The 132,411-nt window shown below is 39.0% G+C and overlaps 6 protein-coding genes, 1 long non-coding RNA gene and 1 other non-coding gene across 17 annotated transcripts; 3 read left to right on the top strand and 5 right to left on the bottom strand.

Moving 5' to 3' along the window:
- Positions 1–18,320: 18,320 nt before the first annotated feature.
- On the bottom strand, positions 18,321–19,843 carry LOC145554352 (lymphoid enhancer-binding factor 1-like). The gene is made up of 5 exons (XM_081613923.1): positions 19,751–19,843; positions 19,603–19,659; positions 19,304–19,502; positions 18,628–18,735; positions 18,321–18,519 (listed from the first exon to the last, which is right to left on the bottom strand). The coding sequence occupies exons 3-5, from the start codon at positions 19,499–19,501 to the stop codon at positions 18,445–18,447; spliced, it is 381 nt and encodes a 126-aa protein (XP_081470049.1). The 5' UTR covers position 19,502; positions 19,603–19,659; positions 19,751–19,843; the 3' UTR covers positions 18,321–18,444.
- Positions 19,844–24,012: 4,169 nt separating this feature from the next.
- LOC103473336 (uncharacterized) lies at positions 24,013–28,576 on the bottom strand. 2 transcript variants are annotated; one of them, XM_081613554.1, is made up of 7 exons: positions 27,925–28,576; positions 26,216–27,065; positions 25,443–25,513; positions 25,295–25,351; positions 24,997–25,195; positions 24,320–24,427; positions 24,013–24,211 (listed from the first exon to the last, which is right to left on the bottom strand). In XM_081613554.1, exons 1-7 carry the CDS (start codon positions 27,939–27,941, stop codon positions 24,137–24,139), a joined length of 1,377 nt encoding a protein of 458 aa, XP_081469680.1. In that variant the 5' UTR covers positions 27,942–28,576; the 3' UTR covers positions 24,013–24,136. The 2 variants fall into 2 exon arrangements, with proteins under 2 accessions (XP_081469680.1, XP_008421718.2); XM_008423496.3 differs by having other exon boundaries at positions 24,331–24,427.
- Positions 28,577–33,368: 4,792 nt separating this feature from the next.
- On the top strand, positions 33,369–43,635 carry trappc13 (trafficking protein particle complex subunit 13). 2 transcript variants are annotated; one of them, XM_008423493.3, is made up of 13 exons: positions 33,369–33,694; positions 34,983–35,051; positions 37,266–37,365; positions 37,444–37,528; positions 37,612–37,739; positions 38,180–38,252; positions 38,623–38,667; positions 38,958–38,975; positions 41,702–41,835; positions 41,926–42,124; positions 42,225–42,325; positions 43,007–43,154; positions 43,247–43,635. In XM_008423493.3, the coding sequence occupies exons 1-13, from the start codon at positions 33,649–33,651 to the stop codon at positions 43,352–43,354; spliced, it is 1,254 nt and encodes a 417-aa protein (XP_008421715.1). In that variant the 5' UTR covers positions 33,369–33,648; the 3' UTR covers positions 43,355–43,635. The 2 variants fall into 2 exon arrangements, with proteins under 2 accessions (XP_008421715.1, XP_008421716.1); XM_008423494.3 differs by lacking the exon at positions 38,958–38,975 and having other exon boundaries at positions 33,371–33,694.
- A 4,356-nt stretch (positions 43,636–47,991) lies between these two features.
- sgtb (small glutamine rich tetratricopeptide repeat co-chaperone beta) lies at positions 47,992–58,052 on the bottom strand. 2 transcript variants are annotated; one of them, XM_008423492.3, is made up of 12 exons: positions 57,921–58,052; positions 56,309–56,421; positions 55,753–55,856; positions 55,390–55,465; positions 53,028–53,127; positions 52,764–52,868; positions 51,393–51,531; positions 51,221–51,283; positions 50,792–50,829; positions 50,583–50,666; positions 48,884–49,004; positions 47,992–48,784 (listed from the first exon to the last, which is right to left on the bottom strand). In XM_008423492.3, exons 2-11 carry the CDS (start codon positions 56,406–56,408, stop codon positions 48,893–48,895), a joined length of 921 nt encoding a protein of 306 aa, XP_008421714.1. In that variant the 5' UTR covers positions 56,409–56,421; positions 57,921–58,052; the 3' UTR covers positions 47,992–48,784; positions 48,884–48,892. The 2 variants fall into 2 exon arrangements, with proteins under 2 accessions (XP_008421714.1, XP_008421713.1); XM_008423491.3 differs by having other exon boundaries at positions 47,992–49,004.
- On the top strand, positions 57,995–70,738 carry nln (neurolysin (metallopeptidase M3 family)). 3 transcript variants are annotated; one of them, XM_008423489.3, is made up of 13 exons: positions 57,995–58,103; positions 61,186–61,436; positions 63,672–63,820; positions 64,025–64,129; positions 64,593–64,695; positions 64,776–64,936; positions 65,122–65,257; positions 68,679–69,045; positions 69,178–69,379; positions 69,482–69,668; positions 69,756–69,884; positions 70,326–70,462; positions 70,545–70,738. In XM_008423489.3, the coding sequence occupies exons 2-13, from the start codon at positions 61,208–61,210 to the stop codon at positions 70,686–70,688; spliced, it is 2,049 nt and encodes a 682-aa protein (XP_008421711.1). In that variant the 5' UTR covers positions 57,995–58,103; positions 61,186–61,207; the 3' UTR covers positions 70,689–70,738. The 3 variants fall into 3 exon arrangements, with proteins under 3 accessions (XP_008421711.1, XP_008421710.1, XP_008421709.1); XM_008423488.3 differs by having other exon boundaries at positions 58,019–58,135; XM_008423487.3 differs by having other exon boundaries at positions 58,058–58,208.
- On the bottom strand, positions 62,301–62,491 carry LOC145554434 (U2 spliceosomal RNA). The gene has a single exon (XR_014090395.1). It is a non-coding gene; the product is annotated as a U2 spliceosomal RNA (small nuclear RNA).
- Positions 70,739–71,537: 799 nt separating the features above from the next.
- Positions 71,538–131,568, top strand: erbin (erbb2 interacting protein). 5 transcript variants are annotated; one of them, XM_017307932.2, is made up of 27 exons: positions 71,538–72,044; positions 80,012–80,080; positions 98,236–98,430; positions 98,650–98,767; positions 101,421–101,499; positions 101,644–101,733; positions 104,574–104,630; positions 107,828–107,891; positions 108,084–108,158; positions 108,747–108,891; positions 110,224–110,296; positions 112,241–112,370; positions 112,466–112,581; positions 112,748–112,817; positions 116,230–116,323; positions 117,501–117,622; positions 119,379–119,552; positions 120,465–120,644; positions 120,731–120,830; positions 121,267–121,441; positions 121,532–122,957; positions 123,759–123,902; positions 126,633–126,689; positions 126,841–127,008; positions 127,744–127,836; positions 128,700–128,774; positions 128,893–131,568. In XM_017307932.2, the coding sequence occupies exons 3-27, from the start codon at positions 98,245–98,247 to the stop codon at positions 128,998–129,000; spliced, it is 4,119 nt and encodes a 1,372-aa protein (XP_017163421.2). In that variant the 5' UTR covers positions 71,538–72,044; positions 80,012–80,080; positions 98,236–98,244; the 3' UTR covers positions 129,001–131,568. The 5 variants fall into 5 exon arrangements, with proteins under 5 accessions (XP_017163421.2, XP_017163420.2, XP_008421703.2 ...); XM_017307931.2 differs by having other exon boundaries at positions 120,731–120,845; XM_008423481.2 differs by lacking the exon at positions 80,012–80,080 and having other exon boundaries at positions 120,731–120,845.
- LOC145554142 (uncharacterized) lies at positions 76,513–77,154 on the bottom strand. The gene is made up of 2 exons (XR_014090182.1): positions 77,076–77,154; positions 76,513–76,994 (listed from the first exon to the last, which is right to left on the bottom strand). It is a non-coding gene; the product is annotated as an uncharacterized LOC145554142 (long non-coding RNA).
- Positions 131,569–132,411: the final 843 nt, after the last annotated feature.

The raw sequence follows: 132,411 nt of genomic DNA, 5'->3' as shown, positions 1-132,411 counted from the left end.
GAAGTTTCACAATTCAGATAAAGGTTTCACAAATCACAAACTAGGTTTGAAATATTCTGCCACTGGCGTAGAATAATCTACTCCAGATTTGAAGTGTCGATGTATGTTTGTTTTTAAAGCATATCAGGTGATTTCTTAACACTTGCATGTTAAATCTAATTCAATGATTAGTTACTTATTTACAGGGCTGCACAGTGGTGTAGTTGGTAGAGCTGTTGCCTTGCAGCAAGAAGGTTCTGGGTTCGATTCCTGGCACGGGTCTTTCTGTATGGAGTTTGCATGTTCTCCCTGTGCATGCGTGGGTTTTCTCCGGGTACTGCAGTTTCCTCCCACAGTCCAAAAACATGACTGTCAGGTTAAATGGCCTCTCCAAATTGTCCCTAGGTGTGAGTGTGTGTGTGTGTTGTTGTGTATCTCTTTGTTGCCCTGCGACAGACTGGCGACCTGTCCAGGGTGTACCTCGTCTCTCGCCCAGAATGTCAGCTGGAGATAGGCACCAACCAATAATTTAAATGCTTATTATTATTTACTGAATGTAACTTGATTGTACATAATTACAAAAAGGTGATGTGAAAAATAATTAAATTCAAAGCTTTATTTATGATTTATTTTGACAAAATAGAAGAGAGAGGAAGTCTTTTATTTTGAAGAATGCTTAACAGGATCTAATATTTTGTCTTTTGCCACTATCTAGCCTTCTGTTTATTTTGGTTGCTTGGTTACGAACAGCCGTTGCCGTTATGCACCTATTGTACTGTTCAATAAAAATGTTTTACAGAAAATGTTCAGCAAATACATCTGAGCCTCCGTTCTAATCGCTCTTTAGCCATTTCCCGAATCAGAAGCTACAATCGAAAGCCAACTTCAGCTTCGATCCAGACAGTCAGGAACGCCGCCACAGCTAGAGAACCAAACTGACGTTTCCTTCTGTGCAGCCCCGTTCTGTGTAGGATCCTGCTCAGAGTAGCATGCTATTAATGGGTTTAACCACAGTGCAAAGCAGCATCCATATCCGTGTAGACCAAACATGAAGGGAAACCTGACCAATTCATGTCAGCCACTGTACTAGCCTAGCATAATACCGCCACTTCCTGGACATAGAATTATCACGTTTTAACAAGATACGTATCACGTTTTAACAAGATAACTATCACGTTTTAACAAGATACATATCACGTTTTAACAAGATAAATATCACGTTTTAACAAGATACGTATCACGTTTTAACAAGATAAATATCATGTTTTAACAAGATATGTATCACGTTTTAACAAGATAACTATCACGTTTTAACAAGATACATATCACGTTTTAACAAGATAACTATCACGTTTTAACAAGATACGTATCACGTTTTAACAAGATATGTATCACGTTTTAACAAGATAGTATCACGTTATAACGTGATATGTATCACGTTTTAACAAGATACGTATCACGTTATAACGTGATAGCGCTCGCATTTTTTTTTTCCTGCGTGATAGCAATGCGCTTCCGTAGATAGGTGCCTGGACTTCATATTAAAATAAAGGTAAGCTCATACACGAGCTGTATTGTTTGTTTGTTTGTTTTTTTTTGGTGGGGGAGGGGGTGTTAAGGTGACCTAAAGAGGAATATATACGAAAGTGTAATCTTCCCTCCGCTTTACAATTGTGTTGTTTTTGTCTATCGGAAAGAAGTAGAAGAAAAGTGCTAAAGTTTGTGGTTGTAATTGAGGATGCACCGATTACAGTTTTTTGGTCGATCACCAGTCTTTAAATAGTTCTTTGTTGTTTTTGTTCTGAAACATTGCTAAATATATCATGCTATGTAGCATCTACACAAGTTTATTGATGTTTATCTTAAGTTTACACTTCATCACCAAAGATTTGTCAACAATCATTTACAAGAGAAGATTCTCCCCCTTTTTTGCCCCCTTTATTTAGATTTATTTTTTAGTCATAAAACAATTTCTGAGCCTGACCTACGGTCAAGGATCAACCTTGCAGAAACAGGAATGCAGGCTTTATATACCCCATAGTTTCTGTAAAGGAAAAGCGGGTGACATTGACTCGTTTTATGGGATTCTTTTCAACTTTGAAGCCAAATTTCATTTTCCCGGAGCTGCATCTCTGTGCGTCTCACAGATAAAAGTCTCCAACAAGACCTTGTAATCGGACACAAGGTCAAACTAACCCACCAGCCACCATGCTAAGAACAGACAACTCCTTAACACTCGCTTAATTTAAAAAAAAAAAAAGGGAACAAAAATGTACTGGCATCTTTCTGAGCTAGGTGAAAACATTTTATTAATTTGAAAACATTTCGAGTTTTCAGAAAAAATTGCCGGTATGCTAATTGGAAATTCTAGGCCACACTCGGATCGCGTGCGTCAGGGCCACAGTAATGCTGCTTTGCTAGAGTTGTACAAAAAAAAAACTATCTTCTTTTTAATGGGACTTTATGCAATCAAACCTCAACGGGATATAGTGGAAGTAAAAGGATATGTGTCTGTATTCAGACCCTTTTACTCTAATATCTATATGTTAGAATGGCCTAGTAAAAGTCCAGATTGAAATGTTATTTATAATCAGTGTTAGGACTTGAAGAGCACTCTTTAAAGTTGATCTCCAGCTAGCTTTAATGCATTTGAGCTACTTTGCCAAAGAGAATAAGCGGAAATGTTGTCCTCTAACTGTGTATGACTTAAAATCATGCATCTCCACTTCCTGTTTATCACAAAAAATACACATTTTTAGAGACATTAATGTTGCAAAATGTAAAAAAAAAAAAAAAAAATGTTGCAGCGTTGCAAATTTTCCCAAAGCTCTGCACGACTGTGGCTCTAACAGCGTAAAACCAAACAATAAATCCAATGTTTATGTTTAGAAAATATTTTCATTCAAATCAAACAAAACGGGCAACTTCTGCAGATGAAACATCATAAAACGACAATGCGGCCGTTTGCATGTCGCTATAAAAAGAAAGCATTTGATGAAGCACTTAAAACATGGGCGATGCACAAAGAAAAAAGAAACAACTATTCTGTTCTGAATTGTTTTTTGTTTAAATTTGAATATTGTTTTCTGCTTAGTCGGAATTTGCGGAACAATTGTGCTTCGCTCCACACGGCCGCTGCGCTGAGGAAAGAACCGAGCGGTCCTTTTTCTCTCTCTCTCTCTTTTTTTCTTCTCATTGTTTTCATTCCTCTTGTTGGGCTGGAAGATTAATTTTTAATGCATTTTCCAACAGAAACGACTGCAGACAAAATATACAATCTGCAGAGAGAAAACACAGCCCAGTTTCCATTTTGTCTCCGTTTTCCCAGGACGCTGTTTGTGTTTGGAGCTACAGGGGAGGAGATAATAACATACACACTGAATTTTGCATTTAAAAAAAAAAAAAAAACAGAGGCTTTTTTCCGGGACATAACATTATTAGGCTATTATGGAACCCAGAATCTCATATTGGTTTCAGATAAACTTTGATGTCTCTCTCTCTCTCTCTCTCTCTCTCTCTCTCTCTCTCTCTCTCTCTCTCTCTCTTTTTTCCGTTTCCTTGGATAGAAACTGAAAATCCACATAAAATCCCAACGAAATAATAATCTGAAACTTTAAATTGAAATGGGATGGAATGTGAGAAAAGTTCAAAGCTTGTGGATAGTTTAATAATGTAGTTTACACAAGACCTGTCATGTGCTAATCTTAAATAATGACATTTAAGTGAAAACGCACATAAAAAGTTTTTCTTTTATGCGGACAAGCTGCTATCTCTTATTTAATGTCACGATCACCATGCTCCTTCTGTTCTAGACACATATTGGAGATAAAAATGTTTAAATATGTCTGCCGCCTCAGTTTTGTTTTGTCTCTCCTTGTTTGCTCAGTTTAATGAAGAGGAAATGCCATTTCAACAGACTTGACTTTTGCATTTCATTAACTTGCCTGTAGGGGGTGCTGTTGTAGGAAACGCATTCAGAAGGAAAACAGTTGCTGAGTGTTCCCTTTCTTAACCTGCACTCTTAAGGTTTGTGCAATAATCATGTAAAGTGATCGACTTGGTTCCTCTTAATAAGCCTCTGGATGTAGCTTTGGAGATTCTCCCGATGTCGTTCTTGTTCCTCTCTGCTTCTAAAGCTCCGTCTTCTTCGTCTTTGCCTTCTGTGGTAGACCCGCACATTATTCTGAACCCTTTTCAGCACTCCGTCAAAATAATAGAAGTGATCCTCTTCGTCGCTGATGAGAGGGTTTTGGCTAATTTCCCCTGATGGGTCTTTCTGCAGCTTTTTAACATCTGAGGTTTCCCAGGCAGAGAGCGGATTGGGCCGGGGTCCGCCCCGCCTCTCCAGGCAGTGTGCCCACCCGGCGTCGGTGCGGTCGATCAGACCTCTGCAGAGCGGGGCGGGGCCGTCAGGTGCCTGCGAAGAAGGTAAATGATGAGAATAATCCCTGCTTCTGCTGTTAATAAACATCAGATCATCATCAGATCTGGTTTGCTTGTGTTTTTTCTTCTGTCCACCAGAGGGCAGAATGTTGTTCAGACTGAATGCTCCCTTGAGCAAACAGGACACTCACAAAGATACTATATCGTTTTCTCTCTAGTTAGGCAGCTGTCTTGGTGTTTATCTCTTCACTTCTGGCTTTCAGCACTGTTACACTGAGGTGTGCTTTGTTTCATTTTCCGTTTTCCTCTGATGCAAAAGTGAAAACGTGACAGATGCAATGTGAAGTTTGATAGGCAGGTACAGTTTGGTCTAATCTAATTCTGTCCTCCAAAAAAACTGAACTGAACTGAACCCTGCAACTGGAAGATGACTACCAGGAACACGTTAGCCAAAAGGTCGGTAGGGTGTTGTAACTTTCTTCTTGACTTTGAATACATGTTCATTTCTAGTGTTTACCTGCAATTAAAAAAACGTTATTCTCCACCAAATGAGTGGAAATGATTAGACGTCAATATATTAGTGTTTCTTTTGAAATAACAGAGTGTTTACTGTATGTTTCATTTACCTTCGTATCTTTTTCTGCATCCTCCTTTCGGATGTCTTCTGAACTTTTTGAAAAGGTCTGTGATTCTCCTCCATGATGGACCAGACCGGGTTTTCTGTCCTCTCCAGCCCAGTTCTCAGAACCTTTCTCATCGTCCTCTGCGTCCTCTCCGTGTTTTGTTGCAACTACCTGTCCATCGTCTCTCATTCGGAGACCGGAGAACTGGACATTAGACGTAGCTCGTGCGTTGGGCGTTGTATGTTTCTTGAATCTTGGCTCAGAGTCCGTTTCAGGTTCTGGGTCGGGTAGCGTCGTCCATCTCTGGTCTCCACGGGGCTGGATGTCAGTTGTGCTGCTTTGACTGAAGACTTCAGTCGTGTCTTGGATTTCCATTTTTGTCGTGGTTGCTTCAGTCGGAGGCCTTGCTGTTGTAGTTTCGGTCTGGATCTCTTTGACTGAAGGCAGCGTTGGTGTCACTGATTCCTCTGCTGTTGTTTTTGCCTCTTCTGTGGTTCTAACAGCAACATTCTCCTCAGTGGCAGTAACTTCTGATACTTTTTTAGCTAATCTGATATCAGTCATCACCATTGTGTCTATTAGGTACAATTTAAACAAGCTACGTATCCCTACAAGGCATTTACATTTGGATTTGTCGGTTTTAGATGGCATGGTTTCTGCATAATTTGCTTGATGTGTCCGCTGGTTTTGTAACCTGCTTGCTAAAATCTGTTGGTTTCCATTTTTTTCTCTGTTTGCGCTTGGATTTTCTGCTTCCTTCCCTCCCTGCAGGGAGTGCGGCTCGGCTTCTTTTGTGTTTAACTCTTTCCTGAAATATTCAATATCATTATCCGTGGCCGGCCTTATTGCGTACTGTGACCTATATATGGATCCTTTGTTCTTTTTGGATGCCAGCAGGGGTGGCCCCTGAAAGTAAACTCTATCTGCATCCCTACTAGATGCGGCTTTTGAAGAAAGTTGTTCCCAAAGACTTTTTTGCAAAGCAGAATCCTCTTTGAAAGTTAAAAGATTATCTTTGTGTGTCTGGATCTTTGACTGTAGAGGCTCCTTTAAGTTCATTTCTTTCCACATTCTGTCTTTTTGTCTGTTTCTTGGCTCCGCAACAACTTTTTCCCATGTTTTCTTAATCCTGATTGCCGATTTCAATTCTCTGTCATCGGAGCTGCAGACGACAATCAGTGCAGTTGCTGCGCAGCATCCTATTTTCCGCAACTCAGCATCGGGAATAAGTTGTCGGCGCAGCTCGGATTTCTCCAGTAAGAAATATGGAAAGTTGCGGCTGGACGGCCGACGCAACCAGGGCGACAGGAAATCGAGGCTGTTTATAATTACATCTATGGGAATCTTAACAGGTTCGCTTATAACATGAAGGGCAGGTAGAAGGTTGGATTTTTCCAGAAATGCTGGAAAATGTTTCCCTGCTCCATTTACAGAAGCCACAGCCTGAAATGACAGAAGGAGAAATTAGTTGCAAAATCGCTAAAAACCACATCGACCCCATTTTAGAGTCACATGGGGGCTTCTTGTGCAGTCAACCCTATTCCATGCTAATATATATATATATATATATATATATTGTTATGGAAATTTCATTATCAAGGAATGAGAATCTGTTTCAATAATAAGAGAAAGATTAATCTTTGTCTTTAAGTTTCTTTATTCGAAGGCAAAAGCGTTCGAAGACCCTTCTCACTGAGCGCAGTCAGTAGAAGAGCCCTGAGCAACACACATCACATCGTTATATAGTCACAGCAAGACAAAGACCCTCCCAAAGTCTGATGTTATCTCTACTGCCAGATGGCCACAGAGACACCCTGACCCCCGCCTCATGAACTATCTCTCACCTCTTGGAGGAGATGATTTTATGGCAGGAAAGACAGTTGATAAGGATTTCAGGAGGAACTTCTAACACTTCTTTGTCAGTTCATGGGTTCAGCTCAAACAGGGTACAAACTACATTCCACACATCAGTCCTTTAAGACAATCATTAGATCAAGCATTTTACCCAAGACGTCTTCAGGTCTCTTCTGCTATCACAGCTGTAGAAACATCTTAACATTATTTGCAAAACTTATTTAATGGACAAACACATCTTGCAGAAATACAAAAACAAAGCAGATATTATCAGTAAATAAATGGTAAAAAGTATCATCAGTTCCTTCAGGAATGAAATAAGACTGAAAACGAAATTTTCTATTACATTCCACCCTTTTGATTACCAAATAATCACTTACTCCCAAGAAAATTTCCATATAAAAAAAATCCAAATGTCCTCCCAATCCACCTATATTTTCACCTCAAAGGTTTTAAGGAAAAATCATAAATAGAAATAGTCTTCATAAAACTGTATTCGTGCACCACACTCATGGTAACACATCACAGTGGTTCCACATCCCGCAATGCTGCGCATCGCTCATTAATCCATACAAGAGTGTTAAACATCATGTTTTATAATAAGAATCACTCCAAAAAAAAAACTCACTCACACTATCCAACCCCCTGAACCAAACAATCTCACATACTCTAGAAGGAACCAGAATGTTTCTACCTTCATGCTAGGTAGAGAAACCCAAACATTTGTTAACATCTTACCAGAAATATTTACAGTAAACCTAGAACCATTGGGAAAAGCAGTACAATTCAATAAAACCATGTTATTGATACCAGGATCATCCCGTGCTGCATACGTCTTTAAGTCATCACAAGGCCTTATACCTGAACAGGAAACTTTCAAAACAACTCTTACAGCCTTTGGAAATTCCCAAAGGAACATCCATGTCATATGGTCGGAAAATACATATGTCTGGAGTTAGATAAGGATGATCTTGTCCCCGAAATTGATGAATCATCCCAGATTTTACAAATATATCATTAGTTTGAGTTGGAAAATGTCCCGATTTCCATATGGGACCTCACACCTGATGTCAAGGAACACACATTTTCAACCAAATAAACATTCTTCATAATAATTACAATTACTGCCACAATCCTAATCCATGTTGTAGGGACCAGTAACAACAGCAGATTGATTGGAATAGAAAGCAGAATTATAGAACAAACACACAGCTGGAATTGGTAACTCTCCTTGTCATTGTCTTCACAATTGCTAACCATGTGTTTTCTTCTGGCTCTTGATGATCAATGTCGTGTTTAGCTTTCCTCTTCATTCTAACCAAAGGCGATGTTGTGGCAACAGAAGTTTCATTTTCTGCTTGCCGTCAGGATGCAGCTTCCCAAATTGAAATGGGAATGGTTACTAATAGGGAAACCCTAATCCAATCAGTATCCACAACATTTTCCATTTCCCATGTAACTGCATCTTACTTGTTAGGTGTTTCTTCTTTCTTAACACCACAAAAACAAAAACAAATCCTGGAATCCTGCTGCCCCTTCCTGGGTGGCTCTGCGCTTCACGCTGCCCTGTTACTAAGACAGGTGAGCAGTCGTTGGAAACCCCTCCTTAGGAGGGGGTTCTGTCGTCTTCATCTGGACCTTCAGATGTAGGTGGTCCTGCGGTGAGCAGTTTACACTGGCTGGCGTGAATCCAGGCAGCTCGTCAGTCAGCAGGACGATATAAGGCCCCAACCACCATCTGGATTTCCAGTGCTGTCTGCATGTGTCCTTCACCAAAACCCACTGGCCAGGTTTAAAAGGGTGTAGAAGTTTATCAGCCACCGGAGGAAGGGCAGCTTTCACAGCCTGGTGGGACAGAGAGACTGTGACAGAGACTTACAATATTCTAACGTACTATTTTCCATGGTATGAGTAGTTAGTATGTATATATTTTTGCTGGTTTCTCCTCCAGTTGTTGCAGGTCGGCTAAACAAAATTTCAAAAGGGCTTAGATTACCTCTCGCTCTAGTCCTCATTCTCATGTACATCAAAACCAAGTGTAAAGGTTTTGGCCAAGACAATCCTGTTTCTTCACAACATTTTCCCAATTTGTTTTTAAGCATGCCATTCTCACGTTCCACAACTCCACCTGACTGTGGATGATATGCACAGTTTATCTTTAATTTAAACCCAAACAATGTGCTTATGTCTTTTAACGCCTGGTTTAAAAAATGTGTTCCATTATCACTTGAAATAAGGACAGGTATTCCCCATCGAGGAATAATTTCTGCCAAAGCTTTTGCTACAGTGCTGCTGTCTGCGTTTTTTGTAGGGAAAACCTCAACATACTTAGAAAACATATCTACCACCACTAAGCAATACCTTTTCCCTTCAGAAGGTGTTAGTTCAATAAAATCCATCATCAAATGCTGAAATGGCCAATCTGGAGGTGAATGTGCTGCTTGTGGGATCACTAAAGTTCTAGTTGAATTGTGAGCTGCACAAATGTGACATTTCTTACAAAAATTTTCTGCCGTCACAGAAAAACCTTTTGTATACCATCTTTGCTTTACTGCCGCAAGCATTCCAGTTTTCGACACATGATCTAAGCCATGTGCCCACTTAGCAAACCAGGGAAAGAAATGTTTTGGTAGGCATGGTCTTCCATCCAAACTACACCATCCCCCATCATCTGTGTAAACACAACCATCTTTCCTCCAGATACGCTTCTCAGCATCAGTTGAAAAGGACTGCATTTCATGCAATGTGACCTCTGAAGGTGAGGGTAGGCAAAGGTTAGTGGAGCAGACATGTAATGGTTTTAATGCACCGGCCTTTGCAGCAGCATCTGCAGCTGCATTCCCTCTAGAAACAAAGTCAGAGAGGCCTGTGTGGGCAGAGCATTTCACAACAGCTATTTCTTTGGGAAGCAGAATAGCACCTAATAACTCTGCTACCTGGGTGGCATTTAAGATAAATTTCCCATCTGATTTCAAAAAGGAACGATGTTTCCAAATTGTTCCATAATCATGAACTATTCCAAATGCATATCTTGAATCTGTATAAACTGTTAAACGCTTGCCTTTTGCCAATTTACATGCTTCTGTTAGTGCCACAAGCTCAGCTGTCTGTGCTGAAAAGTGTGGCGGAAGCTGCCCAGAAGAAAGAATTTCAAATTCAGTACACACAGCATAGCCCACATGATTTATCCCGGTATCTGATCTGAAGGAGAAACCATCCACAAAGAAAACAAAGTCAGGGTTAGCAAGAGGCATGTCTGTTAAGTCAGGTCGTGGTGTTCAGACAATGTCTAAAACAGAGGAGCAGTCATGTGGCTCCCATCCTCCTCTGTTGGCAGCAGCATGGCTGGATTCAACACAGTTCAATGTTTACCTGTACTGTTTAGCATGTCCAATAACATCAATGAGATGAGAAACAAAGTCAGCATGCTGCAAAAGGGAATGATATTTCATGTTCAAGCAGGATGATAGTTACAGACTGCAGCACATAACAAACAAGGTGCTGCAATTCACAATGCTCTGCGAGGCCAGAGCAACTTTCCAGCTGCATTCACAGGTCCAAGGAAATCAGGGAAGCCCTGCTGCGCCTGGACCAAGTTTAGAAGAGTAACAAAATTTGTCACTATGAGATCGCAGCAGATTACATGAACCCCCTCTTTCCACTTCCACCATTTTCACACAGACTTATCAGGGTCAAGCAGAACCAAAGCAGGAACACTAAGTTGCGCTCTTTTCAACACCTCAACTCTTCCCCCACGTTCAGTAGTCAGGCAATAGCACTGTAAGCTGTGAGACCACACCCATTGATTAGAGAAGAAAGTGGAGCCTCAATATTTAAGTAGTTAGAAGGAAAAGTCCTAATTAAAATTGGTTCCTAAGAGTGGTATCATTTGCCCTGGGTCTGTGGTCTGGGAGCAGCTCAGCTTGCTGAAAAGATAGTGACTGATTCTTTTTAAGATGACATCACCTAGTAAAGTCACCTGTACCTTTACACACTGCAGCTTCAACGAGAAGCCTTATGACCCTTAAAAAGCAGTTTTAAAAGTGTCCTCCCTACATTGTCCCTTATTAGTCCTGCAGATCAAGGAGTCATTTACATACTGCTGGAAAACCGAATCTTCACTTAGTCCAAGGTTATTAAGATATTCTTTTTTTTTTCTACCCTGTGAACAAACAATTTTCAAGGCCTAGAAATGCAAGAACTGGCACCCAAGAAAGAGACCTTTTAAGATCACAGAAGGCTCGCTCTGCCCCAAGAGTCCAAAAAATGTATTATAAGTTAAAAAAAATCCTTTATATTCGTTAAAGAGGAAAGGAAAGCCTTCAAAATATCAAACCTTCCCACATAAAAATTACCATCCTGAAGACAACTAAAATCTCAAATCCTCTAATGTGACATTCCTTCAAAAAAACATTCCCTCAAAAACCCAAAAGTTGTCAAACAGTGTCAAACTTTTACTTAAAAAAAATCACTTTGAAACGCACAATCACACTCTCATTCACTTCAACATGGAAACAAACACAAAAGACACAAACTGGTCAGATTTGCAGTCAGTCAAAACTTCATCACAGTCAGAAATTTTCAGTCAGTCCTCAATTTGTTTTTTTTCCTCAAATTTTAAACATCAATTTTACTGCAGTTTCATAAATTTTCAAATTTTCCTTTAACAATATATATTTTTTAATGATTCGTTTGGTCTCTAATCTTGCGAATCATATTTAAAGATATGTGCACATTCAAAAGAGATATCTCAACATATTTTTTTTTGATTCCGGAACAAACTAATCAATTTTCTGTTGCTGGAACATTTCACCAATTTTAATAAACTCCATTTGCTATTATAATGTTAAAATCTAATTTAACTGTTCCACTCAAAGGTGAACACACGTTTTATGCTATGTGAATAATCTTCAACACTTAAATATGTTGATTTCAACCAAATTCCCATTGATAACATTTTTATTTTCCATTACTAGTTTTTTTAAAGATAATTGCCCTTTTTCTCTTAATAGGAAACAAACAAAACAAACAGAATAATACATTTCAACAAAATCTGAACTATCAAGTTGACTATTTTCCTAAACATCCCATATTATATCTCTACAACCCATAATTCAGTTATGTTTTTTTTGTGGAATTCCATGGCATAATTAATTAGCTCATTGCAGAACTTAAATGTTTGCAGTTTCACTTAACAGTTTCCTAATCTACTGATATTGTTCAGGACTCAGAGGTAACCAGTACAAGCTTAGAGAACTTCTCTAATATTGAGCATTAAGACATCTATTGAGACATTTTTGCTGTCTGGATAATTCCTATATGTGAACAGGTTAGTAAGCAAGCATTCTTCATTGCAGTGGCAGTGTGTGCATATAACTTATCTTGAATGTCTCGTCTCTCTCACTCGCCCTCCTGCTGCTGGCGTCGCTGCAGCATAATCCTCCCCCTTCTCTCCTCCTCCAGCTTCCTGTCAGTCCAACTGGTTCTGGTGTTTGATCTTTGGGTTGTCCACACTGTCCCTCAGCCAATGTCCATATTGTCCACAAATGAAACAAGCTTCAAACAGTTCAATGTGGTGTCGTCTTCTCCTCATGTCTCTGAATAAAATCTTTTCCTTTCCATGATGGTGGGATGATGCTTGCAATGCTGAAAGGGTTTTGTCCCCCAGCCTGGATTGTTGATTCAATTCCTGCTCCGTCCGCCTCTGTTGTGTCCTTGGCTAAAACATTCACTTGTCTTGCCTGCTTGTGATGGTCAGAGTCTCTGGCTTCTGTCAGACTTCACCCAGAGCAGATGTAGCCATGGGTCAGTAGGTTGCCACCATCATCCATATGCTGTAGAGCACCAGTTCCTATCCGAATGTCCAGCAAGAGACCTCATGAGTTTTCTCACAGTAGTCTCCTGCACGAGAAGGTTCCATCAGTCATCAGTTCCCAGATGTCAGCAGACACTTCAGTGCCTGGAGGGGATGTAGATCTTCTTGATTCTGTGGATCTTGTTGATCACTTTTATCAGCTGGTAGTGTGAGAGGGACATCATCTAGTCCATAGGAGGACAAACTTGAGGAGTTGAGGTCAGAGGTCAGATGCACTGCAGCGAGGCTCAGACAGAGGGGGAAAAGGAAAAACAAATGAAAGTCCATTAGGTTTGTTTTTTCTTGTATAGTTTTTCAGCCACCTATTTTTCCTCCAAAAATTTAAGAACTCATAAATAATTTACTTATTCAAACACATAAACATAAAACATATTATGGCCTGTAACGTCTTTCATAAACTCAAACATTTCACCCTGAGGAGGAGTTGATTCCCTGGAACCATTTAAACTAATTTCTTCCATAACCTGGTTCCAAAAGAAACCCTAAGGTTTAAAAGCCAATCTCTTTTCCTCAGGGAGAAGGGTTCATTGGATCCTTTGCCATGTTAGATTTCACAATTTATGTTTTAAGTTATCCCATTAGTCTTAGTTATCTCACCAGATAACAATAATCCCAGTGCTGGAGCCGTGGAACCCAACAAGCAGCCCTCTTCTCATTAAAGCCTAAGTGAGGTATGAGGCTGGATAATGTCCAGGTCGGTACCTTAACACTGCTTGTCGACCTGCCCAGATGTCCACTCAAGGGAACACAATATCATTTATTATTTTCTTTGCATCCTGTTACTGTTCCTCTTAAATGTTTCCCCTTGCATACCAGGACTTATCTTTTTCTTTTCTCTACATCTTGCTTCTTCCATCCACAAACTCATACATTTATCATCCTTTCTTTCCAACATTTTTCATCTTAACCTGCTTTTCTTTTCCTCTTTCTCCCACTTCATTTCAAACTTCTCCTTCACTCGTCCCAACTGGCCTTCACACTCAAACATCCTTCCCCATATTTCTTATTGTCATGCTTGGTAATGAGTCAGACTGCTGTAAACCTGTTGAGGATCTAGATCCCATTTTAACCTTTCAGGGAGACGTCTCTCCTCTGGCCTTCATTCCTTAAGGTGTAGAAGTGCTAAGAACCACCCTTTTTATCACGCTTTGTGATAAAAAAAATTTCCAAACTCTTTTTGAGTTGAACCTAACTCCCCTTTGGAGTTTCTCACAGGATCACAGTCGTCTGAGTCAAACCCAGTAATAATCATGAAACAGTTCTCACCCAATGGAGATCACTAAGGTCCTTTACGGATCCAGGCGGTCAGCAGCCGTGGAGACGAGACCTCAGATTCCCCTCATTGGAGGTGGACTGAAGACAAACTCCTCAGGTTGGCCAATACATCCGGTCTCACGTCGGCCACGATCTCCTGACACGCTGGATCCCACTTCTGACACCAGATTGTTATGGAAATTTCATTATCAAGGAATGAGAATCTGTTTCAATAATAAGAGAAAGATTAATCTTTGTCTTTAAGTTTCTTTATTCGAAGGCAAAAGCGTTCGAAGACCCTTCTCACTGAGCGCAGTCAGTAGAAGAGCCCTGAGCAACACACATCACATCGTTATATAGTCACAGCAAGACAAAGACCCTCCCAAAGTCTGATGTTATCTCTACTGCCAGATGGCCACAGAGACACCCTGACCCCCGCCTCATGAACTATCTCTCACCTCTTGGAGGAGATGATTTTATGGCAGGAAAGACAGTTGATAAGGATTTCAGGAGGAACTTCTAACACTTCTTTGTCAGTTCATGGGTTCAGCTCAAACAGGGTACAAACTACATTCCACACATCAGTCCTTTAAGACAATCATTAGATCAAGCATTTTACCCAAGACGTCTTCAGGTCTCTTCTGCTATCACAGCTGTAGAAACATCTTAACATTATTTGCAAAACTTATTTAATGGACAAACACATCTTGCAGAAATACAAAAACAAAGCAGATATTATCAGTAAATAAATGGTAAAAAGTATCATCAGTTCCTTCAGGAATGAAATAAGACTGAAAACGAAATTTTCTATTACAATATATATATATATATATATATATATATATATATATATATATATATATATATATATATATACACACACATTTATGTATACATTTAGTTGACATTTTTTAACAGTCATGGCTCCCAAAGGAAAAATCCATCTCGACTTTGGCAGTCGCCTGAATTTTCCTCCTCAGGGTAACCCACTACTCTGGGATGTCTGTGAAATGTGGGATATTTCTTATTTTTAACCAAATTGCATTGAGGTTCTGCTTCATTAAAGTTCTGACTTATGCAGAACTCTCAATGCAAAACGAAATGCAGTAAAAAAAAAAAAATAATTCTGACCCTCTGAGTTTGTTTTGTTGCAGACATGTCCAAAGTTTGGTCCGGTTCCACTGTACATCTTCAAGGCTATGAGTTAGTTTTTAGGTCTCTCTCTCTCTCTCTCTCTCTCTCTCTCTCTCTCTCTCTCTCTCTCTCTCTCTCTCTCTCTCTCTCTCTCTCTCTCTCTCTCTCTCTCTCTCTCTCTCTCTCTCTCTCTATCTCTCTCTCTCTCTTTCTCTCTCTCTCAAAATACTGTCCCTCTTCATACACTTTTTTTTTACTTTTTGTCATAGATTGTAACTAAAAACTAATGCTTTTCTGGGGGATTTTATGAGATTGACCAACATAAAGCAGTCCATAAAGGTGACTTCAAAACGAAAACTTACACGTTTTTTTTAATTATCTTTATTTTTTCCAAATAACAATCTGAAAAGTGTGGCATGCATTTGCACCTAATCGACCTCAGTCAATAATTTGTAGAAGCTTTTTTTTTTGCTGAATTTACAGCTGTAGGTTTTTTGTTTTTAGAAACTATTAGCTACGTCCACCTAGAGACCAGCCTCCCTTTCCCGACCGAAGGAAAACATCACCGCAGCATGATGCTGCCACTACCATACCAGCTCTACATTTACACCAGAGTTAAATTACATCTAATTTACCAGTCAGATGAATTCCAACAATAGCATGACATAAACATAACACTTTGTTAAGATGTAACACAAACAGTTACATTATAAAAAAAACATTGAATCTCATGAAATGATGCATTTTTCATTCAGGGTTTTTTTTTCTCCACTAAACAAATGTACCAGAGTTTTACTGTTCACTACTGAAAATATGTATTAGAAATAGAGCAAAAATTATATATATATTTCTTGACACTTGGTAAATATCCTTCGAAATTCCACTCAGTTTCATAGGTTTCTGCAGATATCAGCTTGGAATTATAGAAAAATGCCTCAAAATGAGTTCTTATCTGCTTCCCAATTATAGATGGTGTAATTTGTTGAATGCTTGGCTGCTTTGCAGTAGTGTGGCCATCCCATCTGGACCAGCAGACAAAAGCCATCAAAATCCAACAGTTTAATAATCAGATGGGAGATTGCATTAGATTATCATTAATATAGTATGGAGGGAAAAAAGGGAGAAAAAAGCATACCAGTGCTGGAAAACGAATCCCCTGAATTATTCCTGCCGGTTCCCGGTTAGAATAATGGAGTCTGTGTGTCCAGTAAAAAGATAGGCTCCTTTGCATCTGCTGCTCAGCCATATACACACAGTACTTGTGGAGGCACGGACAGCTGTGCGCAGTGTGAAGTTTTTCAGAAGGTGCCCTGGGTCTGCCGAGGAGCAGTTTTCTGCACAAAGGCCAGTAAAAGTAATCCGTAATCCTGTCCCCGTCTCCAAGGAGACTCAAGTCAGAGAGGAGCAGAGAGACCAGCAGCAGCCACGGCCTCATTGTCCCGGGAAGGGAGTACAGGCGTTCCGCACGGGTTCTATCTGTTCCGCGACGTTCTGCTTTGCCTGTATGCAAACCCTGCTGCACTCAAAAGTGTTAAACCTTAGAGATAAAAACGTATTGTGGTGCAGTTTGTCCATATCAGGGCAGAAAAGTTTCATTATGAGGAAAACGCCTAGTATCATCACTCAAAAGGTTTCTCACCCATTGAACCACAAGAGCTGCGTTAGCTAGCTGCGAAATTGGATTTTGCTTAATGAGAACACGGCAATTAAAAAAAAAAAAAAGCTTAAATATTTTTGCCCGAGTATGCCGTGGTTTTGCTGTTCTATTGAAATTGGCACATGTAGCAAAACCGCGATATAAACCTTTTTTTTTTTTTTTTTGCGTCACGAGCCTCACGTGATCATTAACCGGACGTTACTCATGGCGGAAACCATAGCGGAAACGACGAGTGATAGGAGGATTATGATTTATATATATATTTATATTTATATATAAGCAAACTCGCTTCATGTGAGACCTCTTTCGCGTTTCTAATTTAATGGATTAGATTTTGCGTTTCTAATCCTAGTGTTGGAAACACTGGGATTGCGGAATATTGTCTTTTTCAATATTAGCACATTTGTATGGTGAGGGCCACTAACCTGATGGAACACTGAAACCCCCCTAACCCCCCACAAAATTTCACCAAATTTCTCAAGTCTAGTTTCTAGTCCAAATATCTTAGTACGATTGAAATAAGGCAAATAACTTAGACGCAACTTTTCAGCAAGATTTGTTTAAAGTCAGTAATTCTTGAACATTGATTAAAAAGGAATAGTTTCACTGTCAGATTAATTTGCCTATGTTGGAGTAAATTCTTCTATGTATGATTTATTACGACAGCTCTTATGGAAGGTTGTACTTCTTGAGTACAAGAAGATGCTGTTCTTCCAAACAGCATCTGTTTCTAAAACTGGCAAATACAATTATTTAGGTGTTCATGTACGAAATGTCACATTTTATACACAACAACACTTCTAATTAGATGTTAAAAATAGTTTGAAACTGAAAGACTTTTGAAATCTGGAGACTTGAGCTTTTTCAATGAGAAAATCTTGTGTTTGTACTTTGTAAAGTACATTCTCTGCATATGAAGAGACTTTTGAATATCTAATAATAGTGGTACACATGCCCTGAACGTTTCCACGTTTAGTCACGTTAAAATCTCAGTTCACTGCGTTTGGGATTTAATACGATAGAGCAACACAAAACAATGCCAAACTGTAAAGAAAAAATAAACTAAGTAATTGCTTTATATGTCTTTCTTTTTACCAAAGAAAAACCTGCAAAAAATAGTGTTCATTTATATTTATATTTTTCAAGTGACACTGTAGATACAGACTGAATTTTTTTCCAGATTTTTTGTTTTTTTTTTAGTAAACAGTCAGTCTTGCCACAGATTCAAAATTTTATCCAGGTCTGGACTTTGACTGGGTCATGTTTCTCTCATAGTTTTGATATCGTGTCCATCTTGCTAGAGGAAACCTACACGTTTGTCTTCACCAATGCATGTAGGATTGAACATGTTGGTCACATTCGACCAGCGCACGTCTGTCATTTCCCGTACATGGCTTGTGGCAAAATGTAACCAGCATGCTTTATGAATTTCTTTCAACAGCGGCTTTCTTCTTGTCACTCTTCTGTAAAGGCTTGATTTGTGGAGTGAACAGCTCATGCTTAAGAGGGCCGTCAGATCTAAGTGTGTGAGAAAGCTGGAAAATGTTCAAGAGGCCCTGTGTTTAATTAAATGCATTTATTTAAACTCCACAGAACTGACAGTCATGTTATCCAAAGTGACTCACTTTGAATATATTTCATATCTTCATTGTATGAACACATGCAGGGATGAACAGAAATCAGTCTTACAGACTGTACTGCTGTTGTTCCTGCTGCTGCTGCTCTGAGGTCTTATTTTTCACCCTCCTCCTCTTCTTGCCCTAAAAGTAAAATACATCAGACTTCAGTTGGAAGGATCTAATTCTGGTCTCAGTGTTTTATCAGCGTGAAGCTGTTGTTGCGACCATGTTTGAACAGAACGCACGTACATAGTTCTCACCCGTGGACCAACCAGGGTGTTGCTGCTCGTGGAGCTTTTGTTCCAGTCTGGCCTTCTCGAAATATCTGGCCTTCACCTCGGCTGGCAAAGATTTCCACTGTGGAAACACGACGGAACCATGTCAGTACTGACACTGACCAGTCCAGCTGACGCAACAAACACAACCAGGAATATTAAACTATTTGCTTCTTGAGTTTTTCCCATTTTTTTATGGGAAACCAAATCAGTCTGAAACTGATTTAGTTTCAGACTCTGCTCTGCTCATGAGGGATGAAGTTGAACTTCCTCACTTTCATCAATAGACGTTATTATTATTAGTAGTAGTATTATTAATACTTGTGGCAGTTTTACTTTCCTGTTTTTGTTTTTTTAAGTTGTAACAAATTTGCAGTGGAAAAAGAAAACGGGTGATCCAATAAAGAAGAAATCACAGTTAATTTGTTACAAATAATCAAATTAAGTTTATGCAATTGCATTTATTAAATTGTCATATTAAATAAATGTAAATAAATTAAGTTATATTTGTAACTTAAAAGTAACTTTGTTTTTATTTTTTAAAGTCAGAATTCAGTTCTATTTTTTTTCAGTGTAGACTGGACAAAACCACATCAATATGATCTTAAATTATCTAACTGGATGCAGATTTCCTGAAAGTTCTGACTCACCATTTCTCCCACAACTGTATTCACCATAGCACTTTTGTTGGTGTTGAGTTCAGACATGACCTTTGGTCTAATCTCCTTCAGGAAAAGCATGAAGGCATTTGGTGGCTTTTTAACGTACGGTCGGCCTTCATCCCGCCGGTCTCTAACTCGTCTGTTGTGTCTGTTGTCGGCAAACAACAGACTGCTGTGTGTGAACATACTGCAGAGGAAAAAAAACAAGGAAGAACACAGAAACCTTATCAGCTGAGACACAAAAGATAAGAAAACAACTAGAAGGAATCCATTTTTTAAAAAGTTACTTTGAGGTGTTGACATTCAGAGGAGCATGAACAGCGTTGTACAGCGTTTCTTCATTCCTGCACAGAATCACAGCAACATGACTGTGTGAACATACAAACAAAAGCTCCACAGATTAAGAGTTTTGTGGGTGTTATGTGTGTTACTTACAGAAATCCTATTGGTAGACAACAGATGCCTTCATCTGGAGGTAGACAACTTATGGATAAACTGTGCAGATTCTGAAGGTAAAAACACAAAATAAGTGTGTTACAACCAGCTGCTGGGATTGAAATCGACCCACCAGGTTACTGGACCCCACAAACCCAATAACATGCAGCAAAATCAGAAATGAAGGACTTTGCTGTTTGCGAGTCTCAAACCAACAGTTAGCTAACGCTAACCATTCAGACTAACCATTAAGACAACTGTCTTAATTGTTAGCTGTCTGAATGGTTAGCTAACCATGTCTGAATGGTTAGCTAACCATTCAGACATGGTTAGCTAACGACATCTAATAATTAAGACAGTTGGCTCAATTTGACGACAATCAGTGCAGTTGCTGCGCAGCATCCTATTTTCCGCAACTCAGCATCGGGAATAAGTTGTCGGCGCAGCTCGGATTTCTCCAGTAAGAAATATGGAAAGTTGCGGCTGGACGGCCGACGCAACCAGGGCGACAGAAAATCGAGGCTGTTTATAATTACATCTATGGGAATCTTAATAGGTTCGCTTATAACATGAAGGGCAGGTAGAAGGTTGGATTTTTCCAGAAATGCTGGAAAATGTTTCCCTGCTCCATTTACAGAAGCCACAGCCTGAAATGACAGAAGGAGAAATTAGTTGCAAAATCGCTAAAAACCACATCGACCCCATTTTAGAGTCACATGGGGGCTTCTTGTGCAGTCAACCCTATTCCATGCTAATATATATATATATATATATATATATATATATATATATATATATATATACATTTATGTATACATTTAGTTGACATTTTTTAACAGTCATGGCTCCCAAAGGAAAAATCCATCTCGACTTTGGCAGTCACCTGAATTTTCCTCCTCAGGGTAACCCACTACTCTGGGATGTCTGTGAAATGTGGGATATTTCTTATTTTTAACCAAATTGCATTGAGGTTCTGCTTCATTAAAGTTCTGACTTATGCAGAACTCTCAATGCAAAACGAAATGCAGTAAAAAAAAAAAAAATAATTCTGACCCTCTGAGTTTGTTTTGTTGCAGACATGTCCAAAGTTTGGTCCGGTTCCACTGTGCATCTTCAAGGCTATGAGTTAGTTTTTAGGTCTCTCTCTCTCTCTCTCTCTCAAAATACTGTCCCTTTTCATACACTTTTTTTTACTTTTTGTCATAGATTGTAACTAAAAACTAATGCTTTTCAGGGGAATTTTATGAGATTGACCAACATGAAGCAGTACATAAAGCTGACTTCAAAACAAAACTTACACGTTTAATTATCATTATTCTTTCCAATAACAATCTGAAAAGTGTGGCATGCATTTGCACCTAATCGACCTCAGTCAATAATTTGTAGAAGCTTTTTTTTTTTTTTTTTTTGTGCTGAATTTACAGCTGTAGGTTTTTTGTTTTTAGAAACTATTAGCTAGGTCCACCTAGAGACCAGCCTCCCTTTCCCGACCAAAGGAAAACATCACCGCAGCATGATGCTGCCACTACCATACCAGCTCTACATTTGCACCAGAGTTAAATTACATCTAATTTACCAGTCAGATGAATTCCAACAATAGCATGACATAAACATAACACTTTGTTAAGATGTAACACAAACAGTTACATTATAAAAAAACATTGAATCTCATGAAATGATGCATTTTTCATTCAGGGTTTTTTTCTCTCCACTAAACAAATGTACCAGAGTTTTACCGTTCACTACTGGACTGAAAATATGTATTAGAAATAGAGCAAAAATTATATATATATTTCTTGACACTTGGTAAATATCCTTCGAAATTCCACTCAGTTTCATAGGTTTCTGCAGATATCAGCTTGGAATTATAGAAAAATGCCTCAAAATGAGTTCTTATCTGCTTCCCAATTATAGATGGTGTAATTTGTTGAATGCTTGGTTGCTTTGCAGTAGTGTGGCCATCCCATCTGGACCAGCAGACAAAAGCCATCAATATCCAACAGTTTAATAATCAGATGGGAGATTGCATTAGATTAGCATTAATATAGTATGGAGGGGAAAAAGGGAGAAAAAGCATACCAGTGCTGGAAAACGAATCCCCTGAATTATTCCTGCCGGTTCCCGGTTAGAATAATGGAGTCTGTGTGTCCAGTAAAAAGATAGGCTCCTTTGCATCTGCTGCTCAGCCATATACACACAGTACTTGTGGAGGCACGGACAGCTGTGCGCAGTGTGAAGTTTTTCAGAAGGTGCCCTGGGTCTGCCGAGGAGCAGTTTTCTGCACAAAGGCCAGTAAAAGTAATCCGTAATCCTGTCCCCGTCTCCAAGGAGACTCAAGTCAGAGAGGAGCAGAGAGACCAGCAGCAGCCACGGCCTCATTGTCCCGGGAAGGAGTACAGGCGTTCCGCACGGGTTCTATCTGTTCCGCGACGTTCTGCTTTGCCTGTATGCAAACCCTGCTGCACTCAAAGTGTTAAACCTTAGAGATAAAAACGTATTGTTGTGCAGTTTGTCCATATCAGGGCAGAAAAGTTTCATTATGAGGAAACGCCTAGTATCATCACTCAAAAGGTTTCTCACCCATTGAACCACAAGAGCTGCGTTAGCTAGCTGCGAAATTGGATTTTGCTTAATGAGAACACGGCAATTAAAAAAAAAAAAAAGCTTAAATATTTTTGCCCGAGTATGCCGTGGTTTTGCTGTTCTATTGAAATTGGCACATGTAGCAAAACCGCGATATAAACCTTTTTTTTTTTTTTTTTGTTTTGCGTCACGAGCCTCACGTGATCATTAACCGGACGTTACTCATGGCGGAAACCATAGCGGAAACGACGAGTGATAGGAGGATTATGATTTATATATATATTTATATTTATATATAAGCAAACTCGCTTCATGTGAGACCTCTTTCGCGTTTCTAATTTAATGGATTAGATTTTGCGTTTCTAATCCTAGTGTTGGAAACACTGGGATTGCGGAATATTGTCTTTTTCAATATTAGCACATTTGTATGGTGAGGGCCACTAACCTGATGGAACACTGAAACCCCCCCACAAAATTTCACCAAATTTCTCAAGTCTAGTTTCTAGTCCAAATATCTTAGTACGATTGAAATAAGGCAAATAACTTAGACGCAACTTTTCAGCAAGATTTGTTTAAAGTCAGTAATTCTTGAACATTGATTAAAAAGGAATAGTTTCACTGTCAGATTAATTTGCCTATGTTGGAGTAAATTCTTCTATGTATGATTTATTACGACAGCTCTTATGGAAGGTTGTACTTCTTGAGTACAAGAAGATGCTGTTCTTCCAAAAAGCATCTGTTTCTAAAACTAGCAAATACAATTATTTAGGTGTTCATGTACGAAATGTCACATTTTATACACAACAACACTTCTAATTAGATGTTAAAAATAGTTTGAAACTGAAAGACTTTTGAAATCTGGAGTCTTAAGCGTTTTCAATGAGAAAACATATTGGGGGGGTTTCTGACTGTTAGGAAAAATTCAAGAAAATCTTGTGTTTGTACTTTGTAAAGTACATACTCTGCATATGAAGAGACTTTTGAATAACTAATAATAGTTAAATGAATGCTTTTGAGTTTTAGTGATTCTCAAACAGTGGTACACATGCCCTGAACGTTTCCACGTTTAGTCACGTTAAAATCTCAGTTCACTGCGTTTGGGATTTAATACGATAGAGCAACACAAAACAATGCCAAACTGTAAAGAGAAAATAAACTAAGTAATTGCTTTCTTTCTTTTTACCAAAGAAAAACCTGCAAAAAATATAGTGTTCATTTATATTTAGCCCCTGTATAAAAACATTTTGTGGAAGCACTTTTCAAGTAACACTATAGATACAGACTGAATTTTTTTCCAGATTTTTTTTTTTTTTTTTAGTAAACAGTCAGTCTTGCCACAGATTCAAAATTTTATCCGGGTCTGGACTTTGACTGGGTCATGTTTCTCTCATAGTTTTGATATCGTGTCCATCTTGCTAGAGGAAACCTACACGTTTGTCTTCACCAATGCATGTAGGATTGAACATGTTGGTCACATTTGACCAGCGCACGTCTGTCATTTCCCGTACATGGCTTGTGGCAAAATGTAACCAGCATGCTTTATGAATTTCTTTCAACAGCGGCTTTCTTCTTGTCACTCTTCTGTAAAGGCTTGATTTGTGGAGTGAACAGCTCATGCTTAAGAGGGCCGTCAGATCTAAGTGTGTGAGAAAGCTGGAAAATGTTCAAGAGGCCCTGCGTTTAATTAAATGCATTTATTTAAACTCCACAGAACTGACAGTCATGTTATCCAAAGTGACTCACTTTGAATATATTTCATATCTTCATTGTATGAACACATGCAGGGATGAACAGAAATCAGTCTTACAGACTGTACTGCTGTTGTTCCTGCTGCTGCTGCTCTGAGGTCTTATTTTTCACCCTCCTCCTCTTCTTGCCCTAAAAGTAAAATACATAAGACTTCAGTTGGAAGGATCTAATTCTGGTCTCAGTGTTTTATCAGCGTGAAGCTGTTGATGCGACCATGTTTGAACAGAACGCTCGTACATAGTTATCACCCGTGGACCAACCAGGGTGTTGCTGCTCGTGGAGCTTTTGTTCCAGTCTGGCCTTCTCGAAATATCTGGCCTTCACCTCGACTGGCAAAGATTTCCACTGTGGAAACACGACGGAACCATGTCAGTACTGACACTGACCAGTCCAGCTGATGCAACACACACAACCAGGAATATTAAACTATTTGCTTCTTGAGTTTTTCCCATTTTTTTATGGGAAACTAAATCAGTCTGAAACTGATTTAGTTTCAGACTCTGCTCTGCTCATGAGGGATGAAGTTGAACTTCCTCACTTTCATCAATAGACGTTATTATTATTAGTAGTAGTATTATTAATACTTGTGGCAGTTTTACTTCCCTGTTTTTGTTTTTTTAAGTTGTAACAAATTTGCAGTGGAAAAAGAAAACGGGTGATCCAATAAAGAAGAAATCACAGTTAATTTGTTACAAATAATCAAATTAAGTTTATGCAATTGCATTTATTAAATTGTCATATTAAATAAATGTAAATAAATTAAGTTATATTTGTAACTTAAAAGTAACTTTGTTTTTATTTTTTAAAGTCAGAACTCAGTTCTATTTTTTTTTCAGTGTAGACTGGACAAAACCACATCAATATGATCTTAAATTATCTAACTGGATGCAGATTTCCTGAAAGTTCTGACTCACCATTTCTCCCACAACTGTATTCACCATAGCACTTTTGTTGGTGTTGAGTTCAGACATGACCTTTGGTCTAATCTCCTTCAGGAAAAGCATGAAGGCATTTGGTGGCTTTTTAACGTACGGTCGACCTTCATCCCGCCGGTCTCTAACTCGTCTGTTGTGTCTGTTGTCGGCAAACAACAGACTGCTGTGTGTGAACATACTGCAGAGGAAAAAAACAAGGAAGAACACAGAAACCTTATCAGCTGAGACACAAAAGATAAGAAAACAACTAGAAGGAATCCATTTTTTAAAAAGTTACTTTGAGGTGTTGACATTCAGAGGAGCATGAACAGCGTTGTACAGCGTTTCTTCATTCCTGCACAGAATCACAGCAACATGACTGTGTGAACATACAAACAAAAGCTCCACAGGTTAAGAGTTTTGTGGGTGTTATGTGTGTTACTTACAGAAATCCTATTGGTAGACAACAGATGCCTTCATCTGGAGGTAGACAACTTATGGATAAACTGTGCAGATTCTGAAGGTAAAAACACAAAATAAGTGTGTTACAGCCAGCTGCTGGGATTGAAATCGACCCACCAGGTTACTGGACCCCACAAACCCAATAACATGCAGCAAATTCAGAAATGAAGGACTTTGCTGTTTGCGAGTCTCAAACCAACAGTTAGCTAACGCTAACCATTCAGATTAGCTGTCTGAATGGTTAGCTAATCATTCAAACTAACGATTAAAAAAGTTGTCTTAATTGTTAGCTAACAATTAAGACAATTATTAATTAATTATTAATTAATGGTTAGTTAACAATTCAGACTAATCTTTAAGACAGTGATCTAAATGGTTAGGACAGTTGTCTTAAGACAGTTGTCTTAATGGTTGGCTAACTTCAGCTAATATTATAATGCGGTTTTAGCATTTTTTTTCAGCTAACTTTTTATGTTAGCAGCTAAGCGGTTGGTTTCCGTGAGTTTTTAAAAAAAATGTTTTTAGCAATTTAGACTTGCTGTAGCTAAGATTGTTGTTTAGCGAGTTTGTGGTTAATGAACCTAAACTTTCTGATTAGTTGTGCCCACCACTTGCAATAACTAGTGCTGTAATAGGTTCTTGTATCCGGGTGTTAAGGATTTTACAGAATTATACAATTATCTGCTGCACTATAAAATAATACTTAATTGATTAGCATATTTATTGAGGGAAGGCTTAGTCTCTGTCACTGACTCACCAGTTCCTGACTGTCAGCGCCTCCTGCTGGCAGGGCAGGAGGTCGGATAATCATCTGTTGTACGGCAGGCAGTACAAGAGGAAAAGGAGGAGCATGATGGGTAAATCTTGGAGGTGGAGGCCTGAACACGTGATCATGTTGTGCTCCCAGACTGAATGGAGCGTTGGTGTTACTGGTGACCTCTAGTGGAGCACGGATGAAAGGTGGATGAGCATGAAGAGGAGCATGATGGGTAAATGTTGGAAGTGGAAGCATGAACATGTGCTCTTGAACTCCACCCTGAGTCAGTACAGTGTTAGTGTGGGACTGTGGTGGAGCAAGCCAGACAGGAGAAGTATAAGGTGTCAGTAATGGAGGAGGGAGGAGCTGATTCTTCCTAAGAAGGTCTTCCATATTGTCCCCGTTAGTCCAGTTTTTGTTTTCAAACTCCTCTTGCAAAGTCGAGTTAATTTCTGCGTTGAACTTCTCACTAGAGACAGAGTTCTCTGAATCTCTGTCACTCCTTAAACTCTCCCTAAGAAGGCCATCTACAAACTCCCAGGTTTTGAGCACTTCCTTCTTCGTTGCTGGGGTTAGGGTGATGCTGTCATAGACAGAGTTCTCTGGATCCTCCGTATTCCCGGAACTCATCCAGAACTCAGAATTATGAGATTCTGTGACTTGTGGAGAAAGAGGAAGCGTCAGTAGCGAACAAGAAGAGGAGCTGAGCTCGTCCTCAATAAACTTTTCTATATAGTTCCAGTCGTTGTCAAACATCACCCTCTTCTCTGGCAGGGTGTGGTCGAATTCCTCGGTGAGCTCCTGGCAGGAGACGGAGCTCCTCGAATCTCTGGGCTTCACTGAACTCGGCCTGACGTATGAAGATATAAAGCTGACATTTAATACCATACAATTTAGTCACTGCAGGCATCATATGTTTATTCACCAAAAACTGTTTCTAATCTTTTTTTTTTTTTTTTAAGGTGTAAAAACACCTTTTGAAATAAAATATATGATGAACTCTTAAAGTAAAAAATATGTTATATTTTTCATTTTGGTGTTTGCGCCTTCCCTGGTTCTAAAGCCGCCCTAGGGAATAAATAACATTTATTATTATTATTATTATTATTATTATTATTATTATTATTATTATTATTATTATTATTATTATTTATCCTCTGAAATACTTCTACCTATCTATGTCTAGACACCGTAAATGCTTCAAACCCCGGTTGAGGTTTCACCTACGAGAAACGTCCAGATCTAAATTAATCTCACATGATGAAGTCTCTTAAATCTGCTCTGAGATTTGTGGCTGTTATGTGGAAAACGTTTGAGGAGTACAAATCATTTTCCAAGACACCATAAAATGTGGTGATGAAACTCGTGATGCATTATTAAAAACACATCTATAAACATGTCATCTGTTTTACCACATCTTATAGTGAAGCGTTTGTGATGTCTGACTGGAGTAATTGTACCTCTGCAGAATCACTGGGGAAAACTACATTTAGCTACAGTTAGCTGCTGATTGTAGATTTATTAAACTTGACTAATAATGTTAATATTAAGGAGTTTGTTTTCTGCATAATTAGAGACTATTGTTGAAAAAAACTCAACTCTACCCATTGTTATATTGTTATATTGAATTCAGTAAGTTATTTAGATTTTACAGAATTACAAAAAAATAAAAATAAGAAATCTCTCTCCCTCTCCCTGTGAATACTGACCTGACGTGTTCAGACATGGTCAACTTCTCTATTCTAACCTGCTCGTTAAAATACTCTTCAGTTTTGTCTCTGCTGATTCCTTCAAGCTGTGAGGCTAAAAAGCTGTTCGCTCGACGAAGAGAAACGGTGAAGGTGAAACATGTCAGTCGGATCTTCTGCCACTCTGTTTCCAAACCCTTCCAGAAACCAACATCATTTGAAGCTTTAACAGGACATACTTAAGAAAAGAAGCAAACCGTGACATTAAAAGCTTAGAATCAACGGCAGGGCCTCTGGTTGTTGTTTTCTCCTACTGACTATTTTCAGTCTTGTGCCTCTAACTGAGATGGTTGCTATGGCGGCGCACAGATGTGCAGCGGCTTCTCGCGCTCCCCCGGTTGAGCCCTATTTTAACATCTATCAGGCTGCTTTTGGAAAGAGTTCAGCAACAACCTTACGGCTGAAGTACAGCTCGGCCGAACTGATGGTCATGATTGGAGACAATTCGGCTGTTTATTTATCACCGAGGCTGAAATCCGCACTTGGGAGACAGCGGTTCAGATCAACGGACTGGCGCAGCAGGATGCGAGGAGCAACGGTCAAAAGGAAACGTTGTGCCCGGAAACAGAATAGGGGGAAGCGGGCCGGCGCGTGGGCCCAGCTGGCCAATGTCCGGTCAATGGATAACAAGGTGGATTTGTTACATCTGAGGCTGAGAGTTTCCGCAGAGATGAAGAACTGTGCCGTTCTTTGCCTACCGGAAACCTGGTTTAACAGCACCATGCCAGACTCAGCCTTCCGGATCAACGGTCTTCAGTGATTCCGAGCGGACCGCGACCAACGGTCAGGGAAAACACGGGGAGGAGGACTTGAATGCAGGTTGATGTACGAACTGTGGACTGGTTAAAAGCTGCTGCTCAGAGGCGATAGAACTCATGACAGTGAAATGTCGGCCTTACTACCTGGCTCGGGAGTTTACTGCGGTGTTCGTCACCATTGTTTACATCCCGCCCGGGTGCTAAAGGCAGCGAAGCATCGAAGGAGCTGCATGACACCGTTAGCTCACTGCAGATGAAGCTGCGGAGGTGAGCCTTACGGAGCCTTACCTCTGTAAGGCTGGAGGGACTTTTTCACATCCCTCCGGCTGTGAAGAGGGAAGGCCATAAGGCCTTCACGGCCTTACAGAGGGAGAGCAGGAACTCCTACATCCGTCTGCTCTTCCTGAATATCTCCTCAGCCTTCAACACCATCATCCCACAGACCCTGGTGCAGAAGCTCTCCTCTCTTGGACTGAGTCCCACTCTGGGGAACTGGATTCTGGACTTCCTGACCAACAGACCTCAGACTGTGAGGATCCACAACACAGTCTCCTCCTCCATCACCCTCAGCACTGGCTCGCCGCAGGGCTGCGTGCTGAGCCCCCTCCTGTTCACTGTGCAGACATATGACTGCTCGGCAAGACACCCCCAGCTGTCACACTGTGAAGTTTGCCGACGACACAGCAGTAGTGGGACGCATCACGAACAGTGATGAGTCCAAATACAGAGAGTAGGTGGAACTCCTGGTGCATGGTGCAGAGAAGATAACCTCTGCATCAGCGTGAAGAAGACCAAGGAGATGGTGGTGGGTTTCAGAAGGGACAAGGATCGTCTTCAGCCCCTGTACATCGGAGGAGCAGCTGTGGGGGTGGTCTCCAGCTACCGGTATCTGGGTGTGCATATAGTGACCTCACCTGGAGTACCAACACCTCCCGTCTGGTCAGGAAGGCCCACCAGAGTCTCTACTTCCTCAGGAAGCTGGACTTGGGAACTCAGTCCTGAGGAGCTTTTATCGCTGTGTGGTGGAGAGGTTCTCTGCACCTGCATCACCGTGTGGCACGGCAGCTGCACTGCTGCCGAGAGGACGGCTCTGCAGAGGGCGGTGAGCAGCCTTCCCTCCGCCTCGGTCCTCTACACAGCACGATGCAGGAGGAGGGCGCTCCTCATCATGAAGGACTCCACACCATCCTGCACACAGGCTGCTCCAGCCGCTCCCCTCAGGCAGGAGGACGAGGAGCATCCAGAGCAAAAACCACCAGGCTGAGGAACAGTTAGGAGCAGTTTCTTCCCTTCAGCCGTCAGACTGCTGAACTCGGGCTGCACCAAATGCAGCTTCTCCTCATAACTTATTTACACACAGACACATATCACTTAAATTACTTTATTGTTCATTTGTTTATTTTTTTATTTTATTTTAGTATTTATCTATTGGGCTGCACAGTGGCGCAGTTGGTAGAGCTGTTGCCTTGCAGCAAGAAGGTTCTGGGTTCGATTCCCAGCCTGGGGTCTTTCTGCATGGAGTTTGCATGTTCTCCCTGTGCATGCGTGGGTTTTCTCCGGGTACTCCGGTTTCCTCCCACAGTCCAAATTGGCCTCAGGTTAATTGGCCTCTCCAAATTGCCCCTAGGTGTGGGTGTGTGTGTGGATGGTTGTGTGTCCTGTGTGTCTCTGTGTTGCCCTGCGACAGCCTGGCGACCTGTCCAGGGTGACCCCTGCCTCTTGTCCGGAATGTTAGCTGGAGATTGGCACCAGCAACCCTCCCAACCCCACTAAGGGACAAGGGTGCAAGAAAATGGATGGATGGATATTTATCTATTAAATTTTTTTAGTGTAGTGGATTTCTTTATCTGGGATCTGAGTACAAATTTCGCACCACAAACTCTCAAGATGGTATGACAATACAAAAAAAAAAAATCCTTGAATCCTTGAGATGGATTTTTGGCACAATAGAGTGTTTTATTCCAAGATGTCAAATTATTTTTTTCTCTCCAAAAATACTCACCGCTATTAAAACGGGGCTGTCTATGCAAATAAAAAGTTGAGACCACAACATGGTCTTACTCTACCCTACTGTACATTTTGACGAAATCATATCGTCCTTTCATTCACTTTCGATAAAAAAAGCCTCGTTTTAAAACCTGTCTTAGATGTGAAACGTTTAGCTTTTAGCCTCCTAAAACAGATGCATTATGTGACCCAGTGATGCTTTTTGCATATTATCAGTCTGTGCCCGTATCGCTCCAATGGCTCTGGTGAGGAAGACAAATGCTGCACATTAGTCTTTGCTACCTTCACAGGAACAGCAGGTAAGAGTTCTTAGCTTCACATATTCGCTTTGTGAACAAGTAGGTTTGTTTCATATCTTTAACAGAATGTGCAAATATACAACTGTCATTAGCCTCTGTTCAGCTTAAGTACTGACAGATGACGACCAATGGCTCTGTTAACATTAAGTACTGCTCTGCTCAGGGTCAGGAAAACGCAACTAGACAACTGTTCTTTGCATAAAAATAAAAAAAATACATATTTATCCTTTGAATGTCTTTTATTTTGTCTTGTAAAAAAAAAAAAAGACTTAAATGCAGTTTGTTTGCTTATAATGTGACAGACCAACACAAAGCTGCAAATAATTGTGGTGTGTAAGGAAAATTATGTACAAGATTTTTACTTTGTCTTTATTATTATAATATATATTATATTTATTATAATAATCTTCAATATATGTGTGTATGTACACACACATATTTTCAAACAATAGAAATGTTTATGTTCTATTTTATAAAGACAATTTATTTTTATAAATTGTTTTTAGATGACCAGAAAAGTGATTAAATTAAACATTAAAACACGCGTGAACATGTCTTGCACAGTGAGCCACGCACGCGCGTGGTTCGTATAAAAAAAAACTGTATGTCGCAGTATTTAACAGAATTAAACCAAGTCGACAGAAACAAAAGGAAAAAAATGTTTTAATGTTTCATGATTCACTGATATCAAAATTACAGCCCCCAGTCCTGCACTTCGGTTCTTCCTGTTATATCGCACCGAACGTCATGGGGAACACGAGCGCTGCCTGCCAGATGAGCAACTACAGCAAAAGGAACGTGCGTGTTTTCATCATGGAGAAGGCTCAGGAGATCGATGCCTTCATTACTGCGCAGAGCGGAGACGGCGACGACGAGCGGAGCCCGACTGCGCTTCCAGGAGCTAAAACGTTTAGCTTCAGGAAGGATGTGAGCTGCGTGCGCGTGCTGGCCTCGCAGACTCAGGAAGTGCCCTGGGAGCCCGAGCGCTTTCTGTCCGTCTTCGTGGAGGACGAAGACGATGAAAACGTCTGCTCCAAGCAGATCATACACAACATGTCGCTGAGCGCTCCGATCACAGTTCTGCTTTATGATGTGTGATATACCCACTGTTAACCGCACACATGTTAGAAACATAAAATGGTTATATAATTATTTCACACACCCACATGCATACACACACACACACAAATCATAATGACCCTGCTATTTACATATCTTGTGGCACTTCCAGTAAAATTACTTCATTGTGGCCTTTATGTCATTTGCTTAGTCATTATAAAGTAAAATGAGATTTGGTATCGTCTGTTTTTATTCTACTGACAGTATGCTCGACCAAATACTGACTGAAGTTATATCTTGAACGGCTGTTGTGAAAGATCGTTTCCACTTTGTTTTGTCTAAAAAAACTCAAATGATGGCTTCAGAAATATTAATCATTTACCAGCCTTTAAATGTTACCCTGGCTTCATGCACCTTCAACTGTGCAGACAGACACTTGTGAGTTATAATGATTGTATAAACAATAAACAAAGACTCTACAGCGCCAGGAAGTCAACTAAACCGAGCGAGAAACAAAAACGTAAACTAGAGAAGAAAACAAAACAAACACAGGAAGGATTTGGGGACAAACGAAACCCAGAAACACACACAATGTCCGATTCCTTTGTGATGGTTACACATTTTGCACTGGCTGCTCTCTGGAGAATAAAGATAGGGTTCATCCCACATTTACATGCTCCATGTATGTCTGTGACTCTGTCCATCAGGGAGGGCAAGGAAGGTTTAACCTCCAGTTAAATATTTCCGAAATATATGCTGAACATTGATGAATACTGAAAATTGTTGTAGGTGGCCTGTTGTGTTGCAACTACATACCAGTAGATGTCAATGGAGAGCAGCACTCAGTAAAGCTGGCAATTGTTCTTTGAAACATAAGCAATTATTAACTTCTAACCGTGGATATGCTTCAATGTGACGCAAAAAATATTTAAATTATTATTATTATTATTATTATTATTATTATTATTATTATTATTAGTAGTAGTAGTAGTAGTAGTAGTAGTAGTAGTAGCAGCAGCAGCAGCAGTAGCAGTAATAATATGTTTTCCGTCGAGTTCTGACGAGAAACATATGGACCAATTCAAAGTAATTCTTTCAGAATCTAAAAATACTTTATTAATCTCTAAGACAAAAGAAATTTGCTGTAACTCGTGTTTTCTGTGAGGTACTTTATTTCAATTGCAGTGAAAAAAAGCATGCTTTACTTTTTTTTTTTTTTTTACCGGAAAATATACAAGTAGACAGATTTGTATAACATCACAGGAATGTAAACAACCTCGCCTGGTGAAAAAAAGTTAATATACTAAATATACAGGCGGTTCAACAGCCGTATGGTCATGGTTTTGAGAAAGTCAAGTGCGGCATACTAAAGCGGTGAAATAAAATACAGCAGGCTCCTGTGTTTTTGTAGTTCCTATTTTGGCCTGCTAGAGGCAATACTCCATCATGAGACGAGGACGAAGGAGAGTTTCACTTCCTGTGGTGTCAAAGTTCGGCAGCTAGCAGATAAACAACCTGCTAGCCTAGCGGCTAATTAGAGCAAACTATTTTTTTCTGCAAAAATGGATGTCAATCAGGCAAAACAAGAACATTTACTCGCTTTAAAAGGTAATTATAATTCTAGAACACACATACTATCTTTACAGAACAGGTTCAGTTGTGAATATTAATTATTTAAATCTTCATCAAGGAGTTGTTTCTGCTTTCAGGTGCTAGTAGCGCTGTTAGCAATCTTTTAAATTGTTTAATATAAACTGAGGTTTTCTGTAACTGTGCATGAATTAATAAGTCTACCCGTCATGGGGGGATGCCGAACTCATGAATTTGTCAAAAATAGCGTCTGCATAGCTTTGCTTGTGAATCAATTAGCTTAAAATATTAGCTCAAAAGAACTTATAGGTTCCTCATTTGACTAACTGCCAAAGTGAGACACAAACTGTGTCTCTTTGTATGTCAGTGTAAAAAACCAGACTTATAGCGGTGTAGTGCAAAGTTATTTGAGATATTTACAGATGGTTGAGGGTTAATTGTTGTAAATTATCACAAGACTTAAAAGAATACAGAAGGTAGAGTATTTAGTTATATAGTCAGGTTGACATACATGCTATTGTGCCCGGAGGTATTTTGCTGTTTTATGTGTGTCTAGATTTAACAGAGTTTCTCTTTTCCTACAAACATATCCAATTATTAACAAACGAAAATAGATTATTACCGAATAATCTATATACATTTAGGTAGGTGAAAGTTTTCTATTTCTGCAAGACCAACATTTTCTTCACTCTCCTATCAGGTTTGAGGGTTTTTATGACTTTTTGGTTAAGCATTTGTGCAACCTATAAGAACAAAGATATGTCCTTCTCAAGTAGGCAGAGTTCACGTTCCTTCTATTAATTTACTCATTTTTCTTCAGGCTAATTTGACATAGAATCCACTGTATTTCCGCCCCATAATGTGTAGATAATATGGACTAATTACAAGTAATTAGCTGCCTTTGTATCGAGGTTTCTGCAGTCTTACAAGCCTCTGTGTAGTTGTTTTATGTTGTTGCAGTGGTCATATGCATATTAGAACACGTCACAATGCGAGAAGCTGTCTGTCTAATGTAAAAATAAAATTTATGAAGGATCAGTAATATATATGTTGACTGTGTTTTGATTAAGTTTTATTTTCTAAAACTTTATCAAATAATTGTATTTTTCTAAAGTGTCTCCATTAGGTTGTTTCAATATATGTGGAAAAATAAATCCTTTTTTAAAAAAATTTTTAAATGCATTTTATGCATATATCTGTGTGGGTGTATATGTGGGCAGCTTCACCTTCTTCTTCAATGAAAATGTCCCAATATCTGCCAACCAGAATGTGTCCTGTCAATAACCCAAACCGCTTTACTTTGCAGTGATGCGGCTAACAAAACCGACGCTCTTCACAAACTTACCAGTGACATGTGAAGATCGAGACCTGCCGGGTGAGTCCACAATAACGAACCAGAGTAGAATTTAGTTTTCCTGTTTTTTTGTTGTTGTTGTTGTTGTTGTTTAAGATTATCTTTTCGCTAAACACATCCAGAATTTTGCAGAGTTGTTCACCTTCATGCAAAGTGAAAATCATACAGGGCTGGCAAAAAGAAAAAAAATTTAATTAAATAATTAACAGCCATTTTGGTAAATGTTGGAATCTGTATTATTCAACAGTATATTTTAATGTATCTATTTGGCACAATTTCACAACAAATGGCTTCTCACGGTACTAGATACACGGGTCCAGTTTGCTCCAGGTTCAGTTCAGGTCAATCCAAGTCATTTCAATAAAGTTAATTATTGGAAAATGGATAAAATAGTAATCTTTTTTGTTGATGATATAACTTTTTTGTGCTAGTTTAGTGTTGAAGTAATACATAATAGACAAACCTGATTAATTACAAGTCCCGACTGGCTTCACAAGGCACAATTTAGACATCTTACACTGTAAAAAAGAGACATGAAGGCATATGGAATAACTCCAGATTCAAGATAAATTACAGATTTCATTGTTTTAATACAACAAATCACAATTTTACATCAAAGCTATCTTTGCTGCACATGCAAATTCTGTGAATCTACTCATAGATTCACCTTTTTGTCATTTGTAAGGCATTTAAGGGATTAAAAAAAAAAAGTCACATAGAAAATTACATTTAAATTTAAAAGTCACCCCATTTGTTTCAATAAAAGCTTGCACATTGCATGTCTCATCCTGAAATTAACATTTCTTATACCAGAGTTACATGGATATAGTATTGTGACTTTTTAGTCATTTGAGAGGATCACTTCTACGTGAACCTGTTTTTGTTTTGGAGAAGCAGTACGTGAGTCCAAAGTTCAAATATGAGGAAAACCTTCAAAGAAGTTATTTAGATGTAACCGAATCTTTAATAAATCAATCACATCCTTAGTTTCATGGCGCAGGGTCAAAATGTTTGAGTTTTATCCTCCTCAGAGTATTTATTTTTTTTGTTTCTTTGAGTGAAGTGCAGCTTTCCGTGGCACGCTGGTAACTGAACGCCGCAGGAACCATAAATCTTATTGACATTTCTGGGTAGCTTCTCTATTTTCATAAGTAGCAGTGAAGTGAAAGTGTATGTTCAACTGGCTAAAGAGGGGCAGGTGGCATTTGACACCAACACTACCAAGCTTTTCATTTGTTTATATGTTTTTACTTGTAATACCTGTATATTTAGACCAATTTGGGGGTGATCTAGTGGATAATATAACAATAGATGGTAACTTAATTACAGTAATAGAACTTGAATTGAAAAAGACAATTTTTCTGTTGCTCTACAGAACATTCTGAAGAACGAGTCAGTTTCCTTACTGATTTCTTTTTATATTTAGTTTTGTTGGCGATTTCAAGTGTTTAAGATGCAACATTTGCTTAATAATGTTAATAATTATTAATAATGAAAACAAGTGGATATACTTTGATGAACAAGCTCAATTTATCATGTGGCTTTAAAAAAAATTCTATCTCGCTCCATTTTTCCTTACTGCTTGATTAATAAATAAAAATAGAATTTAAAATTTTTTTTTTTATATAGCCTTCATTAATCTCCCACACAAAGTTGGATGATGCACAGTTGGATCTACAGTTTTTAATATATTCTGCATAATTTCCACAATATGTCACACTGAGGTTAGAGTCACTATATCCATCTACACCAACAAAGATTTTCGTTGATAAAACTGAAGCTACTGTCTTGTCATGTATTACAGCATATTAAAATATTGCACATGCCAAAGGTCTAAAAGTTAAGAAATGAAGGTGATTTGTAGGACATGATGTTGTGTTATGCCCTTGAAGTTTGTTTGTTGCATTTGACCCATACTGGTTAGCATATTGTATGTCTACTGGGATTTAGAGTGTGGAAATCAATGTTCTGACATATTAAGACGCGATACGTTAGCTTAGCTGGATTTAAGCATCAACAAATTAAATTTAAATGCTCCGAGTGCCACCAACTGGTCAGGTAATTAATAGTTGAAGTACCCAGTAGGCAAATGATAATAAAGAAAACCTCCTCCAACGTCTGCACCAGTATACCATGATTATTCCACCCTTATATACTTACTTTTTTGCTTTAGTTCAGCTGTTTTTGCGTGGCTCTCGCTGGACGTTGGAGTCATGCCCTTTTGTGTCCTCACAGGGAATTTGTTCGCTCAACTCATGAGAGAAGACCCTTCCACCATCAAAGGAGCAGAGACATTAATGCTGGGAGAAATGCTTACTTTACCACAGAACTTTGGGTAAGAAGAAGTTTTCTGGCGGGGCTTTCGATTTGAACGCCAATTCGTTGAACCCATTCCCGACTTTGCATGCCTCAGGAATATCTTCCTTGGCGAGACCTTCTCTAGTTACATCAGCGTGCATAACGACAGCAACCAGGTGGTAAAAGACATTCTCGTCAAGGTACTGTGACTCTTCCACACGATCCCTAAAGCCTTCAATCGTTGCTTTTTGCGTTTTTGTGACGAGTTGCGTTATTCAAACAGGCCGACCTGCAGACAAGCTCACAGAGGCTCAACCTGTCCGCGTCGAACTCGGCAGTAGCTGAGCTCAAACCTGAGTGCTGCATTGACGACGTCATTCATCATGAAGTTAAAGAAATTGGAACACACATGTGAGTCTGTTTCACTAAAGTGCACGTGTTACATTTGTCTAAACCAAATCGGAGGATTTGACACCTTTAAAAGTGTTTGTGACTTCTAAAATGTACTTTCTAGGGATGCGCCGATCCACTTTTTTCACTTTTCTGTTTAGTAGCAGTGCTGAATTTACTTGAAAAATAAACTGCAACAAACCTTGTTTCAAATGGCGCAATTAGGAGTTCTAAATACAATATAATGATAAAGCACAGCGACGCTCAAAGCACGAAGCATAGAATTAGACTGAATAGATTTGTCTAAGCCTGTCAAAATGAATCAATTAATTAATTGAAGACCAATGTTGTTTGCAGAGGTGTCACAATCCATTTTAATTTTGTGTGTGGTTTTTATTTCCATTTTATTTACTGTTTTTGCTTGTGCTAACTTTGTAACTTGCTTCTCTTCCTACTCACAGCTTGGTGTGCGCTGTCAGCTACACCTCTCAGTTTGGGGAGAAACTCTATTTTCGGAAGTTCTTCAAATTCCAGGTGAGATATATTTGAACGTTCTCGTTAGCTGGCAGCAGTAAGGTCATGTGCGGCCTTGGAGGAGACTCGAGAAATGCCACAGACCTACAACAGCGCAAATGCAATTACCCGTACCCACCCCTACTGCCCCCCTCCCGCGCTAGCAGTCATCTGCCCTCACTTTGGGTATGAGCTGCAGTCTTGCTCTCTTCTTTGTTGTGTAATTTCCTTAAGTCTCAACAATGAGTCGGACTCAGTTTGATTGTTTTTCTCGCTGAACATTCTTTTTTTTCTGGGGGGGTTTTGTTTTGTTTTTCTCAAAACAAAACCCCAAATGGAAGTGCAGTGTGACAAAGCGTCAGTGTTTAGTTTCCAATCTATTTTCAATCAGGTTTTGAAGCCGCTGGACGTGAAGACAAAGTTCTACAACGCAGAGGTAAGTGGCACTCACCACCTCTGTTACTTACCAAGCTTTCTGTCATATTTCATGCATTAGTTCGGAACGTATTTCCAGCTTCTACTAGAAGCAGTTAGCTTTGGATTAGCTCTACTTAAAAACCCCTGGAGATGTCAAATCTGGATTTTTTTTAAGTAGAGGCCTTTTTATTTCATTTTCCTCATTTTAGTAGCTTTTTTTTTATACATTCAACTGCATATATTCATTGTCACCAACTTTTTGCATGTAACCTCATTCATTATGTCTTGTATTTTTACTTTCTCCATTAGAGTGACCTCAGTTCTGTGGTAATTCCTTCTTCTGTTCTCATGGCTGAACATTAGCTTCTCTTAATCCTTACCAGTGCTGCAGGGCCGTTGTCTTTCCGAGCCCACAGAAAGGTGCAAAATGAAAGAATAGAGGCTAATGTTTGAAATCAGTGTTGATGCCAACCTTCTACATTGTTAATAATTTTTAAAAAAGTCAAATCCCATTGTTTTTCTGTTACCCTTTCTGTGGACGCTCATGCTTTCTTGCACTTACTCTGCACAGATATTGGAGTTAAAGCTGAAGTTTGTGGTGTTGGGTTGTTATGGGTTGATTACATATCAAATCACTGATAAAAATATAGGTTTTTGATTGTTCTTCATGGGAATGATTTCAGTATGTCCACAAAGCAAATATGAATAATGTAAAAAAAAATTTATTCTTTCTGGTAAACCATGAGGTTTCTTCAGAATGGCTCTGCATGCAGCAGACTATGATTTAATCATTTTTAATAATGAATTCATTCGAAACGGTTCACAGTCGAATCCTCTATTTTGAGTTGCAGGCATGAACTAATCTCCGCTTTTTTCCTAATTGAATTTCACTGTGTACGGTAGAGGCTGCACACACAAAGTGACAACTGGACACAGTTCTGCTGTTCCCAAAGCATCAACTTTACCGCCGTAAAAAAACAAACCACAATCTTTTCAAAGTAGAGAAAAGATTCCTCTCATTTTTTTAAAAATGTAGTTCAATGAAAGTTATTTTTTAATTTTTATGTTTGTTTTTTTGTTTTTTGTTTTTTTTTACTTCAGGACATTCTATGCTCCTTTTACAATTGTAAAACCCAGTCTTACAGCAAATGCTACTCCTGAAACAAGTAATCAGTGTCTGCTTGAGCTGAAAAACATATGAACCCTGCTAATTATAGTTCCTCTAGAGAAATAAAAGCACAATAAAAACAGAGTTCAGAAATCAGCCATTTGTCTTGGGTATAAATTGTTCATCTTTTAGGAATAATAACTTAAATTCAGATTACCAGATAAGCAAAAGATAGCAGATTAATTTTTGTTTTCACCAATGCGGTCTGAAAAAGCTTGAATTTTTTTTTGTTTGCTTTTAATATTTGTCAGATCTAGTTAAGTATTTAAAGAGAAAGAAAAGAAAGAAATAGCATATCAGGGAATCTTTTGCTTTCTGAGGTCAATTTCTGATTCTGTTACCTGAAAGAAAAAATAGTATTTTTACTGTTATCTTCATTCAATTTCCATCAATTTTCTTTAGATAGTCACTGGTTTATTTCTGTCTAAGAAAGAAAATCTATTGATAAACATTCTTTAAACAGCCAAAAAGGACAATTTCAAAGCTTTTTCTGCTGACCAGAGTTTTACACTGTGCCTGTGTGTGCTTTTTTTAAAACGGTGTCTGGGTTGGATACCAAAGTAATATAAAACATTATATTCTTGAATATCTATAGAAACAGAAAATATATCAGAATAGAAGAAAAAAACCTCAATCTAAATATATTGCAATTAACTCAGTCCAGATTTACAGTAGTGCTAGTTATCAGTTTCCTGAAACACTCTGTGGGGCCAACAGTGAGTTTTAATCTTTTTGTATGAAACCTTATTAGTGCAGTTTATGTTGTTTATTTGCACAACATAAACCGCATTAAATAAGTTTAGAAAAAGAGGAATGTTGCGCTGGCAAACATAAAATTGCCAAATATTTGATGCTTTGGGAGCCATGACCTGCTTATCGAGTGATCACCATCACTGTGCAGCCCCTCCTCTTCATGCAGCTCAGCACTTGTTACTAACATGTTATTTAAAAAAAAAGGTACACTGAGCAAATATGATAGAATATGTTACATGTTTCTGTTTGATCACTGGGTCATATAAATATTTCCTGAGTGACCCTCACATCACCTTAAGAACAGCTCAAAGGATAGATTCACATTTTTTTTGCAGTGTGTTAAAAATCACATATCAAAGAAAACTTTTCTTGATCATTTTCTACCCAAAGTTGTCAGGAACAAAAATCATGAAATTTATGCACAAATTAAATAAAGCTCATACTACACAGGAAAACGTAGTATATTACAAAGTTGAGCTTTTATATTGCATGACTTTCAGCAGGTAACGGGAAGGATGAACGTAGCACAGCAAATTAGATTTTTTTTTTTATTATTGTTATTCTTCGTCTGAACTTTCAAATGTTGGAAATGTTGGTAGTCATTAAGAAATCTAAGAGTTGAGGGAAGAATTAGCAACCCATGGTGATGAGACGTGGAAATTGCGGTCTTAGTAATGCTAGCTGCGCTAACTGCTGTTACTGGAAGCTAAAGACTTTAAAGTCACTGCTCTGTAATATGTTTTTCTTTATTTCTAGTTGTTATTAAAATTGTTTTTCCATAGCTACTGGTTTCTGTGACATGCCCTGACAAGTCCTTTGTTTCTAAAGTAAATATTGATGTGCTTAAGTCTTATAATTCCTGAAGAGGAATCAAAGTAAGCTAATGTTAGCAGATCAAAGCTTTACAAAAAAGCAAAGATGGGCGTTGACCTCAAAATATTTCTTGTAGCTTCTGAAATTCACGTAATTTTTTTTTGTAGTATTTAAAAATGGGAACTTATCCTTTGAGATGGTAAGTTAATACTAAAGCTAAAATTATGTAGCTAATGTGTTGCTCAGTTCACCTACAACAATGTCACTTTATGGCTACAGAGAAATTTCAGTGTAAACTTCCAAACCTTCTCCGTTATAGACCGATGAGGTGTTTTTGGAAGCCCAGATCCAGAACATCACCACCTCTCCAATGTTCATGGAGAAAGTATCTCTAGAACCTTCCATGATGTACAACGTTACAGAGCTCAACTCTGTTGCGTCCGGGGACGAAGGGTAAACACACCCACTCTTTTTCTCCCGAGTACAAAAAAAAAAAACAACGGCAGCATCTTAAATGCTCGCTAATGGTTTATCGTCTGGCAGAGAGTCCACGTTTGGCAAAATGTCCTACCTGCAGCCGATGGACACGCGGCAGTACCTGTACTGCCTGAAACCAAAGCCGGAGTACGCGGAGAAGGCCGGCGTCATCAAGGGCGTGACCGTGATAGGGAAGCTGGACATTGTATGGAAGACTAACCTGGGGGAGAGAGGGAGGCTGCAGACCAGTCAGCTCCAGAGAATGGTACCAGACTATTCCCCTTTATGGTTCCCATCTCGCCCGTATACGAATCATTGTGCTCTGTTATTGCATTCTGTCTTACTCCTGTTTGTGTGTCCTCCAGGCTCCGGGTTACGGAGACATCAGACTGTCTTTGGAGGTGATCCCTGACACTGTAAACCTTGAAGAACCCTTTGACATCGTCTGTAAAATCACCAACTGCAGGTGGATAAGATCTTCTATAACCCTCATAATAACTTATCTAATGTAGTGAAAGAGTTTTTGTCCCCCAAGTAAATTTTTTTAATATATATTTTAAAACCAAACCAGGTTAACGTGCAGAAAATACAAAATTCCAGTTTAAAAGGATGATTTGATGTTCAAAAGTCACTCCATCAGATGGACCAAAATATAAAGTTATGAAGAAATTGTTGTATCTTAAAGGCCAAAATGAAAATAATTCAAAGAAATAACAAGATTACAAAATAAAATCAGGCAAAAGAAACAATTTTCCAAATCTTATTTCAGCATACTGGTAGAACTTGTGAAACATTAACAAAAACTGCAGGTGTGTGTCTATGGTGTTTTTTATGATACAACAAGCTTGTTCATTGAAGTTACTCACAGTGGGTAGAAGATCCAGAAATTTTAAGAGTAGTGATACTTAATAAAATTATTCAAGTAAAAGTAAAAAGTACAGAGCAGTAAAAATACTCCTAAAAGTATTTATTTCCTTAAAAAAATTGCTAAATGTAATTAAGTAAATGTAACTTTGATTTTTATTTTTTTTTTGCTTTTCTGTCACACTTGAGACCATTTTCAACAAAGAAATTCCTGAGTGGACAAATACTTTTTCTCAACCTGTTACGACCCAAAAGTCTTAGCTGACATCCTCCCTTGTTGTAGTGAAAGGACCATGGATTTGGTGATGGAGATGTGCAACATGAGGTCAATCCACTGGTGTGGAATATCAGGACGACAGCTGGGGAAGCTCACCCCCGGTGCCTCCCTCTCGCTGCCACTCACCGTCTTCTCCTCCGAGCAGGGACTGCAGGTACGATGCAAACTACCTGAAGCAATATTTTAATCCTGATTGTTTTTTGGGTTTTTTTAAGTCATCTCATGCTTTCTTTCATTTTGTTTCAGAGTATTTCTGGGCTGAGACTCACTGACACGTTTCTAAAGAGGACATACGAGTATGACGACATTGCGCAAGTGTGCGTGGTGTGTCCGTTTATGAGCAACGAGTGCTAGATGTTTTACCAGCCTGTTTCTTTTTATTGCATTTATGGATGTGAATGGACCAACTATGGAATTCTGCACTAATATTTCACTTTTTTTCAACTTAACGGGATGATTCTGTATTTTAAGAATAATTGTGAATAATATAAATTGCTTCCTTTGACAATAACCATGTAAATGTGTGTAAGTTAATAAGTTCTCTGTAAACTTTGAATCCTCCACCTATGCTAACATTTACAATGTTATGATACTCTGGATTTTGCTATAAAACTGTTAAGACCTCCACAAAAGTATTTAATGTAAAGCCTATTTTCTTCATTTTGAATTACCATTATTTGTCATTCATTCAGTGTAAATTGAGACACACTTCTATAAGAAGAAACTTTAATGCATAAGATGAGAAAATATAGTAATAATCTTAAATTTAGTTTTCCAGTTATTTTTAAACGATCCTATTACAGTTGGGGAAACATTAATATATGTCCTTAAAAGGAAAATATCTACCAGTATCTGCTATCTAATTAAACAAAATATTTTATAAGTGTTGTGTTATATACATCTTACATTTCTAAAAGCAGGATTCAAGCTTAGGCTCAAGTATTTCTCAAACACTAATTACTTATAAAGCAAAATATTCTATTACTTATGCAACTTTTCTATGGACTAGAACAGGTGTTGTACCATATTCTGTGACCAGCATATATTGTGACCATAGGAGGCTTTGTTGCAGTATTATACCATACTATGCCACACTCCAGCCTAACACTAAAGGATGGATAAAGAAAAAGGATAAGTAGTAAAGGAAAAAAGGATAAAAAGTAACATCTTACCACTATGGTCACAGAATATGATGGCTCTTATCACATGTTGTGACCACACTGAAACTTATAATAAAATGAGAACGGTTTCAGCGTTTCCGAAACAGTTATTTAATATTATACAATAAGTTACAGTGTGGTCACAATATATTGCAAGAGCTGCCATATTCTGTGACCATTTATATTACCATAGTTGTCACAATATTAGTGGTAGCAAAATGTTACTTCTTTGTTCGGTTTTTTCTTTATTTTTCCTCGTTTACTAAGCCAAGGCATGGCAAAGTATGGTGTAAAGCTGCAACAGCTCCTCCTACAGTCATGGAATGTAATACAGCTCCACCTAGAGCTCCACTCTACTCTTACTGTTCTGCTAGCGTTTCCAGCATAGACATGATACACTCCTGATCAAAATCTTAAGACCAGTCAAAAAATTGCAAGAATTTGCATTTTGCACTATTGGATCTTGAAAAGGTTCTAAGTAGAGCTTCACAATGTTAAAGGAAAAAATCAGTGCAAGAAACAAGAACTTTAGTGCAGGGAATTTTCTGAAAACTGCCTTTACACTCAAACATGATTTTTTCAGCTGATCAAAAGTTAAAGTCCATAGTCTTAAAAAGCCAAAAGCTGTGCAAAAATCTGGATTCCATGTCATTTTCTGTCAAGTCTGTCAAGACCTCCTGATGGCAAAAGCAAAAAAGCTCACTGACTTTGAACGTGGTAGGATTGTTGAGCTGCATAAGCAAGGCCTCTCACAACGTGCCATCGCTGCTGAGGTTGGACGCAGTAAGACAGTCATTTTGCATTTTTTAAATGATCCTGATGGTTATGGAACAAAAAAGTCGAGTGGTAGACCCAAAAAATTTTCACCAGCTCTGAGCCGCAAGATCCGATTGGCTGTCTGTCAAGACACGGGACGATCCTCCACCCAAATTAAGGCCATTACTGGTGCTGACTGCAGCCCAATAACCATCAGACGGCATCTGCGAGAGAAGGGCTTCAGAAACAAAAAACGTCTTCAAAGGCCACGTCTTCTTCAACTCCACAAAATTGCCTGTTTGGACTTTGCAAGGGTGCACCAAACATGGGACATTGAAAGGTGGAAGAAAGTTGTCTTCTCTGATGAGAAAAAATTTAACCTTGATGGTCCTGATGGCTTCCAACGTTACTGGCATGACAAGGAGATCCCACCTGAGATGTCTTCTACACGGCACAGTGGTGGGGGCGCCTTCATGATTTGGGGTGCGTTTTTCTTCAATGGAATAATGGAGCTTCAGGTTGTGCAGGGGCGTCAAACAGCAGCTGGCTGTGTGGAGATGTTGCAGCAGGCATCCCTCATGACTGAGGGCCCTCATCTGTGTGGTAATGATTGGGTTTTTCAACAGGACAATGCTGCAGTTCACAATGCCCGCCTGACAAAGGAGTTCTTCCAATCCAAGCATGCCTAAACGATTGTTTGAAGTCATCAACAAGAATGGTGGAGCTACTCATTACTGAGACCTTTTTTTGACACTTTGATTTCTGTTTTGGGGGGTTTTCGGGTTTTTTTGAGCTATGGTTTTAAACTTTTGATCAGCTGAAAAAAAAAAATCATGTTTGAGTGTAAATGCAGTTTTCAATTAATTCCCCGCTCAAAAGTTTTTGTCTCTTACGCTGATTTCTTCTTTGAACATTGTGAAGCTCTACTTAGAACCTTCTTAAGATCCAATAGTGCAAAATGCACATTCTTGCAGTTTTTTAACTGGTCTTATGATTTTGATCAGGAGTGTATAAGAAAAGACGCCTCATGGACCGCTCTCGCCTATTGTCGCTGACGATATTTAGGGCGGCCATCTTGAAAGGGTCGACCGCTCCACTCAGTGTTATGTCCAGTAGGCACAATGACATATCAGTGCATTTAATCGATCATAACACGCTTTTTTGTTACTGGAGACCATATTCAAACATCTGTCAAAGCTACATTTATAAACAATTGTATTTTTTAAGTATCATGTCGAGAGTGGTCCATGAGGCGTCTATTCTTATATTATGTCTATGGGTGTCCTACTCCACAGCAGGGACTGAAAAAGCAGGTATCGGCGGGGTGGGGGAGGGAGACAGTACTGGAAACCATAGACATAATATAAGAGTAGACCCCGCATTGGCTACTCCGGTGCAGGAAATACGGCGGCCATCTTGGAAGGGTCGTCCCTCTTACTTTGCGCAACAAAAACAGCAGAAGATGCCTCAGCACTGAGGAATATTGTTGTTCGGATCGATGGACTATTGATACATCATTGTGCCTGCTAAACACATAATGCTGAGTGGAGTGGTGGACCTAAATCTCGTCAGCGACAATAGCCGAGTGCGGTTCATGAGGCGTCTATTCTTATATTATGTCTATGGAAGCAAAGAGAGAAGAAAATCAAACGCCGCCATATTGCCATATTGCTAACTCACTACAAGAAGGAGGAGGCAAGGAGTCCTACAAGGAAGTACCAGTGTGAATCGCCGACTTTTCTCTAAAGAGCTTCGGAACGTGACGTCACTGCTATAGTCGGAGGGATATCAGCGCCATCTTTGTTGCCACCGACAAAAACGACTGTCACAGATATTTTAGCTATGGCACGAACTTGCTGCGTTATTGGGTGTAATGTCCGATAACACGACCGAAAAGGTAAGAAGATGGAAAACGGACTTTCGTTTCATTATTTTCCTGCTTGGAAACAACGCGAGGAGGCTAAGCTATCGGAGCTAACGAAAAGAAGACGAATGTCCCGGGTGTCAGCGGTTGAGACGTCCTGATATTACGTTCTCCAAAATCGCCAGATACCTACAAGTTTGCTCCATACATTTCCATTCTGGTGAGTGTCTAAATTCGCTTTGTTAGTGTTGTGTCATAATTTAGTTTGCTATGATTTTGTCCGGGTGTACTCATGTTCCGTTTATGTTGCGTTAATTTAAGTGAGTCAACCTTGTTCATGTAGCGTAGTCCGAGTTTTGTCAGTGGGCATCGAGGTTATTACATCATTGTTAAGTAAACTATTTTACTAGTGTTATCAAATTTACAGTATTAATACTGACGTGTGTTCTGATATGTCCTCTTGAAGGCAAACCGACGTCTGACATTTTTTTAATGACTACGTCAATAATAATGACTTCAATATTCAGCGGCAGCTTAATGGGACAATGAGGAATTTGTTGTGTTTGTCGATGTAGCAGAGGTAAAGGGAAGGCTTGGTTAACCGGTCAGTGAATTCTCATTAGTTTCGTCTCACTTTTCCTTCTCTACACATGCAGTTGAGTCGTATTCAGCAATGTGTCAATCCAACTGGTTTGTTTGCAACTAAACATTACTAAAAAATACTTTGATTTATTTATTGGGCTTTTCAAACAAAAATTATTTGCATAGTTTTTAAAATATTTTTATAATAAAACTAGCTTGGCATGTTGTGCTAGACATGTAGCAAACATGTGGAAGAAGATGCTCAGACGAGACTTAAAGCAACTTTTTGAGGTACTTGTAAATTACTATTCCTGGTGGAAAGTTCTGCACATCACCATTCCTATAATGAAAACATGGTTAAACTGCTATTTAGTACAGGAGAATGGACTTTTGTTTTTGCCTCTAGATTTGCATAGCCAAAAGGGATACACAAAAGACTTGGGGTTGTAAATACTGCAAAATGAGGTTAAAATGTCCCCAAAAAACACAAGTTTTTGATTTTTGTTTGTGAAACTTATGAAAACATTTATATTTCTACTTCACATCTTGTACATGATTGTCCACATTAAGTTACAAAAAGATTAAAATGCCTCACGTTTATTTTCCTATAAAAGAAAAAAATGAGGCGGTTACTTTTAAGACATTTATTTCTTTTTCCCCCTAAGACAAAACAAAGTGCTGCCTTAGTGATACATTAGTTTCCATAAAGCTTCTGATCTCAAATACCAGATTTAAGAGCATGCAGAAACGAACAGTAGGAATATGTTGTTGGTCACCAACTGAACAGGCTGCAAACACTGCTAATACAATTACATTGTTGCCTTAACGATGAAGTGTATGCATTAGATAGCAGTGACGTGAGTCCCATAATATTCAAAGGCTGAATGTTTTTATTATTATAGTTATTCAAACAAAGCGAGTATGGTGTTAAAAGTTGATTCTGACTATAAAAATAATATTAAACATTATAAACAACCAAAGCTTGATGTAGTATTTATGAAAAAAAGCTGCAATTTTCTCTGCTAAGCGGTTTAAGTACATTCCTCCTCCACTCTTTCTGTATTATGAATAGAGAGATGAATCCTCGACTTATGAAGAAGTCAGTGACTTCGCCACATCCAACACGGTGACTCCGACTGGAGACAATATTCACTTCACAGTCTGTTGGTGGACTGACTGACATCTAGGCTCCTGTTTTATCACCTGGTGGTGTCTTGTTTGGTGGGATGTTTTGTTTAATGGTCCAGTCTTCAGGTTTTTTTTTCTTTTCTTTTTTCCTCTCCTATAGTCTCGGTAAAGTGCCTTCGACCCCATCCTCGTCTCTTCTTTCCAGCTGTGCCGGGGACTTGACTCAAAGAAATGGGTGTAGAGATTGTTATCGCGCCATATGGTTGCTCTTCCTCGGAGGCAAATAAAGAGTGTCTGCAATGAAATTACCCGGCTGTTACGGCTGTATAAATGAGACCTGGATGAGTGCACGGTCTGCTGCTAAGAGAGTTTCGCTTTTAAGTGGTAGAATACCCGAATAAATCATGAGTGCTCCTCGGCGCTGCCGCTGAAGGAACGGCTCCGGATGTGGTTCCTTAGCTGTTCGATGAGCTCTGGGTTCTGCTGCTGGATTTGCTGGGCGAACTGCTGGCCCCTGATGGGGAGGGGTGGGAGGGGAAAAAAAGCAAGAAAGAGGAAGTCTTGTTATATTGTTTAACATCCAGAAAGGTTGGGAACATAAAATTAAAAATAAACTGCATTTTTCTTAGGAAAATGCCCAAAGATATTTGGAATAGGGCTGCAACGAATGATTATTTTAGTAACTGATTACAATTAATCGGATAAAAAAAAAAAAAAAAAACTGGCACATTCTGCAATTTTTTTATTTCATTTTGACTTAAGCCATTTTTATACAATATGTTACGGCCGTGGGCCTTGGTTGTGGGTCTTGTCCGTCTTTGTGCTCCTTCCCTTTACAGGTGCTGCTGATCAGGTTGATTGGGAGAGCAGAGTATTTGAACCTGGCTATCTCTGTCTTCTGGGTCGCCTTCAGCGTCCACTCTGCCGCTTGACGCTTGTGGTGTTTTGTTGCCAGGCCTCAGCTCCCCTCCTTTTTGCATATTTGCGTTTGTCTGTTTTGGCACTTCAACACTTCCATATGCACTCATACAACACATGCAAGCATTTGCATTACACCACTGATACTGATATCCACAATCCATTGTTTTTGTTAATAAATATTCATTGTTCTACACTTTAACTCCTGCATGGTCTCCCGTTTTTGTTATGACATTGAGCCAGTCGTAGCAAATATTAGAAACACTTGCTGTATTTCCTTTTCCTTGAAATGATGTAACATAGTATTCATATAGTAATATACACTTTATCATTTCTAGCAAAGGATGCATCTGCAGCTAAAAAAAAAATTACTTATGCTCCAAGTGTCTCATGGCCTTTTTTTAGTCGTTTATCCTCCAGTTAACAGTTACTTATTAAATTAGTTTCTATTTCGAATAATCAATTAATCACGATTAGTCGTGATTAATCAATTAATTGTGGAAAGTATCGTTTTCACAACTAAAACAATACTTTTGTTCTGAGTATGTTCTTTCAGCAAATGGCCTTTTATTTTAGTCTGTATACTCCAGTGAACAGTTAATAATTTTTTAAATTTTAATTAGTTGACGATTATTTCGTTCCATTAATCCCGATTAATGCGATTAATCTGTAACTGAAAAAAATACTTCTTCTCTGAGTGTGTTGTGCTTTCAGCAAATTGCCTATTGGTGGTCCGTATTCTCTAGTTAACAATTAATTGACTATTAAATTACTTGACGATTATTTGAATTAATTGATTTGGACTCTAATTTGGAATTTACAAGTTAAGGCCATAACATTGTTGTAAAAGGTTAAAAGCTAGTTGTATGGTTTACATGAATTAAATCATAAAACTAATAGAGCTATGTTTTGCAAAAGACATGAAGTATTGCATAAATAGAAGGTAGAGCTTTGACAATGTCATTTTATATGGAAGAGTTATAAGCGGCATTATTGCTTAGTTGCTTTCTTGCCAAAGACAAATGGCAGGATTCCTTCCAGCAGCAGCTGGATTCCTTCCAGCAGCAGCTGGAAGGAATCCTGGAAATGGCTCCCCAAACCCCATAAACTGAAGCAAAAATATATATTACAGTCATAACTTGTGCAAATTTTTTGTCTTCACTCTTCTACTTACGCCTCAATCAAGCTGGAGATGTCAGACAGTCCTCCCACTCCCGCGGCAGGACCTCTAACTGCATTCGACATCATTCCCGACATGCTGAGCACACAGAGACAGTGAGTAGGTTGTGCAATTAAAAAAAGAAAAATAACCTATTAAAACTACAGGTTCCATTCAAGCTTTTGAGCTGATTCCAAACACGGTTAAATCTGCATTGCACTCACAGCTGCTGGACTTGTTGGTTCTGCATGACGCTCGCGGCCTGTAGACAGAAATGGAGCCAAAATCAATCGGGTCGCATACAAACGCTGTAGGAGGAGCAATTTACTGCCGATCGCATTGGCGGTTTTATGACGAAACGGGGCTCGTAATTCCTTGCTGTAGGGTCTGGATGCAGCCGGGCTGCTATTGGATTCAGATGTGTCTTGTCGTTGCCGCAGTAAAACTTTGACAGGTTTGTAGACGTGTTCTTGACCCGGCTGGCCCTCCCACGTCTCATAGTTTTTACATGGTAGGAGCCAAGGGTAAGACATTTTAACAACGCAATAACTTTAACGGTTAATAGGAACCAGTGTTGAGGATCCTGGCCGCCTATATCGACAAGCTTTTTGTCAAAACTTTTTCAAGTACAACAGAGTTACCAGGAGTCTCACCATGCTGATGAAGGCTGGGTTGTTGATTAAACTTGCCATGTCAAATCCCAATCCAGCAGCAATCTGCACCAGTGTTGGTGATTTAAAAAAAACAAAAAAAAAAACAGCTTAAGTTAACAACAACCAAATAATCGGTAATTAACTAAAATAAAACATTCCCATTTTAACTCACTGGGCTGGAAGCTTCTTTATGCTTCTGCTCTGCGATCTTTAAGTTGGATTTATATGTGTCATTCTCCGGGTCTAGAACCAGGGCTTTCTTGAAGTATGAAATTGCCTCTGGATACTTATTTATTGCAGTTAAAGCCAAACTGCACCCACACACAAAGTAGACAAATCAGATTCAATACACACAGGGACCTGTACAATTTGACATCTCTGCAAAAAAAAATGTGTAAAACACCCTAAAATTAAAACATCTCGTATGGAAGCAGCGAAATCTCAGACAGAAAAAATGTCAGAAACTAATCAGTGTAGTTGATGGCAGCATGTTTCAGCTTGTAGTTTTACATTCTCCAACTATCTCAGGAGGTCATGTCCTGGAACTTTCTACAACTTTCTACTTATCAAATATAGCTTCTCAAAACTTTCCAAAGCTCACCAGAAAGAAACTGTGATAACCTTGGTAGAAGAGGAACTTACTGGGCAATGTCCTGAGCCTTTCAAGGAACTTTCATGAAACCTATATGACACTTTCTTAAATTGTTAAGGTACTTTCCAGAACTTATTTTCCGTAAGCCTTTCAAGCAAATTCATGGAATTTACCAGAAAGGTCCTAGAACTTACTAGGTGCTTTCATTAAATTTACTTGGTACTTTTTTTTTTTTTTTTTTACTTTACAGGTACTTTCCTTGGACTTTCCTGGAACATGCCAGATAATTTTCAAGTTATTTGCTCGAACTTTCATTGAACATACTAGATACTTTCCCAAAGCGTATCAGTTACTTTCTGGATTCTGCCAGGTAGTTTTAAAGGAATTTTAGAAGTACTTTCCCAAGAAGTGACCAACTAGGAAAGTTCTGGGAAAGTTTTGGGGTAGCCTTATGTGAATTTTTCACAACCTGTGAAAAATTACAGGTTGTATTATGTACTGATCCCTGTTTTTTTGTTTGTTTGTTTGTTTTAAACCATTGTTTCACTTACTAATGTCCGATTAAAATCTCCTTAAATGAATGTAATTAATCCTTTCTTTGCGTCCTTATTCCGTCAGAATGCCTATAGTTTGTCTGTATTTTTTCCACAGAAAAACATGAAATTAGGGATTAATGTAAAACTTCAAAGTGACAGATATATTTCGCCTACTTCATTTTCACAAGGGGTAAGACAAAAGATGAAATAATTTGAGAACGATACGTGTATTGATCTTAAATATCAATCCAGTAGTCGCAGGAAAATAGCCACTGAAGTAACCAACTAAATGTGTTCATATCACCAAACAGTTTTTACATTTTCAATTGGAAGCTTTTGTTTTTTTACAACTTTTACGAGGGATGCCAATATTAGCACAGCATGCTTTATTGTTAGTTTACAGTCATAAACTCACCCCATCCTCCCATATGCTTTGCTGTAGGTTGGATCAATCCCAATGGCTCTTTCACAGTCTCCAGTCGCCTCAGTATAATTACCCAGTTTACTGTGAGCAGCAGCTCTACAAAGAAAATACATTCATAAATAAATCAGAGGTCACTTATAGAGTCTGCATCAGCACCTGAAGACTGTACACTGGCTTTACAACATGGAATTATAAAACCACAATTAGATCTTTATTGAATCACAGCTTTGGATACAAACTATATGTCCTTAGTACCTGTTGCAGTAATACACAGCGTTTCTTAGGTCCAGATCTATGGCCTTTGTGTAGCATTCAACTGCACATCTGTAGTTTTCCTCCTTCATATGATTGTTCCCTAAAGAAAATTGAGAACAATTGTAAATGATTTGAACTTATCATCACTTATAAAAAATAATGGCCTACGTCATTTTTTGCCAAGTCATTTTGTTTCTTGGCAAAAGAGATAATTAAAAAAAAAAATAAATCACTTTTGCTAAAAAAAAAAGTGATTTATTTTTTTTATGTAAAAAATTGTATTATGTACTGATCCCTAACTGTTTTTTTGTGTGTGTGTTTTTTTTTAAAACCATTGCTACACTTACTAATGTCCGATTAAAATCTCCCTATAGTGGTCATTTGTTTAGATCACTATACTGGGTATGTGTTTATACTTTACATGTTTTTAACCTGATTATGTAGAAATGTGGGTTCCAAAGCCGCTGGAGCCTCTTTTTAAACACAAGCAAAACAATATTTAGCATCTTTCGTGATTAATAAACAGTAGCATAGCAGTAATCTTCCTGTCAGGGTAGAAACCACTCACAACAACTTTGTATTGATTTTCAGTGAACCTTCTCCGTTAAGGCTACCAGTTACGGAGCCCTCCAGGGGACATGAATAATTTTTTTTCTTTTGCGTTCCCTCGCAAAACTTTTGCATTTTTTGCACCAAAGCGTTAATAATAATAAACAAGTTTTATTATAAAACACAGCAAACTAATGGTGGTAGAGGGCCGCACTGGGTTAACTCGGGGAATCACATCTGTCCGTGTATCAATCAACTCCAAACCTCTTCTTTGTTCTGTCACAATTATTGATTTATTACATTTTTATTATCATGCTCCAAACTTTGCGAGGACTGACCACCCCGTTCACCCGCTTCCTCATACACGCAAAGCCAGCAGCACACCAGTAACCTTCCCATTCATACTTGATGACAGTCACGCCCACATCGACACGACCACCACCAGGTGTCAAAGCCGCTGCTCCTGTCATATCAATAATTACTTATTTCATTCATATGGCTCTTACAGAGCCTCAGTGAAAACATGTTTATTATTAACTCTTTGGTGCAAAAAACTGATTGAAATCGATTTATTTACTGCATGTTTATGTCTGTTAAGGCTAAGATGGAACAGCACTGAAAGCAGCCCTTTAAACCATTCAGACTACGAACACAACAGAGACACAATAACCCCGCGATAATAACTCAATAGTCCATGGAAAAACCTTATAAGCTTGTATTAAAGCAGAAAGTAGGGCGGTCACCGCAAAAAAGGCTTACAGTATTCAATTATGCCGCATGAACTGATCAGTAGATTATTGCGAGGCAACGCAAAAGAAAAAAAAATCCCCATGTTCCCTGGAGGGCTCCGTAACCAGTGGATCCAACCCATGCCAATAAAATGTCACTCTGAGCAGGTCAGATCTGTCGGATCTCTCCACTGCAGCTGAAGGGTTTGACATTTTTAAATTAGTGTGTCTCCTTGTGGATTCTAATCTACAGTTCTGGTGCAGATTTTTACTTAAAAAGATCCTAACCTTTTTTTTTTTTTAAAGCAAATGTTTTTAAGCTGCAGTAAAGAAATAAATCCAATGTCCATCTGTTTATATTCTGACTGGTTAAGAGTTTCTGAGATGATGGATGGAGTAACATACAGAGTGAGAGACTTGACAATGAGGTGGAGGGTAAGCTCCCAGCATGAGCCCAACAATACATCCAACTCTACAGTGGGAATGGTTCAGATCGAAACATACGAGTTAGAATAGCCCATTCAAAGTCTAAACCTCCCTGCGACAGACTGGCGACCTGTCCAGGGTGACCCCGCCTCTCGCCCGGAACGTTAGCTGGAGATGGGCTAATCTATGTTTTTATTATTACTTGATTTTTGCAAAGGCAAATGGACAGAAAAACAATCATGCACTGTTCCGTTAATGTTTGGACATTTATGCTTTTGTTTTGATCATTTGTTTATTGTTAATGTCCTTATTTCTTGCCATCCGTTTATCCTGCTTCCTTCCCCCAGCTGCATCCATTCACCTATGATTAGCTCTTCTGGTTCTCTTATTTCCACCCTCCATCAGTAATCCCTCACTGCTGGATCCTCTGTAATTCCTCCCAATTTTAGTTGTTTTCCTACAGGATTCTCTGAGCTTTATGCAACTTCTCTGTTTTATTATTCATTCAAAAAAGACTGAATATTATCTGACACTATGCTGCGTCGCCTGCACCACCCCCGTCGTGAAAATCATTTAAAATCTCATTGAAACACTGAAATGTTTGTAGCTTGACAAAACATGGAAACGCAACGATGTATTTGCATCTGCTGACAACATACCTTCATTTTTAAGTTGCTCCGCCCCTTCTATGTCTTCAGGAGACGGGGACGTCTCTGGTACGGTGAGATTGTCGTTCTGTGTGGCATAGAAAAGTCACCAATGAGATTTAATAAACATAAATGAAACTATTAGAGTGGATTTCTTTTTGTCTGGTAGTTCCAATGAAAGGAAAACGACACCTCAACTTTCACTTTGCTACAAGACTCCAGGGACTGATCTTTGAAGAGCATCGATTTGAAATGACACATTTGCAATAAAGCAGGTGAACTGTTAACATTTCTCATCCAATGTGTTAAACGGCTGCTTCCATCGTATGCCTTTGTATGTCGCCACGCTACACCGATGTAGTTGTCACCACCCACCTTGAGCAAGGTGTTGAGGAATATCTCTCTGAGTGGCTGGGATACAGCGAGGTGGCAGTCACTGGAGCTGATCTTGAAGGTAGTCTCCAAGCACTGGATCGCAACTGAAGAGAGGAAATGATCATACAGCTCAGAGTAAGTAAATTATAACAGTATGAGTAAATCTACACAAGGATGGTGGTGGCAGCATGATACGAAGCTGGTCCACGAAGCTGGTAAACTATGGATGAAACCCATAAAAGGCTGCCAAGAAACTGAGTGTTCTGGAGCTGCCAGGGCTACAGAGAAAAAGTTCATATGAAGGCATGTTCATGTCTTAGAATGTGACTTAGTCGAGACAAAAATCCAGTCTGTGGTAAACCTTAAAATTTGATGTTTATAGATGCTCTTGATTCAATTCAGTGAATTGGAGCTATTAATCTTCTAGGAAGGCGTCTTTTGTCTGCCTATCATATAAAACCCAAATAAAATAGGAAAAATAAAGTGTAAGGGGCATGAGTTCTTTGTAGTGGATTCTCTATACAGGTGTATAGAATATTTGGATGAGCTGACTTACCCTCCAGGCTCTCTTGCTCATCAGAATTTAAAGCACTGCGATGAGTTTGGTCTCGTAGAAACTGCACAATAGCGAACGCCAGGCGCTTCTCCACGGCCATTTTGACCCAGAAACTGTTGAGCACAGGAGGAGATTCGGATTTTGAAAAAGGAGGGCACTCGTTTTTGAATCCACCATGACTGATTTGTCAGAAAACAGGAAATGCGTTTCCACAGTTTTCAGTCATGTAATTGAAATGTAGTTTTTAGTATTTAAATTGCAGTTCCTTATTATTCCAATTAGTGATTGAATTTTAATGGGTTAGTGTACTGTGCCCACATATAAAAAATGGAACTTGAATATACCTATTCCTTCAACAAAGTGACGCACAAACAGTTCCCTTTTCTGATTAATACTACTGAAAAAGTGACTTTAGATTGAATGTGGTATTGCCTGAGTATTCTGTTAATTTACATCCCTCAGTCAAGATTTCTTAATCAACCTTTTTAGATCCCGCGGTACGTTTTTGGCTCTTTGTTGTTGTTACTGCAATAAGTTGCTTTAGATTTTTTTGAGGGGCCCTGAGTAAAGAGAGGAATAATTTCCTTGGTCAGAGGCTTCTTCAAATTTGTTGTAAAACAGACTGCTACAGGAGATCTTATCTGCCAACAGCCATCATCGTCCTCCAACTACTCTTTGAAGAATTTTAATTCATATGAGTTTACAATAACATTTCATTTCCCTTTGGGATCAATAAAGTATTTTTAAATTTGAAATGCACATCAGATTTTCAGATTTTAGATGTACCTGTGCGCAGATAAACCGTTTATATGGTAGTCCTATAATATTTAATTCTATAGTACTCTTGAAAAAAGAAGCATCGTAACATTTGAGGTTGACTCCCTTCTGGTTCATCCAGCCACGTTATCATCAATCAAATGTAATAAAGATTCCAGCCTTTCACACAGTCCCTTGTTTCCACGACAACTCGTTGCATAATTTGGACATATTTATTGTTGTGGCATTCACACGTTGGTTGCAGCTCCACGCTGCTTCCCCTGTGCCTGACCTGGTAATCGGTGCAGCAGGGGGGCTATAATAAAGCGATGACGGTCGGGATATCGTCTGCATGCTGATAAAAAACACAAACACTGCCTCATATGTCCGTCACGTGCTGATGCCATTGGCTGTTCTGTTCATTCTGGTCCGGCTGGCACAGCCCACTCCTCCCTTACCGTGTGTGTGTGTGTGTGTGTGTGTGTGTGTGTGTGTTGACACACGGCTACATGCGGTGATGCGGGAGCTGTGATGTAAGAGAGGAGGAACTGGGGTGTTTTCATTCATAATGCACACTTTTTGCTGTTAAAACAAAAAACATATTCATGAGCTCGTCGGATGGGCTATATGACACGCAGCCGGGCGTTGGCTGCTTTGAAAACAGCCTCATCTGAACACCACAATGCTCTGCAGCCGGAGTGATGCTGCACACAGACTGAAACAAACGCGACCCTCTGAGAAGGTGACGAAGAAAACATCTCCGAACTGATTAAGCATCAGCTATTAAAACCCGCGTATTCGTAATAGCTCTACGTTAAAGGGTAATGGTCGCTGTCTCCCCTCCCGCCCACCTTACCTGAGCTCCTCAGCTGTCTGTTTGCCACCGCGTCATGAGGACGGCGCGAGCGTTTCCTTCCCCTGGCGCATGCGCTCTGGCCTGCGGAAGCGAGAGTTGTTTTTTTGCGGGGGGGGGGGGTTCTGTCACACACGAAGAGAAAACATCGACAAGAGCGCAGCTTCTGGGATTGTAGTGGCGACAGTAAGCCTGGAAGAGTTTTGTTTTCTGCCCTGGTAAAGCTATAAACGCATGACAATCCGGCGGCATGTGTGCGTTAATGGTTGCAGTGTGCAGAACACTTCGCAGGTATGCCGAGCATCTGCTTCCGGCTGTTCAACATGTGTACGATTACAGGATTATCGCTTTGTACGGTCGCACGTGCATGGCAAAAAAAAAAATGTGGGGGACAAAAAGAAACAAACAAACAAAAAAGCATTCGTAGGTTTTACTCTTGGTCGTTAAGATTTCTTGTGAACTTTCAGCTGTTGCGTGAAGGTTGTCCGACAGTTATTCCAGCCTGGAAATAACTTGGGGTGAAGGGATTCCGCTGCTGTGCCGTGAAACTTTACACCGACGGCTGGACATGGGAAAAGTTTCTAACTAGCAGGAAAAGAATTCCGGTGGGGTCATTAGGACCATAAGAACGCAAACGCTTCAGTGACACCTCATGCTCCGTGTCGTATAAAAAGAAGCTTTAAAATTGAAAGGAAAATATTTACACCCCTTAGTTTTTTTCATACATTGCCACATTTCAACTAGGGATGCACGATACATATATCTGCACTAACATTTATATCGGCCGATGTTATTTTTGAAATGATTAGTCGGTTAACTGGAGTATATGGGCTCAAAAAAGCCGATTGCTTGAATAACAGCAGTCTCAGACCAGTAATTAAGTCAAAGTTGAATACATTTTGGATTTGAGATTATTTTTGTTAAATTCTCTGTAAATATGTTCTACCCAAAACCTCTCAAGTGGCATAGGTTTAGCTACATCTGGTTCAAATTCTGCTAAAATAATCATAATAATCTCATATTAAGCACTTTTTGCTATCCAATTATTAATTTGTAGTGCATAAAATAATCAACATATCATCCCAAGACTATCGCCAAGTCAAGGCAGAAGTTGTTTATTGTTTATTTAGCCACTTTGCTACAAATGGTCAAGCGTTCACTAAAGGAATGCTGTTCTTGAATTTTAGGCATTAAAATGTTTATTTTCTTATTTAAAAGAGGAGCTGAAATATTGTTTGTATTCTTAAGATTTTCTAAAAGACTTAAGTGGAAAATATGCAGATTGTTACGAGTTTTTTTTTTTTTCAATTAATCATCAAATTAATCGAAATTAATCTAACTAAAATAATCACTATCTGTAGCCCTAATCTTTTAACATATGTAAATAAAACTTGACCGATGTTGACAACCACTATTTATTTCAGTTAAAAAGTTACACTTTGGTCTAATCTTACCAGATCACTGTCTTCCACATGTAGACTGAAATGAGACTTTACTTCTGCCACCAGATGTGTAACTTGCATAACTAACAATTCCCCCAAGACCTAATGCTTTGACCAAAAAATAAATAATGTTCTATATGTTTGCAGTGGTGACAATATTTTTCTTATACTTTTCCTATAAACTAAACCTGCCTTAAACATTCTCCTTGACTTGTTTGTTGTGTTCTTGGGTCTTCACTGTTGCTTGATCACATGTATTAAAAAAAGTGTAGAAGAGGAATGAAAATCATTTTTGGGTTTGCTGATTTGGAGCTCATTTAGCCTTAATTAGTCATACCTAATGACTAATTTTAGCAAACTACAACAAACGCATCATGCAAGGTTTTGAGCTTAAAAGTGGAAAAGGAGGATGGTTAGAGCTTCTTATGCATCTACAGGGCTATTGACTGTGAAAGTCCGGAGTCAATTGTGTATCCAGTCAATTGACCGAGCTTTAATTTCACATTGTCTGCAGACTACAGTGGGTAGTCTGGAGTAAAACCAGATCAAGACATTCTGACAAAACCACACTTGAGCCACTAGATCCTCTAAAAATGTGGGTCAAGCATTCAGCCTTGGAGCGTACTCCTAGTTTAACTCGTATCACTTGGGACACCATATCATGTTCTTTCCACTTGTGTGTCAACTACTGCTAGACCCTCAAGACACACTTATCTTTGCCTTCAGGTGTTTAATGACTGCAACCTGCTGCTATATCCCAGTCTTTTTTAAGGAACTGACTTCTGCTAAGCTTGTCACATTAACACATGATTACCATTATTATAGTCAATCCCTCGATATTACGCAATTTGATCATTTTCCGGGGTTATGAACATTCTTGTGCAACAAGATTTCACTGTCAGCAATGGAAATATCGTATTTTTTTCTGAGATGGTCGGACGCAGCCGTGCTCTGATCGCTGTTTTAATAAAAATCTATTTATATTGCCCTTTATATCTCAAATTGGAATATCAAAGGGCAAATTCACACGCTGTGAATCAAGCTACTGGATTGTAGCTACAGAAACTATTGAGTTTCAAACCAGTCTTTCCCCAATTTGTTGAACAAACCAAGACCTAACAGTCGGAGACAGAGGCCAAGACTGTGAAAAAAAAATGAATAGGAATTGAGTCCTCCTTCACTTGTGAACCTTCACTGGGAATATTTGGTAAGACTTAAAAATTCATGTTAACGAAAAAAATGTCGAAAACCACAATTTCATGCTACTTCTATCCCATCAACTTCTGATGACATAGTTCTTGAAGGTTGTGGCTGTAAGAGGAAAAATTGGGGAAAAGTTCAAGGGATACCAATTCTTTTGCAATGTACTGTGCATTTTCTTAAAGGTTTTATTGGCTCTTATGACCTTTATTTGAAAGTAAATTGGGTAATTAGAGAAGGGGGAAGACATGCAGCAAAGGTCACCATGGAAGGAATCAAACCTGCAACAGCCACATCGAGGACTAAGGCCTCCATATATGGGTTGTGCTTAACCCCTGCGCTATCTTAGCACCCCAAGCATTTATTTTATTTAGGTTTTTTTGGCTCTAGTGACCTGTATTTGAAAGTGCTAGGACAGAAAAGTGGGTAATGAGAAAGAGGAAGGACATGTGACAAAAGACATCATGCCAGGATTCAAACCTGGCCACGTCGAGGACTAAGGCCTCCTTACGTGGGTTGTGATTAACCCCTGCACCACCACAGCACCTCAATGTGGATTTATTTTAACAGGAAACCCTGTTCTACTACATAGAAACTAAGATGGACTGTTCACTGTCTTCCTCCAGATCCTCTAAACATCACCTGAGAATGAAGATTCCACAGGGATCGGTGATGTCCACCAGAGACTGCTCTCAGGCTGAAAACAGCAGGAACCCTCTGAGATGGGATCTTTCCCCGGACGAGATCAGATCAGTCACAGACACCTTGATAGCCAGAGTGAAGAAGGTCTACGACGATGTCGGATCTCTGCACTTAGAAAGCGTCTCTGCTGAAAACACGCTGGAAGCCCTGGCTAACGCTAAGCTGGACTACGCATGTGAGTAAAGTGAATTGCTTTCGCTCAGGAAGTCTTTTAGAGAACCAGTTTTTGCATTCACCCTGCCAGAAAGTTCTCTGTAATCAACTGGTAGGTGAAGGTAAAATGAGCTTTATCTTGTTGTCAATACAGTTAAATGAGAAACTAAGCCTAGTCCCTGCTGTGTCAATTTGTTTTAAGAGTCAGATCAAATACCAATCAAATGCACATTTGAGTCATTGTAAAGACAGTGTGGTTGTTCAGCCGTGGCACCAAACCGGTTAGGACCGCCTCTGAGTCTTGTCTCTGTCGTTTAGTTCTTTTAGACAAATTGTGTTAACGCCAATAAAATGCGTGTAGTTGTATTCCCAAGGTTATAGCAAAGGTTAGTGCTGTTTACTGTTTTCTCTTCATAAAATTTAGGATGCTCTCTCCAGGAGTGCCATTTGTGTTTTTGTTTTAAAATTCCTAATGTGCATTAGGAGCAGTAAGTTTTCTTTTCATGTGTTAAGTTCGCTTAGATTTTGCAACACTATGTGATCACTGCCATGTGATGTAACTCAGAAGATTTGACTTTTTTTTTTTACTGTGAAGTTAATACATAAATGTATTTAATTTCTCTTTTATGTTTTCATTTAAGATATATTACATTTCATTGTCAACAAAGGTAGGCCTATCAGATTTGAAGCGCCTAAATGTAGTAAATGATTGACAGGTGATTATTTTATGTTTTACCTAAACCTGTCTTAAAATTGGGAGATTAGAAATTGACCTCAGTGTTGGGCAGGCTAACAGCAAAAAAGTTGTTGTTGTTGCACCCAAAACTTGATGGGACTCAATTAGCTCTGAATATTCCTTGAGTGCATCATTTTCATTTCACACATAAGGGGGTGCACCGTTCCTGGAGGTACTGCAATACCAGGTCGATGCGTGGAGTGGACGGAGCAAGCCCCTATTCCATCTCCCTGTTCCAAAAATCAATTTAATATATGGTCCCCGGGTAGGGGACGTATCAGATATTAAACTGATAAGAACAGATACTACACTTGATCTTAGCCAAAAGGCCGAGAAGCGATACCACATAACTGGTGAGGAAACCATATAAATCTGGTCCACCCCATTCTGACTCACGGTTCAGAAACTTTAACATTTTATCACTCACACAAAACAAATAGTGTAAATAGAAATTGTTGTTTGTAAATCACTGATGTTGTTTTACAGTGGAAAATAAATATGAATGAGCCAAATCAAACTAAAAGCTTGCGTGAAAAAGAAACCGATTTGCTTTGTTTCTGGTCACATGATATGCTTATAGCCAATAGAAAGCCTGAAGGTTGAAAGACGTTTAAAGAAAAGCAATCTCCTTACACAGATGTTTAAACATTAGCATATCTGTTATACACAATGGCTGCTATTCAAGCCATTGGATTTACTTTTGAATACATTGAATACATCTGTATGATTGAAATTAATGAAGCCTTTCACGGTTTTTGGCTCTACATAATGTGCTTACAGCGGTCTCTAGTGGAGAGTTAGAGCCTGGTCAGCACAAACTAAACATTGAGTTTTCTTGAATTAGTTTACACATAAAATGATACAAGAGAATATTCTTGCCATTTTTTTTTATTTATTGTTTAGGGGCACAGTCAGGCCTTCAGATGCACACATACAAATAAAATGTTTTTAAAAACTTAGACATTTATGAAAAGAAGTGGAATTTTGGGCATCACGGTTGATGCAGATGCTCCTGCGCCATCTTTTAGCGACAATTTCAAAGGCAGTTAAAATTAAAAGAATAAAAAAGTTAACAGAACCACAAACATCCAGTAACTCTTACTGAAAAGTACATTTGCAAGCGCTTTAGAAGAAAGAGTGATCCACCTCCCATTCTTATGGACTAAAAGAAAGTCCACACAAATGGACAATGAACCCAAAACATAAGGAAACAGTTTGCCTGTCTTTTAATGACACAAATGTTAAAAACCTTTTCTATGCTTTGGATCTACAATGTTTTACACATCCCTCTTCAACAAAATTCTGTTTTGTTCGATTCAATAAGGTCTTTCACATTGAGCGGGCAAAACATAAAAAGGCACAAGAAATGTATTTGCTTTCATCTCAACAATTTTGGCCCTGATTGCAAAATGTTTGGATACCACTGGACTGATCTGTCGTGTGTAGTGGATTTTCCCTTGCTTATATTTCATATGGTATGCAAATGCTTGAAGTTCTCAGTGGTTCCTTTGTGTTTCCTAGCATCCCGCCACGTTCTTGACTTCCCCCAGTATGTCTGTCCCAACAAGGAGGTTCGGTCGGCGAGCACAGAGGCAGACAAGAAACTATCTGAATTTGACGTGGAGATTAGCATGAGGGAAGACATGTTCAAGCGTTTGAAGGCATTGCAGGTACACCTTGTTACTGGAAAATACAACAAAACAGATGGATCATCAACTGGGATACTGCCCCGCCTTTTTTTTAAGTTCTGATTAATCTTTGGATGGAAAATAGTTGTTTCATATAAACAGTAATGTCTAGTACTACTGAACTTTTTTCTTAAAATGGTCTCAAATCCACCAGTAAGATGTTTTGTGTGGTGTGTGTTTTGGCAGAAAAAGTTTCAAGACAATCCTTCAACTGAAGAAAAGAGATTCTTAGACAGACTGGTTACACTGGGCCAGAGGAAAGGACTGCATCTGTCTAAAGAGATACAGCAGGTAATCTCACAGATATTAACGATTAGCATTTATTCTAAGATTTATTGTAGCACAGCAGTAATTGTAGGACAAGTTCAAGGTATGATTGATGAAACTCTGTACATACCATTATCCTGGACAAGCTATTGGTTATTTTTATGGACGTGCAGTCAGTGGGAAGTTGGTGCTTCCTGCTGGATACTGAGAATAAGGATATTAGGTTATGAGCTTTGCGCAGAACTGCATTGCCTTCATAAATGGGGTTCCTTAACGTTCAGTTTGAGATCTAAATATACTACAAAAGGTTTTCCTATATTTTATGTTATGCTATCTCCTTTGGTTTTATTTTACATAAAATTATACATAAATGTTCTTTTTCTGTGAGAGATTGCCTTTAAATAGTCTGTAGTTATGGTTACATTGATTGTATATCCAAAGTCTCAAATTCTGGTATAAAAGAATGTCTTTCTTTATTTTTCTGTAGGAAGTAAAAAGAACCTCCAAGCTTATCAGTGACCTCTCCATAGAATTTAACAGGAATCTGAATGAGGACAATACATTTCTTGTTTTTTCCGAGCAGGAACTAGGTAAAAGCCTGTTAGCATTAATCTGTGGCTCATGCGAAGAAGCGCAAGACATTCATTCTCACTTTGTTCACCTGACGAAGGAGGCCTCGCTGAAAGCTATCTCAATGGTCTGGAGAGGACAGCAGAGGGGAAGTATAAGGTGACGCTGGAATACCCCCACTACCACCCCCTGATGAAGAGGTGCCACAATCCTGAGACCCGGAGGAAGATGGAAACAGCTTTCCACAGCAGGTGTAAACAGGTGAGTCCAGAATTCCACTTACCAACAGTCCCTTAAAAAGATAATTCAGGGGTTCTGCTCAAAGACTATGAATAGCTTTAAATTTTATAATCTTAATTTTTTTTTGTGAGATTAGTCGTTTCTGACAACATGATTCAGGTGTTTCTTTTTTTTTCTTTTTTTTTTTGCTTTCTACTTTTCCCCAGGTGAACACGGTGATTCTTGAACAGCTAATCCAACTAAGGGCAAAGGTGGCAGACTTACTCGGTTACAGCAGCCATGCAAACTATGTGCTGGAGATTAACATGGCTAAACACACAGGCAATGTGTCTGACTTTATAGGTATGAGCTTTCTGACCTCACACAAGTAGTACACATGGCGTAATTTATGTGGCATGTAGGATGCCAAGAGCGTGCCATAATGTATGCCTTACAGCTGTGTTACTTGTGTTAGAAAATGAAATGAGTGTGTGTGCATGTAACATGTATTTAAAACTCTGTGGGGACCATTTTCTGAACATATTGAGAAGTTGTGGGGACCCACATCTGCTTGTGGTCCCCACAAGGGGAATTGCTGTTTTTGGGCTAGCGGTTAGGTTTAGGACTAAGGTGTGAATTGAATTTTGGTTAAGATTAGGGTTGGATATGTAATGGTTAGGTTTAGGGATGAGGGGTGGTTTAGTGTCACAATCACATCCCCCTGAATTGGTGCATTGACCAAAACAGTTTGGTGTAGAGAGTCAAAGGCAAGGCACTGGTCAACACATGTCACTCTAGATCTCCCCTCCTTTTGTTTGACCCCAGTATGAGAGTACAGAAATAAATATAATTACTGTAACAATCTTCTAGGATAGTATGGTCTAAAATTTTGACCACATCGTCAGTAGTGCACCTCGGGATTTTTAGGGTTGTTACTTTCACGGTTGTTTCAGCCATTTCTACTATACACCCTCACCCAAGGACGGCTCAGACAAGGTTGATCAAGCCTCACTAAAACCGTCGCCCCATTTGTAGATGGAGGAAGGCTACCTTCTCATTCAGCGGGGTAAACCCCAATGTACAAGCACCAAGATGGGGGCAACAAGTATGCCCACTCCTGCCTGCGCCTCTCACCATGGGCAACTCCAGAGTGAAATATCTCCACCACCTCTCAGGAAGACTGGTTCCAGAACTAGAGCCACAAACTAACTCAGGCTCCTTCCCCACCGGAGAGATGACATCCCACGTCTCAAGAGCCAGCTTCTGCAACCAGGGATCAGATTGCCAGGGTCCCTGCCCTCATCCACCACCCATCCAACACTGCACCCTACCCCTATGGCCCCTCCCGCAGGTGTTGAGCCCATGGGAAGGGGGGCACACATCTCCTATTCAGGCTGAGCCCTGCCAGGCTCCATGGATAAAAGCCACTAGGCGCTCACCAACGTGCCCCACCTCCAGGCCTCCCAGGTGGGGCCCCGGTGACCTGCGTCGAGGTGAGGGAATACTGAATCCAACAGTCTCACTTATCAGAAGGGATCTTCGGGCTACACTTTGTCTGGTTCCTCATCTAGGACCTGTCTGCCTTGGGTGACCCTATCAGGTGCATGAAGTCCCAGACAGAAGAACTCCTAGGATCACTGGGACACTCAAACCCCTCCACCACATTAAGGAAAGGTTATAAGGTAGTTTACATTTTACAAACAAGGTAAAATGGTAACTGCGACAGACTGGCGACCTGTCCAGGGTGTATCCCGCCTCTCGACCAAAACCTTCGCTGGAGATAGGCACCAGCAACCCTCCTGACCCCAATAGGGACAAGGGTGTACAGAAAATGGATGGATGGATGATAGGTAAAATGGTAAATCTAAGTAGAGCTATACATCAAGCCCTGAGGTTGAGGGTAGGGTAAGGGCAGAGGAAGGGTTTGGGTTAGGGAAAGGGTAGGGGGAAAGTTTAAAGTTAAGATAAGGATGGGGAGAAGGGGAGGGGTTGGGGGCAGGACGAAGGTGTGAATTGATTTTTAGGGTTGTTACTTTCACGGTTGCTGCTACCTCCTCTATGCTGAGTAGTAACAACCTCCTCAGCATGTCAATGGTCTTCTTACACAAACAGCAACAACATGGACAGAAACAGAGGTCAATAATATTGGCTCAGTTTTATTTATTGGTCCAATACTGATATGTTAAAGAAATTACAAAAATCTACTGGCCCATATTTTGTACACCAGACAGTGCATGTACAGAATTGTGCCCGATATGTATATCTTATATAGAGATGAGGTCAGGCTGAAATGTTTTTAAGTAATGAATATGAGTTGACAAGATGAGGTTAATGTTTAAAATGCAACCACACTATTGTTATAGGGGCCTCTGGGAGATTAAAAGCATAGGAACCAATTATATTTGTTGGCCTGAATGAGTACAGTTGCTACACAGTCGACCTTTAGAGCTCTGACATCTGTGAAATGAGACTCCATCAAATTGCATCTCCAGAGAGGAGGACTTTCTGGGTGCACCAGTGATGATTAACTGGTTTCCACATCACTGTTACAAATTGGTCTAGTGAAATTAATACAAATGCAAACATGTGTATTACACCTTAGATATTCAAAAATCTCTCACAAAAAAATATTGTAATAAAACTCTAAAAGCGTAATTCTGCTGATTTTTTTATTTGTAAGGAAAAAAGAAAAGAACAGTGAAAATAAGGGGCAGATGGATATCTGGTTCTCAGGAAACATCAGTGCCTTGCATTTGATAGATAATTCATGTAGAAGTTTGTTAACTTTACATACATTTTAGTTAGTCTTTTTTTACCCGAATAGCATAATTTGCAACTTATCAGTGGATGTGGTGAAAAAAATGGCTCCCCATTATTTTTTGAAGTTACAGTGTAGACGATGAGATGGTTAAATATTTAAGCTAGTCACTATAAGCACAATAACTCCTTCACTTCATTACAAATATGTCCCCTAATTCCACAGTGAATCTGTGATCTCTAACAATTGTTCTCTGCATTTAACTGTAGGGGGCGCCATATATGCTTTTTTTGTTTAAAGGTTTTGTTGGCTGGGCTGCACAGTGGCGCAGTTGATAGAGCTGTTGCCTTGCAGCAAGAAGGTTCTGGGTTCGATTCCCGGCCTGGGGTCTTTCTGCATGGAGTTTGCATGTTCTCCCTGTGCATGCGTGGGTTTTCTCCGGGTACTCCGGTTTCCTCCCACAGTCCAAAAACATGACTGTCAGGTTAATTGGTCTGTCTAAATTGCCCCTAGGTGAGTGTGTGTGTGTTCTGTGTGTCTCTGTGTTGCCCTGTGACAGACTGGCGACCTGTCCAGGGTGTACCCTGCCCCTCGCCCGGCACGCTAGCTGGAGATAGGCACCAGCAACCCTCCCGACCCCACTGAGGGACAAGTGTGAAAGAAAATGGATGGATGGTTTTGTTGGCTCTAGTGGCCTTTATTTGAAAGTAGTTTGACAGGAAAGAGGGTTATGAGACAAGGGGAAGACATGCGGCAAATGTCACCAGGCTGGGAATCGAACCTGCGACCACTGGCATGAGGACTAAGGCCTTAATACATGGGTTGTGCTTTGCCCCTATGCCACCACGACACTTTTTTGTTTATTTTGGGGTTTTTTTGCTACACAAGAAACTTGTATGGTACAAAAAAAAAAGATCACAAAACACCATGGGGAGACTGTCAAATTGACTGCTTGGAGTCCTGAAAATGATCATGCACACATTGATGTTAGTCTGCTAAACCTTTTCACCTTTCCATCTTTTGCAGATGCATTCTACGACAGACTAAAACCCATTGGAATCAAGGAAAGAAAGTACATCCTTGCACTGAAGAAGAGGGAGTGCTTGATGAAGGGCTTCCTGTTCGATGGGCAGATCAATGCCTGGGACTTGCCCTACTACATGAACCAAGTGGAGCAGTGCAAGTTTGCTGTAAACAAAGACAAACTGATTGAGTATTTCCCCCTGGAGGTGGTGACAGGAGGGCTGTTTGGTATCTACCAGGAGCTGCTGGGCCTCACCTTTGAAGAGGTCAAGGGGGCTCATATTTGGCACGAAGATGTCAAGCTTTATTCAGCCCACGACTCTGAGACGGGGGAGGAGATTGGACAGTTCTACCTGGACTTGCACCCAAGGTAAAGATGGTGTCAACTTCAACCTCTAAAAATGCTGAATTATCCTTATGCTTGTAAGTTCTGTCATAGCATACTGCAACTTTTTGAGCTTCTGATTCTAGTCTTGTAAAAGCTGACTTGCGTGTTCTTTAGGGAAGGGAAGTATGGCCACGCTGCTTGCTTTGGCCTCCTGCCAGGATGCAGAGGACCTGATGGAAAACGCAGGCTTCCGGTGGCTGCTATGGTGGCTAACTTTACAAAGCCGAGAAAAGGCTGGCCCTCCCTCCTCCAACATCATGAAGTGGAGACATATTTTCATGAGTTTGGCCACGTGATGCATGAGCTCTGCTCCAAGGTGTAAATTCCACAATTCGCAGTTCCAGCATTGTTGCATTCTGTGTATGGTTTAGTTTTATTCCAGCAATAGAGGATGAACCTTTGCGCTTGTTTGACACAGACCACGTTTTCAGAATTCAGCGGTTCTCAGGTGGAAACAGACTTTGTGGAAGTGCCGTCCCAGATGCTGGAGAACTGGGTTTGGGAGAAGGAGTCACTAAGAAGGATGTCAAGCCACTACAAGGATGGGACGCCGGTCCCGGATGATTTGCTTGACAAACTGATTGCGTCCAGAGTAGCAAACACGGGTCAGACACTCTGGATTCTCTGAAACCTACAACTCTCTGTAAGGCGCATGCATAGAACCTCTCTCAATTTGATGTCATTGTTTTTAGGTCTGATGAACCTGCGGCAGGTTGTCCTCAGTAAGGTGGACCAGTTCATTCACTCCTGTCCAAGTGCAGATACAGCTGAGGTGTTTGCACAGCACTGCCAAGACATCCTCGGTGTTCCTGCTACACCTGGTCAGTTCTACTAACAACAGCTAGATTGTTAAAGTTGTATAGGACTAGAGAGAACACTGATTACTGTAAACTTATCTTATTCAGCCATGCCTAACTTGACTCTGAGAAGTACAAATGATCAAAAGTCTCTCATGGGTATGCAGCACTCTTAAAATTGCTAAGATATTTGGAAGTGATCAGAGATCCATCAAGCTTTTTTAGGAAATAGTCAACAGGGTTGCAAGAAACTTCATCAGATTGAATATAGACTCAAAATCAACTCTCAAACCTAGAAGACAATAAGAAGTCTGGATCTTTGAAAGAAGACCATGATGTTTGGGCAGGACAATGCTCCATCACTTTCATCCCAGTACTCCTCTGCATGACTAGCCAGCTGGTGAAACTATTTTGGGTCGTTCTTTTTGTCAAATACGTCAATAAATACGTGTGTGATTTCTTCAGGAACCAATATGACAGCCAGTTTCAGCCACTTGGCCGGAGGATACGATGGTCAGTACTACAGCTATCTGTGGAGCGAAGTTTACTCAATGGACATTTTTTTCAGTCGTTTTAAAAAGGAAGGCATTATGAACCCTAAGGTTGGTTGGTTAGCTTTCTTCTTAAATCTGAATTGCACTTGATCTGGTATTGTGTAAAAAGTTTTCACGCGTGTCTTGTCAGGTCGGGAAAGAGTACAGGAGGGTGATACTAGAAGCTGGAGGCACGGTGGATGGGATGGACATGCTGAAAAGCTTCCTTGGACGTGAGCCATGCCAGGATGCTTTCTTTCAGTGCAAAGGACTGACTGATACAAAAACATCATAAGTAGAAATATTTTTAAAATGTAAAATGAACATAAAATACATTTGAAACCATTTCAATATGAAAATATGTTCTTTGATATAAAAAAAATTAAAATGTGCTTCAGTGTAAGAAATATGACTGAAAGACAAACTTTATTAGATGTTAAAGATCAAGACTGATGAGGCAGTTTAGTGTGTTTCAGAGGTTCAAATTTATTTTATGTTTTCAAAATGGGGCAGTACATTTTAATGATCATTTACATGTAAATACATGACATTATAGCCCAGAGGCTAATTTAAGTATCTCGTCCCATTGGCAGGTTGACACTAAGTCACATATAAATACAAGAATAAGAACCACAAAATAACTCTATGGAACAAGAAATGCATTAAACATCCTTAAACTCTACATTTTGACATATAACCAATGTCGACAGCATTATGAAGAGACCAAAATCTGTTTAGAGTTCATGTTTATTAAAGACGATATGTGGGATTTCCAGCAGGGGGACCCAAAACACTACCGGTGTTCGAAGTCTCGTCACGTAATGGTGCAAACACCTTTTGTATATTTGGGAAACGGGATTTAAAACATCATTTACAGCGGGATGCACACACACTTGCTGTATTTAGTCAAGGTGGATCCGTATTGAGCAAGGAAGGATACATTAGGGCGGAACATGGGGATCATCACAAACACACACTCTGGGTGAGACAGTGAAAGCATCATCGAAGCGGCTTTGGGTGAAGCTGGAAAAGCGACTTCTGGCGGACAGCCGTCTCCTACACGTAAAGGTCGCGGAGACGAAACTCACCTCATCATCTGGATTCCTGTCAGCCTCCATGTAGCTCCGAGCGACTGCCTTACAGCCGCGACTATGGCCAATGATTAAACACAAGGAAATTATGAGCAAAAACATCTGGGTGCGGCACGCTTTAGAGGAAAACGTTTCGCTCAGCCCGGAGGTCGTACGCATTTTTTTACCTTTTGTATTTCCTTACTGATTGTCGTGGACATCTTGGATTTTTTTTTTTTTTGATGTTCCGCGTCTTTAATTCGCTCCAGTCGCGGGTGGTTTCGCCGTGGTCTTCGTCTTTAACCCGTCTGAGAGCCATTGGGGGAGGGAGACACTTAAAAGTGCGAAAACAGCTGAAGAACTCGAGGACGGCTGATTAAGAAGAAATGTGCGCAGTGGGCCAGCTTCAAGTTGCTCTTTAAGTGGGCACCACTAGCTAGCTGCTAACCCGAGGCAAACTCGTAACTGAAAACTGTCCAGCTTGCCGCTACTTAATTCTCGAAAACATTTTTTCGGATACTGGCACCTTTTCCCACAACACGGACACAAATTAATGACGGGAAGGCTCGACGTGAATTGAGGTAAGTCTTTGTTTGCGCAAGTTATGGGGCCCCATGCTAACATTATCGCTAGCTTCACTATAGCTTTCTGGAGTGCCATTCTGATACTGTCCGACCTCAGTCTTCTGTATTAATTCAACCTAATTTTTCCCTAATCTGTTTTAAAATATATTGATATTGTTGGTATGCATTTTTTTTTAAATGAACGTGAGCATATTTCTGATGGAAAAAGAACCGTAGGCTTAGGACTGTATTATTAATTCTCGCTACAATTTAATATCAACATCAGCATGACTGCTCCCCTAGAGATCCTAAAGTTTCACTGCCTAGAAAAGACAATAGTCTTTAAATATTAATTTAGCTATTGCTCAATAAACTAGAAAAACTGTGCAATTTATTAAACTGTGGTGCTTGTGTCTGTATTTAAATCAGGCAAGAAAACGTGAACTAAAACTCATAATGTGATGGCTGTGCTATTTTATTACTATTGTTATTAACAGTTATATCTGTTGAAGGGCCTTTCTAGCTCTGATGTAATCAGCTGCCCTCTTGCCATGGTTTCTACCAATAATCTGAACTGATGGCCATCTTCACAGCCGACCACATTTATTTGCTCTCAGAAAAGGATCTGTAAAAGACCTTAGAAAGCATTTGTTTATTGTAGTAGCAAAATATCAGTGATTTATAACATTTTTTGTACATACGTTTTATCTTGTATCATACAGTGATGGTTCGTTTTCAGTTTTCTTATTTAAAATTGGTTGATATCCCACAGGCTAGCAGTGGTTTAGAGAGAGAAGCAGACCCACAGCATAACAGATCCACCACCAGCCTGAACAAGTGGACATAGTGTAGTGTGTAGAAGTATTATGATAATTTGTTGCTTCTATGTGTGGGGCCCCACGCTAACATCTTTTGCACACTTGGGTCAGTGATTACTCCATTTTGATCTGTTGAGAACCAAAAATGAAAGTGGATGCAGCGTTGCACGTCAGAACAAAGTATTTCCCCTCCAATGGCACTAAATTTGCTGCTCATGTCAAACGAGGGTCTAAACTGGTGTAGATGTAAAATAAAAAATGGTGAAACTGGGGAATCAAGATTCCAAAAATTCCCAATTTAAAAAAACAAGTATTTGGGTTTTTCCATGAAAATGGAATGGATCCAGTGGCGTAATCGACCATTTGGGAGCACATGTATATTTACAACGTAGCCTGTTTCCATAGCTCCTCTGCCATACCTTTTTAAATATATGAAGCTATCATCCCCTCTAACAAGCATTAAACTAATAGCTGTAGCAGCAGCTTTGTCATTTGTTTACACAGATTGGGATTAGCGCAGCTATACTGCCTGTCTATAGGCGTTTTCATTCTCACGCCGAGGTTCTGAGCTGAACCGTTTGGTCCGGTTTAATTAGTCTGTATTTTCCCCCCCTGTCAAGTGAGAGCAACTAACCTCTAGATCGGAGCTAGACCGGCTGTGTTGTGAATCACCCACGTTTCTGTTCTGTCTTCTGGGATTATTTCATTTACCAAAACGCACGAGAGCTGACTGTGCTGACAGACAAAAGTGGTGGTTGTCAAAGGGGAGAGTGTTGTTGTGTGACAAGATAGCAACGCTGTCTGCATTCAAATCAGGGGATTGTCTCAAGGAAAAGAAAAAAAAAAAGGATTTGGCTGCCTTCAGACCCGCGCTCCTAATTTGACGGCTGTGTTGTCATGTTGTAAACAGATGCTGTATCTGATGAGGCTTCAGAGGCCTTCCCAGCTCGAATGTAAACAGAGCTATCAGCTTCTCCTTGTCGTTGTTTCTGCCTGTAATCTAACAACGGGTAGAAATCGACCTCTTGTACAAATGGGTTGTGCCAAAGAAAGAGTACAAGATTCGTCCAGCAAAGTTTATCGTAACGGGCCTAACAAGTTCTGTGGAAGTTTTTATTTTTATTTATCTATTTATTTGTTTTTGTCCTTCCAGTCAAAGGAATCATGAACTCTTTGAGGAGAAACAGATTTGATTTGAAATAAAAAACCCAGTGAACTCTGAAAGTGGACTGAAAATGGGTCATTATTGGCTCCTTCAGAAATGTAATTATTCAACACAAACAGCTGAATCGGGGAGAGAGTTAGTCCAAAGATCCATCTCTGTAAGCTTCCTTCGAAAGAAATGTTAGACTAAGTGTTGTCCAATTGCCAACATGAGGTTGTGCAAAGTATTAGCAGTATTAGTTCATCTAACATTGTCATTTCCTAACATGCAGCGTTACGTTCGCATTTTTTCAGTGCGAGATAATGGTGCTGCTCTAAAAGATACTTTGTTTTTATTTATTTTTACCAGCACTGTTGGCAAATATGCCTTCCACTTATCTCATGCAGATCATACAGCAGATATTCATAGTGGATGATAATCTACCGCTTTCACCAGATTCAACTTTACACACTCTCTTCTCACTTTTCAACCCATCAGATGATTTATAGTATAAAAAATAATGTTCATACCGTGTAAAAAGCGTTCACTTGGACTTGTATTAAGCTCCTCTGATGGTTTAAGAAGGCAAACATCTGCCCAGACTACATTTGATCTCATTTTCATGTCTTGCCTTGTTATTTCTCCAAAGATGGCTTTCCCATTCTTCAAAGATGGAGATTTAAAAGCCTGGACTAAAAATGTCAGCTATGTTTCAGCGCTTTTAGTTTTAAAGGCTCTTCGTAACTCTTCCCTGATTCTACTTGGCGGTTCTATTGTTTTAAAAGCCTGCTGAATGGCAACTTTATCGCCTTTATCACTGCAGTTCTTGCTGATCCCGAAACCGTAAAGCAGTGGGAAATCGGAGCCCGGTTCGGATTTCTGGACTTTGTGTTGTTGTTCGGTGTTGCTTTTGAGCCGGTAACATTGTGTTTTGTGCTTTTTCTTTGCCGTCGCCGCGGCTCCGGATGTTTGTCCAGGGACATTTTATCCCGAAGAGGGAAACTGTTTTACTTCTTCTTAAAGATGCCCACCTGCGGGTGACTGGTTGAGTTCTCATTTCCTCTCCAGCAAGTCAATTTCACATGTAAGCGAAATGAGAAATGAGCTTTTTCAAGAAAAAAGTGACTAAATTCACACTTGACTTTGTTGATCTTTGGCTGGTGATAGAATGTTGTGGCGGGCTGACACAAAAAAAAACAAAGTTATACCTGAGGTTAGAAAAACCTGTTTTGGTAAAAATTCACATTAGATTTGCTTTCACTCTTGATCTAATGCTATAAAGAAACATACATTTATTTGACACATGCAGTGATTTGCACTAGTATTTTTAACTCTTCAAAATGTTCACGATTGGTCACCTTACAACCACAAACTTTAATGTATGAAGTTTTAGGTTATGGACCAACATATAATACATGTCAGGTACATTTAAAAAATTTTATGAATTCAATTAAAAAATACTTTATTTATCCCAGAGGGGAAATTATTATGTTGCCCAAACTCGTATCATCCAAAGCATCCTTAAAGATGCTGGAACAATCTCCAGTAGCAGTCAGTCTCACAACATACGTGAAGAGGATTCTTACTGAAGACTGTTGCTATACGTCTCATGATTGTCATGACTTGCTAACAAATTGACATTGGGGCGGCAGAGAGGATATTCCACTCCAAAATATCCTGGATGACACCATCAGTTCTTGCTGCTAATCCACCTTCTTTGCTTTTGCCGCGCCTCTTTAATTGTCTGTTCAGCTGTTTGGTCAGAAATCCAGGCAAAATTGGGGATAAGCGTCTTTTTCAACTCACTTTGGAGGTCATAGTTCAGCTATCATCTAAGCAATACCTTGAAGATGTAAACTGAAACCCTTTTTCACAAGCGCTCTATATCAAAGTTGTCTTCACAGTGCTTAAATGAAGAAAAAGTTTTTTTTACCCCAACCATGTAGTTATGTTTTCACAGCAGATGTAGACTAGTTCCTTCCAGTCTCTCACATTTGTTCTCATTTAACTACAGCAGGGATAAAAAAAAAAAAGTTGCTTCTGTCACTTCCTGTTTTTAATTCACTGACTTTTGTATGGATTATTTTCTGTATTTAACTTCATACATATCCTGGTTGTAATTTTTTTTTTCTCAACTTATCTTGATCTTTGGCCATGACTCAAATCTCTGTAACCCGGTGACGACCATTTCCGATCTTTCATTCAGACCGGCGTGACCGGTTTGGCCAAGAGAAAAACCAGAATGGCGAATGACTGTCATCCGCATATTTTGTATCTTCCTGTGAAGCTAATTGTTCCCAAGGATTTGTCACCGATTACTTCGGATTAGGCGCCAAATGTTGGTGCGGCGGTTGCATACCAAGGATTAAGACGAATCGGTACAGTAACTGAAGCCTGTTGGAGCCACTGCTTTCAGAGCAGTTTTCCAATTGCAACTAATTTTCAGCCGGACTGACCTAAATTATGATACACGGCGTTTTCTTGTCCTGTTTTGCTCTCGTTGTAAATAAATCCCATCAAGAAATATTTATAATCCTCTTTAATTATGCCACATAAACATCAGAGAGCCTCGGCTGATGTGACGCCTGAAGGATTTGTGATTTATGTTATGAAAAAAAGTTACAATTACAACACGCATTGATGCTTGTATGTAAATGCTGTTAAATATGATGGATATTTGGTCCATGACATTCTCAGTGAGAATGCGGCTTGACTCTTAATCAGTGTAAATATGTAGATTTACGTACATCTGACATATTGGGTTGAAACATCTGTGCATTCAGTCTCCATCCTCCCCCCAATGATTACTCTGTGCATGTGACCCACTTAGCAGAGCATCTGTCTGCACCTCGTCGAGTCTCATCAGCAGCCCTGTTGATATAAAAAAAAAAAACAAGCCATGCTTCTGTCATGCTAGGTGTTTAATGGTTAAAACAACCTGCAAAAAGAAATATTTCCAACTGACCACACACTAAACATACGGGTGGAAATATGGTCTCGATCCGCCTGCGGAATGATATGACATTTTTAGAGGAACTTGCGTTCTCACTTGCGTAATGGAAGGATTTTGAAAGGGTTTTTGTTTACCACATGGGGGGAAGAGAGGTTCCTGGAAGTAAACGCAGCGAGAAGAAATCTGTTGTAACATCCACTGGACATTCCTGTCGGAATATTTTCACACAGTAAATATGCGTGGCGGTGTTTACGGGCTGCTTTCGTACAATTGGTTGTTTTTAGTCAAATATTGCATTTATGTAATGTTGCATTTGCTTGTTTATAGTACAGCAAATCAAATCGATGATGGCAGATGACTTTGTCAGTATGGTCAGATACCTCCTAAAACAAATGCATTTATCACTTTATACAAAAAGCTCTGCAACTAATGATTATTTTATTTTTAAATTAATCCATCAATTATTCTAACAGTCTGATTAAAAAAACCCCACATTCTACAGATTTTTCGCTTAACTGCTTAAGCTTTTTTGTACACTATTATAAATACATTAAAAGATGCACATAAACAAGTAATTCAGTTCCTTTAAAAAAAATTGTTTTGCCTAAAATGCAACCCGTAACATTCTTTATGTAAATCTGAACGGGGTGAAGCTAAAACTATACAACTTGAGGAATTTTGACGAAAACATATTGCAGACAAAGGTGTTTTATCTTAATTGCAGAATGTACAGTTTGTACAGTTTTGGCTTAATTTAAACTCTGAATAAGTTTTTTTTTTTTTTTTTTCCTACACATGACCTGATTCTCCAGTTAACAATCGATTACAAAATTAGTTGACGACTATTTCAATCATCGATTAATCCGATTAATCGTTTCATTCCCATAAAAATGCAATTCAAACTGGAGTCGTTGGGTTACCACAGGTTAACTTTTGTACTTTGTCTCATCAAGCACAGACAGTTTTCTCAGAATGACTGCAGGCCCAGGTAAAACATTATTGCTGCTAGTAGTGTAAACATTAGCCACTGTATCTTGTTTGTAATAAAAACTCACTGCTCACTTGTCAATAGCAGATTTTATGGTACTGCAAATTGCAACGTTTTATACGGTATTGCGCGTTTATAACAGACTGTCTGAATTTATGTGCATGTGTTAATTTTGTGACATGGATTTATCAAAAGAAATCAATCTTTTTTTTTAATTTTTTTTTTTAAACAAACTAAATCTAACAAAATCCATCCGCCGATACCTGTGGTTTATATTTTGTGTGATTTTTTTTGCTGGCTGCAACCTCTAGTGGCTTATGCAAGTATTTGGTGACACGTTTTTAAACAATTGCATGCATGACTGCGATTTATAATTTAAAAAAAAAAAGATTATTATTGTCATTTGAATAACATTCTCAGAGTATCGGCTGTTGCAGCTTCTTGCCTTTCATTTGTCGCTCTGATCTCAAAGATCTTCATCTTGAAAGTTGAAAACTCCTACTGATTAAATTTTACAATACTCAAAGTTGGTTGGCAATTCAAATTAATCGTAAGTAAACAATTAACTGGATCCATAGTAAAATATATTAAAAACACAATTGTCAACAGACCACATCATAATAAGAGTAAACATTTAGCTGGTTGCCTAGCAAGAGAAGCTAACGCTGTAGCTTCTGAAAAATCATTACTGATGGAAAAAAAGTGATAATACAAATAGAAAAAAAAAAACGGTACTAAGGTGAATATTTGTGCTTGAAAGTGAAATGGAAATACCTATTGGGCTATTGAAAGCTTATATACATATTAGCATTTCCATACTAAGTAACGCATCTCTACACAAAGTAAATTTCTCCCCCCGTTTGCCGTGCTTCCGCTCCGGTCTTTCAGGTGATTTCCTTCTCCCAGCCACTTTCAGTTTCATGGATTGCAGTGGTGCTGAATCAAAGGGAATAAAAGAGGAGAAAGAAAATCCAGAGCCATTACACCCAACACCCCCACCACCTCTCCTGTCAGCCCCCTTCAACTTGAAATGGGAGCTTCTCTCTCTTTATTCCTCTGTGTGTTATGGATGGAAGTTTTCTTTGTCGAGACTCTATCCCAAATAGATGTGATGAGGATAAAGGCACCCCTGAGGAAGTGGGGCAGAAACTAATGAGTGTCAGTGCAGTCCAATGTGTTTGGAGCCGATCGGGAGCCTCTATGAATAAGTCAGAAATGTTTCCTCCTTCATGCCGTTCTCTCTCTTTCTGCTGCTGCTTCGTCCAATCCCTCCCTCCCTCCTGTTGTGCAGCTCTGTTGTGTTCCTCGAGGACAGAGCTGATCTCGTCTTTTTAGCTAGTTCTGTTTATTTTTAGGGCTGCAACTAATGATTATTTTAGTTATCGATTAACCCCTCTATTGTGACGATTGATTGGATTAAAAAAGGGCATGTTCTACTGATTTTTCATTTAACTGCTAAAATCCTTTTTTTAATACAATATTAGAAATGAATTAGAAGATGCTAATAAAAAAATAATCCAATTAACTTTTTCAATAAGGAAATAAACATTTTATGGCCTACAATGAAATGCCACAGCATTCCTTTAGTAAATCTGAACCAGGTGAAGCTAAAACGATACAACTTGAGGAGTTTTGGCTAAAACATATAGACAACGGTGGTTTCATCTTAAATGTAAAATGGATGTATTTACTGCTCTGAATAAGTTTTCTTCACCAAATGGCCTTTTTTTAGTGTGCATACTCCTGTTAATGAATAACAGATTATCTCAATAATTGATTAATTGTTTCAGGTAAACAATTTTGGTAAGATCAGTTTTTTAGATTCATTCTGAAAGTGCACATGTAATGCTGTTGTGAATTTATTATTTTAAGTTATTTTCTAAAGCGTCAATTTTCACACATGTTACAGCAAGTAGATCAAAGTTTGCAGTTTGTGAGTTTCAAAGCAGTTCTTTGATTTCTGTTTTTATGTTAACATTAATGGTGTAAAATGTCAAATAAGTAAAAAAAAAAAGTATTTATAGGAGTTAGCATTTTTAAATGTTACCTTTCTGATGTTGGCCTAATCTTTTTTTTTCTCAGGTAATCAACTTGTTGGATCTGTCAAAGGGCAACCACTGGGATCCAAGTCTTTGAGTCATAAATGACAAGGTATGAAATACATACCAGTCATTTCATTCGTGCTGTTATCACAGCTGAGATTGTACTTGATAGTAGTGTAGCTAATTTATTGTCATTTCTGACCTGGTTTCTGTTTTAGCAATCGCATTGCTCAGTTAAACATTACTTGACAAGAGACAAGAACACTCTATTCAAGAAAACAGACAAGCTACGGTGTCCTCTTGTGAAAATTAGAAAATAATCTTGAGTGCATTATAATTCCCTCAGAAAATATTACAGTGCCTGCAAAACATCTTTGCACAGTATTTAACATTTCATACAGTTGAAGTCAAAGGAGGTTTTTCTGTGGCTTCCTTTCAAAGGCAAGGTGTGAACTTAAGACAGGGTGTCTGTGCGCACACCATTTAAAAGTGTTAAGTTTTTGTGACTAAAATAAATGTCTTAAATTCAGAAAAAAGAAGCAAGTTAGCTTTAAGAAGGTCAATTACAGGTCTTAAATTTTGTCGCGTAATTTGTTGTGGGGAATTTTGTCAGCCAAATTGTTTTTGACTCGCACACAAACATCTTTAATGCGTTCTGCGACTCCGGGCATTTGAGGCTACCGGTAACTAGCTGCAAATATACTCTTGCTAGCTAGCTTTTTTTTTTTTTTTGCTTCTTTCTATCATGGGCACAAATCCGGGTTCACAGATTTTTGCTGCTGTATGGTATTTATTTTATTTATTTTTGTACTTTAGCCACTCTGTGCTTGTAAGTTACTTTAGAAAACAGTGTCCAATAAATCATTGCTAATGTAATAAACACACACAGGGTAGCACGTTCTTTTGGTGTGTCACAACAATCCGTTGTGATAAATCTTTGAACCCACCCCGTGATGACTGTATACACCCTGAAGTGGACACTGAAGAAGGGATGATCTATGTCGAGCCGAATGGTCATAAAATCATGTCACTTTATTATCCTGTTGAAAACACGTCATTATTTTTTGTCGAGCAGGTGTGGTTTGAGATTTTGTGGCTGATTGTCAGTTTTTGTGAAACTTAAACTTGGTGATTTCAACGTGTTTCTAAATAATGAATATTTTCTTCTCTACTGTCAGGATAAAGTTTTAGTGTTACAGACTTCAAAAATGTTTGCTGGTTAAAAAAACACACATTTGGGACCAGCTTTAAGAGCTTTTCTCTTTCTTGTTAATAAAATATACAAATACAGTAAAATTCTCCATATTGTGAGAGAGAAAGGTATTTAATTTGGCAAAACCAAACAAAATCAACTTCTTTCCTTCTTTATAAGACATAGTATGTTTTTCTACTTTTATTTTTTTTGCTCAACCCAAAAATAAGTGTGAAATACCATCTTACTTTTTCCAACAGAAAAAAAGATTAATAACAGCTCATTTTAGGAAAAAACTCAGATTTACTGTTGCAGAATAGATTGTTAAATCAGTTATTTATTTCATTTGTTTTGATCAGAGGTTTTGTCTAGGAGAGTCCAACAATGCGTGCGCTAGAGAGAGAGAGCAGTCTGTGTTACACCGCTCTACAGTTAAATTAGTTTTTTAAAAAAAAAAGCCATGATGATTACAGATCTATGTTGAACTGTGTTTAGCATCTGTTTGGGGCAATTAGAGCATCTATCATAACTGCACTCCTCTGTGTGTACTCCATGATGAGTTGGTCCTAAACGACGTGACACTGCCTTTGCTGTGATACCTTCCTTCTTGTCGCTTGCTGAAGTCTCACTCACTGTTTTAAAAGTATCAGCCTGAAGGAGCAGTTGATATTCTTCCATTAAAAAAAGAGAAACAAATCAGTTATTAAAAATTCAAACAGTTTTGTGTTTCCTCCAATTGACTCTTGAAACATTCAACTTTCCGCAGAGGCTTTTTTCAGCAGCAACCGCTTCTCCACTGAAGAGTGGTGTTTTTGGAGTTCAGTAATATTTTGCTTAGGTATAGGGAGCATAGCCAGATTTTTTTTTTAAATGATTAATGCATTGTATTTCAACTTAGGACCGGTTTCGACCAATCACGGAAGGCCGAAAGTAACAGCAGGAGTCACATGACAACTTTGCATAGCTTTGTTGACAGAGACCGGTTTGTGTATTGAAAGCCGAGGCATTTCCGTTTCTTTAGTGCAGCTTTTACTTGGTTGAAGACTTCTCCTGTAATTCCTTTGCTCTTTGTCCTTCTGCTGCTGCCAAAGGCTTTCTCAGTAAATGAAACCGGCATCCTCATTTCACTAATACAGGTGCCAAATTACATGGGACAGAAAATGAATGATTCATAGCTCTCTTCTGATGACGGAGCTCCCGCTCTGTAAATCCAGGTGGTTGAGCTACTGCTTCAGAAAAGAAATCCCGTCCGTCCTGTGAATTGTCATGACGACAGATTCATGGTAACTTGTTTTTTAATGTTGACTTCAGCTCCAGGGGCAAATTCCCTACACATAAGTAGTTACTGCCTCTGGCATCCTTGCTGAGGATGAATGATTAAGATGAACTTTTCTTAGGAATATGATGGGAAAATTTTCAGTGAATTCAGTTCTGACATCTTGTTTAGCAGCATTTTTGATTAGTCAGAATATTCCTAATCAAATCAAATTTTATTTGTATAGCACATTTCAGCAGCAAGGCATTTCAAATTGCAATGCAATGCATTTCCTAAGGCAGACCTATTTACCTACCGTACATGTGACGCACAACTTGATGAAACTAATGCAATCTAATAGTGCTTTGGTTTATGTTTCTGGCTGAAAAATTATATTTACCATGAATATTTCAGTTAAAATGTACATTTTAATGGACTCTTTTAGTAGTAAAGTATAATTACAACACATTAAAACACAATTATTGAGGCTGCTGTGTTTGCAGGCTGTTTGAAACTGTTTAATGATCAGATCCGAAGAGGAGGCAATTAGGAGAAATCTTCTTTTCAACCTTCCTCAGGATGGAAGCAGGGAAATTGCTGTAATGTCTGCATGGATGCATAGCTCTGACCTGAATATGTCTGACCTGGTTATTGAATCTTGGCAAATCGTATCGCTCTCCCTCGGTTTGCTTCGCCCTCATAGAAGAACAACAAACAAGCAACTGTGGCAGATTGCTGGTGCAGGTCTTCATTTATGGCTGGAGCATCCTCTTTTAAACATGTTCACTGAGGAGAGTTATTTTTAAGGAGTTTTTAAAAAACATATATTTATTCCTATGTTGCTATTGTCTTTATCTAGTGTACCATTGTTTCGCTGCTTCTTTCTTTCTTGGGCAGCTATGGGGCTGACCTAGATCGTTAGATCTACCTTCAGGGCTTTATATTTTTATTGTTTTTGCTTGAATGGGTTCAAAAGAGACAACCTTCACTGTTTGTTAGCACTTGAACTCAACATTATGCATTTCCTCTACTTGCCCCTTACCTCTATGATGTTTTATTAGAACCCCCTGCAAAGGAAATGCTAAATGCATATTATAAATGGCTTTAAAGTCAAGCAGGGTGAACACCGGGGCTTTCTTACTCTGTTGGTAATGGACTGTAAGACATTCTTGTATTTTTAACCTTTTAAACTCTAAAAGAGGTGATGAAGCTGGGTTTTGTTGAGGTAGAAAATATTGTCATTTAAATTAACCTTTCCCCTTTTTGTGGATATGCAATATGCTGATTTACATGCATCATGTGTTTGCAGTGAAAGTATTTGATAAATGACTATCAGGGTTTGTTTTTTTTACCAGTGTGTGGAATATCACATTTATTTTGTATTTTTGTTGTTTCATCCCATTTAAAACTGGCTGTACGCACATCCTTAAGTCTTAAATTTAGTATCTAAAGTTAAGGTCTTAAACGACAAATTCATTTTAAAAAAAGCAAGTTGGCATTAAATACATTAATTACATTCTTAAATTTTGTTGTGGCAGACAATTTAATTTGGTATGTTCTATACAAACTTTTATAGAACTTTTCTATCAGTCAAAAGTTTTTATTAGCTGCTAATATACCTTTGCTAGCTAGCTAGCTTCTTTGCGTATATCTTGGGTAAGTGAAACTTATCGCCAGTTGGCTGGATGAATTTTGTACATTTCATAATTATCTTAAAAAGGTTTTAAAAAGCTGCAGAAATCTTGTATTTTATCTTGCAATGATGTTTACATAGTTACATGGTACTCGTGTGTTCCACATTAAAATAGAAACATGAATTCCACGAAAGCCACTAGCTGCTAAGGCGGTCCTGTCCTTTGAATAAAATATTTTTTGAAAAACATACTGACTTGACCAACAGATTTATTTATTTTTTTGTATGTTCATATCTAATTGTTGCACAGCATCGGAAGTTTAAAGATAAAAATCAGAACAAATGCCAAAAAGTCTTTCTTTGTTGTTGATGTTTTTTTTTATTATCTTTCTGGCCACAAACTTTGAGTCTCTGATGCTGTTGCCTCCCTGAGCAGTCCAAAAAATCTAACCTTTACCACAGAGGTTATGCAACGTCTTGTCGAAGCAACCTGATGTGAAGTGGCTTCTTCTATTTTTTAATGCATATTTTCTTTGTGACGAACTGAGACTGGTTTTAGATTTCTGCATTTTTTGATGGGAAGAGTAGCACGACAAAACATATTGGATGAACTCGCTTTACTATTTCAAAGTCAGCATAGATGGTACCACATTATGCAAATATTTAGGCAAACTCTTGTCAGCAGTCAGTGGACCTGTTCATCCTGTTGCAGCTTTCGCTGTGTCCTCAACTGTTTTTAAACCAAATGACTGAACTCTGGCTGCCGCTCATGGACTCCACTGTGAAAAGGTAAATGTGGTCAGATAGGTGATTGAAAACAATGTTTTACTTATGCTAACTAGTTGTTTTTCCTTCCAGCTCTGCCTACGTCACTGTTCTTTTAAAGCGATTGGTACATTTCGCATTGTAAAATCTCTTGACGTCCTTCGCGTCGATCGAGATTCAGCATTGGCTGACGGCTGCGGTGAGCTCATCTCACAGGATATTGTCTTGTTGCACATTTCAGCAGCTCTGCCGTCTGTCTTTATGTAGCCAGGAAGTGGCTTTCAGAATCTCAAGCAGGTAGTTCATGAGAGTCTGCGGTCTATCAAGAAGCACGCATTATCCACCTGGCAGATACACGTCTTAGGAAGCTGTTTTCATGTGGTTGCTAATGGCAACCAGTTTGTTTTTCTTGTTGTCTAGCTTCACGGTTGAGTAAGCGTTAACTTCTGCGTCTAGGGCCTTTGGCAGTGTACGGGTTCTGGCTGTGACTTTTGTATTAATGGGCTTATGGAAAATTAATAAAATTATGTTTATCATCATTTTATGTCAGCCCTGTGTTTGTTATGCTGTGTTGGTTTAAGCGTCACAGCCGTTTACATATTTCCCCCTGCCCCCCACAGGCCAACATTTCAAGATGGGGTGAAATACAGGAGCAACGATTAGCCGCTCGCGCAAAAGCCCAGAGCATAAACACGCTTATTGATGATCTCGATGTGTGGTAGTGACAACGTAACCTTTGAAGGAGGGACTGCCTTTTGCCAAGCTTCTGTCAGTCTCTGGGGGACCTGAGGCATCTCCGTAACCTTCCTGTTGTGAAGCCCTGAACAGATTGGGTCAAAGTAGGTCTCCGTTCATTCACCTCAGGCTCATCTGTGTCTTTAGATAACATGGGGAATTATTCATTAAAGTAATTATGACGGTCATCTCAAAGGGTATTAAATGAAGCCATTCCAGATTTCGAATATTTTCAGGCTTCCTTTGTAGAGTAGATATCAGAGAAAATATATCCTACACATGCAGATACTGAATGGAAGTTGTAATGTATTCAGTATATGATCCTTTTCCAGTTAATGAGGGTGTTATCACTTACACAGCAATTTCTTTTGCTCTAGTCGTCAGATCTTGAGTTGCTGGTCCGCTGTTACTGATCTTGACATGGGTGTCTGAGACTCTAAACCGTGTTTATTAATATGAAGAAAGGTTTGTGTTTTTGTGAAATGTCATTATCAACATCCTGTAACGTCATGTGGACTGTGTGTCATTTATGATGCATCGTTATTGCATTTGTTGCATCACGTCAATGTCACCTTCCTGTTAATTTATTTAGAATTAACATGAAGGCTTAAAAATTATCTCTTGTTTTGTCTTTTGATCTTTTTTATTTAGAAACTCGTTTTTATCAACATAATTTAGCTTTTTTTAAAAAAATAAAATAAAAAAAAACTCAACAGAGGCTTGTTTCAGAACATAAAAAATAAAAATATGAAACGTATATAATACGTGATTGCATAAATATTGACCTAGTTAGCGACTGACTTTATTCAACAGAGGTCCAACCAGTTGGTTATGGCGCTCTCAGAATGAGTGTAATGGAGATCAAGGACATGTGGGAAACTCCATGGTGGAGTGGAAGAAAGTTCTTTGGTCTGAGACCAACATGGAGCTTTTTGGCCACCAGAAAAGATGCCAAGCTTGACAGACACCAAACACTGCAGATCACCACAAACACATCATCCCCACTGTGAAACATGATGGTGGCAACATCATGCAGCGGGGTAATTGGCAGCACCCAGATCTGCAAGTCTGGTTGACACCTAAGGCGGTATCTTAGGTGTCAAGTCAGTACTTACTAAATACTGTCTTGAAGGGGGTGACATTTTATGTAATCACTTATTTTAAACTACGTATTTTGCAAATTTGTAGAAATCAGTGTTCACTTTGACAGTTTTTATTTATTTATTGTAATTTTGTCAAAAAAATTTACATTTTGTTGATCATTGTTTTGTAAAAGCAATAAAAAGAGTAAAACCCCCTTAGAGGTGAATAGTTTTTGTAGGCAGAGTACCGTATTTTCCGCACTATAAGGCGCACCGGATTATAAGGCGCACCTTCAATAAATGGCCTATTTTAAAACTTTTTTCATATATAAGGCGCATAGAATAGACACTACAGTTTGGGTTGCCGATTTGCTCTGTACTCTATTATTAAACATCGGCATTTGTAAAGAAGCTGTCCCCGAGTACTTTATATAGTAGCTGCCCCAGTCATTGTTTCACTCATGGTGTTGGTGTTGCAAAATTGTGCCCAACTGCTTTCTCGGTAACACAGACCAACCGATACGCTGCCGCCGCAGTCTCCGCCCCCCCCGGCTTTAAATGTATAGCGGCTGGTCCCTTAGTAACCCTAGTCGAAGCACCTCGGATGAATGTCTAAAGCCACTTTGTTGACATAAAGAATGTCAACAAAATAGTCCGACTCCGGTCCGCGAGGAGAGCCTTCCGCGACTGGGCTGGGGTGTGGCCGGACGATGGTCACCCTTCTCCGTTCGCGCACAGCATGTTCGTGGAGAACGTGGTGCTAAATGACCTACAGACGACCTGATTATCAGGTCGGTAGGTAGATAGGGCAGTCAAACTTTATTAACAAACCAGCGTTCTGACAACTATCCCAGCATGCACGGCGCGCTTCTTCTACTACGGGGAAAAATGAAGTCGGTGGCTGCTTACCGTAGTTGCTAGACCTGTTGTGGCTCAATATTGGTCCATATATAAGGCACACCTGATTATAAGGTTCACTGTCGGCTTTTGAGGAAATTGAAGGTTTTTAGGTGCGCCTTATAGTGCGGAAAATACGGTAGTATAATTCTCTATGCACAGTCTGAATGCCTCCAAGTGTTCAAATGATTATATTAATCGAATAATAATAATAATTAATAATCATATTAATAGAAAAAATAAATACAACTCTTCTGACGTATCAGCCTCCCTAAGCATTCAGCATGCTGAGGTGAGAGAATCTCCTTTACCAGTGCAGACAAAGAGTCTGAAGAGAGTATTGCGGGATTAGGTAACGTCATTGTTGTGGATCAAGTGATATGAAATTTTTTTTATCCTGCTGTTACAGCTGATTACCAATATTTACTGATGTCATATTTATTTCTCTACACTTTTGACACTGCATAAAAACCACCACACATTCTGGTGACCAAGATGATTAAGTTCACAGGGTGGGTGAAGACGTTGTGATGATTGAAATAGAGAGAAGGGTGAGGAAAACTTGACTCCAGCATGTCTAAAGGTCTTTGGCAGTCTGGGTTAGCTGGAGTTCACATTACTTTTGTTTGATATGCGAAAAGGCACAACAAGAGTTCAGAGTTGTGTATTTCCGTTTAGTATTTTACGCTTAGTAAAATACTGTGAATTGCGTAGGAATTTAGCTGGGATCATGGCGAGTGTGATGACCCAACCTTCATAAATTCAGTTTTTAAATGTTACCTGGATGTGTTTGAAATGATACAAATAATCATATTTCCTTTTACAAGTACCCTACAATTTTCTTTATCCTTTCATGAGTTGCTAAAGCATAACATCTTGACTTTATCCAATATTCAGCTTGCCTTCTACATCACCATCCGATTCCATAAGAAGGCTTTTCTGACTTCTATAAATGGGTTTTGTTGTGAAACAAATGTATTCCACTAAGTATAGTGACATCCATTGTTGCAACACAAATATCAGTGGGCAGAAAATGTCTAGTCATTATGTAGATGATTCATTCAGAGCCGCTCCACTCGGGAGTAGAAGATCAGGAAGATGCTGTAAAAAACAGCTCTTTGTCGCAGATCGGATTACTGACCCTCGTTTCAGCACGTTCAAAGAAAACAATCATGGTTTTGTTTTTCTAGAGTCACGTAAGACCACTGAGACCAGCGGCTCAGTGGTGAGAATGAAAGTCAAGAGGGGAAGCAAAACTGGAACTTCAGGTCCTCCCTTCTGCTGCATTCTCTGTCTGCGACATTACAGAGAGGCTCGTCTTTCTACCTGTTTCAGTTGCACTTCTAGCCATTGTTTCAGGAGGCTTTGTGTTTGAAAGCAGGTCTTTAGAGAAAGGGTCTGTGGTTATCAGCAGGATCAGTGGTATTGGGAAATGAAAAAGAAAACAGTACGAATCACTCCGTTGCATAGATTTAATTTAACTATGTACATAGAAGAACATTACAAACTGAAACTCAAAGTGCCTAACAAGGTGATGCACACAAATATGGTTTAAAAATTTACTTCATTGCAATGAGATGCCTTAATCTATGCTCCATTTTGCCAGAAAAAAAATTCCTGTAATTTCTCTAGTATTCAAAAATATTTTGATCCCAAAGGTATATTAAGTGTTTTTGTAACTCATTAGTTTGAGATTCCTCAAAGCTGGACTAATATGTAAGCATTTAAAAAAAAATATAATAAAAAGAATAAAAAGGTGTGTATAAGGTACATTAAATTGCCATTTTTGTGTGAACAGGACATGTTGACTTAAAATCCAGTAGATCTTTGATCTAATTAGAAATGAATCCAGTGCAGGTAGAAATCATATCCCTTATCTGACTCAGACTGTCCCACATTTCCTAGTTTCATCAAGTCGATTACAAAATACACTCGATGTCTTCTGCTAGTAATTACTCTGAGGTTATAAATTTTATTTCCTCAAAAAAAGTTTTCAGTAAAAACTCCCAGAGGTTAATCAAACCCACCCTGCATTAAAACTCCCATTAGTCCCCTGCTCTCTTTTGAACACATATCAACCAATGGGATTTAATGAACAAAAACACAATTAGGAAGAAGGTGAAATGGAAAGCTTAATGGTAGACTGGGGGGTGTTTTGGTTGCAGTTTTTCTGTGACTCGCACGCAAGTTGTTTAGGCAACCTTCTCCGCTACAAGACGGCTTATGTCAATGATTCTCCATGGAGTGGGCGTTTGTGGCCGGGGCATGTGTGAAACGATGTCTCACGCTCTGCGAGCGCAGTTTGAGCTTGATGAATTCTGGCATTGTCATCCCATGTGAGACTGGTTTTAAACTGCTGGCTCATGTGATTATTGAGGGAATGGGAAGCGACTCGCAACATCTGTTTGGGTCGGCGGAGACATGAGAAGATCTGCTGTGCTTTCCTGGTGAGAGGCTCTGATTGTGTTTTAGGTAAATCATTGTTGAGTTGAGGAAAGATGGGTCTGTGGTCACTGTTTTACAGGGTTTTGTCGTTTCAGTTGAACCTGTTGGTGTGAGATGTGTGTTGTGTTAATAAAACTGACACCTCTGAACTTTTTAAGAAGGTGTTAGTATCATTAATGACTGGCTTTTTAAGCAGCCTGATATTCTTCTCTTGTGAAAATGAAACTGTTTTGCTGCTGTATCAGTTTGCTTTTCTTAAAATTTTTTGTTTAGTTGATTTTTTAAAAATGTTTTTACTGCTTTGTGCTACTTGATGTATGTGTTTGAGAAAGAACAAGAATAGTCTTTTGTTCCCTACCTTAGCAGAACCAAATTAGATAAAAGTTGGTGAAATTTTTGTTTGGAAATGAAGGCGGAGCTTCATGGATGCTAAAAATGTCAAACTGGTTGAATATTAACCAGCGTTTTGTTTCGGATTCTGTAGTTCATGTTTTCTGTAAACTTTAAATGACATGACAGGACTTGGGTGTTTTTCTATACATTCAACCAACATTGAGAAAACGTGTGGAAATATTTAATTACAGGAAGTGAGAACTACTTCTTTTAGTGTCTCCATGGTGATGGAGAGAGCAGGGCTGGACTATATATTGATGTTTTGGAAAGATGGGGGTAAATAAACATTCATTACACATGAAGCATGTAAATTAGGTTTTTGTGATTGATATAAATTTCAATGGAATCCTTACTCTTCTGCAAATAACTTTCTGGAAGCTTAAGTTTCCCTAATGCTCCTAAACACATCACCCCTTTTCCCATCCAGGAAATTGAGCGCCCTGTCTGCTCCTGGTGAGCGGCAGCAGAACAACTTAAACAGTCCTATAAGAAATTGAGTCTGCTTTTTTCTGTTAAACTTGCATGAGTTTTCTGCTATGGTTCATTTAATATCTTAAAAAAAGGGAGAAATTTAGTAAAAAAAACTGGAGACTACACAATACTGAAGCTGAGAGTGACATCAAGGCATCAGCTGGTAATTAAGGAACAGAGTAGATCTTTAGTTTCATCAAGAGGAATCAATAGACCTCCAAGTCCGATGATGAAATCAGTGTTAATCTCGCCAGTGAAATGGTGAATAATTAGGCCTCTGTAACACTGTCTATTCTGATCTCTGTTGCTTTAAATACTATTTAATTTCTTATCCATATAAAACGGAAACCTGTCAACAATTCTTGCTCTAATGTAATGAAGTCGATTTAAAAGGCCGCTCTTCTAAACACCACTCACAGAAAGTTGATCTGAGCTCAACAGGAGATCCTTCCTCCCTGTAGCTGTCGTCATCTATGACAACTCTTTAAATGATGAGTTACAACATTTAGTTTTTCCTTTGGGATTATTCAAGTCATTTTGAACTGAGTTGAATATGCCACTTTACATTCTGTTTTCATCTTTGGAAAAGGAAAGAACTTAATTTATTCAAACAATGGCGCATGTTGAACAAATTTTTGGGGGTAAAAATCTGGTTGCAAATCACCAACAAGCACTTTATCAGTTCTCAGTATTGTTAAACTATTGCATTATTTATCGCTGTAGTCAAAATAAACATTGCATTTTGAAGATAAGTCCTCCTCTAATGATTTTTGCAAACCTCCAAATCACACACAATCCTTAAAAAAAACACGTTGGTTTCAAAATCAGAATGAATTCAATTATTGTTTAGTTCAGCGCGATAACTTTAGTACCTGTTGTAATTCAAGTAAAGAACTCTTTTAGGAGGTTAATTTTCAGAGCAGTATTTGTTTTCATGAGCCTCTGGTCCATTTCCATAGTTATTCAACTCTGTTCTGCATATGAGGTTTTACAATCATGAACCCTTTGATTATTATGAGACCACTGCAAATGTAAACCACATTAAGATGCTTCAAAGTTACTTTTACAGGAGCGTGGTACCTCATTTTACTGAGATCGAGTGGTAATAACATACTAATAATAGAGTTGGCAGCTAGTTATTCAGATTTTTTTTCATTATTGAGTGAAGAATAAAGTTTGTTGTAAAGCATCCAGTTCAAAAGGTGAGTCAAAGCTGCGTTGCAGAATGAGATAAAAAGCTTGCTCGCTCTCTACCTATATCAAGGAAGTGTTTTTTTCATCTACTTTCTTCTTCCATCTCAGGCAGCTCTAACTCTTAGCTTCTGTGAGCTGCCATGTCCCTTTTCCCCTGCTGTGCATTGTTTTGGTTGCCATAATCTCTAATGTAAATTTGCAGCTGCAGCTAAGCAATCCTGTAACAGGCCGCTGCAATCTGGATGAAAAGCTGTTCTCGTCAAGCAGGAGCTAGCTTGTACTAATCACATTCTGCCATATAAACCAGAGGGGTTCCTATAAATAACACAAGCTGTTCGCCGCCGTCAAAAGCTGCGTTTGTTTCCGCTTAACCCCCCTACGCACTCAGTGACACTCTCGTAACTTCCCCGCCTCGGCTTTGATCGGCGATTCGGATTGGTAAAAATCTCCAGATAAAATGCAGATTTTATCCCAACATATTTAATTGTCCTGTGATCATAAGAATGCATGCATCAATTTTTTTCTCTCAAATAATTAGCTATTTGTAGAGCTTTTTTTATTTACCAGTGCAGTGTAGAGTATTGCATAGAAAGAATTTTGTTAAATGTATTAGTCAGAAGAAAAAAAACTTGGAAAGACTGCAGTGGAAACACAGGAAGTAGAAAAATTAATAAAATACTAAAACATACACCAAATAAATATGGAGCAAATAATTGTGACAATGATTAAGGCAACAATAATATTGATGATTTTGAAACAAGTGAATTAGGAATAACTAACAACTAGATTAGAAAGCATCAAGTTGTAAAGAATTATAAATAAGTAATAGCTTATACTTAAAGGGGCAGTATTATGTGAAATCAACTTTTGTTAGCATAACATCATGTTATAATGTTGCTCCCTCATCAAAAACACACTTGGAGTTGTTGCCTTGATTCTTTCATGCATGTTTGAAAAATCCTTTACTCTTCCATGGCAACCATTCAGCTGTGCAAAACGCCTGCGTGGTGCTAGCTCCACCCTCAAGGCGCAGCTTCTCATGCAGTTTCCAAGCTTTCACCTCACAGAGTAGCCTTGTGCCACATCTCCTCCACTCAACTCCTCTAGACTAGCCAGCAGCAACTAGCAAACACCTGGTGAAACTGTGCATCTGCTGAGCTCGTTATGAGCTACTTCTTAGTGCAACATTGGCAAAAATGTTGTTAAACTGTTAATAGAAGAGCAATGTAGTGATGGCTTCCTGAAGCTGGGGTTTCAGGAAGAGAAGGAAGGCATTAGATTACAAAGTCAAATTTCTTTTAAGTCATATTTGATTTTCTTAGTATTTTTTATAACAGCTGAAGGTAACGTAGTTACTTAATTGTGCTGTGAAATGGTACAAGTTCAACTAAACCGAGACTGAATCAACAAATTGTTAGTTTGCATAAAAACTTTCAGCTGCCTACATGTTTTTATGAAAACTGTTTCCAAAGCTAAAGAGATGTACAGTGGACCCCAGCTTATTTGTTAAGTTTTTTGCAAGTTCCCCTATTCATGGATTTTTTTTCACCTACTATTTCTAAAATATTTGAAAGAAAATGCAGCTTGGGAAGCTGAAATACTTGCCCACAATGCTCCACGACATGCTGTTGGCTGGCATTTGCAAAACAACCAATCCAGGAGCAATGAGTTCTTAGAAAAAAAACATTAGTAAATCCTCAATTATATTAATATTCTCCTTGCCACTGATGGCAAATAATTGTGACGGTGATTAATTAAGGCAACAGTAATATTGATGATGTTGAAACAAATCAATATTATTCCTTATCTTTGGATGAAAAAGACCAAAGATGTTATGCAGACGTGCAAAGACTGTTTCCAGTGTGTCTTCATGCATTTTAAGGTTTATATGGTGTTTGAGTTATTAAACTAGATATTTCTAAGCAGTTTTAGAGGGGACTCAAGTATTCGCAGATTCTGTCTAGTGAGTGCTTCTGGCCTAGAAACCCTAGCGAATATCGCGGTCCGCTGTAGTAGTTTACAAAACTAATAAAAGGACCTTAATATCTTGTCTGTTTGCCTAGTTACCACTCAATAATGGTTTAGATACACAGTAAGTTCGACTCTGCAAGTGTTGTTTAAGGCTTTAGCTTATTCTGCCCTAGATTATAGTCTCTATAGCAACAGCCGTGACCCAGGAGGCACTTGAGTTACACGGAGACGGGGTTGTAAGAGGAAAGTGGTTTCCTGGCTGTGAGTGAGAGAGTAAATTGTATTCTGTGACTGCTCTGCCCTCTGGATGCTTTTATTCACTGCTGCACAGAGGAAGCCACAAAGTTCACTGCCAGGCTGCAGAGTCACATGGCCTCAGTTCTCACATTCCCACACATTTTTTAAATTTCTCAATAAATGCGGCCACTGTTTGTGAAAGTTCACACTGTGATTCTTAAATTTTTCTCTTTTTTTTGTACCAGTTTCTCTATCGGGCATTTACCAGCACGATGATTATTATTATTTTTGCTTAAAGAAGTAGGCTAAGAAGGAATGTCTCTGCTGAGAGCTTACATGGCTGGAGTCTGTGTAGCATGTCTTGAATTTTCTTACCAAAGGAAGTGAAGGCTCCTGATGGCGCTTGACGAGCAGTCGGTGATCATTCCAGAAACATGTAGGTCAGTGGATAAGCTTATCTGTGCTGCAGGATGCACCACTTTCATTAGTGTGCCGCCTTCCAGATTACTTTTGGGGCTGCTTCAGGCAGCCCAACCAAAACTGACTGTCCATGTCTCTGTTAATTTAATTTTCAAAAGCTATGCTACAACAGAGAGGTAAAAAAAAGTTCACAAATATGAACATATCCATAAAGAAAGTGGAGTATAGACATAAGGCAGCCTGTATTGAAGTAATACTCAAGCTCCCCTGTGGTGACTCTGTTCATAAATTTTTTCAAAATTCCGAAATCTGACCGTCATTTGATAATTTTTTGTAAACGCACCTCAAGTTGGACAGATATTTCTCTACATGTAGATGTGATGCGTCATTGGCTTCCCTGCAGATCGTTTTCTTACGTTTTCGGAGTGTTTTCTTGATGTGCTTAATTGGTGTACTTGCACTTTATTTCTGCATTAAAACTACAATAAGAAGTTCTGAGAAACTTAACCTGAAAATGTTTGTAGAAAAGCTGTGGCATTAAGCAGTTCTGTGGCTCAACTTTTAACTTGATTAAGAAGGAAATGATACAAATTTCGGGTAAGAACCATATTTATGTCATAACAGGTTACGATGCAAGAAATAACAAGTGATGGATCCCAGCACATCAGATTGTGCTTGCATAACTCCACTTGGTGTAGCATCACAAACAAATTAGCTTGAGGCGTTGATCATTCATTTATCAACAGTTTAAAAAACAAATTATTGCGATAGATGATAATATTGTTGTTTTGAGGCCACACGGCGTGCTAAAAAGTAAAATGTAATTTAATGAAGCCTAGAGGCATTTTAATAATCGTCAGAGCACGCCACACTGGAACTGGAAGACATTCTGAATATACAAAATGAAACGCAACAACCAAAAACTATAAATAAAACGGAAATAAAAACGAAACGCAATCGAAATCATAAATGAAATGGCCGAAATCTCAGTAAACAAAATTACCCTGCAAAAAATATCAGAACGGAAATTATACAACTCCTTTTAACATTATATGCAATTAATTGCGGCAGGCTTAAAGAACACACGAGCAAAGTACTAGCGAGCGAAGTTGCATCTTTGGTGGCATCCTTAAAAGTTTCCTAATTACAGCACAACAACTCTGCACCTCATAATCACACCTTGTTTGCTTTTTAACACTTTCTCCGCCATTTGAAACTATTAAATCTGAATGAATGTTTGCGCAGGTTCTAACAGGTTCTGCTCATCTGTTCTTATCAGCATTTCTAGTCTCGTTCTGCTTTCCTTGCAGCTCTTAGAGCTCCACCCACTCCTCCTGACAGCTACTGTTTCTTTTTTATTTCCCCTCCGCCATTGCTCTCTGTACCTTACCTAACGACAGCCCACAACTGCCACCTTGCGCCCCTTCTTCCTCTCTATTCGACGTGCACCGTCTCTACATACGCTCACTGCTCTTTGCTCTGGATGAATGGAGCCAAGCACTCTGAGTAATCTGGTCCATCACCAGAGGGGTTGACGGAGTATTTATACACGAGCTGTCTGCTTTTATGGCACAGATTGTGTGGGAGGCAGACGGCCTCCTGGTTGTGCATATCTCCGGTGGTGTGGGGGCAAGTTCATGCACACTTTGGAGATGGAGCAATTGCTGACTGTGGCTCTTTCCAGATAAGTTTTAGGGAGATTTCGAAGGCTGCTTCTGGAAAATGTCCTCATTATGTAATCAGAAAGAAACTAGTTGGATTCCCTTTAACATGACAAACGCCAGGAGAGGCAAATTCATCATGTTCCCTAAAACTCACCCTTTGGCATATCTGCACATACCAGCTGAATGCGACGTTTTCCATTTATTCGCGAACATTAGGTTTAATTTAGATTTTTTTGATGATTCTTTTTTTTTTGTTTCCAATTTAAACGCAGTCTGGCTTTTATTCAGAGGAAGACCATCGCCATGTTCCGGCTCGGCGGGACTGTGAAGATTCACGGTGAATGAAGTGTGCTGAGATTATGTGTTGTGGCAGCACTCAGATTAAGATGAGGGGGAGGAAAAGTCACATTCTCTGCAAGCTCCAGTGAACAAAGCCTCTGTTGACCAGCGCGCATTCCATGTTGGGCACTGTACTTAGTGAAAACTGTGGCGTTGACCCCAGATTCGAGGAATAACAATGTACGCTAACATTTCTCTACAACGTCCCTTTTGTCTGACTTTTCATTGAGCGACTTGAGGCGTCTTTGTTTTATTCATACTGTTTGCAGTAAGAAAAGTGTTTTCAGCGAGCAGCAGCTACATAATAGCTAACGCTTTACATTCGTTTTATGAGCTACAACCTGAATGTTTGAAAATATGCAGTCATAGACAGTAAAGAAAAATCAAACGGGTCTTAAAACAACAATATTATCATTTATGTCAATAATTATTGCGATAACTTATCCTGCAAAATTTATCTTGACAGGCCTATTTATCAATTATTCGCTTGATAAATTAAAGCAAGTTTACTTGATTTATTTGTTTTTCTCTTTCTACTAACAACTGGATGATAAGTCTTCAGTCTGCCCCTTCATGACTAGACTTTATAATTCATCTTATGTGTTGTTTCTATTTTATTTATTTTGGGTATTTTAAATGTTTAAATGTTTTTTAGAATTTAAAGTTTATTGACCTTTTAACAATGTTCTGGCATTTTTATGCCATTACCATTATATTATTTTTTCTCTAAGCAACAATATTATCGTTTATCACAATAACGTCTGGAACAATTTATTGTCCAGCAAAATTTGTTATCCTGACAGGCGTATTGTCACCACATGGTCGACCAGTGGAATGAGGCATTTTCTCAACAAGATAATAAAGAGAACTAAAAATAACTCTTTATCATAGAACTATCATAAAGATACATTTTGTATACAAAGTTACAAAATGCATCTATTTAAATACATTTTGTAACTTTACACAAAATGTAAGTAGATATTTGTGCATAGTTTGTCCTCTTTGCTTGTGTAAATAAGGTAATTTGACACTTTCAGTGTTCATTAAAAAAAGAAATCTCAGTGCTAGTTTATTTATTTTTTAAAACTCTTTTGCACATTGACGGTGTTGCCAGCTCCTCTGCTGTGGGAAGTTCGGTTTGCCACGGCAACGTTAACGCTGGGCAGGATAAGAAGAAACGAGTCGCAGAAAACGTTCCAGGAAATGCATGTTTATCAGAAATCAGCCAGTCATGCTCTGAGGCGACCCAAGAGTAAATATAGAAAACGGTCCCAGAGCTATACCTAACAGCTTCACGCTGGACAGAAATGATCTGCCGCATTCTGTTTTATATTTATATGTATATACAAGTATCGTAGCATCAAATGTTTGATTTAAAGCCTTAATTTTAAAGAAAAGTAATCCACTGTTTTCTTTACAGTGTTGAAGCTTTACGTTGAACTTTTGTCATCAAGATAAAAGATGAAATCCTACACAGGATTTTGAAACTACATTTTCTCTCACTATGCACACAGACACAAAATTACCCCCGAATTACTGCAACAATTAATTGTAATTCTCTCCCCCTCCAGCCCGTGACGATGTCCAAGCGGAGCTTCTTTGTTCGGCTGGTGCCGTGCCGGTGCTTGAGGGGTGAGGAGGAGGTGGTGACATCTCTGGACTACTCCCACTGCAGCCTGGAGACGGTACCTAAGGAGATCTTCAGCTTCGAGAAGACGCTGCAAGAGCTCTACCTCGATGCCAACCAGATCGAGGAACTGCCTAAAGTACGACATTTTTGAACATTTCTGAAAAGCTGGTTCACAATGCAAGATAGAGTTTGTGCTGTTGATAAACCTACAAGTTTTTAGTGGGATATGATGGAAGCAGTGATAATGTTAGAACATTTAAGCCATCAATCTTTCCTCTTGACGTTTAAATTAAACATCTTTAACGTGATGTTAGAAATGTTCCTAACTTGCTCTTCTTCTTCTCTCCTCCTCCAGCAACTGTTTAACTGCCAGTTACTCAACCGGCTGAGCATGCCAGATAATGACGTAACGGTGTTGCCCGCAGCGATCGCAAATCTCATTAACCTCAGGGAGCTTGATGTCAGCAAAAACAGTAAGCAAAAAAAAAAAAAAAAGAGAAAAGATTGTATTCTCCATCTACATTTGCTTTCTTCTTAGAAATTGAGCAGACGCAAGAACTGCTTTTGAAGCACAGGTGAACACACAGCTCTGATCTCAGATCAGCTAAAACTGCCCATCAGCAGCCCAGGGTTGCTAAAACGGGCATTTATCTTTTCTTTGAAAAAATTTCTCTCCTAATTGCTGTTTTTTTTGGATCACACCCTGGAGACTCTGAGGGAAATAGGGCACAAGTTTTGTTCAATAAATGACGTCACAGTACGATGTCTCAAAACAAAGATGGCTGAGCAAGTCCATGCTTGCCGTCTTGTTTCTCAATGATGCTGGGATAAAACAACTGTCATTCCTTTGTTATAAGGGTTCGTACTGAGATTTCTATTCTCAATGTTAGGCTTATTTTTTTTAAAGGGGACAGTATTAAATAAAATCTACTTTTTTGAGCTTTATGTCATGCTATGATGTTCTCTCATCAAAAAAACATTCCTGTAGTGTTGTTTAGATTTTTTTCATCCATCCATGAATCTCCCATAGCAACTATGCAGCTGTCCTGTGGGGGACCGAACACCACATTCAAGGACAAAACTCCTCCTGTGAGCTTCCACAGAACGTCCTTCACCCGCGACTCCCATACTCAACTCCTTCAGACTAGCCAGCAGCAATTAGCAAACACCTGGTGGAACTCTCTCAGTGAAACGTTGGCAAAAATGTTTTTAAAGGGTTAATTCAGGAGCCATGTTGTGCTGACTTCCTGAAAGCGGAGTTTCAGAAAGAACAGGAGTTTTTAAAGAGAGGCCCAATTTCAAGGCGTTAAATCAGCAAGCAAAATTTCATTTAAGTCATATTTGATACATATCAAATTTTTATAACAACTGAAGGTAACAGAGTTACTTGATCGTGCTATAAGATGATTCTATGTGGCTGGAGATCACATAATGCCACCCATTGAAGCAGTTTGATAAAGTTGGGAAACTGGCAGTTTTGGAGATTTGCCTATTTTGTCACGGTAAAAACTTCCTACTTTTATGCAACTTGATATTATGTGACAGAGCAACACAAAGTACTGTGTTATTGTGGTGGAGCAAAAATGATACTGGGCCTTAACAGATTAGAGAAATTGTGTATGTGCTCTCCCAGCCAGCCACTCTAAGTTGGTGCTCGTGTTTTAGAAGTGCATCTCTGCTAGCTTTGCACATCTGGACCTTTTTGCTCGTCCTTTGGAAAATCACTCAATTCACATTGGATGAAAAGTGATTCTAAACAAAAACAAGATTTGCGTCGATTGGATTTAGGTTTTACATCGGATCACCCATATTTAGGATTATTGTCCTGCAGGAAGGTAAAATTCTAGTCTAGTGTTTGGAAAATTGGCCAGAAAGTTCCTTCCTGCCCTCCTCTGACGAGCTTCAGTCCCGTGCCCCCTATTATGGTTTGTGTCGAATAACAAACATGGCTTCCTTTGAGCAGTAGCTTTCCTCTTGTCACTCTTTCATAAAGGTGTGTGTGGAATGTGACTAATAGCTGTTGTGTCAAGAGATTCTCCCACCTGAACACATTTTATTTGAGTATCAGAGTTGAGTGTAGCTGAAAAGGAGAGCCGTTCAAACTTCTAAGGCTTTTTATTCATTAAATAAAGTAAAAACTAAATTATTTTCATTTTTATTACCAAGTGTGTGCCTTATTTTGACATAAGGCACACACTTGGTGCCTTATGTTTAATGCAGTCTTAATTGGTGTCAAATTATAGTCTGTGATCGAACAAAAAGTCACATCTTCCGTCATACATATGCGCAAATGGTGTAAAAGTTTTTGTAAATATTTCAAAATTAGCTCCACAAAATCAGTGATTTTGATCGCGAAAAAATTCCATAACCAATCATAAAATCCTGTAGGGGCTGATGAATGTGAAAACATGTTCACCATTTCATTTTTTATTGATATTTTAATGGATTTTATCAATACGTTCTGACACAGCTGGCCCATTAAGAGCATTCATGATCTTCACGACCCAAAATGAAAATGAGCTTGACACCCTTTTATATAAACAACCTTATCACACAGTGTTGGTGTAACTGCGTCAGTCCTTAAACATTTAAATTAAAATAAATGAGTGCATAGGCAGCTGAGAACAAACACGGTTTTGGATCTTACTGCCCGTTTTTCCTTTTTTTTTTCCTTCTTTTTTTTCATGAACCAGAGCTGCTTGAGTCATGTTTGCATTAAAATAAGCTTCTCCTTGAACACAAACACTTCAGCCCAAGTGTTGTAGACACAAAACAAAGTAGAGGAAATAAACCCAGGGACTTGATCACGTTCTGTTTCTTGTAGTTTATACATTGTTTTAGTGAAAACTTGCAGACTGACATTCAGTGGTGTTTTTTTTTTTCTTATTTCTTTTTTTCCCCTCCTGTTCTTTTATGTCCCAGCTCTCTCTCTCTCTTTGGTTAAGAAAAAATGTTTAAGATGTAACTTTTTTTAATCTTCTGTGTTTATAAAGGGCTCGTAAAATGAAACGATGCAAACACTGCTGTGAAATGGCTTTTTTTTATGGGACGTGGAAACACATTTTTGCAGTTTTAAGTGACTGATTTTTTTATTTATTTATTTATTTTTGCATCATTTCCTTCAAGGTATCCAAGAGTTCCCAGAAAACATCAAGAACTGCAAAGTCCTTACTGTTGTGGAAGCCAGTGTGAACCCTATTTCCAAGTGAGTGCACATTCCCATCATTTAATGCAACCTCTAAGGGCCTTACATTTTATTAAGATGTCAAACTTCCAGGTATTCTGATTCTGAAGGACCTTCTGAGAGGTTTTTGTGCTTTAATGCTCTATGTTGCTGTGTTTTTGCCAGGCTCCCAGAGGGTTTCACTCAGCTCATCAGTCTGACGCAGCTCTACGTGAATGATGCCTTCCTTGAGTTTTTACCAGCCTCGTTTGGCAGGTCGGTTTGCTTTCCAGTCTGTATTGGAGAGCAATTTGTAAAAACAAGAAACTTAAGTAAAAACTGTCTTTTGTTTCTGTTGGTTTTAAAAAATAAAAAAAAATCCATCTACTGTGTAAAGTAAAAAAATGATTCTTTTACCAACATTTTAAATAAAATTTTCTGCAAATTTCTTAAAATTATTAGTCAAATTTTATTTGAATAGCACATTTCAGTAACAAGGCATTTCAAAGTGCTTTATATCATAAAACACAGTCATGCAACATAGAATGAACAATTGAAACACTACATTTAGTCAAGTCAAATTCTTAATTGATTATTTTTCAAGAGCATCACTACACAATTAGTACAATTTGCATGAATATTTTTGACTATAAATTGCATATGTGCAGAGGAGGATTAGACTTGGATTTCTATATAAAAAACAGGATAAATATAAAGGAAGACTACTTTTACAGTGTAAATAATTAGCAGCATCAATAACGGATTTTTCTTTTCGGAGGCAGATTGTTGTTTTTATTTACATTTTCTGTGATCTTTAATGACTAAACCTGGCTGTCTCCTCAAATATGACCCAGTTCCCCTGGTAACCAATGTCACCAGCTGGTATTGTACAGACACATTGAATAAATTGGGATAGTATTGAAAGGTCTGTTTTGTTTTAGGAAACATTATATAGATGAATTACACACAAATGGATGTTGGAGAGACTTTATTTCTGGTATGACAGTTTTCCATTTACAGCTAAAAAAAACCCCATGACATTTCACATTAGAATATTACAGCAAACCTCTAAAAAGACATTCAATACCTAAATATGGGCTTCATAAAAAGTATGTTTAAAGGCTATTTTCAAAAGGCACTTTTAATCGGACAAACAACACTCATCAGTATGTTTTGTCTAATTTATTGAATATGACTATTTCAATATACTCAAAACATGTCAACGTGACTTTTGGCATACTGAGCTAATTCTCACTGTGTTGTCATTATATTGACCTCTTTTGATCTTCCCTCCTTCTAAAAATGACCTCATGAATAGTCATCCTCTAAAATAGATAAATGTTACTCCTCAGTTTCTGAGCCAAGTTTTCCTTTCTTGTCTAAATTTGGTCACTTCTTGCATAAGAATAAACAAGATTGCAGTAACTAAGGATCTATTTTTTGACATCAAGAACAGTCCACAAGGTGGATTAATCTATTTGCTTCATTATGAATTTATCTACTTCTGCCATGAAAGTTATGACTTTAAAATATGTAATTGTAGGGCTTTTTTTTTTGTTTGTGGTGGATATGGACTTCTTCTTGTTTTTTGTTTTTCAGTTTTACAATATTTTCTTTATTAAATAACTGCATTTCTAGTTGGGCTTTGGAACATTTTATTGAACTTTGAACTTGTCTGGCGAGTCAGGAGCCTGACAGTGACTGGTTGATCCCTCACTGATTTTGGTCTTTTTGACAAAAATGTATCTCAGTCCCTCCTTGAGGTGAAACAGATTTGAGTCGTTGTCTTACGGTAACAACTTGCACACTAAAGAGTGCCTATGTGTAGACCAGTGGTTCTTAAGCTGGGTTTGATCGAACCCCAGGGTTTTGATGAGTCGGTCTCAGGTGTTCGGCGGAGCCTCTGCTGCGGAGGTAAAGACACACTTGTGTAAAGTCGTGATGACGCGCCCCGCTTTGCCATCACTTGCTGCAGAGGATCACGTTACATTGCTTAGCCAATCAGTGCTGCAGAGGAGCCCTGATTGAAGGAGCTCCACTCTCAGCATGGATTTGAACTTTTGTCTTTATTTACTTCAGCAAAGCTCAGTTTCTACCAAATTCTGTAGCTTTCGGTGTACTTCTAAATCTGCTCCTTAGTCGCATCTTTTTGGGGTTGGTACTGCCTCTAGTGGCGTGGAGGTGGTAACACAACTAATATAATTACATTACTAAATCAGAATAACGCAAAGTCTTTATTATTTATTATTTATTTTTTATTCTCTTAAGAATGTAGAGCTAATTAAATGATCTAAACAAGACCTTAAAGTGGTTCCAGTTTCTCTTGATGGCCAACCTGTTGAAACTGTGGCAAATTTTAAATACCTTGGGTCGTTCCTGGAGAGTCAGCTCAACTTTGCTGAAAACACTGACTATATTTTGAAGAACTGTTCTCAGAGACTCTACCTTTTAAGAAGACTGAGTGATCATGGGGTGACACAACTAAACTCTAGTTGGGTCACCCCTATGTCTTGAGTTTGGGGGGGAATCATATTTTATTTAGAAGGGTTCAGTGAATGCGCATTTGAAACTGATGGATTCGGTAACTCAAAAAAGGTTAAGAACCACTGGTGTAGACTGTTCACAGATCAGAAAATACATAACGTTTTCTATCAATTAGTGACTGAGGCTTCCAGTATATCTCACTGACATTCTATGAACTATTTTTGAAATATTTTGAAAGAAAAAGGGATCGTTTTAAAATTAATCTGGCAAAACTTTAAATAAGCTATTAAAAATCCAAAATGCTTATTTGAAAAAATATGGTTGCTTTGATTAAAACAACCACTTAGAGAAATGTACTTGCATAATGCAATCTACTGTGAAAGCTGGGTGTTATGTAAAAGCGTCATCCTTACATCACGGCGAGGTCGAATGAGATGTTTTGTAATTACATGACACTTACCAGCTCTGTGCATCAGATCCTGAGATGTACTTTTGTTGTTTTGTGTTGCTTTTTATTTACTTTTTCCAATCGCATCTCGACTTTTAATGAGACACAGACAGCTGCACCCTAAGCTCAAAGGTTGTAACGTATTTGGAGAAAAATTTGACTCTGACTCTCTTTCTGGTTGCAGGCTGACGAAGCTGCAGATCCTGGAGTTGAGGGAGAACCAGTTAAAGATGCTGCCAAAGTAGGTGGTTTGTCATCCAACAAACATCCAAAGCATTTTCCTGTAAAGTTATCCATCTGCCATATATAATGCTGGTCTTTATCACTGCCTCTTGGTCCTCTAATACATCTCTGTTGTGTACTTCATCAGCCTCCTTTTTTTTCTTTTTTCTTTTTTTATTTCCACACCTCTGCCCGTATTGAATTCCACTATGTTACATAACCCCCCCTCCCCCAACCCCCCAGCTCCCTCATTTGGCCACTTGCTGTGACAGGTTTTATAATCCCCAGCTAACTCACAGGGGTAAGGATTATTTCACCATTTTCACAGGGGGTGGTAGGTGGTGGCGATGGAGGGGGGGACTGAATGTCCCACAAATATTAGCGAAGGCTCCCAGTGCTTTTCACCAAAGTTAGATTCTTTTTTTCTTTCCTTTTCTCACTCTCTCTCTCTTTCATGCTTCACTTACCGCATCATTTCATGCCCTTCCCATTTCCTCTGCAAAACTGTGCTTCCCTACTTTCCTTTAAGTTCTTCCTTCCTCTGGCAGAGTTTCCTTTTGTTCTCATGCTCACTGTTGTCAGTGACTGACAGGCCGGGCTGGTGCTTGCGGTGCGGCTCGTCAACGGACCGTCTTTTTTTTTTTTTTTTTTTTTTTTTTTTTTTTTCTTTTTCTTTGCTGTGTTTATGTGACACAGGACAGACCTGTTAGGAGCTGGAGGCCCGACAAAAGAAAAGGACTAATGATCGGGAAGGTTGCCAGAGCAACACGCAAGCACGTCGCAAATGTAAACACACGTGCGCGCGCAAGGGTCGCGGCAGAAGTCTTTCTCAGGGTTTCCATACGAAAAGTTCGGCATCGTTTCCCCTCCTTCGTTACATTATAGAACTGAACGTTTAAAGAGGACTCGACACACATTTGGGTCATGAGGAGGTCGAGATTTATTTCCACCAGTGACCCCGCTTTCAAGTTGAGCTAGCACAGTTTGTTCTTACCCCCATTTCAACCTGCAAAGGCAGCTCAGGTTCTTGCCAGCTTCAATGCAGTAATATGGGAAAGCTGGCAAATACTTGCTTTCTTTATTATGAGTAACGATTTTACACTCAACCTCGTTGCTGAGAGGTTTTAAATTATATTTATAATTGGTGCAGTGAGTCTGATAGCGTTGCTTTATGGGAAGCGCATGAAAGGAAAACAGAAATTCCACAGCGGTGGGCCTCAAGCGCTCCATCCTGCACTGAGTATGAGTCAAGTTCAAGGTAACACTGCTCAATCCCTCGACTGGAGGCCTTATCAGATGTGTTCCCAAACAGTATTTATGTTTTTTATTGGCTTAGTTCTTAATGTAGAAATATGTTCCTCTAATTGTTTTCAAAAATTATGAAGCTGAATGTTCATTAACAAATCTACTGGGCACTTCCGTTTTTCAGAAAACTTTATATAGCGCCCCTTTTCCACTTAAGTTTGCTTCAAATCCTTGTTTAAATCAGTTAGTAAATATAACATCATCAAACCAAATTTTGAGTTAAACTGAGCTAAACTAACTGAAGTTGAATATTAATTCATTCATAGAGCGATGGGGCATTCTTTGTTGTTATGTAAAATGTCCAAACATGTTGGATGCAAAACAACCAGAAGAGCACCAATTGCACGTTTTTGGCCAATCACCAATCTTTAAAAAACCTGATTCGATTTTCTTTCTTCTTTTTTTTTTGTCTAAAAAGTTGCTAAATATATTGACTTTATGGTTGCCCAATTTGACAGTGCTTGATTTTCAGACCTTTTCCGGGATAGGTAAGATCGGTGGATAAGATTGGTTTGTTATGCAGGAATCCCAAAATTAAGGAAATAGAGGCTGTTTTATCGGCCAACTGATCAATTGGTGCACCCCTGAAATAATCCACATTAAAATGCACAAAATGGCAAATGGACAGAGTCGACCAGTCGCCATGTTTAAAAATATTGGACTTTATCTCTAGGTGCATTTCCATTACAAATTTGCTCTAAACTGCATCAGTAATAGTCAAGAAAGTGTTTTCATTGCTGTTTGGTGATACTGTATAAACCAATTTCAGTACGGTAAAAAAAACCCTGCTCATCCTAATGCCAAAACATTTTATCGAAAAACTGTTTTTTTTTTTTTTAACTGCCGTGTTTCCATTGAGCAAATTTCTTTTAAAATCTCAAGTTGTTCAATTATATGGTCAATGGAAACACAGCCACTGAAAATGCTAAGTGACAATAATGCATTTCTCTATGTTTTGATGTTATAAACACTGTAATTAACATGTTTGCACAAAGATTGTATAATACAGTGTGTGTAAGTTTTAATGAGATGCATTTCGGGACATTTTAAATACAAGTCGGCCAGATTAAATTTATACTAGAGATCTGGGTTGGTGTGACATCTCCAACTTTCCACTTGGTATTGCAACTTTTCCGAACTCTTTATTAATTTTCTGTTCTTTAATCAAAACTTAATTATTTCAAACCCCTGATTTCAGCTTATTGTAACAAAAAACATTGATCATACAAAAACAAATCTGTGAAGATACCTGCACTAAGTGATGTGGTTGTTCAGATTGCTCTTTTTTATATATATAAATTGCCTTTTGTGATGTGTATTTGGATATGTCATCAATTTTATGTCAAAAAGACTCAAGATTTTTTTCCCCCCTTTTATTCTAGAAAGAATACAAACCTTTTCATTTAGTTTTTGCTGTCATCAGTCAGTCAAATAATGTCAAAACAACAAGCAGCTGAACATTAACAGTTTTATCTGCCTGCTTACAGTGTAGCTGCTAATGGGAGCCAGTGACCTGAATGTGTGAAGCAGATTGTGGAGCCTGTCTCAGGGCGAGCATACGTCACATTTTCCTTCATTAAAAATGCGATTCTGTCACAACTAAGCTCCAAAAGCTAAATATATTTCCACATATCGTTCATTAGTCAGTGGCTGGAGAATATCCAAAAATGTACAAAAAAAAAAAAAAAATTATTATTTTCTCTCTAATTTTTCTTCTTCCTTGGCTTGCTTTTCCTAGCATATGTTCCGCATCGCTTGCAGTCACAGCTTTTGCTTTTGACTTTGCTTTTTGATTTAGGACCAACACATGGATTTGCAGTCATTACTGTGCATGTCGCATAAATCCCGTATGGAGTTCTAGACATTTCTGTGGCTCGGTTTTTGAATGTGCATCATCTCGTGTGTCGATAGGAGCATGCAGAAGCTCACACAGCTGGAGAGGCTGGACCTGGGGAGTAATGAGTTCACTGAAGTGGTAAGTAGCTGTCAGTCTGTCGCTGCCCAAAGCACTCCACCTCTCCAGAGGTGACGGCGTCTCCCCGCTTTCTTAATTGGCTTGCTTATTTATTTATTTATTTATTTATTTTTTCACTAATATTTTATAGTACAGTTGTAAAATGTTGCGTATCTTTCCAACAAAACTTTAAAAGTGTTTTCTGATCTGTAGCCTGAGGTGTTGGAGAACCTGAATGGACTCAAGGAGCTGTGGATGGATGGGAACAAACTGACTTTTCTTCCTGGGGTAAAAAAAATAAAAACTAAAAATTTGAGTTGTGTTTTCAGCAGATTTCACCAAAACTGTCCTTCAAATTTACGTTTTTCCTTCTTTATAAGTAGAGCTTTTCTTTTCTGCTTGAGTGTGTCTTAAGAAAGTGGCCTGAAAATCTGCAGCGTTTCCCGTTTTTCTTCTTTCCTTTTTTTTTTTTTTTTTTAGATGTTAATGATTCATCCCGATGTATGGATATTCAGAATTCATTTTGTGAGATACTTATTTTTCATCCAAATGGCCCTGCTTTGCTGCAAACTGGGTCAGAGCATTAGTTCTGCTGGCATCATTTCAGCAGCATCAGCTGTAATCACAGACTGGCCTTTTATTAGCAATGAAGTCCGTCAAGCATATAAAACGAAAGGGTTGGTTGCAAATCTTCCAATACATGTGAAATATGTGGGTTTTTTTGTTGTTGTTTTTTCTTTTTTGCTTTCAAAATATGAAACTTCAGGCTAGCGAACGTATTCCACAGCTAAGATGATGTTTCTCTTAACACCCTCTCCCATCTATGATTTATTGATTTATTTATCTTTTTCCACATGCCGCCTCCCGTCTGTTCAGATGCTGGGGATGCTGAAACAGCTGGTTTATCTGGATGTGTCGAAGAACAACTTGGAAATGGTGGATGAAAAACTCTCCGGCTGTGAGAACCTGCAGGACCTCCTGCTCTCAAACAATGCCCTCACACAGCTGCCCGGCTCCATTGGTGAGGATCACAGTTCGCTTGCACCTCGTTCGATAAAAGTCTGTTACGAAACGACTCGCTGAATTCCTATCTCAGGTGTTTTCTAAGATTTCCTGTGTGGTTAAAGTGCATTTACTGTAAATACCAGCAGCTTTCTCAAAACACTTTCTTTCTTTTCAATTGTATCCATAAGGTTTTTTTAAATTCCAAATATAGAGATACTTGTTAACCCATGTAAAAGCTAGTTTACTACAAAAGTCACCATATCAGCAGGGTTTCTTCTGAAAAACTTAAAGGATTGTGTTTTTTTAAATCTAGAGGAGTATGGAAAAGTTTTGGATTTCCAGAATGTATTCATTTGCCTAATTCTTAAAGAACCTGAATTTCTGGAAAATGTAAAACTTGCATTGATTTATGAGATTTTTGTTTTATTGTTGACAGGGCACTCCCACATAAATGTGCACTTCTTTATTTTCTCCTATCCCTCCTGGATGATGGGTTTAGGCTGAAAGTGTCTTAATCTTCAAAACTCCCGTTTTTCCAAATAAACACAAATTCACAAAGTCTCAAAGATTCTGAAATTAATCTGATAGACCTCCTGTTTTAAGATGTTTAAAAACAAGCTGATCTAATTATATCCAAATAGCAAAAAAAACAAAACAAAGTGTGACCAGCCCTTCACCACAGTGTGGTAGTAAATGCTGGCTTCGTGTTGTTCTGATAGGACAAACTAAATTAGATCTTTACTCTGATCTCTAGGACGTTACAGGAACTTGCAGGAAAATCTTGAAAATTGTTGGAACTTGAGATGAAAAACATACATGAAAGTAATTATCCTGTATTTCTTTGTCTGGGTGAATATTTGCAGTTTTCATACAAAAATTATAATCAATCATAATTTTTAAAGTAACATATTGACTTTCATTCAGTGTCTGCTACTTAAAATTTAAAAAAGTGCATATACAGATTGGTACAGATTGGTCACACAGCTTTGGATGGACATAGATGCACATAATTGTGTGTTTACACAAATATTGCATCAGTAGGTAATGATAACAAATGTGATTTACCAGTTTGGTGATTTGGTTTGGTGTTATATTGGGAAGATGAGGTGTATTTTTTATTTATTTATTTATTTTTTAAAACTCGTCTGAGTTGCTTCCTACTGCTTTCAGCATCAGAGCTGAGTACTTCTAAGCTTTATACAGTATTGATGTCGGTATTAGCGAATCTAATTAACTGCTCTAATGGAGCCTCTTCTTTGTGGTTTAACAGCAAGTGATAATCAATAACTATCCTGGATTGTTGTCTTCCTCTTCCTGATTCAGTCTCTTCTTTTTTTCCTGTCTTAAGGCTCTTTCAAGAAACTGACGACGCTGAAGGTGGACGAAAACCAGCTGATGTATTTACCGGACTCCATCGGGGGGTGAGTGTTGAGGCAGTAGCTTTGAAATAATCGGCAGAATAAAACCAGCGAGATCAGTGGATTATTGTGCTATTTCCATCATCCGGTCACTGATCAGATAAACTCCGGGGTTAAATCGGATATTCCCACAGAACATTATGATTGTGCTTCTTTTGAATTGTTTTAAAATATTAAATTCCTCCTGTAATAGTTTTTACTTTGTGGACTAAATCACATTAGCTTAGTATTGTGTATTTAATGCAAGACTGATCTGAGAAGGAGCTTGAGGTGAATCCTCAGACGAATTTCTAATCGACTAAAACGGTTTTAACTTTTCAAAAGTTGATCTCGTGCACAGCAGACAGGTTCATGTTACCGCTGCCGAATACAGTGACTCTCGATCGACTGCAAAGATTGAGTACAAAGATTAAAATCTATTTGATCTTTTTTTAATACCATTTCAATCTCACATCCATCAAATACCTAAATCTATGTTAACCGACAAATGCATTTGCAGCTGCAAAATCATTTTCCCCCCCTTTTTTATTTACAAACACTGACAATTATCCCATATGTCAGAATGCTTTTCCTTGTGTGCTTTGACACAGATTATGTGACAAAGCCTATGATTTAGCTTAATCCCCTGGAAGGATTTTAGCCTCCGCAAGCTCTTTTTCTATTTTTTATTTTTTATCTTTATTTTGTTTGATAAACTCCCTTGGCTCTGTAATTTAACCAGGTCATTTATGTTCAAATTAAGCTCTTGTGTCAAAACCGATTTCTTCTGTTACTAATTGTTATTTCTTGAGTGATTTGGCAATTAATTGAACATTTGTCCATGATATCATGACAATATAACAAATATTAATAACAAAAAACTCTTCTCAAACTCTTCTCAAATGTCATTTATAGAATATAAATGAGTCAATACCATGTTTAAAAAACCCCAACAAAAACTTGCCTTGGATGTAACTGCTTGTATTTGGAGTGTGTCAGCTTTATGCATCTAGAGCAGTGTTTCTCAACCCTGGTCCTCACCGCCCCCCTGTCCTGCATGTTTCAGGTGTTTCCCTTCTGCCACACACCTGAATTGTATCTCTGGGTGATTAACAGGCTTCTGCAGAACTTGATGGTCATGCAATCCTTTGAATCAGCTGTTCTGGAATAGAGGCACATCTAAAACATGCAGAGCAGGGGGGCGGTGAGGACCAGGGATGAGATCACCGCTCTTGAAAACACCTGACCTGCCGGTTCCGATTTTGCATGACTTTTATCCAATTTTTTTTTTGTCTGAAAAGCATAAATTGCTTTCTCTTTGCCTCTATTCCATAAAGACCCAACTTATAGAGTGCATGACACCTTAGTAGCTTTTCTTGACTTATTGTTTTATACCAGTTTTCAGATTTGTACAAGGGGTTTATCGACATGTCGACCCCAATTTCCTTTGTTTTGGGAGATCAGTAATTGGTTGATACTTGCATGTGAAGCTGATCTTATCCATCAACCTCATCTTCCTCAGCAAAGGTCTAAAAGTCAACCACAGTTGTCTTTTGCTCTCCTGTGTAAGAGTTTTGACTGGCCCACCAGGTCATGTCTGCATGTTTTCACTTAACAATACTCACACTGCTGTTGCCAACTCATTGAATTTCTCACTATATTTCGCAACATTTCAGACAAAAAAAACATTATGTGCCAAAATCAGAATAAGCAGATCAGGCTTTTTAAAGAAATCGGCGATCGGCCTGAAAACTGCAGTTGGTGCACCCTTAACTTTTATATTTACAATTTTCACAACTATGTGCAACTTTGTGTTCACATACAACCCTGAGTACATTAGCTTTATCTTGTGAGTGTAACATATCAATAAAAATTGAAAAAGATTATTTTTCCAAGGCACTCAACTCAAATTAATGTCTGCTTCAATGTAAACACTTTGGCTAAAATCCTCCCAAATCGCACCAACAGACTGACATCTATCGACGAGCTGGACTGCAGCTTCAACGAGATCGAAGCCTTGCCTCCGTCCATCGGCCAGTGCGTCAGCATTCGCACTTTTGCTGCCGATCACAACTTCCTCTCCCAGCTTCCCCCTGAGGTGAGCGTGTTCGTCAGTTCGTAAATTACCGTCAGTCCACTCAGCTGGCTGCGCCGGCTCATTGCTCACGAGTTTCCTGTTTGCTCCTCCCGCAGCTGGGCAGCTGGAAGAGCGCGACGGTGTTGTTTCTGCATTCCAACAAGCTGGAGTCTTTGCCCGAGGAGATGGGCGACATGCAGAAGCTCAAAGTCATCAACCTGAGCAACAACAAGTGAGTCGCGACTGAGTTTGTCGACTTACAGGAATTGGTTTGGCTTCTGTTCTTGGCTTCTGGTGGTAAACGCAGTCGCATCCTCTTGGCAAATGCAGTTATTTTGGCTGAAATGAAACCTGCTTTAATATAGCTTCATGTTTTTTTTTTGGTTTTTTTGCCACAGGTTAAAGAATCTTCCTTACAGTTTCACTAAACTCAATGAGATGACTGCAATGTGGCTGTCTGAGAACCAGGTGAGACGTTTTGCCAGATGATTAATCGTGATGAATCGATTATTGAAATAATCGTCAACTAATTTAGTAATCGATTCATTGTTAACAGTAGTATGCAAACTCAAAAAAAGACCAATGAAAGAACAGACTCTGCGTATAATTTAGCCAAAACTGTAAAAAGAGATGGCATTTAAAATAATAATGATAATAATTGTTCATAAATGGGCTAAAAAGGCTAGAATTGGACTCAAGTGACATAGTTTTAGCTGAACCCTGTTCAAATTCTGTAAAGAAAAAAGAAATCCTATTAAGTGCTTTTTGCTAACCAATTATTAATCCAGATATAAACTACAGATCAACCCTGCACTGTATTAATACGTCGAGTAGAAACAGCCGAGATTTTCACATGGTAGGATTCCTTTTTTTTTTTTTAGCATCGAATGTATATTTTGCTAATCAAGCATTCACTAAAGGAATGTTACTTTAAAAAAGAGCAATTTTATTTATTTGTGATTTTTTTTTTATTATGTATTTCTTGAATTGTATAAAATCAGCTGAGATGGTTAAATGCATAGTCTGCAAATTGTGGCAATTAAAAAAAAAATGCAATTAATCGATTAATCGGCAGAACTAAAATAATCGTTAGTGGCAGCTCTAATGAAATCTGAACCATCAGATGGTCCCTGTAACTTGAAGTGAAAGAAATCCACAGTGAACCCAGAAGGTAAAACCAGGAGGCCCAAATGCATTAGTCCACTTCCTGGATATTGGAGCTAAGCATGCAGGTCAGTCACAAGTGACACCCAAAACCCTGTCTTTGGACTGTAGCAGGATGCTAATGGATGTTAGAAAATGAGATCCTTATCCTGAATGTTTAAGGGAAGCAGGGGGGAGGAACAGAGGGAGTGTCCACAGTAACCCCGGTATTTGCCTTGTTTATCTGAATGACACCGAAGTGAGATAAGGCAGCAACAGTCAGCCAGACAAATAAGATAAGGATAGCGGACTTGATGAAAAAAATCGCATCTCTACACATTATGCCGTCGCTTGGAAGCCATCACATTTGTAAAAGCTTCATCTACTCATATAAAACAGAGTTTAAGAGCAGAAACTTTACCTTTTGTCTGCAGAGACATAGCGCTGTTAGAGAGGACTCTGTACTACACAGCTGAATAGGTGTTGGGTTTGTCTGGCGCATAAATATTTACACATTACAGTCTACCTCCCACAAGATCCTTGAATAAATTATTCATGCCAATTCATCTCTAGGGTGGACTATTCTAAGACTCTGTTAAACTACCTTGACAAATCATCATCCCCAGGAGCTTGCAGCCATTTTAAAAATGCCGCAGCAAATGTTTCTGTACAGAATCAGCTGCTAGGATGACATGAAGACACTTATATGTAGAAAAAAAAATTGCACCTAAGCTTAAATCTAAGATGAAAGGAGAAAATCATCACGTGGATACATGTGAGCAGATGCAGGGAGAGAGCTTGCAACCATCTGACACTGAAGTGTCTTAATGCGGCATCCGAGAAATTTTTGACGGGAAAAGGCACCTGGAGGTTCTTAGGAAATGTCCTTGTCAAAACACATCAGAGGTGAGGAAACTCAAACTCACCAGCTTCAAAGAAGAGGCAGACAAGTTCAGAGTACAGTCGCCATGGTAATTTAAGCCCAACATGTTTATGGAGTGGCAGTGAAAGTTTTTGAGAAACATGTTTTAACTTCACTGCAGTCGAGAACTGTTCAATGGGCCACAACAGGCTAGGATACTGAGAACATGGATCAGTTTTTAGCCAATGCTGATGAAGTGTAATTTGTATTTTTATCCTGTTTAATAGTTTTACTGTGAATGTTATTTATTTTTGGAACAGAAAAAAGCTTTAAGCTCTTCAAATTGGAAACTGAAGGAAAACAGGAAAAATAAATGAAAGCAAAGACATTTGAGGCTGATTTCTAATGTCTGGCGTAATTTTCTTTTGTGAAGCTTTGATTTATTGATGCATTCAAAATACATTTTTCTAGCCTTCTTGTGGTAAATTGTTCCCAGTCACTATAAAGCTGGATTTTACTCTTCTATCCACCATTAGCATTTCATATTAGCAACCAGCTTTCCCACATGTAAATATATGGAAGACGCCTCTTTTTCCTAACTGAAAAATCTGGTACAGATCAGGTAAAACTGCAAAAGTACGTACTTACGAAGAAGTTCAAAAACAAACGGAAGGTTTTTGTTGTTGCTGCCTCCAGGAACAGCTGACGTGATTCAGTAGAAATTGATTTTCTTTTAAAAAGTTTCTTCTGAATTGACCTTTAAATGCATCACTGATACTGAAAATAGCTCAAGTTTGACTCTTCTTCCTTCAGTAAAAACATTCACACTGAAGAGCGTTGTGGTCAGATGGGATTTTTGAGTTTCTGACGAACCTGGTTACACTAAGAGCAGATAAAGTCGAAGTTACTCTGTGTTATCAACACTCCGCACTGAACTGAGTGTCGGCTTTTAAAATTAAAAACTGTAACTTTGGCTTTAGTGGCTACAGAGCAGAAGTTTGGCATTCAGTACCGTTTATGTTGCGTTTTTATGACTTGGTACACTGATTGTATTTGGGGTACATGGGGACTTTCGGTATATGTTTTATGAAATTAGACTGTTTTATTCACTCACCTGCTCATGATGGAAACTAGCTTCAGCTAAATCTGGTGTAAAGCATCTTTTATTAATGTAACTGTTTTAAATAAAGTAACAAACTAAACTAAGTGCATTTCTTCTTAAACCATTGAAATTTGATATATTGAAGAAGTCAGTATGGGGAAAAAACTCGTATTACTGTAAACTGTAAACTGTTTTTTTTTTAATCTTTTAAACAATTACGCCAACAGTTTGCCACCTTTGAAAGTTGCCTTGCCGCTAACATAAGTCCACAAACTGTTGCCAGAGTGGGAAAGGTGAAAAAAAATAGTAACTGTCCTAAAATAATTTTTCTAAATTGAAAACTTTTAATCATAATTATTACTTGGTGACTTTTTCGCTGTATTCATCAACTTTTCAAACATAATAAAAATGGTATCAGGCCAGAATTAGAATTTTATTTTTATTAGTGATCGGGCAGAAAACTGCAATCTGTGCACTCAGTACCCATACGATCTTTGATTCTTTTGGTTTAAAAAGACATGAAACAAAGTTGGTTCTTTATACCTGGCTGAAAGTAGAATAACATTTAATTTAGTGTTGCTAATTTTGTGTTGTGACTGCAGCTTCTGACGGCGTATCTGCTTTTTCCTCACTTTGTCCATTTTTCTCCTGCTGCCAAAGTGAGGAATCCCCACAGCGGTCCTTTTTTTTTTCTCTTCTTTTTTTTCATTGAGCCTTTGACAAACAGCTGCTGACTCTAGATAGATGACCTTCTTTCTTTCTGTCTCCCACAGTCAAAGCCCCTGATCCCCCTCCAGAAAGAAGAGGATCCGGAGACCCATAAAACCGTGCTGACCAACTACATGTTCCCCCAGCTTGCAGAGGACTGTGAGTGCTCCACAAGACTTGTAAAAGCCAACGCAGTCTCATAAAAACGTCTTTTCGCTTAGATTAAATTTGCTTAGCCGTTGCATTGCCCGGACTAAAGTTACCATGTTTGTTTTCACAAACCTATGGGTGACCTACAAGGTTCCCTGGCTGCATGTTTGATGAGCGTTTGTTACACAAGGCGGCAGGAGAAACCCGAGTGGCTGTCAGGCTTCCATCTGTTGCTTTGCTTTTGGTTGATAGCATGCAGCTGACCCTGTTGCATCTCAGCTTTTGAGTAATTAGAGGTTCAGGATCTACACGCTTAAGCTCCCGAAATGGTCAGAAGTCAAAAGCTTTCTTCTCCGCTCTTGTTCTCATTTCCCCCTATTGCAGCTGTTTGTCTGTTTTGATTGGTTTTTTTTTGTTTTTTTTTTCTGAACGGCTGGAATTGGCGACCACTTCAGCGCAATAGTTCAGTTTTACAACTTCTTTTGATAAAGGGGGAAACTAGAACACACAAAAATGACTCTTATTACCCACTGAACTCTTTCATGGGTTAACTACAGTTCTCAATAAAGTTTTCTCTCAGCTGAGAGAAACCAGATTAGATCACATCAGTGGTTTTTCTACACATGAACAGGGTAGGTAGGCGCGCTGCTAAATTGAGGCTGAACATTATTTTGACACAGGAAAACCACACAGGCTGTTTTTTTTTCTTTCCAAAGTGTTTAATGCAACTGTGAACTGTCTGTCTGCATGCTCAGAGGTCACATTATGACCGATACACAGGTGCATAATCTATTCCTAATCATTGGCAGCTGCAGTAAAAAGCTGCTTGCTGCTTTAAGATGAGTTTGCAGCGTCTCAGGAAAGCAGAGTCACCGTTTTAACCACTTGTTTACATAACTGCGGCCTTGTTTTCCTACTGTTGCATTTATATGTTAATGTATGGCAGTGGCTACAGTTAAATGTGTTGTTTCATAAACTAAAAAAGCCCTGTTTTGTTCAGAACTGCATTTATGTGAAATCTCCCTCTTTTACCATGTCCATTCTGCCTTGCTTTTACTTATCAAATGCTGTCACAGTGCCATCTGGTGGTCAAAATCAAGCTTGAACTACCAAGATTGACTTATTTATTTTTAAAAAATATGTATATATACAACTAATCAGCATCATGGCTTCTGTTATGCTCTAGTTATCCCTAGCAGCGACTCTGAAAACTTCAATCCGGCTCTCTGGGAGGAGCAGCGCAAGCAGCGAGCTCAGGTGGCCTTTGAGTGCGACGAGGACAAGGATGAGAGAGAAACACCGCCAAGGGTTAGTGAAGCACGTTTGTTTACATTTGCATGATCATAATAAGTTTGGGGGGTCATTTATTAGAACTATTATGAAAATGTTGCTTCCTTTGCAAAAAGAGATGAAGAATTAGTCTTGTTTAATAATTTACATTTCTTTATCAAGGCAGCAGTATTATGTAAAATTGACTTTTTTGAGCTTTCCATCATGTTATAATGTTATTCTCTCATCAAACACATACCTGGACAGTTACCTTGATGTTTGAGAAATCCTTTAATCTCCCGTGGCAACCATTCAGCTGTGCAAAATGTCTAGGTGGACAGAGCGCCACCTTGAAAGACAATTTGATATGAGCATTTTAACATAGTTACTTGATTATGTTGTAAAATGGCACTATGTGCCTGGAAAACACATAATGCTGCCCCTTCAGCTGAGCTCTCCTTTGGAGCTAAATGCGATATATCTTCTAGATTCTTTAGATATTGCTTGTATTACATTTTTTATACTTTAAATATTTTTTGTGTTCTTCGGTAAACATTTATAACTGTAAGGTTTATAGAAAATTTAAATCCGGGAAGATTTTTTTAAAAAAGAAAAAAAGCTGTTTTTTTGAATACTGGAACTTCCCTCCCTCCTTTTTTCAGTTTTTTTTTTTTTTTTTTTTTTTTGCAGGATTTTTTTTCTGACCGTCTTCATTACTAAAGCAGGAACCAGGACCTTAAACCTTTCAGAGGACCTGTTTCATGTAAAACGTCAGCCTTGGCTGGGATAGTAGTAGTTTTAATCACATAGGTTGAGACTTCCTCAACACACGAGGACCCCAGCATGATGATCTTTCTGTCTCACTGTTTTCATAAAAACTTATGTCACATGCAAAGAACGAAGGAGTTGAGCAGGCCACAGAAGTGAATAAAGGAGAAGCAGAAGCGATTTGGTTTCTCAGAAGCTGTACTCTGTGCCGCAATTAAAGTTCCCACACAAATAGTGTCAAGTTGCCTGTCGAAGTGACTGCAGCTGAAATGCTCTACCCCTTTCGGCTGTGTTAGCTTTAATAGTCTGTCATCTGGTGGACTTCCAGGATCAAGACTGGACTCATTCACCAAATAGTCCCCAAAATTTAGACCAGCAGTAACAAAGCATTCTGAAAAAACACTGCAAAAACAAAAAATCTTAAGTATTTTTGGTCTAGTTTCTAATGCAAATATCTTACTACACTTTAAAATAAGACAAAACTAACTTGCAAATAAATTTTCAGCAAAGTGTCAGAGCTTGTTTTAAGTCCGTAATCCCTTAATATTGATGGAAAAAATACTAGTTATAAGTGTAATAATCTGCCTGCGGAACAAGACATTTTAACATATAGTATAGGAAAAATATCTTGTTCCAGTGTCAAATTATTTCACTTATACTTTGTGTACTTTTTCATCCTTATTAGGGAATTACTGACTTAAAACAAATGTATATTTCTTTCTGAAAAATGACTTGTAAGTTAATTTTGTTTTATTGTAAAGGCACTAAAGTATTTGCACTAGAAACTAAACCAAAACTACTTGGTAATATTTTGTGTTTTTGTCATGTGAAGCCGTTTCTGAGTCAATCAGTTCAACAGTCGTTAGATCCATGAGTGAATGAAGAACTGCTGGCGGTCTAGTGGCTTTGGTTGACCATAGACAGTCTGGTGGGAATAAGTAGAAAACCCTAAACATTGGCAAAGAAAAAGAGATTTTCCAAATTTTTTGAGTCCTTTGAATCTAAACGTGTATTTACATTCTTCCAGGAGGGACACCTAAAACGCTACCCGACACCTTACCCAGACGAGCTGAAGAACATGGTAAAAACGGCCCAGTCTGTGGCTCACAGGCTGAAGGAGGATGAAACGAGTGACGAGTCTGGGAAGGAATCCAAACCAGTGGAGAGGAACCACATTGGAGTTCAGGACGTGGGAGTTAAGGTCAGCTCTAGCTAAAACAAATGTGGAAATAAACCAGTTACTTTCATGTGTTTTCTGTTTCTTTAGCGAGTTATGGGGGGCCTTCTGTGGCCCTTGAACTTCTTACCACCACAGATTTTATCCGTGACCACCCAACACAAAGAAGTAAATTATTGTGGAAGGAAAGGAATTTGTGGGGTTTTTTATTTGTGGAACACACCAAAGTAGGAATAATCATGTGAACATTTTTTACAAGGCATAGTATATTGTACGTAAATGTAAATTGGGGATGAATCAAATGATCGTGACTAAATGATTAATTAAATAATTGGCAAATTGTTTAGTAGTTGATTAATCATTAACTCAAGTACACAGACTCAAAAAAATATATCTGCTGAAAGAACAGCATATTCAGAGCAGCAATTCAGCCAAAACTGTGTAAAAAATAAAAATAAAAATTTTGCAATTAAGATAAAAAAAATAACTTCTATAAAAACTAAATTTCCCCATTAAGCACTTTTTGCTATTCAATCCCATGATTAAGCCAAAAATAAATAAATAAAAAAATCTAGAGATTAGCCTTACATTGTATTGATGTTAAGTCAAGCAGGAAGGTGCTGAGCTTTTCACATGTGGTTTGAAGTATTTTTTTTAGCTGCAGGGGCATTTTTTGCTACAAATGATCAAACACTCACTAAAGGAATGCAGTAACATGCTCATTTTATTTGAAAAATGTATTTAAATATATATTTGTATTTTTTAATGTACTTCTAATATAGAAAAAACGTTTGTGGTTAAATGAAAAGTCTGGAGAATGTATCAATTTTTAAAATCCGATTAAAAGTCAAAATAATCAGTTATTCAAATAATCTTTAGTTGCCGCCCTAATGTAAATGAAAACGTTCAATCTAATCAATCTATTTTGTTCCACAGGTGATCGACGGCCCCTTTCCCAACGGTGTGGCATCAGACGTTGACGCTCCGGTCTCTTCCACTTGTCCCCAAAGTTCTTCTGCAACTGAATCCAGAGAAACGTCCGAGCCCTTCAGCTCCCAGAATATTCCCCTCAAATCTTCCGAAGGTTCAATGATGAACCATGAGGACACACTGGAGGTGGTTGCTCATTTTTCTCCCTTTTTCAAAAAAGAAAATTTGAAGAAAAGATCCAGCTGTTTAAAATGGCCCGTCTTCATTTTTAGGACACCGAGGAGCTTTCAGAGGAAGAGGAGATGAAAATAGCAGAGATGAGACCCCCACTTATTGAGATTTCCATCAATCAGCCTAAAGTAGTGACTCTAAGTAAGGATAAAAAAGGTAAACCCTAAAATGTAATTTCAGATGTTAAGAATTTTTTTTTTTTCAGTGGTGCTGAAAGGCTGGGCGATAAATCGATTTTTATAAATTAATCAAATTATGGTCACATAAAGGTCCTGATGATTTTTTTTCTCAGTAATAAATTTTTTTTTCTGGTGAAATTGTGTCCTTTTTCTCCTAATATTATGACTACATTCTTATAATTAAACATACATTTTTGTAACCTTGCCCTAATACTCTGTGGTAAAACACTCGGAAGCAATGATGGAAATAAAATCACCTTTTTGAAAGTATTTTCTGTCATTTCTTCTTTAGAAGAGAAAGCGAGCAAAATTTTTTATTCAGATCTGGTATAAAAAAAATTGGAGACATATTCTCCAGACATAAGTACCTTTATAAAAGTGATATCTCTCTTGAATAGATGATGCTGATTCTTTGCTGGACGACACTGTAGCCAACAGCAACCAGAACAACAGCAACTGCTCGTCGCCATCGCGGATGTCCGACTCTGTGTCTTTAACCACCGACAGCAGTCAGGACAACTCTCTGTGCACGCCAGAGAGGGAGTCCAAGATGCCTTTCCTTCCAAAAAGCAGGTGAGCTCTCTTCTTCTGAGCTTAGTCATCATCCTTCCGTTTCCACACAGTCTGATTCTGTTTCTCTCTCTTGGCGATAAATATTACTAGACAAGACGATGAGAATATGAACCAGCCAAAGGACACCACCCCTCTCCTCCACAATGGCAACGGCTCCGAACCATCACTCCAGACCCTGTTAAAAACCCAGCAGACCCCACCGGACTACGACCTGTCGATGGAAGCCTTCATTGAGAAGGGGATCACCAACGGGATGGGGGACGCCTACACCAAGTGGGACCAGATCAATATGAATGTGACCAAGCTGCCGCCGTACCACGCGGCACAGTTCAGCGAGCTGGACAAAGCAAAGAACGGTTCGGTCAATGACTGCAACGACTTCCAGAACGGAAACCAGCAGGGGAGCGACTGCATCAACAGCCTGGTGAACAGAAGCCAAGGGACGAGAGCGGAGACGTCTGCCTCGATGAGCGTGGCTGCCAGCAGTGACATGTCGTTGTCTCGCAGCACCGAGGAGCTGTCTCCGGAAAAAAGATGCCCACTGCCGCCGCAGGTGACGAAATCCCACAGCGTCAGCAACATAGAAGCGGGTGGGATGAAGTTGTACTCGTTCGATAGGGACGACGAGGCTGCCGCAGCAGCGGCGGGTAGAATCGTCCCGGGGCCGGGAGCTCAGGGTCAGAACATCGTCCGGAGCAAATCGGCCAGTCAGCTACTCAACGACCAGAATCTGCTGGTCTACCCCGGCTCTTTATCGTCTTCCTCAGACCTGCTGTCGTCCTCTAAGCCTCCGGTCAGCACCAGCAGATATCCAGGGTCGTCCAGCATGACCATGGGAGTCCCTCCCCCTCAATATAACATCCAGTACGCGAGCAGCAGCGCCGTGCCTAAAGATGGTCTCTGGGCTCAACGGGACCACCCAGGCTACCTCCCGCCTCATCCACACTCCCTCGCCAACACCAACTACTCAAACCGTAACCAGGCACCTCCATATACTCTACAGCCCCAGCAGAGGGGCGTCCCTATGGCCCCCATGGGAGACTGGACCAAAGAGAGGCTTCCTTCTGCCGGCGGGCCGCCTCGAAGCAGCACTCTGCAGCGGCAAGGCAGTTCCGCCTCCTCAGTCTCCATTGGCGACCCAAGGCGCGTCCAAGCTCCCGAGGGGGAGTACATGACCTACAGGGACATCCACACCCTCGCCAGGGGGCCACTGGCGATGAGCCAGGCCATGCAGAGGCCCTTCTCCGCTCGCACTTACAGCATCGACGCACCCATCACTTCCAGACCCGTCGCCGCAAGGCCCCAGCCTCACGAGCTTCCAGAAAGGACCATGTCCGTTAGTGATTTCAGCTACCAGCAAAGCAGCCCCAGCAAGCGGCCCAACACCAGGGTGAAGTCTGAGCACTCGCTTCTTGACGGGCCGGGTCAGGTGTCGGGAGGGATGGGACCAGGGAGGGTGCCAACTGACTGGAGGGACCAAGTGATGCGGCACATTGAAGCCAAGAAAATGGAGAAGGTAAAAAAGAAAAGTGCTGCTGTGACCAAAATATTTCAGTGTTTCAACGTTTGTTTTTCTAACTGAAAAAATAGTTGGGTTTAAACTAGAGGTTTATGTTCTTCTCACCGACTCTACAGCCTATTCAGATATATCAGGGTGTCTATGCCTCCTTAAAAAGTCGTGTCTAAAAAATTAAGGCCTTAAAATGAATCACTTTAAAAAGTAAGTTGGCCTCTAATTTGTTAATCACACGTCTTTAAATAGTCCAGTCAAGACAAAATTTATCTCGCATTGTTTTTTTCTCACTGGATTTTTCTACCAAGAAAAAGGTCTGAGTCGCACTCGGACGTCTCCATTGCGTTGCGGTTCCTGTTAACTCACTGCTAACATACACTTGCTAGCTAGCTAGCTTTTTTTGCGTCTATCATAGACGTGCTGCCCTGCCCTCCTCACTTGTTGCTTTTCAGCAGCGTGAAACATAAGTTCCTTGATTTTGCTCACTAGAAGCACAAATGTAGCTGTTTGGAAATATTTATTTAATGCAAAACAAAAAAGTTTGCATATTCTGTGAGGTTTGAAGCAAGCCATGGAACAATGAGAGTACTTTTTTTTTTAATTAAAACATTTTTATTAAATAGCCGTTTAACAAATAGAAGCACAGGTTTACCAGAGGCTACTAACCCATCAATAGAACTCCTCTGATTCACTGCATGCTGATTCTTACTGTATCTGTCCATGTTTTTATCTTTTTTTATCTGTCACTCATTTGGTGGATTGCATGGCTACCTTCCAACATGTCGGCTGCTTCCTTGTCGTCAGAATGCGCTGTCTCGCTCCTATAATTTCAATACTTCTCCGCTGAGCTGGTCTCACTACGGCAGCTGTAGGGATATGCATGCCGGCCAAGGGGGCGTGGCCTTTAGCGGCGCCGACCGACAGCCCTATGGAGCCCTGAGCTTCCGTGTGAGTACTGTGAACTTGTAGCCAGCACCAGCAGCTCAAGCTCCAGCTCCTGCTAGTTTAACATCATTTTTGAAAGTAAAGGAAATGTCTGTTTCCTTGTCCACCAGATGTTGAGAAGTAATCAGACCCTGAGAAGCTATCTTTGGCTTGTCCTTTTATAGAAAACCAGAGTTTAGTGTTTCTCAATATCTGATTTCCTGTTACTGAAATTCTTGTGTGGTGCTTGATTTCAGTGAAAACTGGACAGATTCCAGTTTCATGTTCCTTGTGATCATTAGGGGAGCAGCTTTTTAACAGGGGCCTTGTTTTTGTTTTGTTTTTTTATATATAGAAAATAAACCAGTAGATAAATAAATCCAGTAGAAAGCTTAAATGTTTCTAAAGCTAATCTTCTGTAGCCATCATTTGTATGTAAGCCAAACATCAGATGGGATTAGGGATGCAAACAATTGATCAATGTACGATTAGGCCTGTCACGATAACAAATTTTGCTGAGCGATTAATTGTCCAAAAAATTATTGCGATAAACGATATGGTTTCAAGACCTTTTGACACTGATTTAATGGAAATTATGTAAAAATGAATGCAATTTCCTGCCATAGATAGATGCACTTTATTTTCAAAAGAACACATAACACTGGAACTGATAAACAACCAAAAACAAAAAATAAAATTGATTCTCAGTCTCCATTAACAAAAAACGTACTTGAATAAAAACTAAACAAGATAAAGCCAAAGTAGAAATAAATACTGCATTCAACCAAAAGAGTGCAGATTATGAAGTCTGTATATTATATTGCCCTAGATCACTAAATTTAAATAGAGAAGATGGGCACATCCGAATACCGCAGTATTCACACTACATGATTTTTTGCCCGCAGAATATGACAATCTTAGAACATTGGGCGTTCCAAGATTGTCGCTGGTGATTTGGTAACCGATCATCCTGTAGTGTATGGCGGGTTACGGTAGATCATCGTGGCCGCTCCGATCTAAATCAGGGGTTTTCCCCAACTGGGAGCTTAACGCAGACTGTTGAATGTGACAGGTAGCCAATCAGAAGGCGCGGATTCCTCTCCATGCTTTCTGAGGGGAAATGGAGGGGAATCCCAAACAGCGCAACACAAAGTCCAGCGGACATTGGTGATGATATGTGGAAACAACATTAATGTTTATTCAACATTTTGTGCAAAGAATATAGAAATGAACAAGGGGAGAAGTTGGAGCCAAATTGCTACCACAGTTGATAAACCCGGTAACTTTTCAGCTGTTCTTCGTTAACGTGATATAAATAGGTTATAATGATTTTCATTCAGTCAGGACTTTACGCTGACTCTAGCCACATGCATCACAGGTAGATTCTAGTAAAGCATTGATTAATGCCTGATTTTAAAATTAGTTAACTGGTTTTGTAGCCATTATTTTGTGCCCATGTGTCTGGACACCGCACAGCACGACAAACCCGATCGAACCGTTATACCTAGGATTTCTGTCGGCTAATGTGTGGTCTCAAGTTTTGAAAATAGGCCGACAATCGGCTGACAACTCGTGTAGTGTGCACTGGACATTACACTAAGGAAATGAGGAGGGGAGGGTCAGTGGAGAGCTTTTTTGAGCCTTTTTTCATTCAGTGTCATCAATAGAAAGGGAAAAAAAAAGGCAGGAAGAGACGATAAAGCCGATAATTAAAATGAGGCCGATGGGTTTAATTTATCGTGCAATTAATTTATCGTTTATCGTGACAGGCCTACGTACGATTAATCGCAAATTCATTGTTTATTAAATTAAAATGAGTTCCTATCAAGTAACTAACACGTCCACTGAGGTCTTCTTTTAGTCTTGTAGTTTGGCCACCATCCTGCAGAGACATCCTAAAGCAGAGCCAGTTGATAGAGAAACAAAGATGGCGGCACTATACCAGAGAAACGGTCGAAACGGCCGTTGTGGGATAGAAAAGGCACTTTATGTGGTACTGTTTTGAAACACAAACACTTGACTGGAGAAAACTCTGATTTTTAAGAAAATGGCAGCTTATCGATGGGTAACATCGATAAGCTCAATCAACTTTAGATCATTAATCGATACTTTTCATCCCCTAAGTGGGACAAAAGAGCCCCTTTTAAATGTGCTGTGCTCTTTAACGTAAAAAACCCCCCAAAACATCCCAGTATTCCTCACCATCTCACCTCAAATAACTCCTCTTGTGATTGTGACGGCTGTCTGAACCATGATGTCTCCTCCTCTAACTGCATTTGTAACGTTTAATTTTGCTCATCCGTCATCTTCACTTCAACCTCTGATCACATCAGCCTGACTTCGTAACCTCCCACTTCATGTGTGGACTTAAAAATATGTTGATGAAAGGTAAGCTGGCAAAAATGTGTGTGTTAAGGACGTAGACGTGGGAATTGGCATAGATGGAGACTTTTGATCTTGTTTAATTTGTGTGTGTCGTGTTGCTTCTTCTATTCCTGTAAACTTAACCACAGTCCACTTAGTTCTTGATTTGAGCAAATCACAATTTAATGTTTCCCCATTAAAACGACTCTGATATGCTTTTTCCTTGTTCCTCTTCTGTCAAATTAAAGTCTTGCTTTTGATGTCAACACAAGTCAAACTATATGTACTTGTCGTCCTTTCGATGCATCATGCATATTGATTGAAAAGGTACCAAGTAGTTGTTCGGCCTGTGTCATTTCAGTGCAATAATTATCCACATTTTCCTTTCAGGATGATGTTTTTGTTCCCCAAGGGCCACAAAGCTACACCATGGACCCCCACAGAAAAGTAGGTGTAATGCATGCTATCCAGTAAAGAAAAATCTAAATTCGTCAAAACTTCTGGTTTCAACTTGATTTTTACCTGTTAATATTTAGCAAAGCACTGAGCTTGCACACGTGCCGAGCAGTCTGTTTATCAGTGTGTTTCTGTCGCCTAGGTGCCTTCGATGAATGGTCAGATGGGCCCTTCTGTTCGTCCTCAGATGAGCCAGACCTCAATGGCTCGTCACCCTTCCAGAGAGCAGCTCATCGATTATCTGATGCTCAAAGTCTCCCAGCAGCCCCACGGGCCTCCGCGCATTCCTCACGACACGCTACAGCAAGAGGTAAGGCCGTCGTAAAACTAAAATTTTACGATGGCCTCGAGGCTAGCAGATGTTATTTTTAATCAGTAATGGGTGTTTCAATATGACAAACTTAGAAATATTGTTGCTGCTACATTATTAATACCCTTTTAACTTTTCGTATTTGGTCCTTTTAAAAGCATGCAAATGTCTTCTGAAGTCACCCAGTTGGTAAACAGTCTGTGTGTAATTTAATCTCAGTATAAATAAAAGTGATATACATAGGTGTCAGGATATTTTTAAAGAACATAAGCAAATAAACTGCATCACAAAGACCAAAAGATGCGGATGGCCTTTTAGCGAAGTAGTGAGTAGTAGTTTCTTTTTCCAACAGTTTCTTTCACTCCATAAAAGACTCAATCTCTTAAAGTACTCATTTTATTTTCTCTCTCACTCAGCTGCATAGATCAATGCTAGGATTAAGTCTGAAGTTCAAGGGGAGAAACTTACAAGGCATCATGTTTCTGGGCATTTACTCCCATCAGGAAGAACTCTGTCCACACAGAGGCTTTGCAAATCTCTCTCTAGATTTATCACTCCCGTTTATCCGACATAATCAGTGTTCCTGTCTTTCTAACGAACCATTGCGAGTTAGTTTTACATTCTTTTCTTTAGAGTCCTGCTGTTTTTGCTTTTGGTGTGTATTAATGAAAGAGAAATGTGTAACCGACGGGAAGTGAAACAGTAGCTTATCAAAAGTGTGTGGGTGTGTTTCAGATCCGTGTGAAAGTAGAGAAGAATCCAGAGCTGGGTTTCAGCATATCGGGCGGAGTGGGAGGCCGGGGAAACCCCTTCCGTCCCGAGGATAATGTAAGCTTACACCTTTCATCTTCTAGTCTTTCTTTTTTGCTTTTAAGGACATTTTGTGCTCTGGGCACTTTTCATGATCTAAATAAGTATCTGTCCATTCCTTCGTGCATTAGTTGTCCATGAATTTATCCATCCGTGCGTCGCTCCATTCATTCATTTATTTCTCTATCAGGGCTGAAACCAACGATTAATCAGAAAATGATTATATAGAGAATAATCATTCTCTATATATTTTTGTTACCCACTTAAGCCTTTCATAACATATTAGAAATACACTAAAATGTACAAATAATTCCTTGATTAATTAAGAAAACAAATATTTTACTGCTTATAATGCTTAAGAAAATCTAACCCAGGTGAAGCTAAAACTATACCGCTTTAGGAGTTTTAGCTAAAATATATTTATCAACGATCTGGATACATTTTGCATTTTTGTCTGACATGCAAAAGGTACATATTTTTTAACAGTTTTGGCTTAATTGCTCCTCTGAATGTGTTGGGTCAGTTTTTTGTATATGACCTTTTTTTGAGTCTGAAAACTCCAGTTATCTGATAACTAAATAAGTTAATGGTTATTTCATTAATTGATTAATCACAATTAATTGTTTCAGCCCCGTTATTTTTCACTTCTATCCATTAGTTAATCAGCACATCCAGTCAGTCTGTGCTTTCTGCAGGTTTGTAATTCAAAGCCTGTTGTTTTTAACCGCTGTAGAAATGCATGCTTCCCTATTGACCAAAAAGAGAGGGAGAACTCTGAAACCATGTCGTATTTTGAAATAAGAAAAGAAAAAAAAGTTTTTTTTAGACATTAATTTATTGTTATTGTTGAAAACCACTGCATTTTATATCTGTCATTTTAGGGCATTTTTGTGACTCGAGTTCAACCTGAGGGGCCAGCGTCCAAAATCCTTCAACCTGGAGATAAAATAATTCAGGTATTGTGTTTAAAAAAAAAAAAAAAGTAATTTTTAGTAGTAAAAGACAGGTAATGTTGGTTCTGGTTCGAAGGGGGGAGAAAAAATGAACTTTTTTTGTGCTCGTTTTTGTCCATAGGCAAATGGCTACAGCTTTGTGAACATCGATCATGGGAATGCAGTGTCCCTGCTCAAGACGTTTCCAACCACTGTGGATTTAACGATCGTAAGAGAAGTGCAAGCATAGACTCGACTGCATCTGTCCTCCGGTAGACCGGTGCAGCACATAAAAGGAGAGCAAAGAAATTTATGGTGACTGTCATATTTTTATACACAGAGGAGAGACTGATCTGCTGACACCTATTGGGACTATTTATAGCTGAGATCCTCAGAGGTCTTTGTCGCCTCGATGCAACGGGGAAAACCACTGAATGTAGTGGATCTTAGTGAAACAGCAGCAAACACATGCAAGTACGTGTCCTCAAAAGGCCGTCACTGTGGTATACATATATATATTTTTTATACGAAAACCTGAAGATTTGATGGGAACTATGATTTCTGTACAGATCCGCTTTTTGTTTTTGTTTTTTTCTAAGTCAACGACTTATCAACCACTTGTCAAGATTTGGGTTTTACTTCCTCAGATGGGCATGGAGGCGACCACTAGGGGGCAGGGCTCCCACTCTTCTCTTCTGTCCTTAAGTTTGCCTTTTATTTTTTTTATTTTTTTAATTATTATTCTGTAGCTGAACCATTTCCCAGTTGCCAGGCGACATTATCAAAAGGGACTGCGTCACGTGCTTCTCATGGGGAGACGAATGTAGATCAAGGAGGCGTTTGTTTCTGTTTTTCTTAATGGAAAATCAAAGAAGGAAACGAAGAGGGAGAACCATCCACTCCGACTTCCGTAAACCCGTCAAGATCCACCTCAGACATGTTCTGGATAACCAGACCTGTGCCATCCGGAAACTCATCCCAACTCATCAGACGTTTTCAGAAATGCAGGTGTTCCTTTGACGAGAGAAGAAAGCAGAATGGAGTTCCTTGCATCGGGAGAAAAAGCAGGTTCTTGTGTTTGTTTCTTTTGAAAAGGTACTTTTTTTTTTTTTAAATAAAAAAGGACTAAAACTGGGGCAATAAGCACATCTGGTTCCGGCAGAATGACATAAAGGTGCTTAGAAGTAGACAAGCTAGCTCTCAATGAAAACACCTCAAGGCTACTCAATTTAACCAAAGCAAGCATTAAATGATCAGAAGGTAAAAGCAGGGACTGTTCTAAGAGAGATTTTAAGGATCAACATGTTTCGTTGTGGGTATTTCATCTTTTAGGTCGCCATCAATGCAAAAAAATAAAGTTTGCAACATGAAACATTTTACACAGAAGAAAACCACAGGTTGCCTTTTGTGTCTGTTTTGTTCCCGTCACTCATCACCTCGAAGCAGTCTTGTGGGGGTTTTTTTTGTTTTGTTTTATTGTTCTTCCTTCGCTGTACAGAGAACAGAGATGGGAGACACAAATTGTCAAGTGCCATAGACCTTGAACTGTTTGAACAAGAGGAGGATGTTCAGCTCTTCCCCCCGAGGAACCCAAGCAATACCCACATTTGCAACCCCTTCAAGTACATCTGCAGCATAATGGCTTCAAAGAAATATTTAAAAGCCTTTATTTTCATTCCCATGGCATCGTTTTTAAACGTAAACACAAGCTTTTAGTACTCCCTGATGATTTTACATGTTTTTTTTATATTGTGATTTTTTTTTTTTTACAATGAAATGGCACAGAAATTATATGTGTGTGTGGCATTGCTCAAAAAACAAAATCTCTGTGTTGTGACAGAGTTTTCGTCACTTTGGCCGAGATATTTTACTGTTTTGTCGAGTACTGAATATCTCGCTGTTTGTGTGTTTAAAAGTTTCCACTGTGGGGTTTCATCATTCTGAAAACAATTATAAAAGGACTGTGAGAAGTAAGTGTGATCAAGATTTATAATATACCCCCACCTGTTGAGATTCAGACACAGGTACAGCAGCGAGACGTGTTTCCCAAACCAGTGGAAATGATAAAATACACATTGTCCAGTGAATTCCTTCACTTCCATCACTAGTAAAAATTAATGCCAGTAATATATCTTGTATTTTTGCTTTTTGCATTGGCAACCAAATAAAAAAACTACTTCTTCCCCTCATTTTAATTCATTTAAATTGAACGAATAAGTTTCTGTTGAAAAATATTTGTTCCAAATGAAGCTGGCCATTAGTTCTTCTACTTGATTAGCAATTGGTCAATTTTTATTTACAAGAAAATGACATTTTTCGCACATTGTGTTGTATTGTACTCTGATGAAATCCTTGATTGCATTTGTTTTAACGTTCTTTGCTTTTTTTTTTGTTTGTTTTTTTAACGGCGGAGATTAATTTCTTGGTTATGGTCACTATAATCACTTCAAACAAAATCTGTCTACTTTAGACAATCTAGGGATGAAAACGAATCTTTTCACTGTTTCTTCATCCACGTTTTGTGTTTTTCGCTCCCACTTTTGTATTTATTTAACAGACTTACATGAAATTTTAGACCTTAACTAATCAAATTGTAAATAACTGAAGAAACATTTGTGACTTGCGATTGTAAAACCAGCAATAAATTGCAAATGCAGAGGCTCCCATTTAAATGTATAGCTAGTATTTCTAATGTTTCTCTGGAAACTGTCACAGTGAGATGATTGATATGCATTTATCCAACATTCCAGATTTTGTACATAATTTCCTGTTTCAGAAGTTACCTGTGGGACAATAAACTAATGCTGTTTAACAGTGATGCTTTTGTTTTACTGTCTCGATTGTCCGGGTTCATCTTAAGGGCTAACGGCAAAACTGGGAAGAACTCAATAAGTGCTAGTTTTGGACCTGCTGAAGATAAATTGCAGTAACTGGTAGTTATTCAAAAATGGCTTCATTTAGAAGCGTGTGAATATGCAAGTCTTGACCGCGGATTATACTTTTGTGCTACTGTGTTACCCAATTCGAATAGATGTAACAGTTTCTAGCTTGAGCTTCTCATTTTGTGTGAATATTTCTAGATCTGTGACCAGACAGCAAAACAAATGTGAGCACAAAACTTTCATCATGGGCACTCCACTGCTTTTCATAGATTTTGTCTACATGTTGTAATTCAAATGCGTGTAAAATACCTGGCAGTTCTAGCATTCCTAAGTGCACAAGGTTGGATCCTTTTTCTACCAACAACTGTATGACCAGAACACTTGGAATAGCAAGTAATGGTTGTGTAAATGTAGTGGAAGTGAATGGAAGAAGCTAAAAGTCTCACTTTTTTTTACGCTGCTGTCAAAAGGTATTTTGCTGATCCCTGTTAGTCAAGCCAACTCCCAACTCTGCACAGCTGTATACATTTACTATAAAATATTTGACCCCAAGTTTATACTGCTTCCTGCCCCATTGTTGAAAATTAAAGTGAGCCGTTATGCCAGGGGTGTCCAAAGTCGGTCCTCGAGGGTCGGCATCCTGTATATTTTAGTTCTCTCCCTGGTTTTACACACCTGCATCAAATGATGGCTCATTAGAAGGCCTAAGCAGAACACTGACTTGCTGAGGAGGTTGTTGCTACCACTAGGGAGAGAACTAAAACATGCAGGATGCCGGC

This window comes from Poecilia reticulata, chromosome 12 (genome assembly GCF_904066995.2).
Source record: "Poecilia reticulata chromosome 12, P_reticulata-male-v2, whole genome shotgun sequence".
Taxonomy (NCBI): domain Eukaryota; kingdom Metazoa; phylum Chordata; class Actinopteri; order Cyprinodontiformes; family Poeciliidae; genus Poecilia; species Poecilia reticulata.
This window is presented reverse-complemented; position numbering and strand designations above follow the sequence as displayed.

Excerpts from the sequence above, each read along its gene's own strand:
- LOC103473336 (XM_081613554.1), bottom strand. Across the intron at positions 25,514-26,215 it reads GCGCTGACAGTCAGGAACTG|AATCTGCACAGTTTATCCAT; the intron begins GTGAGTCAGTGA and ends TTTTACCTTCAG. Across the intron at positions 25,352-25,442 it reads TGTCTACCAATAGGATTTCT|GAATGAAGAAACGCTGTACA; the intron begins GTAAGTAACACA and ends GATTCTGTGCAG.
- trappc13 (XM_008423493.3), top strand. The coding sequence starts at position 33,649 with ATGGATGTCAATCAGGCAAAACAAGAACATTTACTCGCTTTAAAAG. Across the intron at positions 37,366-37,443 it reads ACTTTACCACAGAACTTTGG|GAATATCTTCCTTGGCGAGA; the intron begins GTAAGAAGAAGT and ends TGCATGCCTCAG. Across the intron at positions 42,125-42,224 it reads CCAGTCAGCTCCAGAGAATG|GCTCCGGGTTACGGAGACAT; the intron begins GTACCAGACTAT and ends TGTGTCCTCCAG.
- LOC145554352 (XM_081613923.1), bottom strand. The coding sequence starts at position 19,501 with ATGTTCACACACAGCAGTCTGTTGTTTGCCGACAACAGACACAACAGA. Across the intron at positions 18,736-19,303 it reads ATACAGTTGTGGGAGAAATG|TGGAAATCTTTGCCAGCCGA; the intron begins GTGAGTCAGAAC and ends GTGTTTCCACAG. Across the intron at positions 18,520-18,627 it reads GGTCCACGGGTGAGAACTAT|GGCAAGAAGAGGAGGAGGGT; the intron begins GTACGTGCGTTC and ends TTTTACTTTTAG.
- erbin (XM_008423481.2), top strand. The coding sequence starts at position 98,245 with ATGTCCAAGCGGAGCTTCTTTGTTCGGCTGGTGCCGTGCCGGTGCTTG. Across the intron at positions 108,159-108,746 it reads AACTGACTTTTCTTCCTGGG|ATGCTGGGGATGCTGAAACA; the intron begins GTAAAAAAAATA and ends CCGTCTGTTCAG. Across the intron at positions 127,837-128,699 it reads CCTTCCGTCCCGAGGATAAT|GGCATTTTTGTGACTCGAGT; the intron begins GTAAGCTTACAC and ends CTGTCATTTTAG.
- nln (XM_008423487.3), top strand. The coding sequence starts at position 58,168 with ATGTGTGCGTTAATGGTTGCAGTGTGCAGAACACTTCGCAG. Across the intron at positions 61,437-63,671 it reads CGCTAAGCTGGACTACGCAT|CATCCCGCCACGTTCTTGAC; the intron begins GTGAGTAAAGTG and ends TGTGTTTCCTAG. Across the intron at positions 64,130-64,592 it reads TGTCTAAAGAGATACAGCAG|GAAGTAAAAAGAACCTCCAA; the intron begins GTAATCTCACAG and ends ATTTTTCTGTAG.
- sgtb (XM_008423491.3), bottom strand. The coding sequence starts at position 56,408 with ATGGCCGTGGAGAAGCGCCTGGCGTTCGCTATTGTGCAGTTTCTACGA. Across the intron at positions 55,466-55,752 it reads TCCTCAACACCTTGCTCAAG|AACGACAATCTCACCGTACC; the intron begins GTGGGTGGTGAC and ends TATGCCACACAG. Across the intron at positions 53,128-55,389 it reads GGAGCAACTTAAAAATGAAG|GGAACAATCATATGAAGGAG; the intron begins GTATGTTGTCAG and ends AATTTTCTTTAG.